General features: G+C 49.5%; 7 protein-coding genes across 14 annotated transcripts in view; 5 read left to right on the top strand and 2 right to left on the bottom strand.

The window, feature by feature from the left end:
* Evpl (envoplakin) overlaps positions 1 to 130 on the top strand; it is a 17530-nt gene extending 17400 nt beyond the window's left edge. The window contains exon 22 of the mRNA XM_057774647.1: positions 1 to 130. This exon is cut by the window's left edge and continues 3379 nt beyond it. Coding sequence (XP_057630630.1) covers positions 1 to 62 — 62 coding nt within the window. The 3' untranslated portion in view covers positions 63 to 130.
* Positions 131 to 760: 630 nt separating this feature from the next.
* On the bottom strand, positions 761 to 5510 carry Cdk3 (cyclin dependent kinase 3). 2 transcript variants are annotated; one of them, XM_057775641.1, is made up of 8 exons: positions 5498 to 5510; positions 4857 to 4982; positions 4528 to 4605; positions 4336 to 4456; positions 4073 to 4243; positions 3881 to 3982; positions 2555 to 2758; positions 761 to 1073 (listed from the first exon to the last, which is right to left on the bottom strand). In XM_057775641.1, the coding sequence occupies exons 2-8, from the start codon at positions 4970 to 4972 to the stop codon at positions 951 to 953; spliced, it is 915 nt and encodes a 304-aa protein (XP_057631624.1). In that variant the 5' UTR covers positions 4973 to 4982; positions 5498 to 5510; the 3' UTR covers positions 761 to 950. The 2 variants fall into 2 exon arrangements, with proteins under 2 accessions (XP_057631624.1, XP_057631623.1); XM_057775640.1 differs by lacking the exon at positions 5498 to 5510 and having other exon boundaries at positions 4857 to 5447.
* Positions 5511 to 5781: 271 nt separating this feature from the next.
* Ten1 (TEN1 subunit of CST complex) lies at positions 5782 to 21411 on the bottom strand. Its single transcript, XM_057774709.1, has 4 exons — positions 21264 to 21411; positions 14622 to 14752; positions 12891 to 13048; positions 5782 to 5987 (listed from the first exon to the last, which is right to left on the bottom strand). The coding sequence occupies exons 2-4, from the start codon at positions 14717 to 14719 to the stop codon at positions 5818 to 5820; spliced, it is 426 nt and encodes a 141-aa protein (XP_057630692.1). The 5' UTR covers positions 14720 to 14752; positions 21264 to 21411; the 3' UTR covers positions 5782 to 5817.
* On the top strand, positions 21248 to 48827 carry Acox1 (acyl-CoA oxidase 1). 3 transcript variants are annotated; one of them, XM_057774707.1, is made up of 14 exons: positions 21248 to 21651; positions 21846 to 22005; positions 29698 to 29858; positions 37497 to 37604; positions 39422 to 39541; positions 40106 to 40221; positions 41147 to 41316; positions 42280 to 42442; positions 43024 to 43214; positions 45302 to 45481; positions 45600 to 45705; positions 46028 to 46171; positions 46497 to 46703; positions 47217 to 48827. In XM_057774707.1, exons 1-14 carry the CDS (start codon positions 21543 to 21545, stop codon positions 47265 to 47267), a joined length of 1986 nt encoding a protein of 661 aa, XP_057630690.1. In that variant the 5' UTR covers positions 21248 to 21542; the 3' UTR covers positions 47268 to 48827. The 3 variants fall into 3 exon arrangements, with proteins under 3 accessions (XP_057630690.1, XP_057630689.1, XP_057630691.1); XM_057774706.1 differs by lacking the exon at positions 29698 to 29858 and adding an exon at positions 35558 to 35718 and having other exon boundaries at positions 21252 to 21651; XM_057774708.1 differs by lacking the exon at positions 21248 to 21651 and adding an exon at positions 35558 to 35718 and having other exon boundaries at positions 21865 to 22005.
* Positions 48828 to 55400: 6573 nt separating this feature from the next.
* Fbf1 (Fas binding factor 1) lies at positions 55401 to 83400 on the top strand. Of its 5 annotated transcripts, XM_057775262.1 has the most exons (30): positions 55401 to 55968; positions 57876 to 57957; positions 58805 to 58832; positions 59893 to 59934; positions 61244 to 61334; positions 63489 to 63537; positions 65495 to 65545; positions 66492 to 66630; positions 68611 to 68688; positions 69085 to 69201; positions 69425 to 69560; positions 69669 to 69802; positions 70427 to 70526; positions 71711 to 72184; positions 73341 to 73442; positions 73770 to 73864; positions 74023 to 74081; positions 75293 to 75448; positions 75588 to 75688; positions 75804 to 76010; positions 76591 to 76698; positions 76792 to 76931; positions 77008 to 77126; positions 78205 to 78327; positions 78409 to 78594; positions 79004 to 79180; positions 79254 to 79391; positions 79477 to 79594; positions 80642 to 80751; positions 82170 to 83400. In XM_057775262.1, the coding sequence occupies exons 2-30, from the start codon at positions 57955 to 57957 to the stop codon at positions 82251 to 82253; spliced, it is 3465 nt and encodes a 1154-aa protein (XP_057631245.1). In that variant the 5' UTR covers positions 55401 to 55968; positions 57876 to 57954; the 3' UTR covers positions 82254 to 83400. The 5 variants fall into 5 exon arrangements, with proteins under 5 accessions (XP_057631245.1, XP_057631244.1, XP_057631243.1 ...); XM_057775261.1 differs by lacking the exon at positions 57876 to 57957 and having other exon boundaries at positions 71714 to 72184; XM_057775260.1 differs by lacking the exon at positions 57876 to 57957.
* Positions 83401 to 85217: 1817 nt separating this feature from the next.
* Mrpl38 (mitochondrial ribosomal protein L38) lies at positions 85218 to 92480 on the top strand. The gene is made up of 9 exons (XM_057773289.1): positions 85218 to 85365; positions 85468 to 85647; positions 89250 to 89384; positions 89458 to 89666; positions 90079 to 90151; positions 90276 to 90321; positions 91562 to 91720; positions 91894 to 92030; positions 92158 to 92480. The coding sequence occupies exons 1-9, from the start codon at positions 85299 to 85301 to the stop codon at positions 92292 to 92294; spliced, it is 1143 nt and encodes a 380-aa protein (XP_057629272.1). The 5' UTR covers positions 85218 to 85298; the 3' UTR covers positions 92295 to 92480.
* A 1075-nt stretch (positions 92481 to 93555) lies between these two features.
* Positions 93556 to 99727, top strand: Trim65 (tripartite motif containing 65). Its single transcript, XM_057776814.1, has 6 exons — positions 93556 to 94110; positions 96634 to 96729; positions 96918 to 97151; positions 97233 to 97407; positions 97524 to 97589; positions 98050 to 99727. The coding sequence occupies exons 1-6, from the start codon at positions 93688 to 93690 to the stop codon at positions 98622 to 98624; spliced, it is 1569 nt and encodes a 522-aa protein (XP_057632797.1). The 5' UTR covers positions 93556 to 93687; the 3' UTR covers positions 98625 to 99727.
* The last annotated feature ends 1650 nt before the right edge of the window (positions 99728 to 101377 follow it).

Below are 101377 nucleotides of genomic sequence, written 5' to 3'. Positions count from 1 at the left end.
TGGAAGGCTACCGCTGCTACCGTGCAGCCTCTCCAACCCTGCCACGCTCCTGCGTGCGTTAATAAGGGCCGTGCAGGGGGAGGGGAGGATGCGTGCACCCCCACCTTGGCCTGGAGCAGCGTAATCCCAGGCAGTGGGTCCCCCCCCTCTTACTACTCAAACATTTATGGTGTTGGGCTCTGTCTCCAAACTCGGGGAGTTTCATTGTTTCTTCCTATCCCCCCCACACAGACCACTTCTAATAAATGATTTATCTTGGTGCCTTGTCTTGCTCTCAGTATGCTTAGGATTTGAACCCAGGAGCAGCCTGCTTGGGAATTTTTCCCCAAAGTATGTGTTAGGTAGGGCAGATGGGTCCAGCTCACCTGCCTTAGAAACGGGTGGTCATGAAGAGGGAAGACCCCCGGTCCCTCAGCTCCTGTCATACTCTGTCAACCTCCCCTTTGTTGGCAAACAGAATGACACCAGACAATGCAGAGACAAGTCACATTTATTTCCCACTTGTCACACAGAAGACAACTACTTAGAACATACCCAGGTGCCCCAACCATTCCTAGGATAAGGGTGTCCTACCCAGCTCCGGCTTGAGTCCTCTGACCTGGACTCAGTGCTTCCCACAGTTGAAAACAAAATCAAGACCAGCAGAGGGCGCCCTGTCCTCGGGCCTGGCTTCCCAGCAGGCAGGCTGGGGACTAACCTGACACCCACCAGGGGTCCAATGCAATCCCCATCCCACCCCACCCCACGTATGGAACGGAACACCTGTATGACTTTTGAAAGAGCACCATTAAATCCAACCAACAACACAGGAAGTAGCCAATGTCCGGGCAGGATGAACCCAACCCAGCCTTCTGATGACAGGCATAAAATTGCTCACAGGTGTATGCTCTCTCCAAATATGCTTTATTGGAAATGGGTGGGTGCGAGGTGTGGGCCCCACATACATGTTCTCAGTGGTAGAAACTCTCCACCATGCAATGGCGGGGTGCTAAGGAGTGTTCGGTAGAGAAGTAGGGATGGGCCAGGGCGGTCTTGGCCGTGATCCTCCGGCTGGGGTCATACTGCAGGAGTTGCTGAGGAGGAAAGACAAGAGATTGAACCTGGGTGCAACCAGGGTAGGGAGAGGAACTCCCTTCACAGGTCCCAGTGGAACGGCCAAGTCCCTGAGAGGTTGCCTAAACCCAGAACCGTGTGAAGCCAGTGCCTCCTAGGTACCTGTGTGTCTCTCTGTGTATGTCTGGGAATGTGTGTATGTGCAGATGGGTGCGGCACCCATGGGGGCCCAAGGCATCAGGTCCCCTGAAACTAGAGTCACATTGACTCTCAGCCACTTGGTGTGGCTGCTGGGAACTGAACTCTGCGAGAACAGGAATCACTCTGGTCCCAAGACACATCTCTCTGTTGTTTGCCTACACACATATGCCAGGCTAGCTGGCCTGTGAATGCTAGGAATTCTCTCTCCTGTCTCAGGTCCTCATCCTCCCCTGCGAGCTTGGGCTTATAGATTCCTGTTTAGATGATACCTTAGATGCTACAGTTGTGTCTCAAGAGCTTTGCCCACTGAGCCGTCCCCCCAACCCTGCCCCCTGGCTTTGTGTGGGTTCTGGAGATCCGAAGTCAGGTCCTCACGTTTGCAAGGCAAGCACTTTACCAGCTGAATCGTCTTCTAAGCCCATGTGTCCCAGCTTTAAAACAGCTCTGGATGCTCCCACAACTGAGGTTAAACCATTAGTTTTGGTTGCAGGCCTATGATTCATCCAGGTCTTCTCCAGGTTCTACCTGCTTCTCTGGCTAAAGACGGGTATGTTTCATGCTAAGACAGCAGTCCCTGAACCTGTCCAAAGAATGCACGCTTCGGGGAGGGGGTACAGGTCAGACCATGAGCAAGGAGAAGGAGGAGCTAACACAACCAGGGGCCTGTCAGGCCTGTCCGGCTCTCTAGCCTCAGGTACCTCACCCAGGCAGGATGCCATGGAAGGGCATATGAAGGACAAGGGGCCTTAGCAGGAAGGGCATGCCATTCTGCTGGCACTACTCTGGTAGACAACACAGACCTCGGGTAAGCTGACCATGGTCTTGACAGAGACTCTGCCCTTCCTTCCCTGGCCCGACACCAGGGTAAAGACAGAAATGGGGATGGCAGACTTTGTGGGCAAACTGGGGCAGCTTTATCTGGGGCCCAGGAGGCAGCTGAAGGGTCAGTACGGTGGCAGGAGCTCAGAAGGTAGGGAGCAGCCTGTTCTGCACAGCCAGGCCCCTGTGAAGACCAACCTCTGAGAGAGACACTGAGGCAGGAGGAGGTGTGGTCTCATCTAGATGGGGCAGGAAGTCCACAAGAGAGTCAGACACAGGGCAACCAGGAAGAAGAGATCACAGCTATGACACAGAAGCAAAGACGTTTCCAAAGGGGAGACGAACACTGGATAGCGGGAGAGAAACTCCCGAGCGAACACAGACAGGGACAAGCCAAGAGTGTACAACGGTCAGAAGAGCCCAGCCCAGCCTCAGCTGTGTGAAGGGTGGCTGAGGTGCCGTCCCTGCCCACTGTACCTACCAGGAGCAGGTCCTTGCCTTCTGGTCCCAGACTAGGCACGATCTCCTCCAGCGCCTTCCTGGTCCACTTGGGGAAGCTGCTCTGATAGTCAGGCAGCTGGGAGACTCCTGGCCATGTGGCTTCACTGGGGGTCCCCAGGATACGGAAGATCTGAAAGAGCTGGTCGATCTCCGAGTCACCAGGAAACAGAGGTTTGCCAATCACCTGGAGCAGGAGAGGAGAGGGAGTGTTCTGTACGACATTTGTGATACAGGCTCCCACGCTGGCTAAGTGGAAAGACCAGGAAGGGATGTTTTCCCCGAGCTGGGTGTGGTGGAGCACGCCTCTAATGCCAGCACTCTGGAGGAAACAGCAGGCAGGTCTCTATGAGTCTGAGGCCAGCCTGGTTTACAGAGTGAGTTCCAGGTCAGCCAAAGCTACACAGTGAAGTCTTGTCTTAAAACAGACAACAAGAACAACAACAAAGATATCTTTCCCAGGGCTATGTTAAAATTCTGATCTTTCCTGGAACAAGCCTTGTTTCCCCAGGCAGCCACAGACACCCCTCAACCCATCTCTAATATACATACTAGCCACAATGATCCTGGCTACCCTGCTCTGTGTAGTTCAAAGCACAGAATCCTTCCTGCCTCGGTGCACCCCTTTCCCCTCACTCCTGCTTTTTTGTTTTGTTTTGCTTTGTTTTTTAATGCTAAGCAAGTGCTCTTAGCCCTTGTTTTTTAAGCTGGCCTTGAACTCAAGAATACCCTGTTTTAGCTAGGCAGTGGCCACACCTTTAATCCCAGTACTGGGGAGGCAGAGGCAGGTGGATCTCTGTGAGTTCGAGGCCAGAGAGTTCCAGGACAGGCTCCAGAGCTACCCAGAAAAATATATATATATATATCCTGTCTTAGAACGACAGGCATGTACTACCATGCCCAGCTCAAATTTTTTGGTTTAACATTTTTTGTGTTACATTTATTGATTGTGTGTGTGTGTATGTGTGTGTGTGTGTGAGAGACAGAGAGAGAGAGAGAGAGAGAGAGAGACAGAGAGAGAGAGAGAGAGAGAGAGAGAGAGAGAGAGAGAGAGAGAAGCACAGTGTATGTGTGGCAGTCAGAAGACGACATCAGTTCTACCATCCCGAGGGTTTTAGGGATCAGATTCCAGCTGCCAGACCGGGCAGCAAGTACCATATCACTACGTAATAGTACAAGTACTGTTAGGCCATGTCCCCGGCCATTGGCTCAAAGCTGCCATCTCGGGAATTGAACTCAGGGCCTCTCTGATTTAGACCATCACTTTACCACTGAGATTTGCCCCTAGCTCAGCTTGTTCCCCTCCTACCATTTCTGCGAAGATACAACCAATGCTCCACAGGTCTACAGCTGTTGAATAGAACTTGCTGCCCAAGAGGATCTCGGGGGCACGGTACCACAGTGTCACCACCTGTGCAGGCAAGAAGCAGCATCGTTCACGGTGGCTGAATCCACTAGGGACATCCTTTGGCTGTCCCTCCCGCTCCCTGGCCTACACTACCTCGTGGGTGTAGGTACGCATGGGAACCCCGAAGGCTCGAGCCAGTCCGAAGTCAGCCAGCTTGATGGCTCCAAACTCATTGATAAGCAGGTTCTGAGGCTTCAGGTCTCGGTGGATGACCCGATGGCAGTGACAGAAATTCAGCCCCTGCAGCAGCTGGGACAGGTAGCTCTGTGGGGATGCCCAAGAGAAAGAGCTATGAAATAGCAGGTGGCCAGCAGGGGCGGGGGTGTGGTCTTACCCTCTTGCTTTTCCCTGGGCACCTTGACTACGTTCAGGGGGAGCTCCGGGGTGGGGGCCGAATCCATGTGCTTCTTCAGGTCCTGAGTGAGGAACTCGAACACCAGGTAGAGTTTCTTCTCTCTATGGACCACATCCAGCAGTCTGGCAGGGAGGGGTCAGACTCAGGATACGGCAGTCAGGGTCCCAACCCCCCACTTCCTTTCCCAGCTCACTTGACGATGTTGGGGTGCTTCAATTCTTTGAGCAAGGAGATCTCTCTGATGGCAGTGCTGGGGATCCCCTCAGTCTCCCTGTTGGAAAAGATGGAAGACCAATGGGTTGCTTCTGGTCAGGGTGTGTGGTGTGGTATGTGTATGTGTGTGTGTGTGTGTGTGATTACATACAGCATTCCCCACTTTTGCACACTTTATGCCCACCAAGCTCCACAGGGCTGCACCTTCTTGGCTACCATTGAGGTTGGATGCAAGCCCACGAGGTGAGGACAGGTTTTGGTATGCCCCTGGGAGACAGATGGGGCACTGGGGTGAACCCCGACACTCACACATCCAGCCTGATCTTCTTGAGGGCCACAGTCTGCCCAGTCTCCTTGTTCCTGGCTTTATAGACCACCCCATAGGTGCCCTCTCCGATCTTTTCGACCTTCCGGAACGCATCCATGTCTGTAGAGCTGACAGGGAAACAGACCGCATCTGGACATTTAAATTCCATATGAAACATCCCCACTTCCAGACTCCAGTCTGCACGTCACACTGTGACTAGCCCTGACCCTGACCCCCTCTCCCCGGGCACGGCCTGCCACCATCTTGCTCAGGAAGATGGTTCAAGGCTAAAGGCTGCTTCTTGGCCAGCCCAGCTCAGCCCAGCGCCTGCTTCTCCTTTGCCTGGCTACGGAGCGCAGGAGAGCCCAAACTTCTGCCTCAGCCCATGTTTCAGGGTAGGCAAACCAGTGCTCCGGAGCCACAGGAATCTACCCAGAAAGGCTATACAAGGGAGGGTGGCAGTCTGAGGCAGAGGTTAGGAGTTGGCCAAGGCTTCTGAAGCTACAGTCCTGCTCTGGGTCACACATCAAGACCCAGGACCTTAGCTTGGCCAGTTTGCCAATTCTTAGGTCAGAACCTCAGCAAGGGTGACCCCTTTGCATCCTGGTCCCCCCAACTCTGTCCCTGGTCCCCCCAACCCCACCTCTAGGCCCCTAGCATCCTCCCCTCAGCCTCCTTGCCCAGAAGTCACCAGAAGCCCTCAGCAGGCTGCAGCTTCTCTGTCAGGCAAGCTGTCTGCTATGGCTCCCCCTGCTGGCCCCTGCTGGCTGCAGCCGGCTCTGCACCAGGTACACACACTACAAGCTCATGCTCTTTATTGGTCATTTACAGGTCAGTCCAATGTTCAGAGAAGGGGCACCCCCCTGCACCCCCCACTTCTCCCCCCTACCCCCCTGGCCTCACTCCCCTACCCCCACCCCGCCCCCACCCCGGCTGCTGCTTTCTGGTTCCAGGCGAAGGCTGTCAATGGGAAGGAGGAGCAGCTGGAGGCGTGGGCAAGGAGCTGGCGACTCCTATTGGCTGCTGCTTCTTCTGCAGGCACAGCCTCTGCTCCAGGATGGCTTTTTCTAACAAGGACAGATCCATGCCCTCCACACAGGTGAGCAGTCGGGCCTTCACCACAGAACCTCCATCTGGAAAACAGACACAGAGGCATTAGCAGCGATTCCTAGAGAGGCTGCGGCGCTCTACCCATGCTCCCCTGAGCAGTTCCCTCCCGAGGCTCCCCAGGAAGTAGGCAACTTTGTTTCCAGGAGACGCAGAACCACAGGCCCCCTGTGCGCTTCAGGGAGCAGGAAGTTGAACCTCCACATTCAATTCCTTTGCCTTCCAAAAGCCAAGCGCTGAGGAAACACTGGTCTAAGGGGAAGCTCCTTGGCACCCTGGGACCAGTGTCATTGAAAATTGGAGTGAAGAGGAACCATGTTTGATAAATCCAAAGAACTGAGCTCCAAGCAAGGCTAGTCATACAGGGTAAGTCACTCCACCCTGGAAAGGGTTGGAGGCCTACTAGCAGATGTACTGGCCACCTGACATACAATGTCAATTAATGTTCCTGTAATATCAAACATGAAAGACATTGATTGGGGTGCTCACAACAGGCATTTAGATTTTTTTATTTTAAAAATATTTATTTTTTTTGCAGGGTGGTGGTGGCGCACACCTTTAATTCCAGCACTCAGGAGGCAGAGTAGGTGGATCTCTGTAAATTCGAGGCCAGCCTGGTCTACAGAGCGAGTTCCAGGACAGCCAAGACTATACAGAGAAACCCTGTCTCAAAAGACCAAAAAAAAAAACAAAAACAAAAAACCAAAAACCTTATGTTTATGTGGATGAGTGTTCACCTACATGTATGTAGGTGCACAGTGGGGCCTGCAGTAAGAGGGCACTGGATCCCCTGAAATCAGAATTTCAGGTGGTTGTGAGCCACAGTGTGGGTGCTGGGCACTAACCCATGTCCTCTGCAAGAGCAAATACTCTTTTAACTATGGAGCCATCTCTCCAGCCCTTATATTTACTTATATTTTGATTTATTTTATGTGCATGGATGTTATGTCTGCATGCAGGTTATTGTACCATGTGTGTTCCTGGTGCCCCCAGAAGACAGAAGTGGGCATCAGATCCTCTGGGACTGGAGTTATGGATGGTCCTGAACCACCGTGAGTGTTGGGAAGGGAACCAAGGTCCTCTGCAAAGGCAGTGAGTTCTCTGAGTCTCCAAGCCATCTCTCCAGCGCCTATTTACTTTTAGACAGGGGTTTAGCATAGTTCAAGCTGTCCTGGAATTTGCTGAATATCCTAGGGTGACCCTAAATACTTGATCCCCCAGCCTGTACTTCCCAAGTGTTGGGATTACAGGCGCATGTCACCACGCCTGGCTTAGAAAAAGCTTCCTCCTGAGTTCTCATTGCTTCCCAGGAACTTCAGCGAATGCCTCCACGATGTTACTCCATCGATTTTGATCCATTTGAGATAACAGTTCTCTGGCTGAAGTCTAGCCTGACCTTTCTAGTCTAGGCCATTCCCCCACTGAAGACCGTCTGGAGGCAGACTTCAGGTTTCAGCCACCCGCACCGGTCGCCTGTGGACTTGTTTGGGCCTCAGTTTCTAGGTGCTGCTCACAGAGACCTCAGTGTGTGGCCCCATCTTTACCTACTGACAGGTGTTGGCTGCCGACTATCCCCACTCAGGCCTCTGGATGGGATATCTACACACGTCAATCAAACATTCATGCCACCCTGAGAAGCCTGGGGACACATTTAGCTCTAAAGAGTTTGAAGGATCAGCAAGAACAAGACCAGAATCAGATGTTCACAATGTCAAAGTGGAAGGCTGGGAGACTGAAGAGACGGCTCAGTGGTTAAGAGTACTTGCTCTTCTTCCGAAGGACCCGAGTTTGATTCCTAGGCCCATATTAGGTGGCTCAAAAACATCTGTAATCCAGGTCTGGCTTCTGTGGAAACCTGTACTCACACAAACACACAGTAACAATAAATAATTAAAATCAAAACGAACAGCCGGGCGGTGGTGGCCCACGCCTTTAATCCCAGCACTAGGAATTAGAAGCAGGCAGATCTCTGAGAGTTGGAGGCCAGCCTGGTCTACAGAGAGAGTTCTAGGACAGCCATGGCTACACAGATAGAGATACCCTGTCTCAAACCAAAATGAATCAAAGCAAAAACAGAAGGAATGGGAGGAGTTTATTGAGAGCCCTTCCTTAGGATGAACAAGACTCTGATTTGATTGTGAACGCCACTGGGTGGGGAGGGGGTTCTGAAATGAGGGACAGGAGATACTAACCTCAAAACACGATCCTATGACAAATGTTCCCAAACTTCTGCTGTGAAGATTTTCTTAGAGATCTACTTAAATTTCACAGAATTTTAAAAGTGTTTATTTGCTTTATTTAGAAGATTTAAATTTTGGGGTTTTTTTTTGTTGTTGTTTTGTTTTTCGTTTTTCGAGACAGGGTTTCTCTGTGTAGCCTTGGCTGCCCTGAAACTAGCTCTTGTAGACCAGGCTAGCCTCCAACTCACAGAGATCCGCCTGCTTCTGCCTTCAAGGACTGGGATTAAAGGCGTGCACCACCACTGCCTGGTTAGAAGATTTAGAATTTTAGGTTGAGTTTATGTGTGTGTATCTGTGTGTGGACATGTGCCATGAGTGTGGGTGCCTATGAAGGCCCAGAGGGAATATTTGCTCCCCTGGAGCTGGAGTGACTGGTGGCTATGAGCTGCCTGATGTGGATGCTGGGAGCCAGGCTTGGATCCTCAGGGAGAGCAGCGCGCACTCCCAACTGCTGAGCCAGCTCTTGCCCATTACTTTTATTTTTAAGCTCAGCCATCTCGGTTGCTTTATCTTTTCTTGTCTACTTGGGCAACACTTCATTGCAGGTGACAGAGTGGCCACAGAAGGGATGGTTTCCCACCAGTACAATCACCTGTGACCGGCCAGCCAGGTGCTTCTGTTTGTTTTGGATGGGAGGGAGAACATGGGCGTGGACATCCATCAGAAGAAGACAGCTGCCTGTGGCCCCAATCTTAACTGGGGTGGAAGCTGTGAGGTAAACCGGGCAGGATGGGGCTTGCCTAGAATCCGAGCGTTTGCGAAGGTGTGGCTGAAGGAGAACCCATCTCAAACAAGAAATGGAGCTCTTGTCTGGTGTGTGCCCGTCCTGAGCGTGACCTTCAGCACCGCCACAAACACGCATTGAAAACACAAACAAAAAGAGGGGCTGGGGGACGGGCCAGTGGTCAAGAGCACACACTGCTCTTGCAGAGGACCTGAGTTCAGCTCTCAGCACCCACATTACTGCTCACAACCATTTGACTCCAGCTCCAGGGTGACCCAGGCTTCTGGTTTCTATGGGTAACTGCATGTATGTGCACATACCTGTATACAGACAGAAACACACATACATCCGGACAATTAAAAATAAAGTAAATCTTCAGAAGGAAGGAAAGGGCTGGTATAGTACTTGCCTGGCACCCACTGGGTCTAGGCTTTGAGCCCCAGCACCACATAAAACGGACATGGTGGAACACACTTGTGATCCCAGCACTGGGAAGGTAGGGGATCAGGAGTTCAAGGTCATTCTCCAACACACAGCCAGTCTAGTGTACAAGAGAGGTCATCTAAGGATAGTAAAAGCATAACCGCTTGCCTAGCATGCAGGAGGCCCCGGGTTCAAGTCCAGCACACATGCCTGTGAGTAGTACCACTGCTGCCCCGCTGTGTGGAGCACGCTAGTCCTGGCATGTGTACCCCTCAACGACCACATCAGAGGTTGTCCTTGCATAGTTACCCCAACTCCTACCATGTTCCCATCCCCGCCCCACACACTCTTGTGTCCAATCCTTTCCTTTATGCCCTCTGGCATATTGTGTCTCTCCCGGAATCTTTACAATGCTCCAAGCTTTTCTGTGGGATTAGCTAGATCCTGGCATCATCCAGACAAGTGGGTCTTCCCACACTCCCGACTCAGGACCCCACCCCACACTCCCCACTCTGACCCCACACTCCCCACTCCGGCTCCCACCCACGTGCCCCACTGATCTGGAAGGTGAGTCCAGAGTTCGCCCACTGTCAGGTCACGTGGCATGCCTGTCTCCTCCTTCTCACTGATAACCAGTCACACCACCGTTCACCTCTGCTCCAGTTCTACGGCCACACCCACATTGCACCTTGGACTAGTTGTCCCAGAATCCTCCACCTCTGCTGTAGAAACTTTGTTCTTGGCATCTTTCTGCCCTTTTCCTGCACTGCACCTACTGGGACTCCTGGACTTTCTCTCACCTCCTCTGTCCCCTCAGCTGGCCCTAAGTACCTTGGACTAGTTGTCCCAGAATCCTCCACCTCTGTTGTAGAAACTTTGTTCTTGGCATCTTCCTGCCCTTTTCCTGCACTGCACCTACTGGGACTCCTGGACTTTCTCTCACCTCCTCTGTCCCCTCAGCTGGCCCTAAGTACCTTCCTACCGTTTTCCTGATATTGTAGAGATCAGTCTTTGCCTACCAAGATTCCTGCCCAATGCATCAGCCTCCACCCTCCTGGTCCCACCCACGGATGAGCGCAGGAAGCCTGCAGACCTCTGCATGGGCTCCTGCAGCACAAAGACTTCCAAGTCTCCGAGCTCACCGAGCCACTTCCCCCATCTGCTTAGAAACTCTTCCCTTTGTCCCTGCCAGCCTGGACTCAGGCTCTGTGACAGCTACTCAGGCATTCACCAAACATGTAACTCTCCTTCCTCATGCCCCGTGTCTCTCCTAGAAAAGTTCCTTCACCTCTGTGCTGCCACCGCTGAACTGTGGCCCCTTCCTAGCTCTCTTCTCTTCTCTGTTTTTAACTTTTTGAAGGACGGCCTTGCCAAGATGCCCAGGCTGGTCTTGAACTCACGCTGTATCCCTGGCAGGCCTTGAACTTCTTAGGTAGCTAGGGTTACACCATCGGGCCCTCTTGTTGCCAACTACTTGAACACAGGATTGTTGAGTGCTCCTAACACACACATGAAATGTCTACCGAGATGGGTACGCCAGTTGCTCTGATGCGGTCATTGGACAAGTGCTGAAATGTCACCTTGTGCCCCATACTATGCATAGACAATCACCATGTGTCAATTAAACCTTTTTACAGTAGTTTCTGAAAAAGGAGCAATGAGATTTGTGAACTGGCAGTTGCTATGCCAGTGAGACTCACACAATGTGCAATTAGTGTTAAGGACAAAGCAGGGAACCTCAGACTGGCCAGAAACACCTCATGTCCAAAAAGGAACTCCTTGGGACCTTGGGTGGTATCGGGAGGTGTCACATCTTAGGAGCTGATCACACAACTGGTGTGTTCCACACCAGTCTCATGGCAGGCTCTACATGAAAAGTTAAAAAAGTACCGCTCGCTAGCCTTTCCTTTTCCTCAGAGCTTTCACTGGGACACAGGGCACAACACATGTCTGATGGACCTTTGCACCCCAACAGGACTTAAGGCCAGGCCCAGGAAGGTTGAGTGCAATCACAAGTACACCCTCCTGCCCACGTGAGAGGTCATGCCAGGCATGGCCACACTCAGCCTACACAGGACTCTACCTGCTGCTTGGTCTTGAATTCCTCACTCCAGACCAGAGTGGCGTGTATGAAATACTCAGAAAAATGAAAAAAAAAAATTATAAGGAAAAAAAAACCCAAACAGGAGCTGGAGAGCTGGCCTTAAAGAGAATGGTTCCAGTGTGTTTATGCATGCTGAGGCAAACATTAGAGTGTGCACACATACAATAAATACATAATTATTTTAAAAGATAAAAGGTCCTTTGTGTCTCCCTTCAAATCTCTCCCAAATCAATTATGAAGGCAGGAACTCTGACCTTCAAATCTTGAATCTGAGTGAGATAAATGCTTATTAAATCCAATATAATTAAAACCAGCCATTTAATTAATTTCTATATTAAAAGTAATTAAATCTCCTACTTAATTAATGAATTTAATTTATGTATTTCATCCAGAGTTATAACCCACCATCTTTTTTTTTTAAGATTTTATTTTTAATTGTTTGTGTATGTTTGTGCGCGTGTGCATGCGTGGGCACACACACACACACACAAGTGTGAAAGAAGTGACTACAGCACCCTGAAGAGCAGTTAAAGGCAGTTGTGAACTACCAGATATGGGTGCTGGGAAGCAAACCCAGGTCCTCTGCAAGAGCAGCAAGCACTCCGAACTCCACCATCTCTCCAGCCCGTGGATTTTTAAAAGTATAAATTACGAGACATAAGATGTCGATTCAGGGCTGGTGGGCATATTCGGGAAGCCCTAAGTAAACTACCTCACACACAGACCCTCAGAAACCTGTGACTTCGGTCCCTCCCCATGGTGGTACCTCTTCACCGTTCCTCAGCATCACATGGCTGGTCCATTCGAGTCCAGTCAGACCTGTTTCCTGAGAGTCCCTGATATCACAGGCTGATCTGTAAGCATGGCAATCCCACTAGGCCACAGGACAATAGAACAGGGCCAATCCATTCCTCTTTCATTTTTTTTTTTTTTATGCTTTGTGCATTGGCTTGTGTACGTCATGGCACATGTGTGAAACCGGAGGCTGACTTTGGGAGCCAGTCCTCTCTTCCACCTCATTTGAGGCAAGGTCTCTTTGCTCGCCATGTGTGCACCAGTCTGGTCTCTGCTCCCTGACTCCCTGTAGGAACACTGGAATCAGACACCTGTTGAATTCACTGTGTTCTGTGGACTCGAATTCAGCGTCCTCGCATTTATACGGCAAGCACTGAGCTATATCCCAATCCCACATTTTCCTGGTTCTTCTGTTTTGTTTTTGTTTGAGACAGGGTTTCTCTGTGTAGCCTGGTTGTCCTGGAACTCGCACTGTAGATCAGACTGGCCTCGAACTCACAGAGATCCGCCTGCCTCTGCCTCCCGAGTGCTGGGATTAAAGGCGTGCGCCACCACCGCCCAGCCTCAGTACATTCTTGGCTTACACAGAAGACACCCCAGCGGAGGTGTCAGAGTGAAGCAGGCTGTAGGGAGCACACCTTACCCTCCTCATGCTCCAGCTCTCCAAGAACCATGTACAGGAAGCCCACACACGGCTCAAAAGGCTCCACCAACTTCGTGCAGACATGCAGCTGGCACTGATCAGGTCTTTGCTGTGCTGCCAGGGTCACCAGGGAGCGTGTCATGTCGTAGCGGAGCAACCTGGAGAGCAGAGGAGGCGTGAGCATTTCTACTCATAGACAAGCCAACCTCCAAGTTCCATAGAGGAGGCCAACCAATACGTGGAAGTCCATGACTGGCTTCACACTGATCCAAAAATAAAATATAAAGCCACGGACTGGAACAAGGGTTCCCCACTGCCTTACAGATGGGAGGCAACTGCCTGTCAATTTTCTTACTCTGACTTTGAATGTTGTGAATTTTATTTTGAAACAAGGTCTTAAGAGGCCCAGGCCCCTACAGATCCAGTAAGTTCATAGCCCTAGCACAACCCCCAAGCAGTCTGGCTCTGGGTTCAGAGCCAGGGAAAGAAACACACCCTGGAAATGGAACCAGAGCTAGTGGAAGAGACATTTTGTTCCCGAACCTAGAGCCGGAGAAAAAGTCCCCAGACCCTGAAACCAGGACCAAAAGAACGCACTAAGCCCCTAGATTCAGAGCATACCATAGATTTTACCCTGGCCCAAAAATTAGAATCAAAGAGGTAAAAAGAACCAAAGAAAGAAACACAGTTAGGCCCCAGAACCAGAGCCATCTTTGCCCTTGACACAAAACCAGCCAATCCCTGAGCAGGGAAAATGGACCAATCACTGGCAGTTGGGAATTCCCCTCAGGCCTCCTTACATTCTAGGAGGCAGCCAATCCCAAGCCTGGAAGTCTGGAATTCCCCTCACCCCACTAGGGGACAGCCAATCACAAGCCCAGTGCTTGGAATTTCCCCCATATAACCCCCCCCCACACACACACTTTTCACTGCTGGTGGTCTCTTGTGCTGCTCCTGTTGTTATTGTCCCTGCTGCTGCTGAAGCTTCAGCTGGACAGAGGGACCCGAGTTAACTCACAATAAAGACTTTGCTTTTGCACTGGATACGGTCTCCTGGTGATGTTCATCCCTGGCTGGTCTGGAACTCAATATGTAGACCAAGCTGGCCTTGAACTCACAGAAACCCACCTGCCTCTGCTTCCAAGTACTAAATTCAAGGCATGAGCTGCCGTGCCCAGTTTATTTTTTCTCTTTTGAGGCAGTAAATTGCCAAGCTTCTCAGCAGGCCTTGAACCCTGAGATCCTCCCGAGCTAGGGTCACAGATGTGTGTCACCATGCTGGTACCACTTTACTTTCAGGTGACCTGAGACAGGACAATATACAACTAACACAGCATATGTATGTAAGTGTGTACCCGCATCTGCCCAGATGATCACTTACACAGATCCACATGAGAGAGTACAGAGAGGTCACAAACTTATCGATGGTTGTCTGGACAATGATGCTACATGTGATGTTTGCTTTTCTTTACTACTTTGTGGGTTATTTATATTAAAACAATACAGCCACGCACGGTGGTGCACGCCTTTAATCCCAGTACTTGGGAAGCAGAGGCAGGCAGATCTCTGAGTTTAAGGTCAGCCTGGTCTAGCTGGATCATTCCAAGCCAGCTGGGGCTACACAGTGAGAATTTATAATTAGACAAAATAATATTAAAACCATTTTAATTGAGTTTCTTTGGAGGGGAGCTATGTAACCACCCCACCACATGAAGGGATGACCATTCTTACCTGCCAAAAGTTCGCAGCGTGCTTCCGTCGGGAACTTGGCCATCACTGACTTCCCAGGGGAAGTAGTAGATCCCAGGTCTGGGCAGCATCGATGGCATCAGGAACCAAACAGGATGGAGATTTGAAAATTCCTGATAAATCAAGACAACCATAAGACATGAGAAACCAGCCACATCTGGAAGACTAACTCCAGCAGGAAGGGCTGTGCAAGTCTTTGATACGTCATGAGCTCGCAAGCTAACATACAAGCCTGAATCACACCGACACACATACACATGATATATAAACAGGGGAAGTCTGTTACCACAGCAATCTCCATTCTCCATCAGTTTCATAAGGCAGAGGTCTGTAAAGAAACATATACTAGGCAGGAGTGGTGGCCCACACTCTGACCCCAGTACTCGGGAGGCAGAGGCAGGTGAACCTCTGAGTTCGAGGCCAGCCTGGTCTACAGAGTGAGTTCCAGGACAGCAGGGCTACAAAGAGAGACCCTGCCTCAAAACACCCCCCACAAAAGATGCATAAGTGTGCTCTATCTTTGTGGGCTGCAGAGTTTCTACTGTTGCTCACGTTGGCCATCTCATTTTTATTTTATGTGTGTGAGTGTTTTGCCTGCATGTATGTCTGTCCACTAAGTATGAGCAGTGCCTGAGGAAGCCGGGAGAGGGGGAAGGATCTGCTGACATTTGTTTTTTTTTGATCTGCTGACATTTGTGAACCACCATGGGGGTGCTGGAAATCTAACCCAGGTCCTCCTCTGCAAGAGTAGCCAGAGCTCTTAACTGCTGAGCCATAGGTAAAACAAACAAAAGAGCCTGACTCGTTCTAATCAAACACTGGCTACAAGCTGGTAACCTTGGCAGCTTGTGCCTTTAATCCCAAAAGGTCCCATATGCAGCATGCAGCTAGAATGTAGCTCAGTTGGTAGAGAGCTGCAGCCGAGCGTGGTTTGGATCCCCAGCACTGCATAAAAGTTATCCATCCCAGAACCGCTTCTTCATGTCATTCTTTACATGTGTACATGTGTCTTACTTGTATGTATCTGTGGACCACTTGTATGCCTGCTGCCTATGTAGTTACAGATGTCTGCGAGCTGCCGCGTGAGTGCCGAGAATCTGAGCCCTCTTCGAGAACAGTGAGTCCTTTACTTTTTGTTTGTTCGTTTTATGAGACAGGGTTTCTCTGTATAGCTTTGGAGCCTGTCCTGGAACTTGCTCTGAAGACCAGGCTGGCCTCGAACTAACAGAGATCCGCCAGCCTCTGCCTCCTGAGTGCTGGGATTAAATGTGTGTGTCACCACTGCCCAGCCAATAAGAGTTCTTAACCACTGACCTATCTCTCTAGGTCCTCATCTTCATTTTTTTAAAATTTATTTTTACTTATGTGTGTGTATGTGCAGGTGTGCATGCTTATGGGGGCTAGAAAAGAGTCAATCTCCTGGGATGAGAGTCTCAGGCAGTTGTGAGCCACCTGACACGGGTGGTGGGAACTGAACTCAGGTCCTCTGCAAGAAAGAGCAGTCTCTCCAGCCCATGGACATTTTCTTTGAAAGACTGGGTTTCACTCTGTGGCCCTGGCTGGCTTCTAACTCCTGGCCCAGCTGCCCAACTGCTGGCATTTAGAGAGTGCATGACTATGCAGCTCCGTGGACCTTCCGATCTCAGATTTAGAGAGCCTGTAAATTAAGTCACTCTGTGGCATTCTATTGCAACAGCCCTCAGCAGGTAACATAATGTCACTTATGATGCCAGATGAGATTCCAGATGAGCAAAACATCTGATAAAGGGCAATAAAGGACAACAGTAAAACCATGAAAAGGAACGTAGGTCAGACAGGAGTGTTTCGTCAACCTTCAGTTACCTTAACCGTAATTCTCCTGTGCATGTCCTTATTTTTGGGAGATTCTTAGATATTTGTAAGCAAAGGAGGACCTCCACGTTTCCTCAAACAGCTCCAAAGGGGAGGGAATAAACAAAGCTGACCGGCAGGTGATCGGCAAAGCAACAGTGACAAAACGTTAACCAGGGAATCTGGGTGAAAGGGGAGCTGCTTCTTTGATCCCTATCAAGATTCCTGAGTGTGCAAAAATGAAAATCCACACGTGGGGGTCAGACAACAGGACTCACCACAACCAACAGAACCCAGTCTGAGGTTGGCCCATCGTGCCACACTGGGTGGCAGTGGCCTAGCTTTAGCCTTTATTTCCCCTTGTCCTTCCTCTGGCTCATGATCAACCCAGTGTCTGTAGCCGAGAGCTCTTCCTGATTCTCAAACAAGTTTTATTCAGTTATTTTCAGACAAAAACCATAGAGCTCTAGCTGGCCTGCAACACACAACATTATGCAGTAGACCAGGCTGGCCGTGAACTTACAGTGCTCTCCCTGCCTCTGCCGCCTGACAAATTTTTTTTATGATAAATAGCATTTATTGTTGGTGTATGTGCAGGTATATGCTTGCCACAGCACACAATGGAGGTCAGAAAACAACCTCATGGAGTTGGTTCTCCTCTTTCAAACCTTTATGTGGGTTCTGGGGCTTGACCTCAGGCCTGTAGGCTTGCATCTTCAGGAGGCAAGAGCCTTTATCCACTGAGCCATCTTTGATGTGGGAGGTCCTTCTGTCTATGTGTTACTTTTTTGGTTAATGAATAAAGAAGTTTCTTTCAGCCAATGGCTTAGCAGAATATAGCGAGGCTGGAAGAGACATATATAGAGAGAGTGGGCGGAGTTGAGTGAGAAGCCATGTAGCTGGCATAGACACTGGAACTTTACCTGCTAAGCCACAGCCTTGTGGCGATACACAGATTAATAGAAATGGGCTAAATTAAGATGTAAGAGTTAGCCAATAAGAAGCTAGAGCTAATGGGCCAAGCAGTGATTTGATCAATACAGTTTCTGTGTGGTTATTTCAGGGCTGAGCAGCCAGAAACAAGCAGCTCTCCTATAACAAATTAGCGCTCCAACGTGTGCTAGCTAAATCCACATAAAACCCGAGAGGGCTTGTAAAGGAATTCTAGACACTAAAAAACAAAGTTTAGCCATATATTTTTTTTCGGATGGGCTCTGCTTGCTGGTGGCATGCTGCAGCTCCTTTAAGAGAGGTCTTCTTGATTTAGCCTGGCTATACTCTGCTAAGCCATTGGCCGAAAGCAACTTCTTTTTTTTTTTGGTTTTTCTTTTTTTTTTTTTTTTTGGTTTTTCGAGACAGAGTTTCTCTGTGGCTTTGGAGCCTGTCCTGGAACTAGCTCTGTAGACCAGGCTGGTCTCGAACTTACAGAGATCCGCCTGCCTCTGCCTCCCGAGTGCTGGGATTAAAGGCGTGCGCCACCATCGCCCGGCCTTTTTTTTTTGGTTTTTCGAGACAGGGTTTCTCTGTGGCTTTGGAGCCTGTCCTGGAACTAGCTCTTGTAGACCAGGCTGGTCTCGAACTCACAGAGATCCGCCTGCCTCTGCCTCCCGAGTGCTGGGATTAAAGGCGTGCGCCACCACCGCCCGGCAGCAACTTCTTTATTAACCAATAAAAACAACACATAGACAGAAGGACCTCCCACATCACATCTTGTCAGCCCAATGTGAAGTTTTTCTTTTCTAGACTTTACCAGACTGTTTCTTTTTTTTTTTTTTTTTTTTTTGGTTTTTTTTTTTTTTTTTTTGGTTTTTTCGAGACAGGGTTTCTCTGTGGTTTTGGAGCCTGTCCTGGAACTAGCTCTTGTAGACCAGGCTGGTCTCGAACTCACAGAGATCCGCCTGCCTCTGCCTCCCGAGTGCTGGGATTAAAGGCGTGCGCCACCACCGCCCGGCTCAGACTGTTTCTTTTTTTCCAAGTCCCTTCTACTTTAGATATTTTCAAATAGCTCTTTGACAGTAGTGTCTTCCTCCTCTACCACTAACATAGATTTCTCTATAGCCCTGTTCACTCTACACCTCCACAGTGATCCTTTTCTTCACTGCGGTTTACTAAACAATCAGATTTCAAAGAGTTTGGTCTGTTTTTTGTTTTCGTCTGTTTCGCTCACCAGATTATCATCCCATGAGGCAGGGGTTCTGATGGCTACGTCCTTTGCGTCTTCCAGTTTCTGGGATATTATTAAATATGATGGATGACTGGGTTCATGGAGAGGATGAAAACTGAAACCACCCACCCATACCTGCTGAGCACTGATCTAAAGCCGTACCTTACTATTCATGTGAACGAAATCTGCCAGAACTCTGCCTTCGTCAGCATTTCTAGTTCTGCCTGGCCTGCCCAGCCAGGTGGACGGTTTCAACATTAGCAGCCAGTCTGACCTCTGAATACCTTGTCACTTCCCATTTTGTACTGTCATTCTTTTGTTGTTGTTTTGAGACAGGGTCTCATGTAGCTTTGGTTGGCTTGGAACTCACTCTGTAGACCAGGATGGTTTGGAAGGGACAGAGATCCCACCTGCCTCTGCCTCCCGAGTGCTGGGACTAAAGGCTTCACCGCCACCCCCAATCTGTATTGTGATTCTCACATAATTCTTACTGTAATTAAGACCCAGAGCTGCTGTAAACTAAATTTACAGTTCTCTGCAACTCAGGTTGGTCTTGAACTTGTGATCCTCCCGTCTCAGTGTCTTGAGTAGCTGAGATTCCAGGCCTGTACCAACAGGCCAGGTCAAATTTCCAATTGTCACTATTTGACCAGATCGTCCCCTCTCTGAGAGTCTGCCAAAGGTTTACCATGGAATGGTCCCTTTTTACCCCATTAAGCAATAACTTCAACCTTGGTTTTATCTTATCAATTACTTTTGCAGAGTATATTTTGAGATATAAGCTTTTGACAAGTGGAACACAATTCTCAATAACCAAACTAAATGAAGTATCAGTGCCTTGAAAACAGCCTCAGTGACAGAGGCTTGCGCAGGCCGACTGGAGCCTGAGCCGAAAGTACAAGCAGCCACAATGATATAGTCTTTACTTAAAATTTTTAGCATTTTGCTCTTTTGAATTTATAAATATTGTGGGGCTGGGGTATGTAGCTCAGAGGCCCATCTCCTGCCCCAAGAGAAAAAAGCAGTGCTTTAAAATATTGAATTTGGGGGGGCTTCCTTAAATTTTGTTTTCAAGATAAATCCTTCATTGACTGTATTCATCCGAGGTAATGTTAATGTAAATGGGTCTTAAATATGTTGTTACAAGGGCAAGTTAGAGAGCCATAACAGACTGTAGCTCTCCCACGTGGCATGAAGTCGAAAGACCGCTAAATTAAATGAAGACAGTGCATCTTATTTAGCATTTAAAAACGTTTGGAAACAGGTCAACACACAACCCAGGCTGCCCTCAAACTCTCTGCACAGCTGAAAATGGCCTGGACTCCTAGATCCTCAAACCTCAACCTGGAATTACAAACCTGTGCCACCGTGCCCAGCCTATGGGATGCTTGGGGAGCAAGTCTTGGGCTCTGGGCATGCTAGATTAGCACAATGTAAACTGTATCTCCAGCCGACCACTTAGCACTTCTTGCTTTGGGAAACAGGGTTTCTCTGTGTAGCCCTTGCTGTGCTGGTACTCTCTTCTATAGACCAGGATGGCCTTGAACTGTGCTGGGAGTCAAAGCTAGTACCACCACGCCCCCGCAACTTTGCGCTTTTTAAGGAATAAGAACTAAAAACCAAATTGGCGAAAACTGGCTGTCCTGGAGGCTAAGAAACTCTTTGTTATAAGTCGTACATTGGAGCTTTGCAAGCGTACAATTACATTTTTGATGATGATGATAAAGCAAACCAAAGTCTGGTTTCAAAACTTCTAGGCAAGCCGGGCGATGGTGGCGCACGCCTTTAATCCCAGCACTCGGGAGGCAGAGGCAGGCGGATCTCTGTGAGTTCGAGACCAGCCTGGTCTACAGAGCTAGTTCCAGGACAGGCTCCAAAAAAAAGCCACAGAGAAACCCTGTCTCGAAAAACCAAAAAAAAAAAAAAAAAAAATTCTAGGCAAGCCGGGCGGTGGTGGCGCACGCCTTTAATCCCAGCACTCGGGAGGCAGAGGCAGGCGGATCTCTGTGAGTTCGAGACCAGCCTGGTCTACAAGAGCTAGTTCCAGGACAGGCTCCAAAACCATAGAGAAACCCTGTCTCGAAAAAACAAAAAAAAAAAAAACCAAAAAAAAAAACCAAAAAAAAAAACCTTCTAGGCAGGTTACGAGGAAAACGGCTTGGACTACTAAACAAAGAGAAACACGTCCCGTTCCCTCCCAATCTACATTCTTGTCCGCTGATAAACCGCAAAGCTTCCCAAGAGCCCCAAGCCTCCACAAGCCGCCAAAATTTTTAACCAACAGTAATGAACCTTCTCCCGAACGTGACCTTTGTCCTGGTCCCCTTTTGCTCCGATTTGGGTGGATTCCAGGAAAACCAACACGTTCCCTCTACTAGCCTCCTCAACCCGCCCTAGGCCCTTGTCACCCCTTCCCCTCCTCGCTTGCGGGGAGACTTAAGCGAGACGACCCCAAAGCCTGGAACTAGGCGAGTCCCCACGGCGCAGGCGCAATCCCGCCCCTCAAAGCCCTGGCCAATCCGCGGCGCGCGTCTCCTTTCGGCCCGGAGAGATCACGTGAGCCCGGAGTGGCGACGCCCGCTAGCGCCCCGCTCCTCTCCCTGCTCCGCAGCTATTAATTGACCTTCTACCTTGGTCTCCTTGACGAAGAGCGGCTCGGGGACTTCCCCTGGCCCGCGGCAGGGGATTCGTCCGTCCGGCGGGCGGTCCCGGCTTCCGTGATCACTGCCGGTCACGCGGCGAGTGGCGGCGAGGACGGGGCGTGGTGGAGCCGGCGGGGCGGGGCCTCGGCGGCCTCGGCCAAGCTCTTAGGGCCGGCACTGCGCCACGGCAGCACATCTGCGTCGTCGTCTTTTTGGCGTCTGTCACTTCTGTCGCCACCTCCTCTGCCACCAACCCTGGCCGCCACCATGAACCCCGACCTGCGCAAGGAGCGGGCCGCCGCCACCTTCAACCCCGAGCTGATCACGAACATCCTGGATGGCAGTGCGGAGAACACTCGGCGCCGCCGAGAAATCGGTGAGGCCGGAGCGTCAGGCCTCCCTCCTCTCCAGAACCTGATGGAAGACCCCTGTGGATGAGAACTTGGGGTCCCTGGAGTTTAGGGGAAGCCGGGACTCCCTACTTAGGAGGGGACAGCCCTCCGTTCTAATCTGCTGGGATTCCGGGAGGGTGAATGCTGTTTCTCTTGATGTCATTTAACTTCCTTGCAGAGAACTTGATTCTGAACGACCCGGACTTCCAGCATGAAGATTATAACTTCCTCACTCGCAGCCAGCGATACGAGGTGGCTGTTAAGAAGAGTGCCAGCATGGTGAAGAAGATGAGAGAATTTGGCATCTCAGATCCTGAAGAAATCATGTGGTTTAAAAAGTAGGTGCTCGATAACACCGTAGTGCAAGTCCATACTACAGCTGCAGTTTGGGGAGGCCTTTTTAATCTTAAATGGTGTTTGAAGGCTCAAATTGAACGTTTCATGATTCAATTTTATGTGTGAAAAATAATATTACTTTTTTTGTGTTAAAGATTTATTTATTGGGGCTGGAGAGATGGCTCAGAGGTTAAGAGCACTGACTGTTCTTCCAAAGGTCCTGAGTTCAATTCCTAGCAACCATATGGTGGCTCACAGCCATCTGTAATGGGGTCTGGTGCCTTCTTCTGGCCTGCAGACATACATGGAAGAATGGTATATATATATACACACACATACATATTTTTAAAAAAAGATTATTTATTATGTGTACAGTGTTCTGGCTGCCTGTGTGCCTACACTCCAGAAGAGGGCACCATATCTCATTACAGATGGCTGTGAGCCACCATATGGTTGCTGGGAATTGAACTCAGGACCTCTGGAAGTAAAGTCAGTGCTCTTAACCTCTGAGCCATCTCTGCAGCCCAAAATAACATTACTTTTGCATCAAAGTCTTTCAGTGGGATATTTGTAAAATGCTAATATGAATGGATATGCTCGTTTGTATCTCATTTTTTAAAAGTTTAAGGGTTGAGGGGGTTACTCAGTGGGTAGAGGAGCTTGCCATCCAGCCTAATGATCCGAGTTCAATCCCCAGGACCCACATTAAAGAAAGAATCACAGATTGTCCTCTGACCTAATTACTAGAGATGGCCTTCGTGTACCCTTCCACACACAGTAGAATTAAATTTAAAATGTAACTTAAAAAATTCTTTTGAGCCAGGGTGATGGTAGTTCACATCTTTAATTCCAGCGCTCAAGAGGCAGAGGCAGGCTGATCTCAGAGTTCGAGGCCAGCCTAAACTACAGAGCTAGTTCCAGACTACAGAGAAACCCTATCTCAGAAAAAAAAAAAAAAAGACAAGACAAATAAATAGTAATAAAAATTATTTTGTTTCAGACACCCCAGTCACAGTTATTTAATGCAGAATGAGCTTGCACTTTGTGAGAGAGCTGCCTGTGCCGGGGTGTGGCTCAGTGGGACAGAGGTTGCCAGGTAGTCACAGGTCCAGGGTTTGATCGTCAGCACTGAAGGCAAGGGAAGAAAGGCCTACTGATTTTCTGACAAACATTGTAGTTGCAAGACCAGATATTTAAATATTTTGGAATAATAGTAAATTTGTTTTTCTATAGTGTGTACCTCGGGTATAAAGTAATGGGAAATGTGAGAGAGGATGAACAACATGTCAGGTGTCAGAATGAATCTGATATTCTAAATCACATTGTAAGAACCCAGCATTGTGGAATGTAGTGTAGCGTCCATTACGTCCTGTGCATAATCCTGCCGTCGTCCTGTTGCTGGGGAGCTGGTCCTTTTCTCTCTCACTGTTACACTTTGCTTTTCAGCTATTCATAGAGACTCTTTTCTCCCTTAGCCTTAACGGGCACACATTTTGTGCCATCTCTGATGCTTATCTTTTATTTCTGGGTTTTTACATTGTACAGGAACTCCAGTGTTCTCATCAATAAAAGTAAAATTGGGAGGCTGGAGATTACCACAGCAGTAGAGCCCTTGCCTAGGTGCCTGGCATGCACAATTACCTCGTTCAGTCCCTAGCATCACCAAATAAATAAATAAAAATGAGATGAAGGGACTGGGAAGATGACTAAGAGGCTCAAACGAGCGGTTGCTTTTCTAGAGGTCCCAGCAACCACATGGTGGCTCACAGCCGCTGTCATGGGACCCAGCGTCCTCTTCTGGCCTGCAGGTGTACTTGCAAACAGAACGTTCTTGTACGTAAATAACTTAATTAAATAGAAGAAGAAAGAAAAATTTGGACCAGAAGTATAGCTCACTTTTACCTGGTATGCTCCAGGCCCTATGTTAAATCTACAGTGCCTGAGCAACAACAGAAAGTTTGGTTTTTGGGATAAGTGGGCCTGAAACTCACTATGTAGTACAAACTGGCCTCCAACTCCAAGTAATCCTCCTGCCTCAGTTTCCTAAGTGCTGGGGTTGCAGGTATGAGCCACCCTGCCTGTCTTAAAGAGATTAAATTTTATTAAAACTATGTTTTCAAGAACTGATGTAAATGATTGCAAGTCCTGCCCTTCCTCCTTCCTTCGTGCTGCGTGTACAGTGCAGCCAGTGCTCCTGACTTGATTTGGTCATTACTGTGACAGTGAGTGATTTGCTTTCCCCTTAAAGACTTTCTCACACCTCCAGTCAATCGTACTAATCAGAAATAACTTGTATAGTGCATGGTGACAAGTGCCTGTAATCCTACCCGTGGGAGGTGGAGGCAGATCAAGGTCACCTTGTGTGTCTGTCCAGTTTGAGGACAGTCTGAGCTACAATTAAACTCTTTTGTGTTTAGTTTGGTGACCCAAATGAGAACACTCACCAACTTGCAAATAATCATTTTTGTTTATAAATTTTGTAATTTGTGGGATTTGGGAGCACAGTAAATCCTAGGAAAGAGTTAGAAAGTGGACTATGTTGGATCTACAAACTTGAAGATTGCTGAGATTTTATACCTTCTCAAAGCAACATAAAAGAGAAACGTTGCTTGTTTGTTCTGTCAGTGGGTGATACAGCATGTTTCGTAACCTGTGTTGGAGTGCAATGTGCAGCCAGACAAGAGTGAGGTCACAGAGGCCTAGAGCAGAGTCCTTGCTGTGGGCCATGCCTCCTTTTCAGATGAAATAGCAGCGATAAGTTTCAATGCCCTGTATTAAGGAGATCAGTACAAGGTAGCGGAGGAGGCCGGAAGCTGGTCTCGGTAGTGCCTGGAGTCAGGCCTCTGTGAGCTCCTGTATCTTGAGTTCTGACTGGAACTCACGGCAGGATTTTATGTGCCATTAAGAAAAACTTAGCATTATTCCATTTTGCCTGGTTCCATATCACTTTTGTAGATGGCTTATTTTGTCTTTGTGTGGACTAGGTTGCAAGTCTGTTTCATCTGGTAATAAAAATTTAGGAAGGAACCCAAAACTTACCATGTATTGTAAAATACATCAGATAAACAAAACGTGGGAGGAATCTAGAATTGACGAAGCAGAGGGATTTCTGAGGATTCAGGGCGTTTATTGGTCTCTTCATTATGTATTTATTACTTTGTCTTTTTTCTTTTTCTTGTTTTTTTGTTTTTTGTTTTTCAAGACAATTTCTTTGTATAACAACCCTGGCTGTCCTGTAACTCACTCTGTAGACCAGGTTGACCTTGAGCTCAAAGCTCAGGGATCTGCCCGCCTGCCTCTGCCTACTGAACCCTGGGGTCAAAGGCATGCACCACCACCACTCAGCTGTTTATTCTTAAAATGGTCTCTTTTATGTCTTGTTTGGGGACTTCTTCCTTTTTTCTTTTTCATTTTTTTTTAAGAATGTATTGTTACTTTACAAAGTTGATATTTTAAAGAAATAGTGTGTGTGGATGTTCTGCGTACACATATGTCTGTACACTAATTGTCTGTACACTAATTATCTGTATACTAATTGCCTGCCTGGTTCCTGAGGAGACCAAAAGCAGTGTGGGATCTGCAACTGGAGTTACAGATGGTTGTGAGCTGCCATGTGGGTGCAGGGAATCAAACCCAGGTCCTCCGAAAGAGCAGCCAGTGCTTTTAACCACTGAGACCCCTTTCGTCTCCTTGCTCTAGAGACAGGGTCTTACCCTGTAGCCCACGCTGGCCTGGGACTTTTGGAAAACTTCTGGCCTCAGCTTGTTGAGTGCTTTTGACTACATCATTTGCTATGAAAAGAAAATGTTAAGAGTGACAGTTGGGGTTTTTAAAGCTGGCTTCTTGGAGCTGGTTAAGGTGTAGAGCTCTGTTAACAGAACACTTGGTTGTGTCTGAGTCCTGGGCTCTGTCCCGGGTCCCTCTGAATTCATTACTGAAGTCTGATTTCTTGACAAGCACCTGCAGGGGGAATAAACATCACTAAAGTATAGTTTTTCAGATTTTTTATTCCTTGTTTTGTTGTGTTCTGATCAGGACAGGGTCTTCCTTTGTAGCCCAGACTTTCCCTCTCTCCTCGCCCCGACCCCCGCCTCAGTTCTGAGTGTTTGGATTCTCAGGTGTGCAAAATCTCCAGCTACAGACTTTGTTCTTCAGTTATATTTCAGGTGGTCTGGGCAAGGGGGAAACAACAGAAATTTTCATTAAGGAAACATAGGCGTTTGTGTCCTACTTGTTCCCTCCTCTGTCATGGCAGGGTCTCACTGTAGACCTGGCTAGCCTGGAACTCACTGTGCACACCGTGCTGTCTTTGCTCTCTGAGCAGTCCGCAGGCTCTGCCTTCTGAGTGCTTGGCTCATAGGGTAGCGTTGTCACACCCAGCTCCTCTCGTGTCCTAAAGCTGCCTCTGTGTTAATATCTTTATACCTTCATCTCCCAGTTTTCAGAGTGTTTACTAAGGCGCTCAGCCTTTTCAGTTCCCTTGTGCTTTTCAGTTCCCTCGTGGAAATGTGGGTGTGTTACATAGTCACCATTTTTGGCTCCCCACTTAGACCTTATTTCTCAGAAATTCCTGTGTTTCCTTTTTCCATGTGCGCACACGCACTCATGGAAGTGGGAAGTGTGTGATAGCGATGGTTTTAGTGAGACTCAGAAGCCTGCTGGGATGTCGTGCCAGTCTTCCCTGGAGGGTGACTTAGGCATTTGTCTCCAGGCTTTTAGTTCCCTTTTCTGTTCGTATCCCCTCCAGCTTCCTGTCTGTTCTACTTCGTAGCATCTTCAAACTTAAGGTCCTCCTTCTGTTTCTCTGAGGTAACAGGCATGTGCCACACCAGTTTCACCCAGTTTAAAATAATAGTTAATAAATATGACGTTACAGAAATCAGAGACAGAGGCATTCATTATTTGGGGCTTTATCATCATCTATGTACTTACATTGGCTAGTCAGTTATCTCATAGTCATTTGGACCTTTGGTCCTAGCATACCCAAAAAATGTTTTATTTGTTTTGCTGGGCAGTGAGTGTAGTGCCTTCTCCATGCTAAACTAAGCACCTACCCTAGCTGGAAAGTGATCTCTGTGCCCTGACCACACTACTGAAACCATTGACCTCGGAGCAAACGCTCACTGAACAACACCCATTAACCTTCCCCAGGACAGAGGACACAGAAGTCACTCCCTCTGCCAGACTCTGTAATCACATTGGCTCCTTTGGGTTGATTGGCAGTGTCAGTCCCAAGAGCATCCATATGGAAAGTGTCTCAGAGTGGCTGTGACTGATGGGAAGCTGAAGAGTCTGGCTGGTTGTGCAGTGTTATTGTGGGAATGAAGCAGTAGGCAGTTACTGTGTTTGCTGTTGTTGCTGCTTTTAAGGTGCTGGCCCCTCTGGAATGACAGTCTTCCTTTCCTACTGTAGCCCATGCTCTGCTCCTTGTGAAGCTCAGTGTCTCCTGGGTGACACCTCTTCCAGTTACCCCTGAGAAGACATCAGAGTCACTTAAGTGACAGTGCCTTTGTACTTAAAGTTCTTCGGGTGCACACCTGGCCAAAATGCAAAACAGACCCCTAGGAAGTCCATGGCAGGCACAGCCCTGACTGGTGCGCTCAGTTTGTGTTTTCTATGTTCTGTTTGACGTGAAGGTGATTGCGGACTGGATTTCAGGGCCAAGTGCAGTTCCCTTAATCTGAAGCGATGTTCACTGGCCATTGGGGGCAATTTTTTTTTTTTTTTTTTTTTTTTTGATTTTTCGAGACAGGGTTTCTCCGTAGCTTTTGGTTCCTGTCCTGGAACTAGCTCTTGTAGACCAGGCTGGCCTCCAACTCACAGAGATCCGCCTGCCTCTGCCTCCCGAGTGCTGGGATTAAAGGCGTGCGCCACCACCGCCCGGCTTGGGGGCAATTTTTAAATCATTTCCACTAGATATCCTGGAGACCTTCAGAGATCCACGGTCCTGCCCTGCAATACGTACTTATTCATCAGGGCGTGTGTTTAGGTTATCCAGGCAGACTGTATTCTTTTGAACACTGCCTGGCCCATTAGTTCCAGCCTCTTATTGGCTAGCTCTTACATATTGATCTAACCCATTTCTAATATTCTGTGTAGCACCACAAGCTGACTTACCAGGAAAGATCTTAACCTGCGTCTGTCTGGAGTGGGAGAATCATGGCGACTGCCTGACTCGGCTTCTTTCTCCCAGCATTCTGTTGTGTCTACTCCGCCTACCTAATTTTCTGTCCTATCAGGGGCAAGCAGTTTTCTTTATTAATTAACCAATGAAAGCAACAAATAAATACAAGACCCACCTCCATCATTTCCCCTTTTTCTGTTTAAACAAAAAAGAAAGGCTTTCACTTTAACATAGTAAGATTACATATAACAAAACAGTTATCAAGCAAGAATTACAGTTGCAATATTTATATCTATTTTATTCTTTATCATAACTAAGGAAAACTATAACTATCACTAACCATTCTTCAACTCCATCAAAGACTCCAGAAGGATATAATATTACCTAAGCAAACAAGAAATCCAAAACTCTAGAAATGACAGAGACATCTCGCTGCCTGTACAGTCACCCAAAGTTCCTCTGTACTGTTGGGGCATCCATCTTCGGCCTACAGGCCCATAGTATCCAGCAGACATTTCCAAGAAGCAGGAAATTCCAAAGACAGTTCAGTCACTTTCTGCTGTGTCCTGCAGAATGTCTCGTAGACTCTTTCATAGGTCAGGAACCCGAAAGATCATCTCACCTTTTGGCAAGTTCAGCAGTCTTCTCTCTGCGGGTTCTTCGTGTCCAGTTTATGCAACAGTCCAGGCAAGTGCAGTTTCTTGCCCAAATGGCTATCAAACTCCTTAAGGAACCTCTTCGATGCCCATCTTCCTCTTGAAGTAGATTGGTGCTGCCAGAAGCAGACATGTCTCATTGTCATGAAAAGCCCTAAATTATTAAAACATTAAATGCCATATTCTGTAGTCTTTGAAAGATATGAAGAATGCCTATCCAACTGAAATATATCTCTATATATCTAGAAAATCTAACTAACATGACTACAAGCTTTACTATTATTGATGATTATCCATCAACAACCTATATTTCCTATTATACATTTTTAAATGAACTACACAATCACAATACCTTAATATCAGAAATACATATAACAAAATTGACCTTAAAATCCAAACCAATGCAAATTATTCATATCTATATCATATCCCCCTTTAAATGTAAAAGAACATTTATAAACAATGTTTGGGAACATGGGCGCAGTTTATTCTCTCCAAACTGCTTCCTGCTGAGGAGCTGGCCCATCCTGCACCAGAGGAAGACAGGAGGACTCTGCCCTGGGGTGCAGAGAAGAGCTGCTCCCTAAGAGCCTGTGCTTGGCTTTTTACACAGCAAACGGTGGAGGCTACATTTAGTTTAATAAACGGGGTCCTCAATTTTCTACTCTTCATCCTCAGGGCCAAGATTTTTGTTTGGTTGTGGGGCTGGCAAGATGGTTCAGGGTACTTGCTGCCAAGCTTGACAAATGGGGTTTGATTTCCGGAACCCGAAGATGAAAGGAGAGCAGTTGTTGCCTCTGACTTTCACGTGCCTCCTTCCTCGTCATGGCACACGCTAATGACAGGCTAACGAGAGTGAGTGTGGGTGCAGTGTCCTGCGTGAGGCTGAGATGCTTTTCTTTTCTCTCCTGTAGACTACATTTGGTCAATTTTGTGGAACCTGTGGGCCTCAATTACTCCATGTTTATTCCTACCTTGCTGAATCAGGGCACCACTGCTCAGCAAGAGAAATGGATGCGTCCGTCCCAAGATCTCCAGATAATTGGTACCTACGCCCAGACGGAGATGGGCCACGGTTAGTCCACATCTGGTGGTCCCGGAGCGACCACCTCATGAGTTCAAAAATTTGATTTTTTTTCTTCCTTCTCTGTAGCTATGTGTTTGGGACTTTATTTTTAAATTGTTGCAGTTTCCCTTTTCTGAGTTTATTTCCCCAGGGCTCTGGCCTATGAACATCCGTCAGTGTCACTTCTTAAAGCCGTTGTCACTGTCACAGATATGCACTGTTAACAGTTACTGAGCAGCTTGGAGAGGTGGCATTTGAGCACAGAGGACCCAGTTGAGTTGGTGTGTGTAATATGAAGGAGCCTGTCAGAAGTTCTCCAGGCGCCTCAGCGGTGTCTAGAGGAGAGTCAGAAGAATGCTGCTCTAGAGTGTGGCTTCCTTCCTTTAAGACACACCAGGAAATCTCCACAGACCTGTTCTGTGGTTCTGGGAGCCTCTTGGGAAGACCCAGGCCTGGGCTGAGGAAGGGTCCTCTGCAGGGCTCAGGAGCTGAAGGAACAGTGTGGAAACCAGCCTCACCTCAGCCATCCTGGCCGCACGTTTCTTTAGGTCACAAAGCAGATGAGCAGTTGAAGAACGTGCCATCTTACAAGGACCGCTTCTTGTGCTGCCTGCTTCACATTAGCTCTGTGGCACAGGTGCTGCCCTGGAGACAGCACTGGCAGATCCCTCTTGCTGGAAAGGTTTCTTTCTCCCCTCAAAACTTGGTAGATAACAGATTTGGTTTTGTGAGTCATGCACGCCTGCATTGCTGCTCCGCCTCTGTCCCCTGTGCTAGTCTTGGTTCTTCCCAGCTGCCTGAATCCTGTGGCTTCCCACGAGACTTCCTTTTTGGTTTTGGGTTACTGTAATTTTCTCAACCATTTTCTGTCTGTATCTTTTTGCTTTGATGTGGGACAGAGCCCGGTCTTCGTGCATGTTAGACAAGCACTCTGTCACTGGTGCCACTGCAGTCCTGCTTTGCTGCTGGAATCTGGCTCTGTATAAGAACAGTGCTTGCCCAGCACACGGGCGTCTCCCGGTTTAACCCCAGCCCTACAGTAAAGGAGGGGGAAAATATATATACACACCTCACACTATTGTGCCTGCCAAATAATTCTCCATTCCTGCCTCGTGTGTTAAGCATTTCTTCTGTGTGCTCAACGTGTCCTTCTCAAGAGTAGGTGCAAATCTCTCCTGTGATTGGTCTCTCTTAGGGAGAGTCTCAGCCCCCACCCAGGATTCCTCAGAGAAAAACCTCCCAGAATCCAGGGAGGAAGGAGTGAGAGAATTCTACAGTTATGTCACACAGTGTCTGAGGGTCGTTTTCCTTATTTCTTCTTTAGTTCAAATTCCCTTGTCTGTATCGTCTCTAATTTCTTAGCTCTAACTTCCTGTCCCAATTCTCTCATTCTTACTTCTCTACATTCTACATTCTTTCAATCTTATTTCTTCTGCATTCTTAGTTTTATCTCAGTATTCTTATTTTTCTTGTCGTTATAGAACCCCAAGCATGTATTCCTCCACTCATTAGCAACTCGTTAGTAATAAAAAGGCTGCAAGGAAAATTCTCAGGGACACAGGCACTCTTTGGAGATGCAGAGCAGAACTTACCCGCTAGTTTGCAGGCAACCCCAGCTGCAGCTGTGAGGAGGTCCCAGCTACCTCTCACAAAGGGAAGAGACTACCAATGAGAGATCTAAGGAAGAGGCAAAGAATACGTGGACTGTTTTACATTTCTTTTTTTTTTTTTTTGGTTTTTCGAGACGGTTTCTCTGTAGCTTTGGAGCCTGTCCTGGAACTAGCTCTTGTAGACCAGGCTGGTCTTGAACTCACAGAGATCCGCCTGCCTCTGCCTCCCGAGTGCTGGGATTAAAGGCGTGCGCCACCACCGCCCAGCTTGTTTTACATTTCTTTTTTTTTTTTTTTTTTACCTGGAGGGACAGCCGTGGGTGCTGGGAACCGAACTCTTATATTTTTGGTTGTGAGCCTAGCCTTTAACGGCTGAGCCATCCCTCCAGGCCTTGTTTTACATTTCTTAAATGTGATTAATAATATCTGGACAGAGTCAGTTAATAGCCTTTCTTATCTCCTGAATCTCAGGACCTAAACACAGTCTACTGAATCTAAAACCTTGCATCAAAAACTGGCTCAGAGTGTTAATTGCTATTTTCAATCAGAGCAGGGAGGTGCTGGTGAAGGAAGCTTAGGGCAACATAGGTACTGTTGATCTCTTGAAGGACTGTGACAAGGCCAGACACCTGCAATACCACCCTAATTCACCATAAATCCTCTGAAGGGCTTAGAATCCTACAAGGCCAGACACCTGCAATTTCATAAGTAGGATCTGTCAGAGTTCCATTTGTGATCTGTCCAGAGGACGCACATCTGGCCAACTTGTTCTGTCAGTAAGGCTAATGATAGAGAACAGGCCTCTAAGTTTGTCACCGAAATGTGGAGAACATAGTGTAGAGAGAAGTCATCCTCCTGATCATCCACAAATGTGTGTGCCCATAAGACTGAGATGTAATCATGGGATTACACGTGCACATCACATGAAAATGGTGGAAATGGGGAGCTCTCGTAGCTGTTACTGCACACACGAAATTACAGGTGAAGGCAGCAGCTTCCTGAGTCAGTGGTTCACAAGCCTTGTTGACGGGTTGCCCCATCCGAGAGTAATTCCTCTGTGGGTTGACAACTGAGTTATCAACTGCTCTAAGATGTAATTGTGACGTGGCCCACATAGCTCGTGGTGACTACTGCTGACATGAGAGCGACCCTCAGACATTTCCTGCATTTCTGTGCCCTCTGCTAGTGGCTGTTTCCTGTCGGTTCTTTGTCGCTTCTTGTTGAGTTTTGTAATAGAATGACGTTATTTCCAGAATGTACTATACAGGTGTGCTTCTCTGTATCTGGAGGCTGGGCATGGAGCTCAGAGGTTGGGTATTTGCCCAGTGTGTGCAAGGCCCTGGGCTCAATTTCCTGTACCAAACGCCCGAAACAAAACATAGAGTCATGCGTCTGGTGTCCTTGCCTACGTTTTCCTTCCCTTCCCCAAAAAGGTGTATTTGTTGTTGCTGGGTTTAGCCAGGTACTGAGACCTGAACTCAGGTCTTAGGGGAAAGCAACAAGCGCTCTCCATCTCTCCAGCCCCTCCTTTGCTTTCTCTTTTGTTTTGAGACAGGGTCCTTACTGGCTTGGAACTTGTTATTTGGACCAGGCTGGCCTGCAATTGTCATCATTCCTTTTACCCCTGCCCCTGCAGCGTAGGGGTTACAGACAAGCCCTGCCATGCCTCACAAAGGTATAACCCAGGCTAGCCTCAGACATGCGGTCCTCCTCCCTCATCTTCAGCATTGGCCGACTCAGGCGTGCCGCCACTAGCTGCTAACTTCAGAATTCTGAACTCAGTTTGTCAGGTTGCAGGAGTTTGAGTTAGATTCTAGCAGAGCTCTTTATTTCCTTGGGAAGTGCTCTCCTCGTCTGGATCTCTCAGGTAGAAACTAGTTACTTCTTTCCTGTTAGTCAGATCTTGTGGGGGAGTGTGTTTGTGGGAGATGGGCTTGTGTAGACCAGGCTAGCCTCAAACTTGTGGGGATCTGCCTGTGTCTGATGGAATTATAGGTGTGCATCGCCCGGCCTGGTTTTTCTTTAGATGGAACTGACTTCACGCATGCTGGGCCACCCCACTGCTGACTCTGTACTCCCAGCCCCAGAGCAGCTCACGCGGATCATCTCCCTGCTCTTGGCTGCCAGCCTTTCCAGCTTTAGCCTGCAGAAGGAGAGCTGAGGAGACCTTTCCAAACAGCAGCATTAAAAGAACTAACACTTTGCCAAAAGTGCTATGCTTTACAATTTTTGATAAATATATAAATATAATCTGTATATCATTGTCATACATAACTAACTTCAAGTAGAGAAACCTCCCTTTCTCTTTGTGCATTCCTAAATCTCCATGTGTGACTAACACCTGTTAGCTACAAGGACATTTCCCCCCAGATACTCTTGTAGCGGTTGCCCTGCCGTCCTCAGTGTGCTTGATAACACTTACATCCTTACTGTTGCGCATCACACAGACACAAACCTCCCCTAGGTCTGGAGGGGCCGCTTCCAGGCTCCTCCTCCACCAGCAGTCTTACCACAGAGCAGCTCTCTTGAAAGCAGAAAGTGGGCTGCTGACAGCCCAAGGTGCAAGTTACTGCCTAGGGCCTGGCATGTGTTTCTTTTTCTCACTGGATACTAGTTTTTTGGGGAAGAGAGCATCAGGGATTAAACCAGGGTCTAAGTATACTAAGCATGAACCCCCGCAGCCTGGAGCTACCCCCTCATTTAAATCCAGGGCCTCCTGTATGAGTTCTAAGTTTAGGTGTGTGGGATTAAGAATGGTTTGGTTTTTGTCTGTGATCGAACAAACCCAGAGCAAGCTGTTTACCACTGAGCTATACCCCACTCCCAGTGCTGGCTTTTTAAAAGCTGGAAGACTTCATGAATAAGAAAGGCATCTCACAAGTGCAGTTTGGTTTGATTTGGTTAATGTGGTTTGGCTTTCTCTTTGTGTGGCTTAAACTGGCCTTGAACTTGAATCCTGCCTTAACCTCCTATGTGCTTGAATTACAGATGTGCACCATCACAGCTTGCTCCATGAATCAATGTCAATATATTTTCTAATTTCAAAATGATTACAAATTCATAGGGAGTTGCAAAAGTAGCACCAAGAGTTCCCACTGCCCTTTCACCTCCTCCGCCAGCAGCCAATCTTTTGGGATTTCTGTTTTGATGATTCTAAGGGCAGCTCTGGGTTTTAGACGTTCTCAGCACATGTCACACTTGATTGAACATTAAGCTTGCCAACCACCCTTGTCCTGGCTCGCCACCATCATTTGATGCAGATGTGGCACTTGGCCATCCATCTTTGTTTGTTTATAAAGTGGGAATTTCTCTGTGTCTTTTGGATGGTTAGCCTTGGAGAGGTCCTGGTGAGCTCCTGATGAACACATCAGCCTTTCCCTCCCTAGGTTAGAGGGAACAAGTTGGAACAAGCTGAGAGGTTGGAAGGCCCATCTCTAAGTTAATTAAATAACATCATGGTGGAGCACAGGCCCTGTTATGCACAAACGTGTGATTTGCAATTATAATGGTCCTGACTAGGGATCATTTGTCTTTAATTGCTGGAATTGTTGGGAGGGAGAGCACTGTCAGTTTCTGTGTTCATTTGCACCCATAGATCCAAACGGCATAATGAGAAGTCACATAAAGACTGGGTCTGTCCTAGATGCTTTCTGAACAGACAGAAAGGATCCCAGTCGAGACACTTCACTAAAACTGCATCCAGGAGAAGCTTAGCCTGGATTCACTTCAGCCCCAAGAGAACTGCCCTATTTTCCTATTTCTGCCCCACCCAAGGACTCCTTGATCTCCTTTAATTCTCCCCAAAATTCTCATTTCCTTTCATTTAATTGCAAGCCTGAAGTCCTGCCTTTGCACATTGGGCTACACGGGCCTGGGTCTCCATAGCCCGTCCTGTTGCACACCCTGCCCACTTCAGGATGAACACTGTTGAGAGTCACAGAGAGCACAGAAAAGGGCAGTGCTCCCCTCCTTGATGATGTGCACATGGTTAATTCGTACTCACAGTTTTTTCTCCCTCCCTGCTCTGTCTGTTCACATCACTGATTCACACCCTGCTGATGCTTCCCTCAATTGTCCGTCCTTGGTATTTCCTCGAAGCTTTGTACACCGAGGGCGACCTGAGCCTTTGGACCTTCACTTGGGCATGTTCCTGCCCACCTTGCTTCACCAGGCCACCGCAGAACAGCAAGAGCGTTTCTTCATGCCAGCCTGGAATTTGGAGATCACGGGCACTTATGCCCAGACAGAGATGGGTCATGGTACAGTGTATTTAGTCTACCTTCTGGGTGGGTGGGCCCTGCCAACTGGACCTGTATAGCGCACCCGCCATGAGCTATTGACGGCTCGGCAGGATGCTGCTGGCTGTTTTTGTGAGCCTTTGCTGAGTCTGGCTTCAGGATAGGGTCTGGCAGTGGAAATAAAGTTATTTTATCACTGTCGTTGCTGATTCTTCCTGACTGTCCTTCAGAAGATCAGGAATGACCAGTTAGGCCACTTCCCACACAGTCTATAGAATCTGAACCCATAAACGTTAATGTATGAGTGCCCTTTGACTTCCTATAGGGGGTGTGCAGCTTTCTATAGTCAGAACATGCAGCATGTATGCCTTGAAGTCACTTGTACCTTGAAGTGCTGAAGGAGGTTTGACCAGAGGTTAGGAAAGCTAAGCCATCCTTCCAGGCCAGTGACGTCAACTCTGCACACACTTGGCCGCCTCGCCTGTCTTTCTGAACCAGATGGAGCTAGAGGTAGTAGTTTCTCTCGTGTTCTGAGTTGGCATCTCAGATTGCCTCATCCTAATTGCCCCCGTTTGGAAGCTCATAAAAAGTGTATACTCCATACAGCCATCTCTTACTGTGAGCCGTGTTTGATAGGCTCCTCCCAAGACACCAGGTGGGGTCCAGCAGAGTTCAGCTGTCGTGAGAGAACATATCCTCACTGCTCTGTCTGATGTGTCACCAGGTTCCTTTGGCACAGGAAGATTACTCCGTACCTGGTTTCTTGACTTGAGCTTTGAAGGCTGTTGCTCACAAACAGTCCATTTCTGTTGCTCAGTGTGGAAATTTCTAGATATGTCAAAGTGAAGTATTCAGTGAAGCCTCAAAGTAGTTTGTTAAAAAGAAGTCTTTAGCGTTTGTTTCAATGTAGTTCTCTTACATTTTCCTATAATGCTTTTCAGAGAATTGATATGTGTACAGCTGGAATTCAGAGTGGAAGTGTCCATCGTCTCCAGCAGCATGTGAGACTGGAGCACATGCTTCCTTGCTCTCATGAGCAGTGAGCACTGGGTGGAGCCTGGCCCTAGAGAGCCACAGAGCCAACCCAGGCATTGTTGGACCTGTAGGAGAGTTATAGGAAGTCATTTTTCATAATGAATAAATGTTTTCAAGTTCTTAGCTTCCATTTTAGTGACCATCTTACAATAAGTTCAGAATGTACAGAAATTCTAGCCAAAGTCTGCTTCTGTCACATGTCGCCTCGCCGTCCTCAGAAGGACAGCGGCAAATAGTTCACCAGAGTCGAAACTTAGAAATGGGGCCCAAGCTGGCAGTGCGGTTCAGTGGTAAAGGTATGTGCTGCCAAGCCTGGTGACCCGAGTTCAATCCCCAGGACCCACTGAGTAGGAGAAAACTGACTTCCACAGATCGTGTGTTGTGGCTCATGTGACCAACACACGGCACAGTTGCACACAGAGTAAAGGTAACTTTTTAAAAATGTAAAAGAACTAGGTTTAAAGGAGAGTGGACATCTCTGTTACATAGAACTTTAGCTACCTTACGTTTTCTTTCTATTAGTCTCGATAAATATGACACACCCACTGAGCCACACTGGGAAGTTCCCCGCACTCGTGTGTGCAGCCCAGTGGAGGATTAGCCTTGCGCTGTGCCCATTGCTTGCAGCTTGTCACAGGCACATTGTTGGTCTGGGCTTTCTCAGAGGCCTGGACCTTTCAGTTTGCCAGGGAATCTTGACTCTGTCTGGCTTTGTTGATCTCTCCTGTCTGCTGTATCTGAGGTCGTGTGCTCTCTTTCCTTAGGAACTCATCTTCGAGGCCTGGAGACCACTGCCACATACGACCCCAAAACCCAAGAGTTTATTCTCAACAGCCCTACTGTGACTTCTATTAAGTGGTGGCCTGGGGGGCGTAAGTTGATTTTTTTTTTAACATTTGTTGGATGTTTTGTTGTTGTTGTTGAACATTTTGAGGACTTATTATGAGATTTATTTAGAATGTAGATCTTAGAATATAATTGTGAAGTAAAAAAATAGTTAAGGTCTTAAATTATTATGAGATGTTTTACATTCTCTTGTGGTCCTTGTTGCGTCTGTTTGTATATGGCGAAAGCACAACAGTAATGACTGTCTTATGGCTTCATTTTCCCTCTAAATATCCCTGTGTACCATAGCTCCCATACTCATCGTTAAAATAAAATTCCTGGCCAGGTATGGTAGTAACCCCTTTAATCTCAGGAGGCAGAGGCAGGTGGATCTCCATGAGTCCAGAGTCCATCTGTTCTATAGAGTAAGTTCCAGGCCAGTCAGACCTACATAGTGAGAACCTGTCTCAAAAATGAAATAAATTTTTCTTTTTTTTTTTTTTTTTTCGAGACAGGGTTTTTTCTATCCCCTGAGTGCTGGGGTTAAAGGTGTGTGCCACCTCTGTCCAACATAGCTTCCCTATTTGTTATTTCTGTCAAAAATTTGAGGTACTTTCAGATTTTTATTGTAAATAGCTTTTATATAAAATTTATATTTAGTGTCTCCTTTCACTCTGAGTTCTGGCCTTGGGATGTCTATGTCAGGTGTAATAGTAGCTGGTAGATTTTGTTATTTACATTCTGTCTTTGTTTATTTTTGTTTTGGGGAGCAAGGCTGGTCTCAGATACTTTTTTTTTTTTTTTTTTTTTTTTTGGTTTTTCGAGACAGGGTTTCTCTGTAGCTTTGGAGCCTGTCCTGGAACTAGCTCTTGTAGACCAGGCTGGTCTCGAACTCACAGAGATCCTCCTGCCTCTGCCTCCCGAGTGCTGGGATTAAAGGCGTGCGCCACCACCGCCCGGCTCAGATACTTTTAAGTATTTCAGAATAGCCTCTGCCTTTTTTTTTTTTAAAGTTCTTTGCGACAGGATTTCTCTCTGTAGCCCTGGCTGTCCTAGAACTCATAGAAATCTGCTTCTGCCTCCGAAGTGTTGGAATTCCACACCTGGTTAGAATGTTGTGTGATAGAAGTGAGGCAGTTTATTAAAGAGAACGAAGGTGTCCCAGGGGTCGAAGAGCTAAAGAGCTGGGGCAGCTCCCAGAACCAAAAGCCTGTATTGCACCAGAGAGCTGGCTCAGCGGGTAAAGGCACGCTTGTTGCATTTGAGCCCCATAAATCGTACGGTGGAAGGAAAGAACTGACATCCTTTGAGTTGTCCTCCGACTGCCACGTGCACTGTGTCCCGTGTGTGTTTGCCTCCTTCATGCTGATATGTGCACACACAAATAGTAAATGTTAAAATAACTGAAACCTTTTCTTAATGTGGGATTTATCTGCTGAAAAAAAAGTAAGAAAAAACTATAAGCTTTGTCCAGAAGCTCTGTGTGAGGTTGGCATGGGAAAGACTCACTTTTTTTACACACTTTCCTGTTCCCACCATTTAGAAATGCAAGAACAGGGTCAGTGAGATGGTTCAGCAGGGAAGGGCACCTGTGCCAACCCAGTGACTTAAGTTCAATCCCTGGAACCCGTATGGTGGAAGGAGAGAGCAGTTCCCACAAGTTTTCCTCTGACCTCCGCATGCACGGCGTACTGCCTGCATGAGCTGCCTCCCCAGAGCAGTGTAACCAGTGGAAATACAAGAGCGAATCCAAGCGTGCTGGTGCACACATGTGATCCCAGCCTCTAGCACATAGCAGAGTTCATGAGACAGGAAAATTGAAAAGCAGGAGCAGCACACTGACCTGTTGTTGTTGATGCTGCAGTTGGGAAGACTTCCAATCATGCCATCGTTCTTGCTCAGCTCATCACTCAAGGGGAGCGCTATGGACTACATGCCTTTGTTGTCCCTATCCGTGAAATCGGAACTCACAAGCCCTTGCCAGGTGAGGATTGTTCATCTGATGACAAGGTAAACATTAAAATTACACAGAGCTGAAGAGATGACTTAGAAGTTGTGAACACTGGCTGATCTTCCAAAAGACCAGGGTTCAGGGGCTGGAGAGATGGCTCAGAGGTTAAGAGCACTGACTGTTCTTCCAAAGGTCCTGAGTTCAATTCCCAGCAACCATATGGTGGCTCACAACCATCTGTAATGGGGTCTGGTGCCCTCTTCTGGCCTGCAGACATACATGGAAGGAATGCTGGATACATAATAAATAAATAAATATTAAAAAAAAAAACACAAACAAAAGACCAGGGTTCAGTTCTGGCACTTTTATGGTCGCCCACAACCAGCTCTAACTCCAGTTGCAGGGGATCCAACATCCTCTTCTGGCCTCCTGAGGCACCAGGCATGCAAGGGTGCATGGACAGACATGTATAGAAAATACCCACACACATAAAATAAAATAAACTGCAAAAAGTGTAAGGCACAATTGAATGGAACATAGGGAGGCAAGGAATCCAAAAGCATAAATATCTCACGTGTTTCCTGTTGTCTGTGGTAGGTATTACTGTTGGGGATATTGGCCCCAAATTTGGTTATGAAGAGATGGATAATGGCTACCTGAAGATGGACAATTACCGCATCCCTAGAGAAAACATGCTGATGAAATATGCCCAGGTATATTTATTTATTTTATTTGGTTTTGGGTTTGTCGTTGTCAGATTTTCTCTATGTATCCCAGACTAGCTAGGCTAAGGTTCACAGCAATCCTCCTGCCTCAGCCTCTAAATGTTGGTTGCAGAAGTGACATGCTTTTCCTTCTGAACTCCTTTTATTCTGACAGTGACTTAGGAGTGTTGAGGATGGTGTGAAAAGTACCACCTCGTTAGTGAGCCTGTGGACCTCAAGCCCTTAAGCAACTTAGAATCACCTGGAAGGCCAGTAGAACTCAGATTGTGAGCCAAGAATGAAGTGCACGTGAGAGACAGAGGAACTGAGGTCAAGGTCAGGTTGAACTGCATGGCAAGCCCATGTCTTTTTTGTTATGTTTTATTTCAAGAAAGAGTTTCTCTGTGTAGTCTTGGCTGTCCTGAAACTCGCTCTGTAGACCAGGCTGGTCTTGAACTCACACAGATCACCAGATCACCTGCCTCTTCTTCCTGAGTGCTGGGATTAGAGGAGTGCCCCACTATGGCCTGGGTAAGCTTATGCTGTTTTTTTTTTTGTTTTTTTTTTTAAGATTTATTTATTATGTATACAGTGTTTGCCTACACACCAGAAGAAGGCACCAGATCTCATTACAGATGGTTGTGAGCCACCTTGTGGTTGATGGGAATTGAACTCAGGACCTCTGGAAGAGTAGCCAGTGCTCTCAACCTCTGAGCCATCTCTCCAGCCCCCAAGCCCATATCTTACAATCAAGCCCTTGCTCCCAAAATCTCTGGTCCAAAAGGTCCGAGTAGGGAGCAAAATTTAGTATTTCAGCCCAGTTGCCAGGTCCTTCTGAAGCCAGGTCCCCTGCTGTTCCAGGATACACTTGGAAAATCGGTTCATGGTCTCTTGGCCTCACAGAAAGACGCTCAGACCTGTTTTGTTTTCCCAGGTGAAGCCTGACGGCACATATGTGAAACCCTTGAGTAACAAGCTGACGTATGGAACCATGGTGTTCGTGCGGTCCTTCCTCGTGGGAGATGCAGCTCGGTGTCTGTCCAAGGCATGCACCATTGCCATCCGATACAGCGCTGTGAGGCACCAGTCTGAAATCAAGCCAGGGTGAGGGTGGGACCCTAGATGGGCTCTTCTGATGGCTTGCTTTGACCCTGTGCTTAAGAGGATGGATCAGAATAACCACTTCCTCTGCCTTTACACCCTGGACCAGCTGTGGTGCTCAGTGTTAAGCCAGGGCTCACATGTGCTAGGCCTCCCAAGGACCTAGCCCCTACCCAGCATGCATGGTGGGGAGGGATTGAGGGCAAGCAGGCACCTGCTTCTCTCTTTAAAAATTAAAAACAAACAAAAAACTATAAAACTGTTAATTTAAAAAAAGTTTATTGTTATCTGACAGTTTGATACACATACACAAGGTTATCTTGATCATATTCAACCCCAGGACCTTTGTCAATTCTTAACTCTTAAAATGTTTAACTTATACACTGTGTCATCTCCAGGCTTGTGGTCAGAATACAGTATGTTGAGCCTTGTGGTGGGCTGGCCTTTTGTGGCGTCCTCTTCCTGTGAGCTGACCAGTGTGGGTTTCTGTGTAGCTATGAGATATAGTTGCCTCTCGGAAACACTGAGGCAGTGAGGAGACTCCACAGCAGTGCTGCAGAGACGGGAAGAGTATTGCTGGGCCTGGTGGCGCACACCTCTAATCCCAGCACTCGGAAGGCAGAGGCAGGTGATCTGTGTGAGTTCAAGGCCAGCCTGGTCTACAGACTGAGTTCCAGGACAGCCAGGACTACATGCAGAGACTCTATCTCAAACAACCGGGGGGGGGGGGGTGTGTGTGAAGAAAATATGACCTTATAGAGCCAAAGAATTGCCCTTTTGAGCAGTGTGACCTCAGAAGACTTCCTCATCTCTCAGTTTCCCCATCAGTAAGATGACAGTAGTGAAGTTGCCATCATCCTGGAAGGACCACGTGAGGATGAATTTGGTTGCTACGTCAGGGTACTTGGACTGAAACCTGGGATAACACAAGTAAATATTTACTAATTTTTTTCCCCTGTTATTTAGTGAACCAGAACCTCAGATTTTGGATTTTCAAACCCAGCAGTATAAACTCTTCCCACTGCTGGCCACTGCCTACGCCTTCCACTTTGTAGGACGGTACATAAAGGAGACCTACCTTCGAATTAATGAGAGCATTGGCCAAGGGGACCTGAGTGAGCTGCCCGAGGTATGGACACACTTTTCTCATTCGCCTGTTGATACCCATGGGTTTCCATAGATACCCTTAGGTTACATGTTTGCCTGTTGGCAGACATCCAGCAGAAACTGTATGTTGGAATTTCCTGAAAGGAATTACATAACCTTGGAACTTTTCAAAATTAAAAGCAGACCAGATCTGAAGCTAGAATTTTTATTGATAGCATTTAAAGAAAGGGGTGAGTGTTTGGCCAAGTCCAGCCATTCAGAAAAGTATGAGAGAGCCGGGCGGTGGTGGCGCACGCCTTTAATCCCAGCACTTGGGAGGCAGAGGCAGGCGGATCTCTGTGAGTTCGAGACCAGCCTGGTCTACAAGAGCTAGTTCCAGGACAGGCTCCAAAGCCACAGAGAAACCCTGTCTCGAAAAACCAAAAAAAAAAAAACAGAAAAGTGTGAGAGCATCAATAATTCAGATCGCAGGTAGCTGCCCCTCCTCAGTAGTCATGCAGGCCTTGGTTCTGACAGTGAGCAGCGTACTTCCAGGAGGATGCGTCTTCCTATTAGAAGGTGGGTTCTAAGCCAGGGTTCTCATGACCTGTACTTGTCCCCTAGCTTCACGCCCTCACCGCTGGGCTCAAGGCTTTTACTACCTGGACAGCCAATGCTGGTATTGAAGAATGTCGGATGGCTTGTGGTGGGCACGGCTATTCTCACAGCAGCGGAATCCCAAATATTTATGTCACTTTTACCCCGGCATGCACCTTCGAGGGGGAGAACACTGTGATGATGCTGCAGACGGCCAGGTGAGGAGCAGTCTCCACACACTCCACCGTGGCAGGCAGGGACATTTCGCTTCCAGCACAACTCACTTCTTATTTGTGGTCTGCCCTAGTTAGGGTCACTACTGCTGGGATGAAACTCCATGGCTGACACAACCTGGGGAGGAAGGGTTTTTAAGACATAACCTTTCCTTCTTTTGGTTCTTCCCCAAGATCTCAGATTAATAAATACCACAAATAAAACCATATCACAACTTGAAAGTCCCACCATTTCAAACACTTTCAAAGTTCAGTCTCTGTAAAAATTCAAAATCTCTTAAAATCTAAAATCTCTTTTAAAAATTCAAAGTCTTTCAACTGTGGATGCCTATAAAATAAAAAATAAGCTAAATACTTTCTTACTCAAAGAGGGAAGAACCAGGGCACAATCACAATCTGAACAAAGCAAAACCAAACTCCCAGCAGATAAATAATTTTATGTCACTGTCTGGGATCCCTCACGATCTGGGCTCCTCCAAGGGGCTTGGGTCGCTTCAGCTCTGCCGCCCTCCGCAGCACACAGCTTGTCTTCTGGGCTCCAGTTGGCTCCACTCTGCTGCTGCTGCTGGTCCTCCCACGGCACTGGCAGCTCCGAACTGCAGTGGGATTGCACCTTTACCTTTAGCCTCTCAGGGACTCCGCCCTCACACAGTGCCATCCCTTCACAACCAGCACCACCTGTGACTCTCACATTACCAGGCTCAGCTGCCAGCATGAGCTACAACCTTTGCTGCCTCTAGACCATATCTGTGTGCTGACCCCCGAGGAAATGCTTCCGGAGCCTTGACCTCAGTGATGCTGATCTCCTCTCAATCACATCCTAACAGAGCAGAGGTTTTACTGTAGTGGTTCTGGTCCCCTGTCAATCACCGCTGATTCTTCAGCCCCAGCTGACCAGACACACAAAAGGCCTGGTGGAGTCTCTGCTTCCCTCGGAAACTTCACAGGCCGGGCCCCCATCGTCTGCGCTACTCAGCATTGTCTTCCAGGCTCCTACGGAACAGCCGCTGAGCTCCCGATAAGTCCTTCCTCCCCACTCTCCTGGTGCTAGCTTCTGTCCTAGGTGAAACACCATGACCAAAGCAACTTGGAGAGGAAAGGGTTTATTTGGTTTACACTTTCATGCTGCTGTTCATCATTGAAAGACATCAGGACAGGAACTCAAAGAGGGCGGGATCCTGGAGTCAGCGCTGATGCAGAAGTCACAGAGAGGTGCTGCTTACTGGCGTGCTCCTCATGGCTTACTCAGCCCTTTTTTTGATTGTTTGTTGTTGTTGTTTCTCCAGGCAGGGTTTGTCTGCATAGCCCTGGCTGTCCTGGAACTCCCTCTGTAGACCAGGCTGGCCTCAAACTCAGAGATCACCTGCCTCTGCCTCCCAAGTGCTGGGATTAAAGGTGTGTGCCACCACACCCAGCTCTCCGCCTGCTTTCTTTTTTTTTTTTTTTTTTTTAATATTTATTTATTTATTATGTGTACAGCATTCCTTCCATGTGTGCCCGCAAGCCAGAAGGGGGCGCCAGGTCTCATTATAGATGGCTGTGAGCCACCATGTGGTTGCTGGGAATTGAACTCAGGACCTCTGGAAGAGCAGTCAGTGCCCTTAACCACTGAGCCATCTCTCCAGTCCCCTCCGCCTGCTTTCTTATAGAAATCTAGGACTACTAGCCCAGGGACGATACACACACAGTGGGCTGGACCCTCCCCCAAAGCACTAATTAAGACAGTGCTCTGTGGTGTTCTCAGCCTTCCTGACGCTGTGACCCTTTAATACAGTTCCTCATGCTGTGGTGACCCCGCCACAACGTTATTCACATCACTACTTTATAACTAACTTGCTGCTATTGTTGTGAGTCATCATGTAAACACCTGCTTTCTGGTGGGGTGGTGACCAGGAGGCTAGACCGGGAGCTCCACAGGCTATAGCCCCCGTTTTATGTAGGTATTTTCTGTGGTTCCCTCCTCAGATGACTCTAGCCTGTTTCAAGTTGATCTAAAGTCAGTCAGCACATGTTCAAACTGTGTGAAGTCACCTGAATAGTGTCACTAAAGCATGTGTTTTGGTGATTTCCAGGTTCTTGATGAAAATGTATGACCAGGTGCACGCAGGGAAGTTGGTGGGTGGCCTGGTGTCCTACTTGAATGATTTGCCCAGTCAGCGCATCCAGCCACAGCAGGTGGCAGTCTGGCCAGCTGTGGTGGACATCAACAGCCTGGACAACCTGACTGAAGCCTACAAGCTTCGTGCAGCCAGGTGAGCTCCCCTCACTCAGGTCAGCGGCCGGCTATAGGGCCTTCCCGCTGGAGCCAAGCAGAGGAGTGAAAGCCACGATGGCTTCCTCAGCTCTCTACTCTTCCTTCTTGCTCAACAGATTAATAGAAATTGCTGCAAAAAAACTTAAGACTCACATGAGTCACAGGAAGAGCAAGGAAGTAGCATGGAACCTAACTTCCGTTGACCTTGTCCGGGCGAGTGAGGTCAGTGGCGGCTCTCCTCACCGTGCTCCGCTGCCCCTTCCTTAGTGCCGGGGTCACCGTGCTCCGCTGCCCCTTCCTTAGTGCCAGGGTCACTGTGCTCTGTGCTCTGCTTGCCCCTTCCTTAGTGCCCTGGTCACGATGGTAGCCGCCTTCTTCAGATAGGCTTTCACTAACCCGGGTTGGTCTGGAACTCACCAAGTAGCTAAAACTGACCACGAAGGCAAGGCAGTCCTCCTGCTTCAGCCTCCCAAATGTTGAAATTAGACACAGAGCCACCACACCCACCTCTCAAGGATCCCACTCCACGTTTGCTTTCCTCTAGGCACACTGCCACTATGTGGCGGTTAAGCTGTTTTCAGATAAACTCCCCAAGATCCAAGACAAAGCCGTCCAGGCTGTCCTGAGGAACCTGTGTTTCTTGTATTCTCTCTATGGCATCAGCCAGAAAGGAGGAGATTTTCTTGAGGTTGGTGTTTTCGAAGCAGAAGCCTTTTTGTACTTGTTTATTTGACTTAAACAGTTGTTTTACAGCTCTCTGTGTGTAGATATGTTTATTTACAGTTCTGCGTGTGAGAATGTCTGTTTACAGTTCTGTGTGTGAGAATGTTTATTTACAGTTCTGTGTGTGAGAATGTTTATTTACAGTTTTATGTGTGAGAATGTTTATTTACAGTTCTACGTGTGAGAATGTCTATTTACAGTTCTGTGTGTAAATGTCTGTTTACAGTTCTGTGTGTGTAAGTATCTAATCTGTACACAATTTTATTCGTTCGTTTTACTCTTTTCCTTAGGGGAACATCATCACAGGGGCTCAGATGTCACAAGTAAACAATCGGATACTGGAGTTGCTCACCCTAATCCGCCCCAATGCTGTTGCTCTGGTGGACGCCTTTGACTTCAAGGATATGACCCTCGGCTCTGTTCTTGGCCGCTATGACGGGAACGTGTATGAGAACTTGTTTGAGTGGGCCAAGAAGTCCCCACTGAACAAAACAGAGGTACAACAAACACGACAGTATCTTTCCAACTTCCGAAGTTCTCGTTTAAATCTGTAAAGTGTCAGTCACAGAGCCCACAATTTTTTTTTTTTTTTTTTGGTTTTTCGAGACAGGGTTTCTCTGTAGCTTTGGTGCCCGACCCGGAACTAGCTCTGTAGACCAGGCTGGCCTCGAACTCCCAGAGATCCGCCTGCCTCTGCCTCCCGAGTGCTGGGATTAAAGGAGTGCGCCACCACCGCCCGGCCACAATTTTTTTAAAATAAAGGTCAAGCATGGTGAGGCACACCTTTAATCCCATCCCTGGGGAGGCAGATGCAAACAGATCTCTCTGAGTTTGAGACCACCCAGGGCTATATAATGAGCCTCGGCTTAAAAACAAAACAAACAAAAATATTTGAATTTGTGTCTGTATGAGGTCCACATAGTTTCTCAGTTAAAAGTTTTTGTTTGTTATAAAGAGAAATGCTGGTGTACGTGGGAAGTTCCTTACTGGCGTCGTCTGCTTCTCTGCAGGTTCACGAGTCTTACTACAAGCACTTGAAGCCCCTGCAGTCCAAGCTCTGAGCTTTCCCGGCGACAAGTCTGATTTGCTGCAGAAAGCAGCGTGAAATCTCGTCCTTGATTCACTAATCCTTGTGAAACCCTCATCAGATTTGTGTAGCTGTAAAACAAATGATGGCTTGGCCTTTTTCCTCGAAGTAAAGAGAAATGAGCAGACCACAGCGCAGAAATGAGAAATTCTCTGTTTTCAGTGCGGTAACAGAGACTCTTAGGTGCTCAAAGGCTTCACGGCTGTACTGCTGCTAATCCCAGTAGGCCATGACCTTGGGTGATTAACAGAGTTTAACTACTAAATTCTTAGTTATTTTCACATTTTTACTGCTATTCACTGGATCTATGTTTTTTAAAGCAAAGGTGTTTTATAAGGTGGAACTTTCCAGGCTTTCCAGCCTAAATGATCTACACTAAAGAAGGGTTGGGAGCGAGAAACTAATAGAAGCCCTGACGTGGGTGTGTGGGGCACATCTGCTGCCTGCTGTGCGACTGTCCCTCCTGTAGACTTCAACATTAACATACCCAGCCACCTAGGAGCCATACCACGCATTGGGAGTGATTATCCGTTCTGGGCTCCAGCTTTCCTGATAGCACTGTCTCGCCTTTGGTCCCCACTTTCTGAGATAATTAAGCATATCTTTACTTATTTGATCATTGCCTGGATGTTAATCATGGTGGCTGACTGTCTTCCCTTTCTTGTTTGCCTTCTCTTGAAAGATATACTAAAGACAATAGCTATTCCGATTGAGTATGGGAGAGCCCTGGGGGCTGTGCACTTGTGTATTTTGGTGATTTTATTAAATGAATTTCCTAGGACTATGCAGATTTGAAAGGTTTTGTCATCTTGTCATATAAACCATTACAATGCTTGGTGGTCAAGTATTTGACATATAAAAGTAAATCACTCAGATCACCTTTTACACTCAGAAATAACAGAAGACCCTTTGCCACAGCCATGTGCTATGGTTTCTAGTTCAGAAGATGTAATCGCTGATGCGGGCTGAAGGATAAGCAGAGGCCACAGCTAGTTTCTTGCTGTTGAGTACCTGGCTTTGTGGTAAGCCACTAGCAGCCATACTGGGTGCCCAGCTGGTCCCTTCAGCTGCAGTGCAGTCTCTACAATCATTGTGCTCAAAGATGGAATGCACCTTTTGTGTGGGGGTGCATTGTTGTATGGTAATTTCTGTTTAGTTTGTTTTGTTTTGAGACAGGGCCTAGACTGGCCTTAAACTCAATCCTCAGTCTCCCGAGTGCTGGAACTATAAGTGTGTGCCACCAGGCCTGGCCAATAGGGACTCTTGATTCTTAAACCACAGTAGAGAAAACCTTTGAACCTGTTAGCTCTGTGCCTGTGGCACCTGCATCATGAAAACAACTGAGAGCGTAGTAGATGGAGCGGAAGCAGCGTCTTGACGCTGACATAGACCCGTCCCAGGGGAGCTGATAGCGTTAGATTATTGACGAGCACAGCTGATCACTGCTCAAGATTGAAGGTGAGCACTGTCGCTTCATTTGGGTCTGTTGACAGTAGTTCATACTCTGGAAAATAAATACATCTGAATGACTGAACCTTGGCTGTTAAATGTAGACTTATTTCTGCATTTAAATACTGTATCATAGATAAACGGTGGACAGCAGCTGCTGTGGGAACCAGCCCGCCTCATCCTGTTACATAGACCTGGGATCTTAGCAGGGCTGAAGAGATGGTCTACAAAGTACCTCCAACCCCAACACCTGAGTTCTGTTTAGACAGTGAGTTCATGTCCAGGCCGCCAGAGCCGCTGCGACACTTGGCGTTAGAGTCTTTAGTGTGTGGGTGTTTGGCCTACAAGTGTAACTGTGCACCTGTGTTCAGTGCCCTGGAGGCCAAAAGAGAGTGATGGATCCCCAGGAACTGCAGTTACTGAGGTTTGTTAGTCCTCCATATGGGCAACTCCAGTTCTCAGGGATCCAAAGCCCTCTTCTGGCCTCTGAGGACACCACACATACATACATATATGCAGGTAAACACCCATACACATAGAATAAAAATAAACTTTAAAAAGAAAGGAAGAAAGAGAAAAGATCTCTCCACTTCAGAATACCCTGTCCAGGAATGAGCCACCCACAATTACACTAAGTCTCCCACATCAATTGACAGTCCCCAGCAGACATGCCCAGAGACCATTCTTCCAGAAGGTTTTAGACTGTCAGGCTGACAGCGCTCGCCATCATAGTGCGCTTTGGTTTTGAGGTCAGCTTAGGTGCTTTGTTTATTGCTGTGTTCCATCCAAGGGCCTCCCTGTGGTTCCACAGTGCTTGGCCCCGGTACTTCCTGACCCTGAAACCCATGTGTTAGTCTTCCTGGCTTTCCTTCACGGCACAGCTTCTAGTTGCTACCTAGAAGTTTACAAATTCATCATCTAGTGTTCTCTTAAGTTCAGTGTTTAAACACTTGCTGCCCCGGTTGCTCTTCTTTTTCTGAGTTCCAGTCTGTCTCCCCAGGAATTGAGTTAGCTATGGGTGGTGGTAATTCCTGACTGTCATTGCAGTTAGCTGGTGACCTGGACCAGCAGCTTCTTCAGTAACAGGTTCCTGAGAGGAAGGACCAAGAGACCAGAAAATATAGATGGGGAAGTTTAGGGTTTGGAGATTTTGCCCAAGCTGTATCTTAGGCTGGTATCAGGCTGGACAGATGGCTCAGCAGTTAAAAGTACTGGCTACTCTTCCAGAGGACCCCGGTTCATTTCCCAGCACCCAACTCACAGCTGTGAGTAGCTCCAGAATCCAACACCCTCACACAGGCATACATGCAAGCAAAACACAAATACACATAGAAGGTGTGTGTGTGTGTGTGTGTGTGTGTACAGCATCTTATGGAAGTTTGCAGGAGGAAAATGAACCAGAGTCAGCAGAAAGCAGCCACACAGTGGGATGACGTCAGCAGGAAGCTCAGCAAGCTGTACTGCACAAAGGGAGCCCAGGAGCGCAACACAGACCAAGCACACAGCAGTCTTCTGACTGATAACTCCAGTCTCTTCAAGGGGGAAAAGTCAGGGGCCCACAAACTGAAACCTTAATCCTTCAAGGCCCTGGCCTCAGCCCCAACCAAGTCCTTGCCAAGTCGGGCCCTGGGCAAGGACACAGAACTAACAATCTTACAGCAATCCCTTGTCCTCTCGCCAGGGTCTGAGAAGCCTGGATCCGCCTGCCTCTCCACAGGTGGGCTGATTTGTTGTTGTTACTGTTGTGGAGAGAACTGATTCTAGGAAGGTTCCTTCCGTCCTCCACACATCTAGACACGCATGCTGCGGTATGTGGATAACTAGAACACCCGTGCAAATGTAAATTTAAAGAATATATGAGAATTTTGCTTTTCTCTGTTCACACTTAGTGAATTTCTCTTAATGTTTACTTTGTATTTTATGTACATGAGGGTTTTGCCTCTGTGTGTGTCTGTACCACATGCAGAGTTAGATGCACTGAACCATGTGGGTGCTGAGGATCAAACCCGGGTCCTCTGGAAGAGCAGCAGTTGGTGCTCTTGAAACTGCCAAGCCATCTCTCCAGCCCCAACTTACTGAAGATTTTGTTTGTTTGTCTGCTTTGGTTTTTTTTTTGTTTTGTTTTTTCAAGACTGAGTTTCCCTGTGTAGTTTTGGAGCCTGTTCTGGAACTTGTGCTGTAGACCAGGTTGGCCTTGAACTCACAGAGATTCACCTCCCTCTGCTTTCCACGTGCTGGGATTAAGGGAGTGCGCCACCACCACCTGGTCTTGCTTTCTTATTTTTGAGACAGGGTTTCTCTGTGTAGCCCTGGCTGTTCTGTAGCTCGCTAGCCTCGAATCCAGAGATCCGCCTGCCTCTGCTTCTGAGTGCTGGGATTAAAGGCGTGTACCACCACTGCCTGGAAGTTTACTGCAGTTTTTAAAAAATTATTTATTTATTTATGTGTATGAGTGCTCTACCTGCATGTATGCCTTTATGGCAAGAGGGCACCAGATCTCACTACAGATGGTTGTGAGCCACCCTGTGGTAGCTGCCAATTGAACTCTATCCAGACCTCTGGATAGCAGCCAGTGTTCCTAACCTCTGAGTCATCTCTCCAGCCCAGCTTACTGAATTTTTAAGAAACGTTCCTGTGGTCTGTAATGGTAAAAATACGACAAACCCTGTTTTTAGTTTTTTGGGTTTTTTTGTTTTTGTTTTTTTTTAACTAGCGTTTTATGAATAAGTTTTTTTTGTTTTTTTGTTTTGTTTTTTTTTTGGTTTTTCGCGACAGGGTTTCTCTGTAGCTTTGGTGCCCTTCCCGAAACTAGCTCTTGTAGACCAGGCTGGCCTCAAACTCACAGAGATCCGCCTACCTCTGCCTCCCGAGTGCTGGGATTAAAGGCGTGCGCCACCACCGCCCGGCATGAATAAGTTTTTTTTTTTTAATTTTTTTTTTATGGTTTATTTAACTTTATTTTATGTGCATTGGTATGAAGGTGTCAGATCCCCTGGAACTGGATTTTCAGACAGTTGTGAGCTGCCATGTGGGTGGGTGCTGGGAATTGAACCCGGGTCCTTGAGAAGAGCAGTCAGTGCTTGTAACCGCTGAGCCATCTCTCCAGCCCCATAAGTTTGTTGGTTTTTTTTTTTTTTTTTTTTTTTGGTTTTTCGAGACAGGGTTTCTCTGTGGTTTTGGAGCCTGTCCTGGAACTAGCTCTTGTAGACCAGGCTGGTCTCGAACCCACAGAGATCTGCCTGCTTCTGCCTCCCAAGTGCTGGGATTAAAGGCGTGCGCCACCACCGCCCGGCTATGAATAAGTTTTTTAACGGTTGCAAGTTCCTAGATTCTAGTGTGGTTTGGTTTCATTTTGCTTTAACCATTTAAATTCTGGTTGTTGGGTAGTGGTGGTGCACACTTTTAATCCCAGTACTTGAGAGGCAGAAGCAGAAGGATCTCTGAGTTCTAGTCTACAGAGCTAGTTCCAGGAGAACTAGTGCTACACAGAAAAACCCTGTCTCGAAAAATTAATTTATCAATAAATAAATTTGGATTAACTTCATTAGAAGCGTCTTTTTGCAGCAGATGGCCTTTAATACAGAGACAACTGATCCATGTGCAGCCCGTAAGACACTATGGCAGTGCTCAGTCCTAAAGGGGACATCTATGTCACACACACACACACACCCGCCAAGCCTCAGGGATCATGGTCAAGTGCGATAGAGGTAGTGCGGGATTGCTGCGAGACATTGCCTTCCAAACACAAGAACTCACAGTGGCTGTACTGTTCTCGCACTAGCAAACCGGCCAAGCTTTCAACATGGATGGGGAGAGGCTCATGTGCACCTCTAGCTGAGGAGCTTTTAGCAGTTGATGGCTGATGGGGAGGAGGTGTCTGTTTTATTCAGGAATTCTTCCCCCATGGGCGGTCCATGCTCCAGGGTACCCATATGCATGGCACTATACCCTGCACATACTGAAGGCTTCATAAAAGAGCACATGAAGTTGGGAGGGAACAGGCTGGGGGAGGGGATATAGGAGGAGTCGGGGGGCGTAGAATGGGAGGTGAGTTTGATCTAAACATAGACACATATAAAAATAAGATTTGCTGGGCAGTGGTGGTACACATCTTTAATCCCAGCACTCGGGAGGTAGAGTCAGGCAGATCTCTGTGAGTTTGAGGTCAGCCTGGTCTACAGATTTCCTGGACAGCCAGAACTGTTACACAGAAAACCTGTCTCTGTGTAAAAAAGTAGAAACTAATCTTGCAAAGAATCCAAGTTTATGTTTTTTAGATTTATTTTTATTATTTTATGGGTATGAGTATTTTGCCTAGATGTGTGTCTGTATATCACATTCCTTGGTGCCTGAGGAGGTAGTGAACCTCCATGTGCATGTTAGAATTTGAACTAATCTTTCAAACTTAATCACTGAGCCGACTCTCTATCCAGAGGATCCAAGTTTAATCCCCAGTATTCATGCTAGAGTTCCCACAACTGCCTGTAACTCCAGGGAGTTAGAAACCTTCTTCTGACCTCCGTGGATGCACACATACATGCACACACACACCCCATCAAACATACACAGGAATACACATTGTTTAAAAGGAATGGCCCCCATAGACTCACGTGTGAACATTTGGTCCACAGGGAGTGGCACTATTAGAAGATGTGGCCTTGGAGTGGGTGTGGCCTTGTTGGAGGAAGTGTGTCATTGTGGAGGTGGGCTGCTGTGGATCAGTCTTTGTACACTGTAAATATGTATTGTTCTCATTGTTAGTAAAAAGCTGATTGGCCGACAGCTGGGTAGGAAGAGACTGAGCAAGACAGCCTGAGACAGAGAGAATGCTGGGATGAAGAAGGGTAGAGTCAGAGGAGTTACCAGCCAGGAGCAGGAGATGAACATGCTATGCTAATAAAGGTACCACCACATGACAGAACATAAATAAGAAATATGGGTTAACTCAAAATGTAAGAGCTAGTTAGTAATAAGCCTGAATTATTGACCAAGCATTCATAATTTATATTAAGCCTCTGAGTAGTTATTTGGGAGCAGGTGGTCTAGATAGAAAAACTCCATCTACAGTGGGCTTTGAGGTCTCATACATGCTCAAGCCACACCCAGTGAGACAGACCACTTCCTGTTGGCCACAAGTCAAGATGTAGGACACTAGGTTGTAAACAGTTTTCCTGTCCTGGGAGCCGCTTCCAAATTACCACACAGAGGCTTTTACTAATTGTATATGCTCAGCTGATAGCTCAGGCTTATTACTAGCTAACTCTTACACGTAAATTAACCCATATTCCTACTTATGCTTTGCCACATGGCTCATGACTTATTACCTCATTTTCTAGACATCCTGCTGGTTGGTGTCTGACCCCGCCCTTTCCCCCAGCATCTTAAGTCTGATTCCCCCATCTATACTTTTGCCTGGCTATTAGCCAATCTTTTTTTTTTTAATATTTATTTATTATGTATACAATGTTCTGTATGTGTGTATGCCTGCAGACCAGACCTCATTACAAATGGTTGTGAGCCACCATGCGGTTGCTGGGAATTGAACTCAGGACCTTTGGAAGAGCAGGCAATGCTCTCAATCGCTGAGCTATCTCTCCAGCCCCCCTTTTTTTTTTATTAACAATGAGCACTAGGCTACTTCTCCAACACCATGTCTGCCATGAAACTCCAACTCCAAAGAATCCAGTGTCCACCTCTGGCCCCCGTGAGCATTGCACTTATGCAAAAATTCACACACAGACAATAATTTAAAATATCTTTTACAAGACTGCTTGCTAGCCGGGCGGTGGTGGCACACGCCTTTAATCCCAGCACTCGGGAGGCAGAGGCAGGCGGATCTCTGTGAGTTCGAGGCCAGCCTGGTCTACAAGAGCTAGTTCCAGGACAGGCTCCAAAAACCACAGAGAAACCCTGTCTTGAAAAACCAAAAAAAAAAAAAAAAAAAAAAAAAAAAGAAAAGAAAGAAAGAAAGAAAGAAAGAAAGAAAGAAAGAAAGAAAGAAAGTAATGGGGATAGGAGGTTGTTGTCCAGGACCACAGCTTGCAAATTATGGTTGGACACTGCTGGCCTGGCTTACATAGTGAGTTCCAGGACAGATAGTGCTACTCACAGTGAGAACATGCCTTTTAAAAAATCTATACGTACATCCAAGAAAATATGCAAAGTGTAGTTCTGAGACACTATTATGTAGCACACTATTATGTAGCTGGTCTCAAATCTTTGCTACAGCCGATTTTGACTTAGGAAATTTGCAGTCTTGGTCCAGTCTAGGCTTTCCAAATGCTGTGATTCCGGGTGAGGCGCATCCACCGCGTATCTCTGTTGATGGTTTCGGGATTTTTGATAGCGCACTTTCGACCTTATCATTGACTAAGACTTTTACGGTCATCAATCAGCTCTCAGAGCGGAAGGAGCCGGACTGTACCCGATACGAGTATGCTCTCCCTGCTTCTCAGCGGAGCGGGTTGAGAAAGCTCCTAGCTACTCCAGGAGCATCCAACAGACGCCCTGCCTGGAGAAGCGCCCTAACGCGGGGCACACTGGGAAATGTAGTTCTTTCCGGCACCTCCTGTGGTTCGACCCGCAAGTGAGCGGGCCACGGACTACAGTTCCTAGAATGCATCACGCCGCCTTCTAGTTGAGGCCGGAGGCGGCGAGGTGGGAACGTCGCCCGCGCAGTGGTGGTAGGCCTGGCGGAAACGGGCGGACTGAGTGGAGTCGGAATCCGGGACGCTGGTTGGGCTGGGTTTCCGTGGCCGTGTTTCTGAAAGGACGGCTCGTAACAGGGCCCTCGGAGGCTGGGAGAAGCGCGGGATGGGCGCGCGGGGGATGGAACATTGAGCGGCACCATGCCTCGCCTGGCGCGACGCTGTGGCCCGAAACCGAACCGCTGGGGCTGAGGGACGGGCTCGCGGCCTTTAAAATGTCTTCATGGAGTTGATTGAATAGGTGTGAAGATCCGCTGGCCTTTCCAAGCCACTCCTAGAAAATGCCCCACCTTTGGGAAGCGGCGACGGGATGCATAGGAGATAGCAGGAATTCCTTCATGTGATAGGAGTCAAAACACATCTGGACTTGCAGGTCGCTAAAGTTGCTTTTGCGCGGGAGAAACACAAGCATTCCCCAGTGTCCACAACCCCAGTTACACTTTGCATTTTAATAAGAGGCTAGGCACACCAGGAAGACAGATGAGCGCCGCAGCCGGTTTTCTTCCTAGGCCTGCGAAGGTGGGTCTGGGTGAAGCGGAGCAGGGGAGAAACGGAGGGGGGGAATGCTAGAAAAATCCGTTCCCAGAGCTCACTCACACTTCCTGCTGGTCGCTGCCCACAAATAGTCGGGAGAGTTTCTTGGTAGACTGGGCCAGGATGTAGTTACCTTTCCACTTCAGCGTCCTCTCCCAGGGTAAAGGATGTGCACTGCTTTTTGCAAGAAGTCTCCAAATCTCTCTCTCTCTCTCTCTCTCTCTCTCTCTCTCTCTCTCTCTCTCTCTCTCTCTCTCTCTCTCTTTCTCTCACACACACACACACACACACACACACACAATCTTTCTTGAGACAGGCACACACCCTAGCCCAAGAACTCACTATATGGTCAAAGCTGGCCCTAACTCATAGCAATCCTGCTCCAGCCCCCAAGTGCTGGGATTACAAGTATGAGCCACTATATCTAACCTTTTCTTCTTTTTTAAAAAATGTATTTTTATTTTCTGTGTAGGGGTGTTTTGTCTGCTTGTATGTCTGTGTGCCACATGCATGAAGGTTAGAAGAGGGTGTCAGCCGGGCGGTGGTGGCGCACGCCTTTAATCCCAGCACTCGGGAGGCAGAGGCAGGCGGATCTCTGTGAGTTCGAGACCAGCCTGGTCTAGAAGAGCTAGTTCCAGGACAGGCTCCAAAACCACAGAGAAACCCTGTTTCGAAAAACCAAAAAAAAAAAAAAAAAAAAAAGAAGAGGGTGTCAGATCCCTTTGTCCCTCCTGTCCCCCATGGGAGTAACAGGTTGTGAGCCACCACGTGGGTCATGGGAATCCAACCCAGCTTCTCTGGAAGAGCAACAAGTGCTCCTAATGTCTGGGGCTTCTCTTCAGCCCCCTAGCTTTTTTTTTTTTTTTTTTTTTTTTTTTTTGGTTTTTCGAGACAGGGTTTCTCTGTGGTTTTGGAGCCTGTCCTGGAACTAGCTCTTGTAGACCAGGCTGGTCTCGAACTCACAGAGATCCGCCTGCCTCTGCCTCCCGAGTGCTGGGATTAAAGGCGTGCACCACTATCGCCCGGCTAGCTTTTTCTTTCTTGACAAAGTCTTGTTACGTAGCTCTTCCTGCCGCTTCCCAAGTTCTGGTATTGAAGCTAAGTATGTATTACCATACTCAGCTCTGAAATTTTTTTTAATTACTTATCTGTTTGCGGGGCAGGACACAGATTTACATGGAGGTAAAAGGAGAATTGGCAGGAGTCCATTTTCTACCTCTGTCATATGTGTCCTGAGGATCCAGCTCGCATAGTTAGGCATGGTGGCAGAAACACTTTTACCCACAGACCTATTCCTGGCTGTCCTGGAACTCGCGCTGTAGACTAGGCTGGCCTCGAACTCACAAGAGATCCGCCTACCTCTGTCCCCGCATGCTGTGATCAAAGGTGTACACCACCACTTATGAGGTTTCCTCCTAAGTGAGAGGGTCCTTAACAACCTTGGAGTCAAGCACTGGTAAATGCTGTATTTTATTTATTTATTTATTATTTTGGTTTTTTGTATGTTTGTTTGTTCTTGAGACTTGCATAGCCCGGGTTGGTCTTGAATTTGCTATGTAACTGAGGAAGACCTTGAGTGCCTGATTTTTTTCTGCCTCCCTTTCCCAAGTTCTGGTATTTCAGGATTGTCACCATATCCAGCTAAACTACATATTTTAAAAAACATTTTCTATTTAATTATACGATTGTGTGTATAAGTATGTGTGGGTGCAGGTGCCCATGGAGGCCACCTGGAGCTGGAGTTACAGGAGGTTGTGAGCTGCTCAGCACAGGTGCTGCAACCCAGCTCAGGTCTTCTGCAAGAACAGTTTGTGCTCTCAGCTCCCGAACCCTCTCTCCAGCTCCAGCCACGACTCTTGTAAGCAGCTACTCTATCTAATTTTCCCTGCTAGGAAGGATGAACTTGCTCAGCGAGAGTGCACATGACCGGACACTACTGTGAAGGAGCTGCAGAAAGCCCCCAAGTCCCAGATGGTAGGCGTGGAAATATAAACCCCACCCTACCCCACCTTTGCACCCCGAACCTCTGACTGCGTAGAATATTCTAGGAGATGGTCTCCGTGGTAGAGTAGCATTAGAAAGAACTTAAGCATTGAGTTGAGCCTTTCATCCCAGTACTTGGAGGTAAATGTAGAAACAGGTGGATCTCTGTGGATTCTAGTCCAGCCTGTTTGACATAGCAAACTCCAGGCCAGTCAGGGCTACACAGTGAGACCCTTCCCAGCCCTGCCTCCCCGCTCCCAAAAAGGAATTAATCAGTGAGCAGAGTTTTCCTTTAGCCTCTGTTTTGTAGTTTTTCTTTGGTTTTGTTGAGGCAAGGCCTCCCTATTGCTGTGGCTGGCCTAGAAGTGCTGTGTAAAAGATCAGGCTGGCCTGGAACTCACAGAGATCCACCAGCCTCTGCCCCCCCCCCCACTGAGTGCTGGGATTGAAGGTGAGCCACACCAGCCCATCTCTCAAGCTTTGAGTCCTCTGCATTTCCTGCTGGAAGCATCTTTAAACCCTCATTGGACACAGAGAACAGAAGACATTCTGGTTATTGACTGCATATGTCTGGTGGTTTCTGTGTGTAATGTCTGTAATGTCTGAAGTCTGAAGAGAGGTGTTGTCTGCACCCGGCTTTGCTGGCTAGGAAGGACTGTCTCTGGCCTCTTGAGTGCTTTCATTCTCAGAAGCTGGAGGAAAACAACTGACTTATCCGTGGTGCCTGGTGCTCCTTCCCCGGGGCCTGGAGAAGGCAGAGTGTTCTTCCTGTCCAGTGTCAACACATGCTCACTGCTGCATTTTGTTGATGTGATTCCCCCCCCCCCCCCCATTTTAGGCACTGAAAACCAAGAAAGGACTAAAAGGTAAGTGGAGACATGGAACATCCCTCTTAATCCAAATACACCTCTCCTTTTTTTTCTTTTTTTTTTTTCTTTTTGGTTTAAGGCTGGTCTGAAACGCAGAAATCTGCCTGCTTCTGCCCAAGTGCTGGGATTAAAGGGTTGTGCCACCACGGCCTGGTTGAGACCCTATTTTTTTTTTTTAACCAAAAAAAGTTAGTGAGAAGGCTCAGCAGGCAAAGGTATCTCATGCCAAGCCCAATAACCTGAGTCCTGCAAGTTGTCTTCTGACCTCCGCAGATGTCATGACGCACATTCCTGTTCTGACTTAAAAAAACAAGGTGTGTTGGTGCACTACTTTAATCCCAGCACTCAGATGATAGAGGCAGGTGGATCTCTGTGAGTTCAACACCAGCCTGGTCTACACAGTTCCAGGACAGCCAGAGCTATGTAGAGAGAAACAGTGTCTCATTAAAAACTAAAAAGACGAGGACCAAGACTTTGCTGACGCTCTCCTCCTAGACAGAGGGGTGGCGAGAGCAGCCTTAGCTCATGAAAGCCATAGGGTGGCCCCTACTGTTCAGCAGTTTTAAAAAACAAATACATGTAGTCGGAGAAAAACAGCTTCTCATTGAGCTCTGAATTCAGGGATATATGGTGGACGTTCAGGGTGGGGAAGGCAAATACAGCTGGGTAGGAGAAATAATTCAACTGTGCTTACCTAGATGTCCCCACCACACCTCCCCTCCATCCAAGAATGGCCAGGGAGAGTGCAGTCAGTCCAGCTCCAGGAGGTGGCAGATGGGGGAGGGGCTCCAGGGGACCACACTGGCCTAGGGGCTGGAGGACTGGTCACTGGCTTGTGTGTTTTGGGTGGGTGCGGTGGGTAGAAACATTTCAGTGAGAAATTACCTTCGGGAAGGTCATTTTCAACTTCTCCCCAGGCTTTAGGAAAAGCCCTGTGGCTTGTTGCCATTAGAGATCATCTCGTGGCCAGCCACAGTCGTTGTCAGCCCAAAGCCTGGGACCCAGAAGTCTCAGGGCTTCAGGTTTCTAAGTGTCATTCTTGCCTCCTTGCTCTCAGGTTCCATTGATGATGTCCTTGGCGACCTCCTGGGAGATGACAGTAAGTGCTTCTTCTCTGGGCAGGGGAGGGCAGACGGACAGAGTGGGGGGGCATAAGCCTGACCACTTGAGTTCCACCCTAGGACCCACGGGGGGAAGGAGAGAATTTCCCTCAGCAGCACCGAAGGCTCCTGCTTTGGCCACACCCACCAATGCTTATTTCCCAACTTTGGTTTTTCATTTGATTTTGTTCCGGCTAGGCAGCCTCTGTTCTGCTGAGCAGTTTCCCCAGCCAGTTTATATTTGTATTTTGTGCCGGGTCTCGTGATGCTCGGACTGGCCTCAAACTCCCTGGGTGCCCAGGGAGCCACTGAGCTTTCCCTCTGCTTCCAGAGTAGCGGTGGTCACAGCCTGTGCCACCAGGCCCAGCTCTCCCATCCTTTTGGTGACGGCCATACTGTGAACAACTGGGATGTATGTCCCAGTGCTGTGGAGTGTCTGCTCATGTGCTTGGGACAGTTCTGCTCAGAGCTTTGTCCACTTGGTTAAGGCACCTGGCTGTAAGAGTCCTCATATCACTTTGTTCTTTTCTAAGTTTTTTGTAATGCTGGGGGCGGGGGAACCCAGGGCCCTACACTGCTCTTTTACTGAGCTTCTTCTCTCAGCCACAGGTTCCTTATAGAGTCTTTCTTTTAAAAATCTCTAAGGTTTATTTTTTTGCTTTTTGGATTTGGAGGGTGGTGCATGCTTGTGCAATTGCACACGTGTGGAGGTCAGAGGGCAGCTCCTTCTAGTCTGTGGAAGCATATTCACCTGTTGAGCCATCTTGCTGGCTTTTTATTTATTTATATTTGAGATGGAGTCTCACTATATAGCCCAGGCTGGCCTCAAACTTGAGGAAATTCCCTCCCTTAGCCTTCCCTGTACAGTATTATAACCATGAGCCGTCATGTCCAGATGGCCCCTTACTATTTGTGTCCATGTCGCTGCACTGAGGAACAGGGCTTAGGGGATGTGCAGAGCTCACCAGGAGGGATCAAGACTTCTGTTTCGAGGGAGAATCATGTATTTCAGCCTGCGTTAGGATTATGGAAAACCCATCGTGCCTCTGCCTTTTCCTGTGGCACAGGTGGGTGGGTTGAACTGTTCATTGGCACTCCTGGCATCTGGGATTGACTTCCTACTGGGAAATGTACCCACTCCACTCATGTTTATCAGGGATGGCATCGGGATGTGCCTGTGATGCCAACAACCCTTCTGTGGAAGGGCAGCAGGCAGCTAAGTGGCGGAATCACGGTCCTCTTGGTTGTGGCTTCGCTACTTTGAGGCTGATTGGCGTGATATGACCTGTCTTATTTTCCTTGTTCCAGCAACACTGCTTGAGAAGCCTGTTGAGCCAGCCTCACGTGCCAGAGACACAGCAAGTGTACCTCAGTGGCCTGCTTCCAAGGCTAAAGCAAGGTAGACCCTGTTGGCCACTTTCCTGCACTACGCTCCATCTTGGCCAGTGCACCATTAATGTTGGGAGATTGCACTTTTCCCCTCAGCCCTGAGTATTGATGGAATCTGAAGGCCTGGCTCCTGGTCCTCCATCTGTTACTGGTCGTCCCAGGCTCCTCTGAGCTTCAGTTTCTGTAACCCTGAAGAAAGAGGATGGTTCAGATCACTGCCTTTTAGATTTGTTCAACCCCTGAGAATGAGAACTCCACCTTTTGCCTTCTCTCCATCTAGGTGGGGTGGGGCACACCTTTATTCCTGGTAGAGACGGGTAGATGCCTGTGAGTTTAAGGTCAGGTCTACATGGAAGTTCCAGGCCAACCAGGACTACATAGTGAGACACTGTCTTAAAAGCAGAAAGGGAACCGGGCAGTGGTGGCGCAAGCCTTTAATCCCATCATCCGGGAGGCAGAGGCAGACAAATTTCTAAATCTCTCTGAGTTCGAGGCCAGCCTGGTCTACAAAGTGAGTTCCAGGACAGGCTCCAAAGCAACACAGAGAAACCCTGTCTCAAAAAAATCAAAGCAGAGGGATACCAAAGAAAGAAAATTATGATTTTCTCTTGTTTTAAACAAGATTATTTGGATTTTGTTGGCTTTTTTTTCTTTTTGTTTGTTTGTTTGTTTGTTTATTTGAAAACAGGGTCTTGCTATATAATCATACTGGCTTGGTACTAACCATGTAGCCCATAGTGAACTAGTCTCAAACTTGGATCAATCCTTCTGCCTCGGCCTCCCAAATACTGGAATTACAGACATGTACCACTGTGCCCAACTTTAACTATAACTAACTTTGTGTGTATGTGTATGTATGCATATGAAGGCTGGAGCTGGTCTTTTGGGTGTTTTCCACTGTGGTTCTCCACCTTATCTTTTGAGACAAGCTCTCTCATTGTGTCTGGCACTCACCAGTTTGCTGGACTGGTTGACTGGGATTCTTTTATTTGCATGCCCCTCTTCTCCCTACCCAGCACAAGGGTTGCAGACATACAAGACCTTGCCCAGTTTTTTACATGGGTTTTGGGGACACGGATGCTTAAGATGCTAACCGAGCAGGTATTTCACTGACTGAGCCATTCGTTTGGCCGCAATATTTCCCTTCACCCCAATATTTATTTATTTATTAACAATTCATATTTAAAGAACTTCACTGCTTTAAAAAATAGAAAAACAGGCCGGGCGGTGGTGGCGCACGCCTTTAATCCCAGCACTTGGGAGGCAGAGGCAGGCGATCTATGTGAGTTCGAGACCAGCCTGGTCTACAAGAGCTAGTTCCAGGACAGGCTCCAAAACCACAGAGAAACCCTGTCTCGAAAAACTTAAAAAAAAAAAAAAAAAAAAATAGAAAAACAATTTAAGTAGAAAAGATCTATACTATGTGGTCTGTGGATTTTGGGTTTTTTTTGTATTTTTGAGACAGGGTTTTTTTTATGTAGCCTTGGCTGTCCTAGAACTCACTGTGTAGACCAGACTGGCTTCAAAGTCACAGATATCCACCTGCTTCTGCCTCCTGAGTGCTGGGATTAAAGGCTTGTACCACCACACACAGCCATATGTGAGATTCCTTTTTTTTTTTTTAAGATTTATTCATTTGTTATCTATCTGCATGCACAGAAGAGGGCATCAGATCTCACTATAGATGGTTGTGAGCTACCATGTGGTTGCTGCGAATTGAACTCAGGACCTCTGAAAGAGCAGCCAGTGCTCTTAACAGCTGAGCCATCTCTCCAGCCTTGAGATTCCTATTCTATTGCTGTCCTCCGAAGAAATCTCTCCCAAGTTCACTCTGACACAACTCTGTGAGACAAGGTCTCATGTATTCTAAACTGGCCTAAAATTGAGTATGTACCTGAAGGTGACCTGAAGTCCTAATCCTTCTCCCTCTACCTCCAAGTGGCAGGATAGCAGGTGTATGCCATTACACCTGACTGGCTTGCCTCCCTCCCCTCCCTTCCCCTTCTCTCATTTCCTCTCCCTTCTGTTCCCTGATGCTAGGATTGACCCCAGGGCCTTGAACATGCTGTAGCACTGAGTTACACCCCCAGACCCAAGTCTTAACTTTTATAAATCACCTAATGGCTTAGTCATATAGGTTGCTGATGATGTCATCTCTTTGCAGATCCCTCCCCAAAGACAGTGTTGAAGGGCCACTGGGAGCTGATGCTGAGGTGAGCCTGGTCCATTCCCCAGTCTTTAACCTTTGTGCTTGTCCCCAAAAAGTGAGACTGGAGTGGCCTAATAGCTCCTCACAGAAAGGTTTAGAAGTTTAGAAGTTCCTGCAAAGTTGGCTTGTTTTGTTTCATTTTGAGGTAGATTTTCTCTGTGTGACCCAAGCTAGCCTGCAACTCAAGCCTTCTGCCTCAGCCCAAAACAACAAGATCAGGGATTACAGATGTACAAACTCATATATAACTTGGACTCCCCCCCACACACACACATACACACATTTTTTTTATTTTTTGAGACAGGGTTTCACTATGTGGCTCTAGTTGACCTGGAACTTATCTTGGAGACCAGGCTGGCCTCAGTCTGGAACTCATAGAAATCCACCTGACTCTGCCTATAGGTGCTAGGAATGAAGGCATGTTTCACCATGCCCAGCTTTGTACCTGATTCTGTTTGTTTCTTTTTTGAGACAAGAGTCTCTCTGTGTGAATCTCTGTGAGTTCGAGGCCAGCCTGGTCTACAAGAGCTAGTTCCAGGACAGGAACCAAAAGCTACGGAGAAACCCTATCTCGAAAAATCCAAAAAAAAAAAAAAGAGTCTCTCTGTGTAACAACCCTGGCTGTCCTGGAACTAGCTTTTGTAGACCAGGCTGACTTTAAACTCAGAGATCCGCCTGCCTCTGCCTGCTGAGTGCTGGGATGATTAAAAGCGATACCACCGCCCCGGCTTCTACTTTTCTTTTTTTGTTTTTGTTTTTCGAGACAGGGTTTCTCTGAAGCTTTTGGAGCCTGTCCTAGAACTAGCTCTTGTAGACCAGGCTGGCCTCGAACTCACAGAGATCCACCTGCCTCTGCCTCCCGAATGCTGGGATAAAAGGCGGGCGCCACCACTGCCCAGCTTGTACTTGATTTTTTTTTAATTTATTTATTTATTATGTATACAATATTCTGTCTGTGTGTATGCCTGCAGGCCAGAAGAGGACACCAGACCCCATTACAGATGATTGTGAGCCACCATGTGGTTGCTGGGAATTGAACTCAGGACCTTTGGAAGAGCAGCCAGTGCTCTTAACCGCTGAGCCATCTCTCCAGCCCTTGTACTTGATTCTTTTTTTTTTATTATTTTATTTATTTATTATATATACAACAGTCTGCCTCCATGTATGACTGCAGGCCAGACGAGGGTGCCAGATCTCATTACAGATGGTTGTGAGCCACCATGTGTTTGCTGGGAATTGAACTCAGATCCTCTGGAAGAACAGTCAGTGCTCTTACTGCTGAGCCATCTCTCTAGCCCCTTGTACTTGATTTTTTAAAAAAAATATTTATTTGTTTGTTTGTTTGTTTATTTATTTATTATGTATACAATATTCTGTCTGTGTGTATGTCTGCAGGCCAGAAGAGGGCACCAGACCTCATTACAGATGGTTGTGAGCCACCATGTGGTTGCCGGGAATTGAACTCAGGACCTTTGGAAGAGCAGGCAATGCTCTTAACCACTGAGCCAACTCTCCAGCCCTTGTACTTGATTTTTAAAGTAGAGTGATGTCCCTGGACTGCTGAATGGACACAAACAGCATCCATTTCTTCCTTATCAGAACAATGAGCTAGATGACAGAGCGCTCCCAACTGCAGAAATGGGCATCACCTCTTCCCATGAGACAGCCAAGTTGACTAGGTGCATGATTAGGAAGTAGTCTTCCTGAAGGCCTGTGGTGGAAATAGCTTCTGCAGTTAGGGATAGACACTGGAAACACTTCTGGGTCTCCACAGACAGGCAGGTTTGACTTCAAAGAGCTGATCCCTGGAGATTGTGGAGCAAGAGACCCTCCTGTTTATGCCTCATCAGTTAAGCTTTCTGCCCCTGCTGAGCAAAAGCAAGGTGATTAGGACTGGGAACCCCCAAGCCTGCTGGTCCCTGACTGACGCTGGTTTCGCTGTGTCTTTACCTGTGGCCTAGGTCTCCAGCGTCTCAGATGCAGACCCGCAGGTCTTCTTGCAGAACATGAAGGTAGCCAAACAGCTTCGCCCCCTTCAAGGCTGGGGTGGGTGTGGGATCCCAGCAGGTCAAGTCAAGGCTTCCCAGTCCTGTAACTTCTCCTGTATAGCCCTGGGCATCTGTAGCCTGGGAAGTCTGCCACAGGCCTCCAGTAGGAACCACAGACTTTCCTAGCTGGGACCACCTGGGGGAGTAGACCAGGGTTAAAGTGTCCTCTAAAGTCTGCTCCTTGCCTTTCCTGTGCTTTTCCCCAGATTCCCTGTCAAAAGCTCTTCCCTCTCATCAGATAAAACTAGAAATAAATCTGAATCTTCAGAGAATTGTGGGTGTCAGCCACCTCTGTTCTGTTTTCACAGCCAGCAGCACTGTGTCTCGTTCTGCCATGGTCCCCAGGTCAAGGCAGAGCTCTTGGCTGCAGACTTGTAGAGCTCTTTATGCATTTCTGTATCCATTTTCTTCTTGTCTCCATTTTTCTCTGTCTGTGTTGACTTGTGTCTCTCACTACCCCGCCCACTCTGCCTGCCTTTGGCTCCATTTTCTTTTCTTTCTCACCGGTTTCCTCAGTTTCTTTCTTTCATCCTCTCCCCTGGGTGCCCAAGCCTGTCGTCCTCCACCTTCCAGACCAGTCAGCTCTGTGCTGCCACAGAAAAGCATTCCGTCACCAGGGACATTTCTTTAGCCCAATTTGGGATGAAGTTGGGAGCAGGAGTTGGTTTGGCCTCTGGTGAGGGTGGCAGATGGCAGCAGGGAACTGTATTGGTCACATGGCCACATTTTGAAGCACAGCAAAGGAAGACGATGGATGTGGTTCTGGAGTTCTTTTCAAGACACTGCCCCCAATGACTCAGAGGCTCCTACAAAGCCCCTACTTCCTAATACCACCTCCCCAAGCCAAGACTTTCGTATCATCTAAACCATAGCCCCTTCCAGACATCAGGCTTCTCTCCTACTGTCCTAGGACCTGGATAGCATGGACGATGATCTCTTTGGTCAGATGAAGTCTCATCCACCCTCTGGCAAAGGACCTGCAAAGGGTTCTGGGAAAGAAGTGCCTAGCAATCCCAAGCCTGCTGACACATTAACAGCTAATGAGAAAGGTATGTGGAAGTTAGCTCTGTGTCCTGTGAGTTTTCTGTGCTGTCTTAGTCACTGTTCTATTGCTTTGAAGAGACACTATGGCCAAGGCAACTCTTTTTTTTTTTTTTTTTTTTTTGGTTTTTCGAGACAGGGTTTCTCTGTGGCTTTGGAGCCTGTCCTGGGGCCAAGGCAACTCTTAAAAAGAAAACATTTAATTAGAGCCTGGCTCACAATTTCAGAGGTTTGGTCCATTATCATCATGGCAGGGAGTGTGGAGGCCCACATGGTGCTGGCGAAGTAGCTGAGAGCTACATCCTGACCCACAGACAGAGAAATAGAGACACTGACTGGGTCTGGTTCAGACTTTTTTTTTTTTGGTGTTTCTTTCTTTTTTTTTTTTTTCTAATCTCTACATTGCCATGTGGTTGTGGCGTACCGGTAAGGTTCCATCCAGCGTCCAACATCTGTTTCCTTCTCCCTGACTCTGCCTACTTTCTCATCCCCTATGTGCCTAGATTCGCACCTTGCCCTATTCTGCACTGCAATAGGCCCAAAGCAGCTTCTTTATTAACCAGCACAGAGGGGAATCCCACATCACCTCCTAATCTTTGTAATCCTTTCAAACAGTACCACTCTCTGATTACTAAGCGTTCAGATATATGAGCCTCTGGGAGCCATTGTCATTCAGACCACCAGTGTCCCTAGGATGGAGAGGCCAAGCAGCCAACTGTGTGTGTTTATGTGGGGAAAAGGTCTGTTCTGTTCTTCTTGTCTCCGGGTGACTGCTGCTGTGAAGCTTCGCCATGACCAAAGCAGCTTGGGGAGGGAAGGGTTTACTTGGCTCACACTTCCACAGCACTGTTCATCTCAAAAGAAATCAGGAAGAAACTCAACAGGGAAGGATCCTGGAGGCAGGAGCTGATGCAGAGTCCACGGGAGGGGTGCTGCTTACTGGCTCACTCCTCATGGCTGGCTCAGCCTGCTTTCTTATAGAACCCAGGACCACCAGTCCAGGGATGGCACCACCCACTGCGGGCTGGATCCTCCCCCATCAATCACTAATTTAAAAAATGCTCTGTAACAGTGGGTCTCAACCTGTGAGTCCTGACCCCTTTGGTGGTCAAACGAGTCTTTCACAAGAGTCACATGTCAGACATCCTGTGTGTCATATTTACTTTACAGTTGATAACAGTAGCAAAATTACAGTTGTGAAGTAGCAATGAAATAATGCTATGGTCGGGGGTCACCACAACACGAGGAACTGTGTTAAAGGGTTGCAGGATTAGGATGGTTGAGGACACTGCCCTACAGGCTTGCCTGCAACCAAACTTTATGGAAGCATTTTCTTTTTTTTTTTTTTTTTTTTTTTAATATTTATTTATTATGTATACAATATTCTGTCTGTGTGTATGCCTGCAGGCCAGTAGAGGGCACCAGACCCCATTACAGATGGTTGTGAGCCACCATGTGGTTGCTGGGAATTGAACTCAGGACCTTTGGAAGAGCAGGCAGTGCTCTTAACCTCTGAGCCATCTCTCCAGCCCCTGGAAGCATTTTCTTAATTAAAGCTCCCTCCTCTCAGATAACTTTAGCTTGAGTCAGGTTGACTAAAACTGTCTAGCACACCTCTTTTACAGCTGCTAGAGGGTCATTTTTATCTAAAATGGAAAGTCTGGGCTGAGATATGGCCTAGTGATAGAGCACTTGCCTCTGCATGGCTTCCTGGGTTTTACTCACTGCAAAAGGGAGAAGTGTGGCGCAGCTTGGGAATCCCCCGAGCCAGCGATTGGTGGTGAGGGGTGGGAGTACCTTCCAATCATGTCTCCCTCCCAGAGGTCCTGGTGAGAAGCAGGTGTATGGATTGCTCCATGGCTGTGCTTACAGCCAAGAACCTCAGTTTGTCAGAACAAAGTGCCCGCTGTCCCTGGTGCTCCAATACAGGGAAAACCTTGGGCAAGAAAGACTCGGTTCTACAACTGCCTTCTCTCTTCTTCCTGTAGGGGACACCATTGCTACTAAGAAGCCACCTCTCCCTTCTAGCAACTTTGGGCTTCAGTACAAGAAGTTTTCCTTTGAAGGTATCTCGTCTCTCCCGCCGCACATCCCCTTTTCTGGACTGCTTTGCTTGAGAGCAGTCCAGATGCTGCTGCTGAAGGGCCCAGTCTCTGTGTGTCAGAGGAGCAGAGAGCTAGTCATGATTAGGAACTAACTGTGCTAGCAGCCAAGATGTTTGAGGAACTTACTCACAAAGACTGTGAAGCCAGGCTTCAAAGCGAAGGATTTTTATGAATTTATGAATGGATTCATGCCTTAGGGACATTTCTAGGAGTCCCAGGGTTCACTCAACTCCCTATGCCTTGCTTAAGCCCCTCTGCACCTACCCTGCCCCATAGACCCCACTGTGGCAGCTTCCGGCTTGGCTTACCTAAGCAAAAGACAGCAGTCTGACCTTTGTCTTTGTTTCTGGCCATGAGACTTTGAAGACCCCTTGGCGGGACTTCTCTCTGATGAGGAGGAAGAAACTGCCAAGAAGCCACCCATAGTGGAGAGTAAGCCTGCTTCCAAGAGCCCCAGCATGGCAGCAAGCCAAGGTAGGAGAGGCCTACTTATGGTCCCAGGGTGGGCAGAGTCATGGCGGCTTTCTAGTACAGAGCCCAGACCTCGGCAGGGCAGGCTCTAGGACTAGGGTGGTGAATGTGTGATCTGGGGTGGGGTCAGAGTCAGGGTCCCTGAACAAACCAGACAAGTGCAAATGGTTGTCTCCCCCCAACCCCCTTCGGTCACCAAGCATTGGGCCCTGCTTTTCTTTCTTAGGTCCTTCTGTTCCTCTGACTCCTGGGGATACTCCTATCCGGAAGAAAGAATTGCTGTTTGACGAAGGGGACGACATCATGACCACCCTGGGTTTTGAAGACAGCCCCAAAGCAGAGAGGAAGAAGACCGGAGACCAGTAAGAATCGTTATGAAGTAGGGAGTCCCTGGCCAGGGAAAAGCTCAAAGGTTGCAGCAACATGGGAGCCCCATGTCATGGCACGGTCCTTCCATACCTGTCCCACAGGGAAGGGCCCCTTCCTGCTCGCTCGAAGCTGGATGAACTGCTGGGGCGAGGCACAGCTGCCAAGCTCCTTGCTCGTCCAGGCGCTGGGGAGCACAAAGAGTTCAAGCTAGACAAGAAGTATCAGAAGCCAAAGGGTGAGGACGCCTGGAGGAGGGGGGGGGAGTCTGTACTGGCTGCAAGGTTGCTGTTCTCTCTCTGTCTCCCCCACATCCCATGTTTTTTTTGTGGGGGGGTTGTTGGTTTGTTTTTTTGAGATAGGGTTTCTCTATATAGTTCCTGGCTGGCCTGGAACTCACTGTGTAGACCAGGGTGGCCATGAACTCACAGGAATCTGCTTGCTTCTGCCTTGTCACATGTTGAGATTGAAGGTGTGTGCTACTGTACCCAGTTTTTTCCTCTCTTTTGAGACAGTGTATTACTCTAGACTAGCTTCAAATTCATAATAATCCTCTACCCAAGTGCTGGGCTTAAAGGTGGGAGCCACTGTATTCAGCTCAAACCACATATTTAACAAGAGCTTCCCTTCAGAACACACATTCTGAACTCTCTGTCACAGAGACAGCTGTGTCATGAGATAGCTTACCCATAGGTGGTCTAACGCTCTGCTGCTTTCTATAGCTGCTGTTTGATTGGCCTCCACTCATTCAGCTGACTTCCCTCGGTCTGAAGATGTCACCCAGTGGTAGAGCATTTGCCAGATCCTGTAAAAAGTTTGGCTTTCCATGTTCTAGATCATGTTCATGCCCTTTAATTTACAGACAAAGAAGACAGCTGGGATGATGAGATCCTCACCTTTGGGGCTTACCAGCCCACTGTAGCCTCCTCTGAGGGCAGGCAGTCTCGCCGACAGTCGGTCAGGTAAGTGGAGACTCAGGGAGGTCAGCCTTGGGCACAGGCCTGTCCCTGTAGCCTTCCCCATCCACCCAACAGACATAAGTCTGCAGGTGCCAATGGGAGAGGGAAGCTAGGAACTCCCAACAGTGCGGGCGTCGACTGGCTGTCCTAAGCCCTGAGCCCCTCAGCAGGGAAGGAGGAAGTGGGCTTGCTTCTGCTGACGCCCTGAGTGTCGTGAAAGGCTGTTGTGTCATGGCCCAAGGACTATACAACCACCACCCGAGTCAGCAGTGGGGCTCCTCCGCGCCTTCCAGGAGCCCTGCCATTGGCCTTGTCCTCATAGCACACACTCTCATTTGCAGCAGAATAGACCAGCAACCAACTTTCCGGAATTTGTAATCTTCCTCCAAGTATATGTTTTTGTTTTTGTTTTGTTTTTTTTGGTTTTTTGAGACAGGGTTTCTCTGTGGTTTTGGAGCCTGTCCTGGAACTAGCTCTGTAGACCAGGCTGGTCTCGAACTCACAGAGATCCGCCTGCCTCTGCCTCCCGAGTGCTGGGATTAAAGGCGTGCGCCACCATCACCCGGCATGTTTTTGTTTTAAAAGGATTTATTTTTTGTTTTTGTGTATATGAATGTTTTGTCTGCATATATGTCTGTGCACTATGCATGTACCTGGTGCTTCAGGAGGCCATAGGAGGATGTCAGATCCCCTGAGCTCAGGTCCTCGTGCTTATATGACAACTGACCTGTCTCTCTAGCCCTTTTTGTTGTTGAGACAGGCTGGCCTCTAAAGGGAGTTCCCTGTGTAGTCAAAGATGACGTTGCCTTTATCCTCCTGCCTTCACTGGGCAGAATGCTGGGACAGCAGGTGTACGCCTCCATCCTGGTCGGCTGTGGTACTACAGATGAGCTTAGTATATGGCAGACCTGCCGTCTGCCAGCTGAACCTCACTTCCAGCTGCTGTGGGATGTTCACTGTTGTTCACACTGTTCTGACACAGTCTTTGTAGCACAGGCTAGCTTTGTACTTACAGCAGTCCTGCCACGGCCTCCTGAGTGCTGGGATTACAGGTGTGAACCACTAAGCCCAGTTTGCTATGGGCCAGATATGCGCCCCCTCAACAGCAAAGAGTAAAGCTTATAGGGGGTAATGGGTAATGGGCTGGACTTCCTCCCCTGTCCCACACTCTCTTCTCTGTTTTGAAGCAGGTTCTTGGGAGAAGGTGGCTCAGACCTTAAGGGAGAACCTAGCTTCAAACAGAGCCCTCCCCCTGCTTCCAGCCCCATCCACCCCAGGAGAGGAGGAGCCGACTGGTTAGGCCTTAAGGATGATGACCTGGCCCTTAAGGATGATGATCCTTCTCCTGTTCAAAAGGCTCAACAAGAAGACTCAGCCATTTTGACACCATCTCTAGCCCCCACTACAAACCAGCACTCAGCCCCAGAGCCACACTCTGTGCCAGCTGGACTGCCCTCAGCCACGAAACCAGCAGCCAAGGGTGCGAGGCCCTCTACCAAAGCCAGCCAGGCCTCACCGAAAACCTCTGAGGAGAAGGACGACGACTGGCTGAGCCATGTCATTTCTCAGAAGAAATCCCACGGTCTAGCCAGAGAGGAGCATGCTGCGCCCTCTAAGAGCCTGAACTCATTGGGATCATCGGGTCAGACCCCTTCTAGCAGGTATGGGCATGGGCCACCATGGTTGGTGGAAAGGATTTGGCAAGGTCTGAGGGGCTAGCTTTGCCCACCTTACCTGTCATCCTCTGTTAGAGATACTATTGTGGGCACTGATGCCAGCTCCGCTTTGCTGCCCAAATGTGGACAGAGAGGCCAGGTGCTGGTGACACCCATGCCCTGACTGCTGTGGGAACAGGTACTGACTGGATTAGGCAAAACAAAACAGAGGATTTTTTTTTTTTTCCGAGACAGGGTTTCTCCGTAGCTTTTGGTTCCTGTCCTGGAACTAGCTCTTGTAGACCAGGCTGGCCTCGAACTCACAGAGATCCGCCTGCCTCTGCCTCCCGAGTGCTGGGATTAAAGGCGTGCGCCACCACCCCCCGGCCAGAGGATGTTTTGAGGTAGCAGGATTCACTGTCTGTTTGTCTGAGCTGAAGCCTTGTCCACAGTACCAGTTAAACACTGTGCCAAATGTAGGTGTTTCTGTCAGCTCGTTAAAAGTGGCTAATGCATGTATGAATTAAGCTTCCTGTATCCTCTTGGAAGCATTCGAGTAAATGTGGAAGCTGAGAGGCAGCCCCTGAGAACGATAGAATGGCTGTCCAGCGAGGCTGGGGAGTGAGTGACCCCTGTAGGCGGGAAGGGAAAGGGGCTGACAAGGCCAAGTCCAGAGGAAACAGTGACAAACCTTGCAACCAGAACCAAGCAGGGGAGATTGTGTGACTTTGTGAGAGTCTTGGAACACCAACACCGTGTCCTAGACATCCTAGAGCTGGTGTGTTGGGGGAGAGCAGTTTTGACAGTGACCGGATATTGGAGAGCCAAGAAAGAAGAGGAGCTAATAGAAGAGAGTCATCCAAGGGTTAGCTGTGGGGAGGAGCGATTGAGCCGCACTAGAGTCCAAGACTGAACAAAGAGAAATGAAGGATGGCAGCACTTGAGCTTGAACTCAGCTCCAGTGTGTGCGACATGCTCCTGGGTGCTGCGATCAATGGATGCCGAGGTGGGCAGCAGGCCCACAAACTCCAGGAGCCCAGCCTAGAACACAGTCCAGAGGCGGGAGAAGAGGACTGGCGTAAGCTTCATGCTAGGGGCATGTCTGAGGCTGTCTTCCTGTAGCTTACCATGAGCCTTCACCTTTAATATGGACTTTCCTCAGCCAACCTGTTGCAAGCACTCAGGCCCTTGAGCAGCCCGCTGCTGGAGAAGCCTCGGGAGCAGCTACACAAGGGATTGCAGCTGTCAGGCCTGGCGTCACAGGGTATGTCCAGAGACAGGGCCGGGAGGGCGTGAGGGTAACGGGGCCAGCCCAGGCCTCCTTTCCTGGATAGATGATGACTGTGCTGGGACCCAAGGTGGCTTGCTGACTCTGTCTTGTTCCACGTCTATGCCTAGATGACAGAGATGTCTGAGGGCACATACCACCTCCTTTACCAAGCCACCAGTGCAGCCGATCTTTCGGTCCAGTAGAGTACCAGCCCTGAGACCTTTTCACCCAGTATTTGAATCCAGTGTTTTTCTTTGCTTCCCCTTCTCTACTTCTGTCTGACACAGAAGCCGATCAATGTGCTCTCGTCTTTGTCCCCAGATCCGCCATGAGTTGGAGCCCAGCCACTACTGTCCTCCCTGTCGGTGACCCCAAGACGGGAATGGCCTCTGCCTCTGGGGACTTCTCTAGCAGAGGTTTGTTTCCTTCTTTGGAGTTTAGCCGTGGGTGAGGAAGAGATACCTTGAGCTCCTTTGGGCACTCTGGAAGATGAGTGACAGGGACTCTTCCCAGATGCCCCTGGCTCCGCAGTCCTCTGAACCTTCTTCTCTTTTCTCTGTTGTCAAATTTTCAGAGCCTGCAGTTTATGTTCCACATTCCCAGGACCGCACGGGGCTCTCTGTGCCTGTCCAGGTAGGGAAGGTGGACAAACAGGTATAGGTCTTGGGCCCAGAGAACAATTCTCCCCTGCTCCAGGAGCTGGACTTTGACATTCTGCTAGAATATATCCCATATATCCAGTAGGCCATTGCCCACTCGCCCTGATGTTCCTCATTAGCCTCTCTACTCCCGACTGCAGTTGGCTGTAACTGCCAGCATCAGTAGGGAACTGGAGCTGGCTGCTGTGCAGGAGCAGCTTGGGATGTTCCCCTGAGAAGGCATTAGTACAGACTTGGCATTGTACTCAGTTGTACTCAGGAGGCTGAGACAGGAAGAGTACCACATGTTTGAGGTTGACCTAAAGCTATATAGTGAGTTCCAACCCATCCTGGATTCAAGAGGGGTGAGGGTTGCTCTCTAGAGGAAGCTTGCCTGGCGTGTGCAATACCCAGGGTTCAGTCCCCAGTACTAAAAAAAAAAGAGAAAAGAATAATTCTGATCCTTAGACAGCAGAACCAGAGAAAGAGATGCTGGGCCTGGCATGGGCTTCAAAGCCCACCTCTAGTGACCTATCTCCTTCAACAAGGTCACATCTACTCCAACAAGGCCATACCTAAATCCTTCCCATACAGTTCCACTGACCAGGGACCAAGTATTCAAACATGAGCCTATGGGGGACAGTATCACTCAAAGCACCACCATGTTCCATCTCACACAAACACCTGGACTAGAAGACTAAGGTAGAAAATCAAGTTTGAGGTCAGGCCTGGGCTATAGTTCCAAGTAGGCCAGCCCCTGACTACAGCTGCCCTGTTGTTGTACTGTAAGACATCCCCATCTCTGCATCTTCTCACCGCATCACTGGGCCTGGGAGGTAGGACAGCCAGGAGTAAGTCCCTGAAGGGACCTGACTGCAACCAACTGTCACCTAGGCCTATTGGCCCGACCTAAAGGGCCAGGTCAGAAGCTACTGTCATAACTGAGCCATTTGTTTCTCTCAGGCTAGCAATGGCTCCTCACTGAGGAGGATGTCCTTGGGGAGGGAGGCTGCTCTGTTTGTTGACCAGAGCTCTGATGACTTCCTTGCAAGGCCAAGGCCTAGAACTCGCCAAGATCCTGTCCTGCTAGAACTCTGGTCTCTAGCTACCTTAAAGGATGGCCAAGAGTTCCGGGTGTGGAGGCGGAGGAGCTCAGCAAGAGGCCTGTCGGCTTGTGGTTGGAACAGCTTTTATCCTCTCCCACAGCCCCTGCTCCCGGAGTCTGTGATGCAAAGTCTGCTGCCAGGCTCAGGATACCAGAAGCAACTCCTGGCTGCCCAAGGGCAGTTCCCAAGCAGCACTGCCCAGCTTCAGGTTGAGCTGCTGCAGAGCCAGACCAAGCTGGCCAAGCTGGAGGCCCAGGTGAGAGCTGAAGGGCAGTGAGGGCCACTGTCCTGGGAAGCAGTTGGAAGCATCACCAGGAGGGAGGAGGGGCTGAATGCACAAAATGTGGAATTGGCTACTTGAAGGTCCCTACTACCCTCGCTTCACCCGTGCCCAGGTGCGGAAGTTGGAGCTGGAGCGGACCCAGCACAGCATGCTGCTGGAGAGTTTGCAGCAGCGGCACCAGGCCGACCTGGAGCTCATTGAAGATGCGCACAGGTATCCACTGTCTCCAGTCTTGGGGGCTGCCCGAGCTCATGTTCAGATCTCCCTGGGCCCCAGGATCATGTCAGTGTGCTCCGTGAGACCCTCTAGGTGGGTGTTCTGTTGACAGAAGCCGTGTCAAGGTACTAGAAGCATCCTACCAGCAGCGGGAGGAGCAGCTCCGCAGAGAGAAGGAGTCGCTGTCAGCTCAGCATGCGTCATACTGCCGGGAAGCTGAGCAGGCCAGGGCTGAGCTCATAGCCCAGCACCAGCGGCAATTGGCCCTGGCTGCGCAGGAGAAGGACCAGGAGGTGGCACGACTTCGGGAGCTGCAGCAGTAAGGAGACTAGGGAGTGGCCTTGCAGGACTGACAAGAGGATGGGCAGGGGCTGGGGGTAGGCTTATGAGGATTGGCCGGCAGACAGCAGTGCCCAAGAGACCACAGTATGGCTCTACAGCTGTACATAAGCTTGCCCTTCCCTTCAGCCCATTGAGATGGAGGCTCAAGGCTGAGCACACCAATCCATTGCCTCTCATGGGTAGGGTTCCACCCACTCCGCTGGAATGGGAGGGTCTGAAAAGTCATGCATTGAGGCTCTCTGGATGGGAATGGAACTAAGAAAAGACTCTGGAGGGCAGAGCAGCCCATGGGCGAGCACAGAGGGCTAGGCACATAGCTTCCTCCTGCGCTGTGAAAGGGATCCTTTGCTGAGCAGCAGGGTGGATGTGCACATGGCATGGAAGCCATGAGAGATGAGACAGAAGAGCCAGGAAACTGAGGCACTGAGGCTCTGCCTGAAGGAGGAAGAGGAGGAGGTGGTGCTCAGAGGCATGTTCCTTTCATGGTCTCTGGTGTCATCTGTGGCCCTGCTCACAGTGACCCTTGGCCTTCCTGGCCTCTGCTGCCATCCCCTCAGGGCATCCATCCTGGAGATGCGCAAGGACCACGAGCACCAACTACAGAGGTTAAAGATGCTGAAGGACCAAGAAATCGATGCTGTCACCAGTGCCACCTCCCATACTCGGTATGTGTGCTACCTGGTGCTGCTTGCCCAAGGGATTGGTTGGGCCTGGTGTCCTGGGCGTGCCCCGGATGAGATGCCCTGATAATCCTTCAGGTCCCTGAATGGCATCATTGAGCAGATGGAGAAATTTTCCAGCAGCTTGAATGTGCTGTCCTCCCGCGTGGAGGCCTCACACCTCACCACTTCACAGGAACGGGAGCTGGGGATCCGGCAGCAGGATGAGCAGTTGCGAGGTAGCCCCTCTCTGTAACTAAGACTCCCATGTTAGGAAGGACGGCAGTCAGTGAGCACCCTGTGTATTGCCCCCAGCTCTGCAGGAGCGGCTGGGCCGGCAGCAGCGAGACATGGAGGAAGAGCGCAGCCGACTCCAGGAGGTCATTGGGAAGATGGAGGTGCGCCTGAGTGAGCAGAGCCGGCTCCTGGAACAGGTGAGGCTGTCCTGGTGTACAGGAAGTCTTCAGACCAGGGCCGCCTGTGATGAGCTCAGCCACTCTGATTTGACTCTAGCCAATAGGTCACACCCATGCGTAACCATTCTCTCCTCCACTCAAGCAGGCAGTGGCCAAGGCTTGTTCTTCCTGTCTCTTCCTCTTCTGTGTTCAGCCCTACGCTGGGTCCCCCAACACCTGCTCAAGCCACCCTGCAGAGCCCTCCACCATCACTGTACTTCTCTCTTCCTCCGGTCACTCAGATCTGTCACATCACCCCTGTGACACTGGGATGGAAACTCTTGACTAAATGTCAGTTAACCCCTTATGTGACAACCCTACATGTCATTCATAGATGAAAGTGAGCTTCGGTCTTCTTTTATTTTATTTTATTTTTTTTTTTGGTTTTTCGAGACAGGGTTTCTTTGTAGCTTTGGAGCCTGTCCTAGAACTAGCTCTTGTAGACCAGGCTGGCCTCGAACTCACAGAAATCCGCCTGTCTCTGCTGGGATTAAAGGCGTGCGCCACCACCACCTAGCTGCTTTGTTTCATTTTTAATGTGTGTGGGTGTTTTGCATTTGGAGGCCAGAAGAGAACATCATATCCTCTGGAACTGGAGTTACAGATGGTTGTGAGCTGTTCTGGGGTACTGGGAACTGACCAGTCCCCTGGAAGAGCAGTCAGTGCTCTTAACTGCTGAGCCATGGTTCTAGTCCCTACACTTTAGTCTTTAAGGAAGACTAAACTTGCTGAGCTTCTCCCCTCACGCTTACAGAAACGGTGGGTTCCCAACATGTATGACTGATAGGTAATGGGTCAGACCTGGCGGTTCAGGGCAGGGCACTCCTGAACCTTCCCTGTGGTGCAGTCTGACCGAGTTACTGGAGCCTCCTAACTCAGAACTGCAGGAGCTAGACCTGGGCAGTACCTCCCAAGCACCTGTCACTTCGTGTTTCTTTGGAAATGAGGGGTTTATGACTTAGCCTGAGAGAAGCCAGATTTGCCCAACTCTTTTGGAACAGTCTGGCCTGCTCCTAGAGTAGGGAGCCAACCCTCAGCTCTGTCCTGGGCCTTGCAGGAACGCTGGCGGGTGGCTGCTGAGAAGTCCAAGGCAGAGTCTGCACAGCGCAGCCTGGAGGAGCAGAGGAAGGTCATGGTCCAGCAACTCTCCATGGAGAGGGAGGAGCTGGAGAGAGCCAAGGTGAGTCCAGCTCCACCCTCAGCTGTTGACCCCACCATTCCTGCCTGAGGACACTCACACTCCCCTCCTGCCCCCACACAGAGTGCCTTGCTAGAGGAGCAGAAGTCAGTCATGAACAAGTGTGGGGAGGAGCGCCGGCGCCTGGCGGCAGAGTGGGCCGAGTATTTCACACAGCAGAAGCTGAGTAAGGAACGGGCCGAGCGCGAGGCTGAGAGGGCGCTGCATGCAGACTCCCAGCGGGAGGGCACCATCATCAGCCTGACCAAGGTAGGGCTCAGAGCCTCAGTGGCCCTGGCCTCCTAGCTGTGTGCAAATGATCCCAGGCCTAGGAAATAAGAGCACACAGCTGGACATGGCAAGAAATTGGAGCAGCAGTCAGCACATTGGGTAACTTCCTTTTCTAAGGCACTGAGCATATTTGTCTTACTTGCTAGTCGGTTCCTTTGGCTCAGATATGTGAGTGAGGAAAGTGATATTAGAGACACTGGACACACTGAATTTACATGACTTATGTGGGGGCTCCCAAACTGGGCTTCAGGCTTCTCTGATCCATGTCCAAGAAGCCCCTTGCTCTACTGTCCACTGCCAGAGGTGAGGGGGAAGGGGTCCCCAAGGGCTGTCCGGAGCCTGGTGTAGCTCTGGATGGGGGACCTCAGCATTGATTCCACCTTCTCAGGAGCAGGCAGAGCTCACAGTCAGGGCCTGTGAGCTCCGGGCCAAGGAGGAAAAGCTGGCTGCTGAGAGAGAGGCTTTGGAGAGAGAGCGCCAGGAGCTTCGGCTGGAGAAGGACAGGTTACACAAGGCCAGCCTGCGCCTCCAGGCCCGTGCACAGGAGCTGGAACACGTGAGCAAGGTGTGTCTTGGAAGGGCTGTGGGATGAGCCGCCATGTGATTCTAGCTAGCCGTGACCCATGGTCTCCCTGCAGGTGGCCTCCAAGAAGTATGAGGAGGGTGAGCAGGCCCTGCAGGAGGCCCAGCAGATGCAGTCTGAGCAGCAGGGTCGGCTGCAGGCAGTTCAGCGGCAGCAGGAATGGCTGCGGCAGCAGGAGCAGCGTATGCACCAGGCAAGGTTCCAGTTCCCACTCTTCTGTCCCTCAGGCCCACCTGCCTGTCCTTCTCACTGAGTCCATCTCTTGGGGGTTGGCGCAGGAGCATCTGAGCCTGGCGCAGCAGAGGCTGCAGCTGGACCGTGTGCGGCAAGATGTGCCCTCCAGCCTTCCAGGGCTGCGCTCCACAGTTCAGGGCCCTGCAGTGGCCAGCCTGGATGGTAAGTGACTCCAGGAAGATGGGACACAGTGGGAGCAGCAGCGGCAGGACCTCCTCCAGCCGCTCAGTGGGGGCTGCTTGAAGCTGTTCATTTGAAGACAGGGTCTTGCTTTGGAGCCCAGGCTGAGTTCAAACTCAGATCTTCCTGCCTCAGCATCCTGAATGTTAGATTATAGATGTGTCTACTGTTGAGCTATTGAGTATCTCTCTAGCTCCACCCCCTTTATATTGTTTTCTTTTTGTTTATTTTTGTTTTTCAAGACAGGGTAGAAAGAATTGTGTAGCCTTGGCTGTCCTGGAACTCGCTTGGTAGACCAGGCTGGCCTCAAACTTAGAGAGATCTGCCTGCCTCTGCCTCCCAAGTGCTGGGATAAAGGTGTGTGCCACCAGCTTTGTTTTCCTTTTTGAGGGGAGTTTTGTTGTTTCTGATTTTGTTTCGAGACAGGGTCTTACTTTGTAGCCCTGGCTCTCCTGGAACTCACTCTGTAGACAAGGCTGGCCTTGAATTCACAGTTAGAAATTCTCCTGCCTGTGTTTCTTGGTGCTGGGATTAATGAGCCACCACACATTTTTGCTGTTGTTATTTGTTTGTTTTTATTTCTGTGGAATCTGACCTTGTAGACCAGGCAGGCTTTGAACTCAGATTATTCCTCCTCCCTTTGCTACCCCTTGTTAGGATTGCTCTGCCACCACAGGCTCCAAGTCTTCTTTCTTCCTTGTTCTTTTGTATGTGGGTCTGTGCACCCGTGCTTCTGTAGAGCCCACAGGAGGTTACCAGGTGTCTGCTCTAGCACAGTGTGCCTTGTCCTTTTTAAAGACTGTTGTATGGGATGTTCTGTACTGGAGGAAGGCATCAGATCCCCTGGAACTGGAGTTACAAATGCCTGGGAGCTGCCATGTGGGTGCTATAACTGGAACCTGGGTTTTCCAGAGTCCCCAGGGCATGGGGCCAGGCTCTTCCCATCTAGGCAGTGTGGGTATGGGTCCTGCAGGAAAAATCAGGCCTCTCAGTTTTCTCCCTGACATTGGCCCCTGCCTTTCTCGTCAGCCATCCAGGCCCCTGCTCCCACCATTCCTCAGCGTAGCCAGACACCTGCTGCCTCAGTGTCCACACACCTTCTTGCCAAGCTGCTGCTGCTGAAGCACACAGCAGAGCAGGTAAGTGCCGCTGGGCTCGGGTGGTCAGGTGAGTGCCGCTGGGCTCGGGTGGTCAGGTGAGTGCCGCTGGGCTCGGGTGGTCAGGTGAGTGCCGCTGGGCTCGGGTGGTCAGGTGAGTGCCACTGGGCTGGGGTTCTCACACACACATTTATAACGGACTGTCACCCCAAGGTCCTAAGGAGGTCTGGCCCCTGCTCATAAGGGAAGGATAGACCACTAGGACTGGGGACTTGTTAGATGGTAGAATACTTGTCTAACTTGTACAGTGCCCTGGTTCAATCCCCAGTGATACCCCCTGTTAAAATTGGTTTTGAGCCAGGTGATGGTGACACACACCTTTAATCCAGCACTTGGGAGGCAGGTGGATCTCTGAGTTTGAGGCCAGCCTCGTCTACAGAGTGAGTTTCAGGACAGCCAGGTTACACAGAGAGAAACCCTGTCTCAAAAAAATCAGAGAAAAAAAAAATACAGAGCCTGCAACTTTCACCCCAGCACTTGGGAGGCAGAGACAGGTAGATATTTGAGTTCAAGGCCATTTTGATCTACATAGGAAGTTCTAGACCAGCCAGGGCTACACAATGAAAATCTGCCAAGAGGAAAAAAAAGACAAGAGGTGACAAACTGGGGCTGGAGAGATGGCTCAGTGGTTAAGAGCACTGGCTACTCTTCCACAAGTCATGAGTTCAATTCCCAGCAACCACATGGTGGCTCACAACCATCTGTAATGAGATCTGGCGCCCTCTTCTGGCATGCAGGCATACATAGAGGCAGAATGTTGTATACATAATAAATAGATAAATCTTAAAAAAAAAAAAAAAAAAAAGAGGCAGCAAACTGCCTACATAGCTAAGACCTGCTCTAGGCACAAGAGGTCAGCAATACCCTTTTAACCTGCAAATAACCTATGACGTCAGTGGCAATAGCGGCCACTCAAGGCGCAGGTCCCACATGGTATGCTCAGGCTGAAGACTGCATGTGCATCGTGAGCTTGCCTTCCTCACGGCCCTACAGAGCCATAGCCTTAGCCTTTTCCTTCCTGTTTGTTTTTTGTTTGCTCGTTTTGTTGAGATGGGGTCTCTCTCTGTAGCCCAGGCTAGCCTTGGATTTGCATGCGGTCCTCTTTCCATTGCTGGAACTACAGATGTGAGCCAGCATGCCCAGCTATGAGACAGTCTTATCAGTTTGTAGATGAAGACACTGGCCTAGAGACATGAGGTCATTGCTGATAAATTCCAAGACTCTCAAGTCCTTGCCAGGACTGACATCATGGCCTGTCTCATTCCATGCCTGAACTCCCATGTACCCCCACTGCTCCCCAGTGCAGGGAGTTCCTCAGTGCAGGCTGGCTCTCCAGGGTCAGGAGTACCCTGTCAGTGCATGGAAGTGTGAGCACTCACCTGAATCTGCCTGCCTCACAGGACCACGACTTCTTGGAGAATGAACAGTTCTTCCTGGAAACTCTGAAGAAGGCGCCCTACAACATGGCATACCATTCTGCCTGATGATAGCCAGCGCCTCCTCAGCCAGCCCGACCCAGAGCTCCCCCTCCCCGGAGGAGGCTCCTAGGAAGGTGGCGCACTACCCAGAGCCTGATTACAGCTTTCTGTGCGGACAGAGTATCTGTGTGTTCTTCCCAGCTAAGAGGCAGCAGGTGCCTCCCCAAGGGAGCAATGACATCAAGGCCTTCTTACCACCAATCACACACTCCTGTCCCATAGTAAGGCCCCAGCTCATCACCGCCTTCTACAGGGCAGCCACTGGAGATTCTCATGCCTGGGCTTATCTCAGGGCACTAGAGTGGGAAACCATGAACAGTCATCTACTTCTCCCTGACTGAGAGCTCCCTTCCCACTAGGGAATAAGGAGAAGGGCCTCTCAGCCCCATCTCATTCCCATTACTCCCTGGTAACCAGCCAACTCAACACGAACACACTAGCTCCTTCCTCCCATCCTAGTCTCTACCAGAGGTGGGCATGGGGAGCTGTAGACCCTAGGGTATATGGAGAAGCAGAGGAGGGAGGAAGATTTCAGGAGCTGGAGCCTCCGCCTGGAAATAAGGTACCCCTGGGGTCTGTGAGGGACCACACAGCTGAGCTGCTGCTGCTCCTCCAGTCTCTGGTATGCCAAGCAGGGTATCAGGAGTTGGCAGGGGAGGAGAAATGATCCGGCAGACCAGGACAGAAGGACTCAGAAAGAAACCACAGTTGTTAATACAGCAGTTTGCATTCAGGGGTGCTCCTCGCTTTCCACCTGAGCAGGTGTGCCCACAAGAGCAGGGGCAGAGGAGACACATAAAGCTGTGTTCACAGGGGCAGAGGAGGGACATGAAGCTGTGTTCACGGGGCAGAGGAGGGACATGAAGCTGTGTTCACAGGGGCAGAGGAGGGACACGTGAAGGTGTGTTCACAGGAGCAGGGGCAAAAGAGACACGTGAAGGTGTGCCCACAGGAGCAGGGGCAGAGGAGACACATGAAGCTGTGATCGCAGGGGCAGAGGAGGAAGGTGCGAGAGGCTGAGCCAGAGTCTGCCTGTGCTCCCCAGAGCTATTCTCAAAGGAACTTAATTCTCTTGGGCCCATTAAACTGCTCTATTCTTTGCGATTCTGTTTTGTTTTTGCATTGCTGGGGACCGAACCTGGGGCTGTACACATGGTGGGTAAATAAATGTTCTTCCCCTTAGTTGTCCTTGAAACCCATCCATATGTTCCTATTATCTAGATCCTTAGAGCTTGCTAGGGCCCACTGGAATGTGTCCTTAGTTATTAGAATGTTTGTCCTGGCCAGTTGTGGCTCACATGTGTAATCTCTGCACTCAAGTGACTGAAGAAGTGGGATTGCCTTAAATTTGAGATTAAGTCTGAGCTACAGAACATTCCCAGCCAGGTCAGCTGGACTGCAGAATAAGTGGTGGCTCACACCTTTAATCCAAGCACTCAGGAGGCCGAGGCAGGTGGATCTCTGAGTTGGAGGCCAGTCTGATCTACAGAGCAAGTTCTAGAACAGCCAGGGGTGTGTAGAGAGACCCTTTCTCGGAAAAAAGAGAATGAAATACAGTATTTGCTTTACGCTGCTGTTACTTTGGAAAACAGTCCACAGAAGAGGCAGGTAGTGTTGCAAAAGGCTGACCTAAAGTGATCGGGCACAGGGTTCTATGACCTTATACCCTTTCCTCTGGCACCTGCTGTCCTTCGGGATACCTGGACGGGAGTAATTCATGGCCTCTGCCTCAAGGGTGGAAGAGGATACTTGGGGATTGCAAACCCTTGCACAGGATGACAAGTAGCAGGGCCTGGGCTTGAGTTCCCATAGGGGAAGAGGATGTGACACAGGGGCAGGTGTGATGCTGCTGCTCTAGCTGGTGCCCATAAGGACTAAACGAGCCTGGGACTCAGTGCTCTCAACACATAAACAGTCGTGAGTCAAACCTGTATGGAGTGAGTACCAAGAAAACACAGCACATCAAGTTGTAGTAAGACTAAGCACCTCCCGTTAAGGCTGGGCAAGGCGACCCAGTATGAGGAGGAAGGTCTGAAAAGCTAGTAAGAGTTGGCGACAGCCCCTGCTCCCACTGATAGGAGTCCCACAAGAGGACCAAGCTACACAACTGTAACACATGAAAAGTGCCTAGGTCGCTGAACAGAAACAGGGGACATGGACTGGGAGGTGGGAACAGAAGGGGGTGGGAGGAGGGGAGGGAAGGGGAACTACACCTGGGATAAGAAAGAAAGAGAGAGAGAGAGAAAGAAAGAGAAAGAAGGTTTTTTATGTACAAAAGTGATGAGCGAGGCTTAGCTGCCTGGAAGTAATGAATTCTAAGATGTGATCGTTTATGCTGGATGTAGAGACCCCATTACATTTCAGCGTGAGCTGGAGGGTCGGTCGCACAGCTGCTAGTAAAGCAACTGATTGCCATCAGCCTGGACTTGAGAGGTGAAGACTTCTGGAACCACTTCAAGGCAGACAGGTCACCGAGGGAAAAGTCATAACAGCACTACATGTACCCTGTGGTCTCGGGAGAAGCTGAGGAAGTGAAGCTTTGCTGTATTGGAAAGTTTTAGTTCCAGGGCCGAGGGGCTGCGGCTGGGACAGAAGCAGATAGAGACCACCAGAGCTATGAACTGGAGACGAGCAAGAGATAACAGATACGCCAGCGTGCAAATCCTAACAGATCTAGGAAGTGAGCGCTGTTATCACCTGTCTTATTCCCAACTCTGACTCCAGAATCCTCCCCACCAATCCCTGTGTCATGGGATCTTCCGGGTCAAAACCCATAGTTGTTCTTGGAGCTATACGTCCGTGCTACTGCCTAGTGGCAACTCTCAGCCCAAGTGCAGCTTGTGGCCTTGTCGCCCTGGGAAAGGTCCCCAGCTTTCAAAATTAAGTCTGGAGATTGAATCCATAGGGCGGAGCCTTCCGAGGAGCGGGGGCGGGGCCTCTGACGGAGGCGGGGCTGACCGGAGCGTGGCGGAGCCTCCAGCGGGACGCGCAGGCTTCTCGCTGGCCACCTCTGTCTGGGTCCTACGGGCGTCTCTGGCGTCCTGGGGGAAGATGGCGGCGCCCTGGTGGCGTGCCGCGTTGTTGGCGAGCGGGAGATGCCGGGGCTTCAGCACCTCGGGTGAGTGGTGTGGGCTTAGGGAGCTCTTGGGGTCCTGCAGCCCCAGCCCTGGGCTTCAGCCGGGGCCTGGAGCCGGCGTGACACCCCCGTCTCTGCCCGCAGCGCCCCTCAGCCGCCGGACGCCCCCTCTCGGACCTATGCCCAACGAGGACATTGACGTGAGCAATCTGGAGCGGCTGGAGAAGTACCGGAGCTTCGAGCGGTACCGCCGCCGGGCGGAGCAGGAGGCGCGGGCCCCGCACTGGTGGCGGACGTATCGGGAGTATTTCGTGAAGGAGACAGGTGCGGGCGACGGCGCCGAGCTGGGCGGGCAGGAGACCCGGTGACCGGGTAGCATACTCTCCCCCAGCCTCGGCCCCTGTGTGCTCCCGGGACGAGGGAGGGAGGATCTGCTTGCACCCCTTAGAGTTCCTTCTAAGTCGTCGACCGAAATCCTTTCCTGACGACTCCGCCCCCGTTTCGTGTTGGAGTTGGAGCACCTCTCTGTATTCCTGATGTGCTCTGCCACACCTTGTCCTGCCTTCCAGCCTCCCCATAGTCGCTACCCTGAGCACAGAATCTTGCCTGTCTTGCCCATCATTGGATCCTTGCACCCACACGGTGGGAAACCTGGGAGAAGTGACTTAGGGACCCAACCTTAAAGAATTTGCTCTTAGTGTGTATTGCTGTTAGTTTTGAGACAGGATCTTGCAGGGTATGATGACCTGGAGTAAACTGTAATCTAGACTGGCCTCAGACTTGCAGCAATCCTCCTGCCTTAAGAGAATCTGTTGTTGTTGTTTTGTTTTGTTTTGATTTGCTTGTTTTTTGACACTCACCAGTACATGAAGCTAACATACATCCTTTAAAAAATAAAAAAAGTGTTAGCCGAGCGATAGTGGCATTTGCCTTTAGTCCCAGCAGTCAGGAGACAGAGACAGGGGGAAATCTCTTGTGAGTTCGAGGCCAGCCTGGTCTACAGACAGCTAGAGTAGTTACACAGAGAAACCCTGTTCTAAAAAGAAAAAAAAAAAAAAAAAGTTTAGGGGGCTGGAGAGATGGCTCAGAAGTTAAGAGCACTGACTGCTCTTCCAAAGGTCCTGAGTTCAATTCCCAGCATCCACATGGTGGCTCACAACCATCTGTAATGGGGTCTGATGCCCTCTTCTGGCCTGCAGGTGTACATGCAAGAGGAACACTGTAGAAATAATAAAACATTTTTTTTTAAAAAAAAAAAGTTTATTATCTGTATGTGCGTGCATAAGTCTGTAGGTGTCCACAGAGGCCACAAAAGGGCATCCATCCCTTGGAGTTATACTTCAAGCATTGGTGAGCTGCCCAGTATCACTGCTGGGGTCCAGACCATGGTCCCCAGGATAAAGCACCTAGTTCTCTGAGCTTCGGCTTCACGTGTGTACCGGGTGGTTTCGTGCGTCAACACACAAACTGGAGTCATCAGAGAGGAAGGAGCCTCAGCTGAGGAGATCCAGCTGTAAGGCATTTTCTCATTTCGTGACCAATGCGGGAGGCGCAGTCGTGGTGGGTGGTGCCATCCCTGCCCTGCTGGTCCTGGGTTCTATAAGAAAGTAGACTGAGGGGGCTGGAGAGATGGCTCAGCGGTTAAGAGCATTGCCTGTTCTTCCAAAGGTCCTGAGTTCAATTCCCAGCAGCCACATGGTGGCTCACAACCATCTGTAATAAGGTCTGGTGCCCTCTTCTGGCCTGCAGGCATACACACAGACAGAATATTGTATACATAACAAATAAATATTTAAAAAAAAAAAAAGAAAGGGGCTGGAGAGATGGCTCAGAGGTTAAGAGCATTGCCTGCTCTTCCAAAGGTCCTGAGTTCAATTCCCAGCAACCACATGGTGGCTCACAACCATCTGTAATGGGGTCTGGTGCCCTCTTCTGGCCTGCAGGTATACACACAGACAGAATATTGTATACATAATAAATAAATAAATAAATATTAAAAAAAAAAAAAAAGAAAGAAAGAAAGAAAGTAGACTGAGCAAGCCGTGAGGAGCACCCCTCGGTGACATCTGCATCAGCTCCTGCTTCTGGGACCCTGCCCTGTCTGAGCTCCTGTCCTGGCTTCCTTCAGTGATGAGCAGCAATGCTGAAGTGTGAGCCAAATAAACCCTCTCCTCCCCAGCTTGCTTTTTGGTCGTGGTGTTTCCTCACAGCAATAGAAACCCTAAGTAAGACAACATGCATTGTGTGATTTAAAGAGGTGGGGTTTTGTTGTTTGTTTTGTTTTGAGACCGGTTTCTCTTTGTAACCCTGGCTATCCTGGAACTCGATCAGTAGGCCAGGTTGGCCTCGAACTCAGAGATCCACCTGAAAAAGATGGATTTTTTGTTGCTAACTGTTCTTGTTATTCCTTGTAGGGATCAAACTAGAGCCCAGTGCATGTTAGGCAAGTGTTGTACCTCTGAGCAACATCTCAGCCAGTACAAGCAGTGTCTGTGGTATTTAAGGGCTTGAGCCTGATCTGAATAGCCTGATTTAGACTCCAGCTCCTCAGAGGCCTGACATCCTTGATCCTCAGTGGCCTCAAATGTATTTGTTGTTGAGAAACAGTAGCCCTGGCTGGGTTGGAATTTGCTGTGTAGACTGGACTTGCCTAGAACTCACAGATATTCCCCTGCCTCTGCCTCCCACTCCTGGCTCCTCAAATGTAAACTGAGATAGGGAACAGAGGATGCAGCTACTGTCACCGGAGACGAGGGCTCCGTGCATGTCGTGTCTCAGTACATTGATAAGTGTTGGGCTGAAGGGTCTCTAGGTCCTTGTACCCCAATTGTACCCCACAACCAACAGCACAGGCATTCCCTAAGAGCCACCCAGCCGTGTGGTCTTGAATGGGTCAAAGTCTGAATTTAAACAAACTTCCAGGGCTGGATTGATGGCTCAGAGGTTAAGAGCACTGACTGCTCCTCCAGAGGACCCGGGTTCAATTCCCAGCACCCACACGGCAGCTCACAACTGTAACTAACTCCTGTTCCAGGGGATCTGAATGCTTCACACCAGTGCACATAGAATAAAATTAAATAAATTATATAAAAAAAAGAAAAAAAAAAACAAACTTCCAAATGATGTATGAGTGGTTTATCTGCCTGTAAACGTGAGTCTCAACTGGGCAGCAGTAGTGCACGCCTTTAATCCCAGCCTAGGTTAACTAGACCCTATCTCAAACAGCAACAAAAACAAAACAAACAAAAAACAGAAAATAAAACGTCATACTTTTTTTTTTTTTTTTTTTGAGACAGGATTTCTCTATGCAGCCCTCTCTGGCTGTGCTGGAACTCACTCTGTAGACCAGGCCGACCTCAAACTCAGAGATCTACCTGCCTCTGCCTCCCAACTGCTGGGATTAAAAGCATTTCCACTAGCTGGGGAGCCGTTTCTTTAAATCTGCCTGAAACTGTTACTAACTCTACTTAAGACTTGGATGTGTATGCCTGGGGGGAGGCGGGGTTCAAGATAGGGTTTCCCTATGTATTCCTGGCTGTCCTGGAACTCAGCTCCATAGTCCAGGTTGGCTGCCTCTGTCTCCCAAGTGCTGGGATTAAAGGTGTGCGCCACCACCTCCTGGCTGTCTTGAATCACTATAAAGGTAACTTCAAGTGGGGTGATGGTGGCACATTCCCTTAATCCCAGCACTTGGAAGGCAGAGACAGGCTGATCTCTGTAAGTTCAAGGCCAGCCTGGTCTACAGAGCTAGTTAATGGACACCCTGTCTCAAAAACAAAAAAAACTAAGGACAGTGGAGCAAAATACTCCAAGTCAACTTCTGGCTTCCACATGAATCAACACACAGACACATGTACTTGAATTAAAAAAAAAAAACAAAAACCTGGCTCTGCTTATCCCAACATAAGCATATCTATCTTCTCTAGATCCCAAAGACAAAATTGACATTGGACTGCCTCCACCTAGGGTCATTAGGACCCAACAGCTACAAGAGCGGAAACACTTTATCCGGGAGCTTCGAGCCAATGCGGAAAAAGAACGGGCAGCCCGCCTTCGCACAGGTGAGCCTCCCAGAAGAGGGGTCCCAGGTGCATGCTCCTCCCACTGTATTCAAGCTACACTGTTCCTCCTCAGCCAGCATCCCACTAGAGGCAGTGCGGGCCGAGTGGGAGAGGACCAGTGGTCCCTACCACAAGAAGCGTCTGGCGGAGTATTATGGCCTCTACCGAGACCTGTTCCACGGTGCCACTTTTGTGCCCTGGGTTCCCCTTCATGTGGCTTATGCTGTGGAAGAAGAGGATCTGATCCCGGTGTATCATGGCAATGAAGTGACTCCAGCAGAGGTAATGCTTACCGTCCCCTCTCGGCGCTGTGTGAACGTGGGCACACACACTGTGGCATCACTCTGTCTAGGCTTAACATTTGGTTATTCTGCCTTTGATTTCCTGGAAATCAACATCATGAAAGTCACAGAAATAAGACAAAGAGAAGTACCATGTGTTCCTGTTCTCAGAGCCGCCACTGTCTTTGGAATGGCCTCCATGTCTGTCACATGGTCCTTAAGTTCAGGTCTCAGGACAAGCGGCGGGCGGTCTATAAACTCCTCTTTCCCTGTCGGGGTCTGAGGAGCTGTCGGGTCCTGGTTTGAGTGAGCGTAGGCAATCCCTTCTCCAGGCCCTACAGGCTCCAGCCCTCTACAGAGAAAACAGTTTTCACCTGGTGAGGGTGAGCACTCCCTTAATCTCTCCCTGCTAGGCTTCCCAGGCCCCAGAGGTGACCTATGAGGCAGACAAGGATTCCTTGTGGACACTACTACTTACCAATTTGGGTAGGTGTCAGAGACCACCTGGCCTCCAGCCTCCCTTCCCTGAGCCAAGAACCCGGGGATCTGGGCAGGGGGCACCCTCCAGGCCTGGCTCCTTTGAAAGGACGGTCTCTGTGTTTCCGTGCAGATGGGCACCTGCTGGAGCCAGATGCCGAGTATGTTCACTGGCTGCTGTGAGTATCTGGGTGGGAAGGCAGCTAGGGGATTCCAGGAGGCCCTGGGATTCAAGTATGTGCTTGAGCACAAATACAGGGGAAAGTGGCAGAAGCCAGGTGTGGTGGCACCTGCTTTTAATCCCAGCACCCTGGAGGCATAGGCAAACAGATCTTTCTGAGTTTGATGTTATATAATGAGACCCTGTCTCAGAGAAAGAGAAAGTGCAGTAGGCCCTGGCCAATCCTCACAAGCCTCTTCATTGCTCTGAGCTATTCATTTTCTGTCCTGTGAAACTGGCGATGTCACTGAAGCTTTTCCTACCCAGGGGTGCTGTGACTGTGAAGAGGAGGACCAGGAGCAGCTCCTGTAGGCAGCAACTCTGCAGACATTCAACCCCTGTTTCTGCCCTGAGCACAGGCCAGGGGCAGAGGTCACACAGGTTTCCCGAGCTTTGGGAAGGAAGCTGACTTCTGCCTTGCCCGCCTCTCCCCCACTACGGTTATCAACCTGTTTAGCAGGACTCTGGAGGGTCGTGACTGGGCAAGGGGTACAATGGCTACCACAGCAGCAGGCTGGAAACTGCCTGACATGACCCTGGGGCATGGAGAGAAAAGCAGCCCCAAAATGGTGTGGCTCCCTAACTTAAATGATGGGTAACCGCCCGGTTCCCATCCCCGAGTCAGCCTGCTGCTTCATGCTGGCACTGCCGTGGTGGTCTCGGTTTTATTTGTTTTGTTTTTTGCAGAAGACTTTTTTTTTTTAAGAATTATTAATTTTATTGTCTCCTGTACAGTGTTTTATTTGTTCTGGGTTTTCAAGATAGGATTTCTCTGTGTAGCAGCCCAGGTTGTCCTGGAACCCATCCTGTAGACCAGGCTGGCCTCAAACTCACAGATCCGCCTGCCTCTGCCTCCCAAGTGCTGGATTACAGGCGTGCGTCGCCACATCTAGCTGTGCGTTTTTATATGTGCACCACTTGCAAGTCTAATGCCTATGGCTTTGGATTCCTGGGAGTTCTAGATGGTTGTGAGCCTCCATGTGGGTGCTGGGGATGGAACTCGGACTCTCCAGCAGAGCAGTCAGTGCTCTTAACCCCTGAGCCATCTCTGGTCTCTGAACCACACCTGCTCCCTTCACAGTGGGTGCTGAGGTCCTGGAGGTCAGCACGCTTCAGACTGTTCAGGGTCTGGCCTGGGGGTGAGTGCCTCTGGGGTGCGGTGCTAGGGTTCTCCTGCCGCCTCGCTTTCCTCCTACCAGGACCAACATCCCAAGCAACAGGGTAGCTGAAGGACAGGAGACATGTCCCTACCTCCCCCCCTTCCCTGCTCGAGGCTCTGGCTTCCACCGCTTTGCCTTCTTGCTCTTCAAGCAGGACAAGCCAATCAACTTCTCTGAGGACACCCGTCCCTCACCCTGGTAATCTATACCCCTCCTTGCACCCTTCACCCTGGGCCAGCTCTCTGGGATTGTGGCTCCCGCTTCTTCCTCCTCCTGGGAGGAAGTCCAGCATGCTGGGTGGACCCCGGGGGCTTTCCAGGACTGCCTGTAGTGCTCCCCCCCACTCTCAGATACCGCCCATCTTGTCCTAGCCTCCAGCTGGCCCAGCGGACCTTCCGTACTTTTGATTTCTACAAGAAGCACCAGGATGCCATGACCCCAGCTGGTCTGGCTTTCTTCCAGTGCCGCTGGGATGACTCAGTCACCCGCACCTTCCATCAGCTTTTAGGTAAGGGCATTCATTTTAGGGCTTGGTGGTCTGACAGGCCTGGGGGCAGAAACCTCTCTGGCCTTGCCTTTGCCAGCCAAGGTGGGCAGTTCCAGCAGTCGTCCAGGTCCCTTTTCCTTTTCTGCAGGCATGCGGGAACCTGTGTTTGAATTTGTGCGGCCACCCCCTTACCACCCCAAACAGAAGCGCTTCCCTCACCAGCAGCCCCTACGCTATCTGGACCGATACAGAGACAGTCATGAGCCCACCTATGGGATCTACTGAGAGGCTGAACTCATCCACCTCAGAGTGAGCCTGCACAGCTGGAAGAAGGTCACACCTCCGAGTAACGAAGCCGTCTGGAGCCCTGTCTGAGACACTCCCTTGCAGGGCCTGTCCCATCAGGCCCCGGGGCCTGCTGGAAGGTGTTTCGATTGTGTGTGAATAAAATACTTTTTCCTCATGCCCATACATACACTCTTGTGGGTACCAGATCCCCTCTAGTGAAGCCGTAGTGTTCCGTGGGTGGGAAGAGGACACCCTTCAGCTGGGCGCTGGGGATCTGCATGGGAAGTGAAGCTGCCTGTCCTCTAAGGTTTGTGGGAGACAGCCCCAGGTATCAGGACCTCTTCAGGCAGGCACTCCTGCCCCTGGGCTGGGGCCCTCCCTGTCAGACTTAGCAACAGCTCCAGCCAAGGCCTCGAACCCCCAGTGTGGCTAGATGTCCCTCTGACTCTAAAGGAGAAGGCCTAGCGTCAAGTCAGTTCTGCTGACTTGGTCAGAAAGATGAGAACGCTGATTCACGTTGCTCAGGGAAGTCCTGGACGCCCGCTCTGCTCAGCTGTAGAGGAAATGGTAGTCACCCTGTGAAATGGGGTGCAAAAACAGCTGAGACACCAGGAACTCACCCAGCCAAAGATTGGGTTGCTGGAGGAGCCTCTGAGGAGGCATAGGTGTTTGCTCAGGTGGCTAGGTAAAGACTTCTGAGGCCACTAGGGGCTGCAGTAGTGAGCCCTATTCAAATAGTCTCAAATGGGCGTGGTGGTGCATGCTACAGAGTTCCAGGACAGCCAGGGCTGCACAGAAAGCCTACCTTGAGCCCCACCCCCACCCCCCAAAAAAAGAATACGGGGTCTCTGAAAAAAGTGACCAGAAAATTTCCATATCATTATTCTAAAAGAACCAAAATTACACATTTCCCAGAGAAGGGAGATATCCCAGTACCTAAAATTCTGCTCCAGCAAAAAACGAACCAAAAATATGGTCCAGGGTCAGGAGCATTTACCAAGTGTTACCAGGTTCCTTACTGGACGACCCTCACTCACAGTTTAGTTTACTGGCCAGGAAAATGCCCCCAGAGGTGGTATCTCAGTGATGGTCCTGGGTCTAGTGGGGTTCCTTCCTAGTGGGGTCCCTTGAAAGTAAGATCGGATCCTCAGGAGGAGCTAGAGGAGAAGCACGGTGACAGGGTGGGACACGTGGGAGCCGCACCCCAGCTCCCAGTGCGTCAGAAGGCGGGCAAGGGTGACTTGGATCCCTGCCAAGGAACGTTCTAGGCCTCTGGAGGGCAGTTCCCGTGATGTCTGGCGCACTGTCGTGTCTTCCTGGGCTGTCCTTCGCTCTCCCGCGGCTGTCTCAGCCCCTTTAAGAGGTCTGCACCCTTTGGCCCGCTTCCGCCATGGCGGCTCTGCTGCTGGAGGAGGACCAGGTGACTTGCTCCATCTGCCTGAGTCGCTACTGGAACCCGGTGACGCTGCCTTGCGGGCACAGCTTCTGCGGGGCCTGCATCCAGGACTCCTGGCGCTGCAGCGAGAAGTTATGCCCCGTGTGTCGCCAGCCCTTCCCGGAGGGCACCAAGCTGTGCCGCAACGTGACGCTGAGCACCTTGCTGAAGACGCTGCCTCCCGTGCTGCCGGCGCCGGCCACCGCCATCCTGCGCCAGGAGACCGGCGCCGGCCACAGCGCACGCTGCCCGCGCCACGGGAGGTCGCTCGAGTTCTTCTGTCGCACCGAGGGCCTCTGCGTGTGCAGCGCTTGCACAGTGCACGAGTGCCGCCACCACGAGCGGGCGCTGCTGGACGTGGAGCGCCGCATGCGCGAGGTGCGGGATGGGGCCTTTCGGAAGGCGGGGACTATTCGTGGCCAGAGACTGGGGCTGCAGCAGGAGGCTGCCGGCTCCCAGAGGAAACCAGAGGGCCGTGCACCTGAATGTGACACCCAGCCCTCCAGAGTGTTAGGCCAGGGCTGGCAGCCCCATTTGCTACTTTGGTCAGCATTCAGTAAGTGTACAAACACTATGCACAGTATGGAAGGGGGGCCGTGTATAGCAAATCAATCATTTGGGCTTTCTGTCCCTCAGAGACTTAGGATTTACTCCAGGGTCAGATAGTGTCCCAGCAAAACCTGAATGTTTCCTTCTATAGAGACAGCAGGGCCACCCTGCTTAAGAGGAGTAGAGAGAGCTGGCCAGTGTTGGCACGTGCCTTTAATCCCAGCACTTGGGAGGCAGAGGCAGGTGGATCTCTGTGAGTTCGAGGGCAGCCTGGTCAACAAGAGCTAGTTCCAAGACAGGCTCCAACCCTCCCCCCAAAAAATTAAATTAAACAAAGGGGGGAGGGCAATCAGGGAAGAGGAAGTGTCAGCCAGAAAAAAAAGAGGATGTGGGGATGGGCACCGGGAAGAGGCTAGCCCAGGATCTGAGGTGATAGGCAGGAGGCAGGTCCCTGATGATCGTCAAGTCATGGGGGACCAGACCATGATGGGCAGGGTAGTAATAGTGGGGAGCTTGAGACAAGGCAATGATGCCATCAGATTTGGGGGGCATAAGAGGTGAGATCTGAGGGAGGGCACAGATGCAGTGGGACACTGTGTGGGCGGAACGGGTGACGGCATCACCTGAGAGCTGGGAGGAGAGTCGGGCAGTAAAGAGAAAGTTGGAAGTCATAGTTGGAAGGAGTCGGCCTGCCTGCAGCTGTACCCTGACAGACTACAGAGACAGTGGCCAGGGCACAGTGGGTTGCAGGAGGGAGAACGCTGTCTCTAGGTGCTCCGTGCTGCTGAGAGGTTTGGATAGAGGGCTGGTGATGAAACCGGCCCTATGGTGGTGGCCTGTACCCTTGCCCACGGCCGTCTCAGCCGGGAGTGTGAGGCTGAAGTTGCTGGGGATGGGACAGAGAAGGAGAGCAGTGCATTCTGTAGCGTCGCAGGAGGATGGCATAAGGACGGCAAGGAGAAGGGTGACTGAGAAGCCTGGCAGACAGGGAAGGAGGGCGGGTGAGTGGTGAAGGACACACAGTGAGCAAAGGGGGGAGTGCTTGGGAAGCCGTTCTGATGCTGGTGACAGGGCCAAGGGGAGGTCAAAGGAGTGCGTGGCTTTGGAAGGAAAAAAAGGGGCTTTCATTTGTGGGGAGTGAACCCTGGAGCTGCCGAAGCTCCCGACAGCAAGGATGAGACTCAGCTGCTCGTGAGTGTAAGCGACCAAGCTGGGCCCAAAAGTCTGCAGGGAGGTTAGAGCCCACAGCAAGGAGGATGCTTCGGTCAGGTGACTCGTGCTCCCAGGACCGGAATTGTGCTTGAGACAGACAGGACGTGAGGTATAGGAAGCTCAAGGGCCAACTAGCCTGGCATATGCAGTGGCAAGAGATCCTGTCTCAAGGCAAGAACTGAGACACCCAGGGTTGCCCTCTGACCTTCACATGTGCGCTTCAGCGTTCAAGCATTTGTCTATGCTTACACCAACTTCACATAAAAGTCTTTATTTGTAAGATTTTGTAAAAATAGAAATAAATTAGCTGGAGCCGGGCGGTGGTGGCGCACGCCTTTAACCCCGGCACTTGGGAGGCAGAGGCAGGTTCTGTGAGTTCAAGGCCAGCCTGGTCTACAGAAAGAGTTCCAGGACAGGCTCCAAAGCCACAGAGAAACCCTGTCTTGAAAACACAGGCACACTCACACAATTACCTGGCATGGTGGTGGCGCACGCTTTTCATTCCAACATGCTAGAGGCAGAAGTAGGCAGATCTCTGCGAGTTCAAGATCAACTTGGTCTACACAGCAAGGTCCAGGCCAGTCGGGGCTACACAGTGAGACCCTGTCCCAAGGCAGGGTGTGGAAGAAGCGAAAGCAGGGAATGAGACCGACTCCTGGCCAGGCATGAGCCTCAGCCTGGTGGTATTCCCAGCTCCTTTCAGGCCCCAAGGACAATGGAACGCAACCAAACAATCGGGGCCCTGTCTTCCTTTTGGGCTCTTATACGCTGAACCGATCACGGCTGAGACAACTCCCATCGTCTCCTTTCCTGCTCCAGACTCTGTTGGCCAGAGTTACTGTTCTCATTCCTTGCCCGGGATGAGGGGTGGAATTATGAACGAGAGAAGGTGGCCCGGGAGCTCTGCTCAGATCGTTCAACCTGCAAGAAACAGGAGTGGGACCGAAAGTCGGGTCTTCAACTCAAGACATCCACAACGGTCACAAACCATCCTGCGCCTTGCAGAGAAGGGTCCCTGTGCAGGCCTCCCTGGGACTCTGACCATGTACAGCATGGCAGAGAGCCTAGTATCCATGTGGATGGTGGTGGTGGCCTGACCTAGCCCTCTTTTAATGCTTGCCTTCTGATTGGGTGCCACAGGACCAGCTGAATGCTAGAGTGGAGGTTACCCGGCAACAGGTCACCGAGGCAGAGAGCCAGCTTCAGGAGCTGCAGCAGCAAAGGAGCCAGATCGAGGTACTTGGCCGGGGCAGGGAATGGGAAGTTGACTAGAAGCCAGGCCCCAGTGGGGAGGAGGTTCCAAGGGCCCTGACTGACTCCCCCTGTCCATCCCACCCTTCAGGCCAGTGGGTGACTGAGGACCTGGCCTGCCTTGCCGTAGTGCCGAGTCTGGCCACCCTGAGGTTCCTCCTGTGCCCACACAGAGTTCAGCCTGCACCCTGGCCTCGCTGGTCTCCAGCAGATTCAGCAGCCTGTTACAGGCGTTGGAAATGCAGCGGGACTTGACATTGAGGAACATAGAGGCAGCCAAGGAGCAGGCGCTGGGCCAGGCTCTGAGCGAGATACAGCGGCTAAGGGACCACCGGGAGGTCCTGTCTCAGTACAGCCACAGTGTGCAGGATCTCCTGGGGCAAGCAGATGATTGTGTCTTCTTCCAGGTACCAAATCTCGGGACAGGGGGCTAGGGCCTTGCTTCCGCACCTTGCACCCCACTCGCTGACACTGTCTCTGGGGTTCAGGAGTTGCAGCAGCTCTCTGAACCTGGAGAGGCCCTTGGGCCACCGACGGCTCCGCAGTGGGATGAAGTGCAGCAGCTGAACAACGTGAATGAATTGCTTAGCCCACTGTGTGGGCTCCTTCTTGAAGAGAAGCCCCCCAGGGTGGCTGCCAGCACTGCCCACGCTGGTCCTGTGGGTAAGGCTGGCTTCTCCTTGCCCCCTAGGTCCTACCCTCACCCCCCAGTGGGTAGACGGGGCGAGGGAGTTAGGGATCATTCCTACCCACTCCCCTAATTCTACTTTGTTCTTTAGAGGCCTTGGGTCCCCTGCCACCAGTCCCCAGCACAGTGTGCCCGCTGAGGAAGAAACTCTGGCAGAGTAAGGAGACCAATGCCTGTGTCATGTCCACTCACGTGTGTACACCTTTGTGTGCATGCGAGAGTTTGTGTATGTGTGCATATGCCTGTGAGTGTATGGGGTGAAGGGCCTGCTCTGATGTCCCGTCCATGGCCCTTCCTGAGCCAGGCCACACCTCTGCATGCCTGCTGCGGGTTATAAGCCCTCCTCCTCATCTACCCAGCCAGTAGAGCACCACGGGGACCTGGGGTCCATCACATTTCTTCCACTGAACACGATGTGAACTTAACTCTCTGAGTCTCAGTTTCCCCTCTTATGAGAGGGGGCATGTGGAAGATTCCAGCTCAGAGGCAGCAGTGAGCCGTTCACTGGTGCTCTGCCCACAGCACGATAGACATTTGAACTCTCTGTAAATGTAACTCCCTATGCTCTCCTCGGGGGAAATGACACTGTCGCCACTATGTTCATCTCTTCCCAATAGATTATCGCAATCTGACCTTTGACCCGGACACTGCCAACAAGTACCTGTGCTTGTCCCACAAGGACCAGCAGGTGACACACCATTACCAGGCCCAGGGCCCAGCCAGATCAGGCAGCTTCGAGCTCTGGCAGGTACAGTGCGCCCAGAGTTTCCAGACGGGACAGCACTACTGGGAGGTGCACACCTCCGACCACTCTGTGACACTGGGCGTCGCCTACCCCAAACTACCGCGCAGAAAGGAGGGGACCCACACAGACAACATCGGCCGTGGCCCTTACTCCTGGGGCCTCTGCATCCTGGAGGACAGTATCCAGGCCTGGCACAACGGCAAGGTCCAGCGCCTGCACGGGGTGCCTGGGCATCTCCTGGGCGTAGATTTGAACTTGACCTCCGGCTGCCTCAAATTCTACAGCCTCGAACCACAGACACAGCTGCTTCATACCTTCCACGAGCTTTTCAGCCAGCCGCTCTTCCCCGTCTTCTGGCTCCTTGAGGGGAGGACCCTGACTCTTTGCCATCAGCCGGAAGCCAAGCTCCCTCCCGAGCCCCAGGAAGAGGTCTCAGCCCTCAACTGAGGGAGGCACAGACAGGGCCGCCATGCCTGTGTGCCCAGGAGTGGCTCAGCCTCTGACTTGGAGACTGCAGGTCACCATTCTAAAAGGAATAGCTGGTGGCCTCTTTTGACTCAGAGGAGAGAGATGGGAGGGGAACCCCTAAATAAAAGTTTACTTTTTACTCTCTTTGAAGGGGACAGAAGCCGGAAAAAAATTAAACAGGAAGCCCCAGCCCCAAGCAAAAGCCAAGCTCTTGGCATTTAGACATCTGTCTCAGTCATTGTTCTATTGCTGTGAAGAGACACCATGATCAAGTCAAGTTTGATTAAAGAAAGCATTTAACTGGGGGCTTGCTTACAGTTTTAAAAGATGACTCCATGATCATCATGGTGGGAAGCAGACAGGCTTGGTGCTAGAGCAGTAGCTGGGAGTTTTACATCTTGATCCACGGGTACCAGGCAGAGAGAGAGACTGAACCTGTCATCTCACCCCCAGTGACACACTTCCTCCAACAAGGCCACACCTCCTAGTCCTTCCCAAACGGTTCCACCAGCTCGAGACTAAGCGCAGGTTGTGGAGAGCAGATGTGGTGATAGGCTTTGGTGCTGTGGATGTGAGCAGCTTGCTCGGCCCAGCTCTTCCAGAACATGCTTCCATGAGGGTCCTTGGATTTTTTTGCTCACATTTCTGGAAGTAGAATTTTCCGTGTATGTGTACTGGGGCTAGAACCTGGAGTATGTTGAATGCTAGACAAGAACTCCTCCCTTGGCTGGGTGGTGATGGCTCACACCTTTAATCCCAGCACTCATGATGCTGAGGCCGGTGGATTTCTGTAAGTGGCCAGCCTGGTCTACAGAGTGAGTTCCAGGACAGTCGGGGCTACACACAGAAACCCTGACTCAAAGCACAAACAACAACAACAACAAAATGGATTCCTCCCTGTCTCACTGACAGCATCCCCAGCCTGGTATAATTTCTTAACCTGAGATGTCCCGTGTTCGAATCTTGGTGGTGTTTACAAGGATGCTCACTCTTGTAACTTCTTTTTCTTTTCTTTTGTAATCTCTTAAGCATTTATCTGTTTTTATATGTGTGGGTAAACTTTGTACAATAAAAAATTTTAGAAATTCTTTTTGTTGGGAATCTTCAGCTTGGGCCCCATTCCAAATCCTGCCCAGATGTTTGACTGGGAACTCAGACTCACTCCTGTTCCAAACCCTGCCCTCTCCGAAAGCCCACCATCAGTGGCTCCTCCCAAAAACCAGAAAAGCAAAGCAGCCAAGCCTCAAGAGAAGTCTTACCTCTATCAAGGCAGGGTGACCACAGAACAGACTAAGCAGACTAAAACTCTCTCTCCCATTTTATATTCCTTCTAGTGCTCAGATTGAAGGTGTCTGACTCCCTAGGACTGGGAGTAAAGGTGTGAGCCATCACCACCTGGATTTGTTTCATCATTGATCTTGTGTATTCCCGGGTGGCCTTGAACTCACAGAGATCCATCTGCCTCTGTCTCCCAAATCCTGGGATTAAAGGTCTGTGACACCACTGCCTGACTTCTAGTGGTATAACTTTGCCCTTCTTATCTTTAGGCAAGCTTTATTTATTAAAACACAAATAAAATATCACTATAAAGCATTTTTCTCTAGGCCGGGCGGTGGTGGCGCACGCCTTTAATCCCAGCACTTGGGAGGCAGAGGCAGGCGGATCTCTGTGAGTTCGAGGCCAGCCTGGTCTACAAGAGCTAGTTCCAGGACAGGCACCAAAGCTACAGAGAAACCCTGTCTCGAAAAACCAAAAAAAAAAAAAAAAAAAAGCATTTTTCTCTAAAAATCTTTATGTGTGTGTGTATTTTGCCCTCATGTATTGTGAGCAATGCCTGAGGAGGCCAGAAGAGGGCGACAGATCTCCTGAAACTGGAGTTACAGACCTTTGAGAGCCTCCATGTGGGTCCTGGGTCCTCTGCAAGAGCAGCAAGTGCTCCTAACCACTGAGCCATCTCTCCAGGTCAGAGACAGCCTTGCTATGTGTTGCAGCAGGCCACTTGTTGGTTCCCGACCGCTCAGCTGGGAAATAAACACACAGAAACGGTATTATTTAAAACACTGCTTGACCCATTAGCTCTAGCTTTTTATTGGCTAACACTTATATCTTAATTTAACTCATTTCTAGTAATCTGTGTATCACCATGTGGCTGTGGTTTACTGGGTAAAGTTCCAGCGTCTGTCTGGGGGGGGGGGCTACATGGCTTCTCTCTGCCTCCGCCTCCTTTCTCCCAGCATTCAGTTTAGTTTTCCCCGCCTACCTCTATTCCCTGCACAGGCCAAGACAGTTCCTTTATTAACCAATGGTATTTACAGCATACAGAGGGGAATCCCACATCAGCTATGTAACCTAGCTGACTGGAACTCCCTATGAAGCCCAGTGTGGCTTCAAGCTCACTGCAGTCCAGGGCATCCATCCTCCTGCCTCTACCTCCTCAGTACTGTAATCACAGACTGTCTCACCCACCCAGCATGGCTAGACTGCTTCTGACCTGTGGTTTTGTTTCTGTTTGACTTTTTAGTGGGGCAAGGGGTTGAGACTGGCTCTTATCCTATAGCCCAGACTGGTCTGGAGGCTACAGTGTCCCCAGGCTGGCCTCAGTCGGGTGACTGGCAATCTTCCGGCTTACCCTCCCAAGTGCTGGGATTACACGCACAAACTGTGAGCCACCAGACCTTCCGGGTTTTGTGGTTGCTGTTGTTTCTGAAGCAATACGGCTGCAGCCACATTCC

The sequence above is a fragment of the Chionomys nivalis genome, chromosome 7 (assembly GCF_950005125.1).
Source record: "Chionomys nivalis chromosome 7, mChiNiv1.1, whole genome shotgun sequence".
Taxonomy (NCBI): Eukaryota; Metazoa; Chordata; class Mammalia; order Rodentia; family Cricetidae; genus Chionomys; species Chionomys nivalis.
The sequence above is the reverse complement of the archived record's forward strand: the minus strand, read 5'-3'. Positions and strand labels throughout refer to the sequence as shown.

What these genes read in the sequence shown, in the direction of transcription:
- Cdk3 (XM_057775640.1), bottom strand. Translation starts at nt 5,032, where the DNA reads ATGTTTCATATGGAATTTAAATGTCCAGATGCGGTCTGTTTCCCTGTC. An exon ending in AAGAAGATCAGGCTGGATGT is followed by an intron (nt 4,606 to 4,856) that starts GTGAGTGTCGGG and finishes CTTTTCCAACAG; the next exon opens with GGAGACTGAGGGGATCCCCA. An exon ending in AAGGCAAGGACCTGCTCCTG is followed by an intron (nt 1,074 to 2,554) that starts GTAGGTACAGTG and finishes TTTCCTCCTCAG; the next exon opens with CAACTCCTGCAGTATGACCC.
- Ten1 (XM_057774709.1), bottom strand. Translation starts at nt 14,719, where the DNA reads ATGCCATCGATGCTGCCCAGACCTGGGATCTACTACTTCCCCTGGGAA. An exon ending in ACGCTGCGAACTTTTGGCAG is followed by an intron (nt 13,049 to 14,621) that starts GTAAGAATGGTC and finishes TCTGCTCTCCAG; the next exon opens with GTTGCTCCGCTACGACATGA. An exon ending in AGAGCTGGAGCATGAGGAGG is followed by an intron (nt 5,988 to 12,890) that starts GTAAGGTGTGCT and finishes TCTGTTTTCCAG; the next exon opens with ATGGAGGTTCTGTGGTGAAG.
- Acox1 (XM_057774707.1), top strand. Translation starts at nt 21,543, where the DNA reads ATGAACCCCGACCTGCGCAAGGAGCGGGCCGCCGCCACCTTCAACCCC. An exon ending in TGCTGATGAAATATGCCCAG is followed by an intron (nt 40,222 to 41,146) that starts GTATATTTATTT and finishes TTGTTTTCCCAG; the next exon opens with GTGAAGCCTGACGGCACATA. An exon ending in ATGATGCTGCAGACGGCCAG is followed by an intron (nt 43,215 to 45,301) that starts GTGAGGAGCAGT and finishes GGTGATTTCCAG; the next exon opens with GTTCTTGATGAAAATGTATG.
- Fbf1 (XM_057775260.1), top strand. Translation starts at nt 55,930, where the DNA reads ATGAGCGCCGCAGCCGGTTTTCTTCCTAGGCCTGCGAAG. An exon ending in TCTTCTTGCAGAACATGAAG is followed by an intron (nt 65,546 to 66,491) that starts GTAGCCAAACAG and finishes CTACTGTCCTAG; the next exon opens with GACCTGGATAGCATGGACGA. An exon ending in GGCTCTCTGTGCCTGTCCAG is followed by an intron (nt 74,082 to 75,292) that starts GTAGGGAAGGTG and finishes CCTCTCCCACAG; the next exon opens with CCCCTGCTCCCGGAGTCTGT.
- Mrpl38 (XM_057773289.1), top strand. Translation starts at nt 85,299, where the DNA reads ATGGCGGCGCCCTGGTGGCGTGCCGCGTTGTTGGCGAGCGGGAGATGC. An exon ending in GGCAGCCCGCCTTCGCACAG is followed by an intron (nt 89,385 to 89,457) that starts GTGAGCCTCCCA and finishes GTTCCTCCTCAG; the next exon opens with CCAGCATCCCACTAGAGGCA. An exon ending in CACCTTCCATCAGCTTTTAG is followed by an intron (nt 92,031 to 92,157) that starts GTAAGGGCATTC and finishes CCTTTTCTGCAG; the next exon opens with GCATGCGGGAACCTGTGTTT.
- Trim65 (XM_057776814.1), top strand. Translation starts at nt 93,688, where the DNA reads ATGGCGGCTCTGCTGCTGGAGGAGGACCAGGTGACTTGCTCCATCTGC. An exon ending in AGCAAAGGAGCCAGATCGAG is followed by an intron (nt 96,730 to 96,917) that starts GTACTTGGCCGG and finishes GTGCCCACACAG; the next exon opens with AGTTCAGCCTGCACCCTGGC. An exon ending in ATGATTGTGTCTTCTTCCAG is followed by an intron (nt 97,152 to 97,232) that starts GTACCAAATCTC and finishes TCTGGGGTTCAG; the next exon opens with GAGTTGCAGCAGCTCTCTGA.